A 144179-nucleotide genomic window follows, 5' to 3' on the forward strand; every position below is an offset into this window, starting at 1 on the left:
AATATAACAGTACGAGGTCTTTTGGGAAGGAGCCCAAGAGTAAATCCATGAGAGCTTGGCCCAAAGCGGACAGTATCGTACTATTATGGACAGTGGACACCGGGACAGCAAAGGCCCAACATAGGATATTCACACTTCCGCACAACACTCTCTCACATATAAAATGTGATAATGGACAATTCTCTTTTCATAATGTGAAATTCTCACTGTGTAATTGTATACGAGAGGGTAAAATCACGTCATCTGATAGTATTTGTTGAGATATGAGCGAATTTAATTCCTTGATATTGATGATGCCAAAGGAGATGAATTACTTTTGACACGTTAATGAATAAGATGGGATTAATGTAAAGATGTATGTTATAGATTAAATTAGAAACATACATTTACATTAATAATACATTACATGTAACATTTTTATGTTACGTAGGTTTATTAGGGTGAGTTTTTCTATATAAGAAAGATCTTATATGTGTTGTAAGTGTGTGAGAGATGCAGCCTCAACAATGATATAGTGTGAGGTCTCTTCACCATTGAGAGGGTGCTAGTCACCACAAAAAAAGATCGTTGTATGGAGATTTCAGCCCGACCCTTTGAGTTTGTATGAAAGTTTGTCAAGTTGTCCTTAAACTTGTACTTATGAGATGATAATATATTATGGATGAGATGGTGGACGTAGGCATTTGCCGAACCACGTAAAAATCGTGTTCTTGCATTTTTTTCCTTCTTTATGTGTGAGCGCTAATTTTCTCCAACAGTGGTATCATAGCCGATGGTTCGGCTGGGTCCGTGTGGTGGACCGCAAGTGATGAGCTCTCGCTTTGACCTCACGATTAGAGATCTGTGGTGGTTCCTTGTGTCGAAAGTCTTCCTGATAATGTTGTGATCAGGCAGCGGGTCCCATTATGTGATAATAATGGCGGTGCAAGATGGACATATATTATCGTTGGAGAAGAGGACAATGATGTGGTCCTTGGTTTGAAAAGGTTTGTGAATTTGTTATTTGTGTCGAAAGTCTTCCCGATAGGTGGTAGTCGAGTGGCGTGTCCCGTTGACTTGAAACGGCGGTACAAGTTAATCCAAGTGTTTTCTTGAGGGGAAAATTAGTCAAGAGGAATGGAAGAAAGACAAGTCAATGTTATTGATATTACCTAGGAATTCAATTCGAGGGGGAATGTTAAGATATGAGCGAATTTAATTCCTTGGTATTGATGATGCCAAAGGAGATGAATTACTTTTGACACGTTAATGAATAAGATGGGATTAATGTAAAGATGTATGTTATAGATTAAATTAGAAACATACATTTACATTAATAATACATTACATGTAACATGTTTATGTTACGTAGGTTTATTAGGGTGAGTTTTTCTATATAAGAAAGATCTTATATGTGTTGTAAGTGTGTGAGAGATGCAGCCTCAACAATGATATAGTGTGAGGTCTCTTCACCAGTGAGAGGGTGCTAGTCACCACAAAAAGAGAGTTGTGTGGAGACTTCAGCCCGACCCTTTGAGTGAGATGCGTGCTCGGTGTCCTTGGATGGTTTATTGTATGAAGGTTTGTCAAGTTGTCCTTAAACTTCTACTTATGAGATGATAATATATTATGGATGAGATGGTGGACGTAGGCATTTGCCGAACCACGTAAAAATTGTGTTCTTACATTTTTTTCCTTCTTTATGTGTAAACACTAATTTTCCCCAACAGTATTGAATTTATGTACCATTCTCTCACCACAAATTCTTGTTTGTGACGGTACATATCCGTCACTCTTGAGTGACGGATACCATTTTACCTCATAAAGTACCCACTTTTTCTCTCTCTGCAACACTATTCATGTGGTCCCCTTTCTCCACTAACCCATTTTGTTATCATTTTAACTCACAAAATATCCGCTATAAATGGTAACCCGTCACAAGGGAGACCAATTGTTCTCTCACAGGTAAAAGAGGATATAATGAACAATTCTCTTTTCATAATGTAGTGAAATTCTGATTATGTGTAACTATATACAAGAAGGTGGTCCTAAAATTCATTAGCAACCAATATATGACGCCTGTCATATTCCAAATTGGTTGTAAAATTCAAATTACTAATTTTATTGTCAATTTTCCCGAGCTAAATTGACACTAATATTTAATTTTGAAGACACGGAATCAATTATGTAATTATGTGTTTATTAGTACAAACTAATACATGGATCATTGATCATAAATATTACGGTGTGACTTCTGAGCACTTAAATCAACAAGTAAGTAAGGAATTATATTATTCGTATTAAGTTAATTTAGAGCCTATTCTTAATAGCTTAATTTCAGTTTATTTTAGCTCTCATTCAGATATATTCAGCTAATCTTTTCACAAATTAACTCTTATTCTAGCTCTATTCAACTCCATTCAATTCAACTCAGCTCCTATCAACTAATAAAATGCTGATCACAACTCTATTATTTCACGTTCAATATTTTATAATATAGCATTGTAAGAATAAAGAGGGTCTAAATAATAAGAGGTGTCATTTTTTACCCTGAAAATGATGTGAACAATAATGGTAACATGTTATCAAAAAATAACAACATTTTATTGTAAAATGATGACATGTTACCCGTCTTATTTCAGACCAAAAGCAATAGTCTTAAGAAAAACGGAGTGATAAAAGCATTATAGATAGACATATCAATACATGTGGTCCTAAGAGATCAAGTATTCAAGTTCATACTAAATCTATGGCATAAATAAAGAATACTTTAGATCATGATGCATACATAAGTAGAAAGTAGACGTGTTGATGATAACGAAACTTGGATGTCGTTGGTGTACCAAATAATAAATCTTGTTCCTAAAAAGTATACAAGACTGCATTATAAATTGAAATGCAGTAGACACCTCATAGTTTTGCACATGGATCGTGGACATCAGGACATGCATCTCCTATTTGCCCTAACAGTTGCATGCACCTTAACATTGCATGCTCTTTGATGCTTATTCACAACTAAAGCAATGTTGCTAACGTAGTGTATTATTTAGTCCTTCATACATGCATGTTAATCTAGACACTAGTTTTTGTTATGAGTCAATTTTAAAATTAGCAAATTTTTCTTATAATGGGTATATTCGTTATAAGTTTACAACGGGTCAAATTATCCATATAAATAAATGAAACAAAAATTATAATACCTGTTACAAATGAGAATTTGTGTTTTAAAATAACTAGCATCTTACTTTAGAAACATTTTCATACAAGGAGTTATTTATTTTAATTTGGAAATCATTGGTTAAGGTCTTAAGGAGATCTTTATGAGTATGAAACTCCTTAGAATCCTCCCATTGTTATTGCCATTGTGGCTGTATTTATTAGTGTTTATACGCGTAACTTAAATTGATATACGTCCTTACTTTAATTCCAGTTTAGAATATACATTTAATTTTTATTTACAACCGTAAGACTGTATTTTATCATTGACATTATTATTATTAGGGATTTTCTATAATGTAGCCTCGTATTTTATCGATTTCTACCCGGTAATCACCGGTACCTCTAAATTTGATAAATTGTTTATAAAATATCCAAATTAATAAAATTTGAGCATTAACAATTAATTTTCATAAAGAAAATATATCTAAGATTGTAACAGAATTTGTGATAATGATTTGATAAATAGTATAAAAGTTGAGCTCTTTAGAACTCTCTTATCGGTCCTTAAATTCAGAAAAAAAAAAATTAAAAAATGGTCCTTATTGCAAGTAGTGGGTGTTAAAGTTATTTAATTTCTTTCCTCTCTCAATACAAACATACATCCATTATCTAACACATAAATATACATTACAATATACAAAGCATATGTTAAAAAATAATTGTGAACGTGAAAAAAAACGAAAAATTTGGCCAATTGTTTACATTCTCTTAAATTAAAAAATATGACTCAGAGTCAAAATTTTCAAATATGTCATAATATATTAACTAATTGTGGATTTTCGAACAATAAAACATATGTTTAACAAATTTTATCAATGCAGACTGTGTGCATAAATTAAACATAACAAAAACAACAATTAGAACATCTTGGGGGTACCAAACATGTTTTCAAAAGTACTTTGTAGATTTCAAAGAAATACGAGGGTACCACGTAGAAAAACTCTAATTATTATTTGAAGAGTTTTGTAATTCACAAATTTATCCATCATAAACTAATGACGTTAGATAAGGGGACAAGTGGGAGGGACAGGTCACAGGTGGAAGGGCAAATGAAAAAAGACCGTGAGAAGTTACAAGCAAGACGTATTATATTAACTAATCGTGGATTTTTGAACAATAAAATATATCTTTAACAAATTTTATCAATGCAGACCGTGCAATTTCTGCACGGGCGTAATACTAGTTAATAGAAAGTGCATAAATTAAACATAACAAAAACAATAATTAGAACATCTTGGGGTACTAAACATGTTTTCAAAAGATAAAGGGTACTTTATAGATTTCAAAGAAAGAAACACAAGGGTACCACGTAGAAAAACTCTAATTATTATTTGAAGAGTTTTGTAATTCACAAATTTATCCATTACAAACTAATGACGTTAGATAAGGGGACAAGTGGGAGGGACAGGTCACAGGTGGATGGGCAAATGAAAAAGGACTGTGAGAGGTTACAAGCAAGACGTATTATTCTGCTATTATTTACACGCGGCGACATATGTGAGCATCTCGATCATGCGTCCACCTGCTGACTGCAGTTACCGTACTATTGCCCTACCGACTACCGTATGTTATCCATTGCATTGATGAAGGACGTATTATTCTGCAATTCATCTGTTCAAGTCACATTACTTTGTGTCTCATTGTTTCATTTTGGTACTCGTATGTCTATATCATTGTGTCGACTACTTGTGTTTTTTTAAGTGAAATTGTTACGTTAAATCGTGGATTTTTTATTATTGTTAAGTTCTTAACCAAGATATCTCGGATCGATTCTGTCACGAGTCGGACCAGGGTGGAATTATGTTAAAGCTGATTTGAGCCATTGAGATAAATTATACTCCTCCATTCTATTTTTGTAGTTCCACTTGTAAGATATTTCCATAAATCAAATAAGTATTATATTAATATTTAATTAAGTTATTTTATGGAAATTACGTTGGTCCATTGTATGATGGAATTTACCTTGGATTCTGTTTTTACTATTGATGGGGCATATTCTGCACCGATGACCAAGTCAACATATTGAGCAAGGTCAAGGGTATCCACAGCAAAGTCAGCGACTTAGACAGTCTATCCGGTGAAGCCCATCGGCTGTCACCCGGTCTCGGCCGGACAACTCGCCGCCAAGGACACAAATCTGCGTACTCATATCCAAGACCCTCGAGCCCGCCACAGTCCATCTACGAGGGTATAACGGTCTTTTTCACCGATAGCCATTTGGCCACTTGGCCACTACGTGACAAAAGGTGAATGCCTATAAATACTCCTCAACCTTCATTGAGGAAAGGATCCACAAATTGACCTAATAACCACTATTCATCTGGTAATATCTTATCTCTCTACAATATACCCTTAGCCAAGTTACAACAACCTCTCTCTAAGTTCACTGACTTGAGCGTCGGAGTGAGTACGCTCGGCCAAAGCCGAGCCCTCAGTTTGTTCATCGTTTCAGGAGACCGCAAGGAGGATTCAAGCAAGGACATCATCCTACTAGCTACGAGTGGCAACAAACATCTGCTCTGGAATTACACCCGGAACAATTGGCGCCGTCTGTGGGAAAAGACACTAGAAGCTAGTCACATTCATTCCCAAACAACAAAAACAAAAACACAAAAAACCCACCCGAAAAGCTAAGATGTCGAAACAACAAGAGATAGTCGCAACCGACGAAGCCACATTCTACCAAGATGATACATTTCACCATTCTGGAGTAGTACAACCCTCCACCGCGTAGTAGTCCAACCGGAATTCGAATGCCGATAATACACGGACACGCCGCCGCCCGCCAACCAGTCACCATCATGGGACGGTGGTTGACGTAGCAAAACCAAGACACTCCTGGACCTAATGGGAGTACACCACTCACATAGGCACGCCGACGCGAGCGGCGGGAAGCCGTCCAGAAACCAGGGCCCAGAACGTGACTCCAAGAAACTTGAACGGAGCATTGGGAGAAGCAGACCCTATCAAGACGCCGGAGGAGCCAAAAGTGGTCGTGGTAAACGTAAGTCCTTCTCGCACTCGGGAGAGGACATCGCCGCCGCAACACCGACGAGGAACACCCCGGAGAGCCAGTGGCCCGACTCGGAGAGTCGGAGAAGAAGCCCGAGCCGGAGAAGAAGTCCCTCCCGCTACGAGGAGAGAAGCCGGACTAGGAATGCGAGGAGTCGGTCGCCGCGTGTCATCCGACACGTGGTCAAACAACCCCTCGGTGATTATGTCCTAGACACCGCCGTGCCAACCAAGTCAAGTTGCCGGCGTTCACATATAAAGGAGACAGCGACCCGACCGACCACGCCGAGGCTTTCGAGTCTTACATGTCGGTATGGGAGCAGCCCGATGAGGTCCGTGCCGAGTTTTCCCAACGACTCGCATGGGATGGCTCAAAGCGGTACAAGGGGCTTCCCGACGGTTCGGTATCTTGTTTCGCCGACCGAAGGACGCCTTCTTAGCCCGACTCTTGCAACAAAAGGACGGTCGTGGAGACGTCGGACCTCCTAACTATCAAGCGGGAGGAGGACGAGTCTCTACGAAGCTATATGAAGAGGTTCGACGGCAAGGTCCAGGCAGATTCGGGAAATCAATCCCGAACCGGCTTCGCTGACCGATGAAGGGCCTCCCAAAGGGAAACTTAAAAGACGAGCTCATCAAGCACAGGGGCCTGGGCCTAGACGCCGCGAGGAAGATGGCCGACCAGGCCATCAAGGTGGAAGATTACCACAAGACCTGGTAGGCCCCAGCGAGGCCGAGCCCTCGAGAGAAAAGCCGCGGGATGATAGTCCTGGATGAGAGGCGCCGTGACAATAACAGTCACGATCCGATGAAAAACGCCGTGACAATAACGGTCACGGTCGATAGATCCGCCAAGAAATGGGCCCGACGGCGCGGGGAGAGCTCGGGAATGTTTTACCAAAGGCATTACCATGACAAAACCCCTCGGTCGGTCGCATCGGCCGCCAAGGTCTTCGCCCGAGCGGCGAGGCCGAGAAGGGAACGGCCTCCCAAGCCAAAAGGAGACGGTGACTCGAACCGATCTTTGCGAGTACCACGGATGCGCCGCCACCTCATCGACAACTCTGCGCATCGAAGAATGCCATCGAAGAGCTAATCCGAAAGGGGAGCCTCGACAAGTATGTGGCCAAAGGCCGAAGACGACGCCACGGCCGGATAAGAAATCCGTTTTTCAACGGATAGGAGTTATCCATGTAGTCATCGGAGGTAACGAGAACGGTGGATCGGCTCATGGACACAAACGGCACCCGAACGAGCCGTATCGGGCCATCAACTTTGTGCCCAACGCAGACCACCGCCCCCGAAGATTCCCGATATGACTATTGGAGGGAAGGACTACGAGGGAGTCATCGCCCCTCACAGTGACCCACTCGTAGTCAATTTGGACATATCCAACCACCTAGTGAAGAGACGTCGATAGAACACGGGCGCCTACACGAACATCATGTTCGGGAGTGCTTCCACGACCTCGGCCGAGAATCAAGGACTTGAGCCCCCGCACCCATCCACTATACAGCTTCTCCGGTGGCGGCTGGTACCCACGGTTCAATCGGACTACCGGTGATGTTCGGCGAGGGGAATACGGCCAAGAATGTCCTAGCCGAGTTCGTCGTCATCAACGGCCGCTCCGCCTACAACGCCCGATAGGCCGAGTTACTCGAGCGATGCCGACGCAGTGATGTCCATCCGGGCCCGACGCTAATGTATGTCTCGGACCGGGGGAAGCGCATAAGCTCGTCTCCAAAGACGAGAAGGACGAGGTGGTCAACATCCGGATATCGCGCGAGGATGCAACATGCAATCCCTCAAAGTGGCGAAGCGATCGGAGAAGGGGAAAAGCTCATCCTCGCAACCGAAGGGCGACCTTATGGATGCGACCGACGGGTGACGGGGAACAGCGCCTCTAAATGAGGCATTAGGAAACTGATAGACCTTGTATAGCGCCGGAGGTGCCCAAAACAAATGTGGGCATCCCGACGCATGTTAATATCAAATGTAAAATCGACCAAGTCTCCCATGAAGATGTCCATTTTCCCCACAAATCACCGGTAGGAATAAAGAAGCCGACACCGTCTCATACACAATTCGACAAGAGCGGCATCGTTAAAGAAGCCGACGCCGTCTCATCTCATCAATTCGACAAGAGCGGCGATCGTTAAAAGAAGCCGACGCCGTCTCATACCGTCAATTCGACAAGAGCGGCATCGTTAAAAGCCGACGCCGTCTCATACTCACAATTCGACAAGAGCGGCGATCGTTAATAAGCCGACGCCGTCTCATACTTTGTCGATTCGACAAGAGCGGCGATCGTTAAAGAAGCCGACGCCGTCTCATACTGTCACATTCGACAAGAGCGGCGATCGTTAAAGAAGCCGACGCCGTCTCATACTCGTCAATTCGACAAGAGCGGCGATCGTTAATGAAGCCGACGCCGTCTCATACTTTGTCGATTCGACAAGAGCGGCGATCGTTAATGAAGCCGACGCCGTCTCATACTTTGTCGATTCGACAAGAGCGGCAGCGTCGTTATGAAGAAATGTAGCGCCGTGGCGATCACCCCAAATAGTAGACGCTTGGCGATCACTTAAAGTGGTAGACGCCGCGTAACACGCTATCCGGACGCCTTGACCACACTTTGTCATAGACAAGAGCGGTGGTCCCCACGAAGAAATGTAGCGCTGTGGCAGTCACCCCAAATAGTAGACGCTTCGGCAGTCACTTAAAGTGGTAGACGCCGCGTAACACGCTATCCAGACGCCGACTCTTACTGTCGTACCGACAAGAGCGGCAGCTCCATCGAGCGACACCGCGACGATCGCGGCCAGCGCAATTGATAAACAAATCAAAATGCCTTAAAAGCGTTAAAAACATTTGAGATGCACACTCTAAATCGCCTCGGCCAAGCCAAGGTTCAAACAAAAAGAGACGCTCAATTAATAACGTAAGAGGGCAACTCAGACAAAAACGAGAAAAGACCTCGGCCAAGCCAGAGGCAAAGTGGAAACACTAAATACCGTTGAGACGCTCAAAAGAAATAAGGTGAAGACCTCAGCCATGCCGAAGGCAAAAGAAACGAACTCTTATTTATAATAGCAGTTTGCAGGCGAAAAGAATGGAGATAACAGCCTGCCAAAGGATACAAAATACAAGGAGAAAAGCAAAAGCTACAATTATGTCATTTGAAACACCAAAAGATGGCGGGGAGGAAGGGCTTAATGATCGGCCCCCGAACAGCTGAAGCAGATCTGCTGTAAACTTGTTCTCATCAAGCAGCACATGATGGTGTGTGAGGAGTGAAGCGGTCTGCTTTGTAAACTTGTTCTCATCAAGCAACCTCTGCTGGTGCTTGCTTACCATCGATGCGGTAGCCGCATCTTCTTCAATGGGCAACCCAAATAGCTTTCCTAGCACCTCGGCTTTGGCCTCGGCGTCATCGGCCGCCCTCATTCTCCCGACTTCCTCCTTAGCCGCCTTAGCCCTCTCGGAAGAGTCGCTTTCTCCGCGGCCGCCTCCTTCTCAATCTTTGCCTTCACCGCCTCCTTGGCCTTCTCCACCATGGCGTTCTCCTTAGCCTCGAGCTTGTCATCAAGCGACTTGTCATATCTACCCCACGGAAAGGAACCATCAAGAGGGAAAAGCTCCTCGATCACTTCCCTAGCACTCTCCTTCGGCCAAATCCCGGAATTCAGCGCACAGATTGGGGAGCATGACGGTTTGGAGCATCTCAATGTCCGCCTCCTTCGCGCTGATGATGGCCTCTTTGCCCCGAACCACCTCCGCCTGGGCCTTAAACAGGCCCTCGGATTCGTTCCTCTGCTGGAGATAGAGGTCGGCACGCCCTTGAACATGGTTACACTTCTCCAAAGACTTCGCGGCCTCGGCTGCCGCAGCCTCGGCCTTGGCTTTCTCGAAGGACCTCTTTTTCGGCGTCCTCCCTGAGTTTTCTCTCGGCCAAGAGCGCCTTCTCAGCATCTCCCCTAAGCTTCCGCTCATTGAGGAGACCTAGCTTTGCCGACGCACCCACACCGCTTAGCGGCATTACGCTCATGAATGCTCGAGCCACGGCCTTCTCCCGCGCTCCATGAGACGAGCGGCGGTAACCACGTTCCACCTTGCAAGCTCCCTAATTAGCTTCGTGCCTTCCTCTATAAGTCGGGAGACGAAGCCTTCGGGATGAAGGGACGGTGGTAACAATTTGACCCCCAACCGCGGGCCGGGAGGAGGAAGCCTTCGGGATGAAGGGATAACGGTGACGCCTTGATCACCGGCTGCGCAGAGGTCCCCTCCACCGCCGCCCAACGAGAGCGAGAAGCCGGCCGCGGCCGGCCTACAAAAATTTAATAAAGACGTCGGTATCAACGTATATCGACATGTCGGAAGCCTCGTCATCGGGAGCACCCAATGACTCGGCTAAATTTAAGCCACGGAATGAATAGGTACCGTGCTTCGCCTTCTTGGCCGGAGGAGGCACTTCCTTGCCAACGGTAGAGGCTGCCTCCTTCCTCTTTCGGATAAGGGGAGATTCCTCCGCATCGGAGTCCCCCTCGGAAGGAATATCAACAACCTCCACCTTTTTAGAAGGGGGGGTGGGAGTTGGAACCAACGTCGACGCCCTCGCCGCCTAAGACATCAAGCTTTTCCGCGTCCGACGAACAACGCCGCCGATAACCTTCGCCCGAGCCTCCTCCACGCTCAAGCCCCTCGCCCCGCTCCATAAGATCACCCGGCGACCTCCTACGGTCGTGGGTTTGAGCCTTGGGATGCAAGTTGGCAACGGTCCCATCTTTGTGCGGCCCCATTCTCTCGGAGAAGATCCTCGGACAAGCCCTTCCCAAAGTGGTCTCAAAGAAACAAAGCAAGAGTTAAGTAGAGGAAATAAACCGGAATTCGAGGAGCAAGAGCATTAAGAGCGGCGATGGGCCTCACACCGACCCCACTCACCCCGTGCTAGGGCCGGTATGAGGCCGACATGGCAGAGCGGCTCATCCTGAAGGATGATCTGCGTCGGAGGAATCCATCTTTTCGGCACCCCACTCTTGTCCACCTCAAAGAGCCTCATTGCCGGCCTCTCATCGTCCCGGAGATAGACACTTTGCTAGCATCCATTTTGAGCTTCTTCCGGAAACCCATCTATCGTGCTCCGCCCGAGTCTCACACCGCAAGTTAACTCGGTCTTTGGAAAAAGCGGGGCGGCGGATAGTCATCCGACCTTAACGTACACCCACCGGCCTTGCCGATCCTTGCAAGAAGAAAGTTTGTTGACAAACATAACCCGGCTCCATCTCCACACTTTGTACCATCCGACGCGCGAAAATGGTTTGAGATGGTGAAGCCGGCGGAATAAATTTACCGTTGGGGCCTCTCCCTTGAAGAGACAGAGCCGGACAAAGCCGATTATGGTCCTCATAGCCAACGGGTGCAGTTGTGCAACGGCAACGTTCATGGCTCTAATAATGGCCATAACGTACCCATTCAGCGGAAACCGGAGCCCGTACTCCAAATGCCGCATGTACACGCCAGTGTGGCCCGGTGGAGGGCAACAGACGGCCTGACCCTCCTCGGGGATAACAATTTTATATCCCCTACCGAAGAAAAAATGGCCCTCGAAAAATTCCTCGCTGGACAATCAAGAGCTTATGAGCCCAAGCACGGTCAAGACCGACCTTACGGGCATCGCCGTGATCCAGACGCATCGCCTCCCTTCATCACGACGAGGCCTTTCCACTTCATCACCGAAATCATCACCAAAATCGCCATAAGAATCGTAGTCCTCCCATTCCTCAAGAATTTGAGGATCAACTTCAGGAGAAGGAGACCTAGGGCCCCCGACGCGGGTTTACTAGGTCCAAGATCGCGAAAGACATGCTCACAACAAATTATTAAACGAAATAAAAGAAAATGTTTGTTTACCTCAAAGAAAAAACACTCGCCGGATCGAAGACCGAAGATTGGAAGAATAGAAAGCCCTTGAAAGTTTAAAGAGAGGAAGATTTTGGGAGAAATTTTTGAAAATTTGAGGAAATGAAATTAATGGCCAAAATCACGGAGTAACTACCCTATTTATAGGAAAAGCCCATGAAGAAGGACCAATCAGGGCACACCCATGAAGCGTCAACCAATCGGCAAGCGGACACGTGTCGGACATGCAACCGCGAATGTCAATCGTTGCAACGGTTGAATGTCAATCAATGCTACGATTACCAAGCGTATTCAACACGCCCATTCACATCTCTTCGCCTGTTCATCTCCCTCAACAAATTCCTAGGCGCCCGCTCTCCGCCGGCTACATGATCGACCAAGCCGGGAAGCACGGCCGGGGCAATAAAAATAACCGGCACTCTCTCCACCGGTCTCGCCACCGTCACATTATTTCCCACATCGGATACCCTTTACGCATCCATGTGGAGGGGGGATATATGGTACGGCCTAACAAAGAAGGTTGCCGATGCTTCAGAAGAAGCCGATACCAAAAATTTTGCAAAAATACTTGCGCAGAATATACGCTCAACATACATCGGAGCCCATACCACGGCATAGACTACGCTGGGGGCAAATTGATGGGGCATATTCTGCACCGATGACCAAGTCAACATATTGAGCAAGGTCAAGGGTATCCACAGCAAAGTCAGCGACTTAGACAGTCTATCCGGTGAAGCCCATCGGCCTGTCACCCGGGTCTCGGCCGACAACTCGCCGACACAAATCTGCGTACTCATATCCAAGACCCTCGGCGAGCCCCGCCACAGTCCATCGGCCGAGGGTATAACTCTTTTCACCTGATAGCCATTTGGCCACTTGGCCACTACGTGACAAAAGGTGAATGCCTATAAATACTCCTCAACCTTCATTGAGGAAAGGATCCACAAATTGACCTAATAACCACTATTCATCTGGTAATATCTTATCTCTCTACAATATACCCTTAGCCAAGTTACAACAACCTCTCTCTAAGTTCACTGACTTGAGCGTCGGAGTGAGTACGCTCGGCCAAAGCCGAGCCCTCAGTTTGTTCATCGTTTCAGGAGACCGCAAGGAGGATTCAAGCAAGGACATCATCCTACTAGCTACGAGTGGCAACAAACATCTGCTCTGGAATTACACCCGGAACAACTATTATCTCCAATAACTTACCATTCACAATTTAGGAAACTGTCTCGTTGACTCTTTGATGACAAGAGTCTATATAAGGGGAACATATTTATTCTGATTAAGGTTCACCAAGCCTACCTTATTAAGAAAATACACCATCTAAATTGTGAGGAGCCAAGTCAGATTTGGGGAATAAGGAATTGGCTTATTCATTAAGACGGATCAATTATTTCAAGCAATGGCTGGAGGTAAGTAATCGATCTCTTTTATCGCTTCCGCATTCAGTTTATACATGTTAATTATGAGATTAGAACATGTTATTTTAGACTATAAAAACTTACACTACTTTCCCTTTATTTTTATTTCAAATTAATTCTTCTCGCTCTTTCTAAATTTAATAAATGAAAATAGTGGCCATTTAAAATGGCGCATAAGTAACAAATACGGTCTTACTACCTTTATTAATTTAATTGCCCCTTTCACTCTAATTTTGTCACCTTTACTTTGTTATCCGGGATTGATATTTCGTTTATTAGAGGGTTTCAAATTCAAGCCTCATTAAGAGTAAACTTGTGAGGATAAAATGGCATGGACTATGATTTTTAAACTTCGAGTTAGTCACCCTCTAAAAAGGGTGATTGACTCAGTGTACGTGGTTAACATTCTATCACATATATTTTGATGTTTACCCAATAATTCATATCCACGTCATCCAAAAAATAAAAGGAAGGGTCTTTATCATTTAAATGGGCGGCACATACATAGGGATCCACAATCCTATGCTAAATATAAACAATGATATACTCAGTATGAATGAATTTAGAGTAGGAAGGATTATTGTTGTTTGATGAATATATATGTGTTCCCTATTGGATTAATGATTGCACCACTTAGGTAATATCTCACGTACTCTTGATGTAATTTGATGTTAGTTCATCAAATGTGACAATAAAGTTAGCTAATGAAGTAATCTAAATGTGGATGTCAACTTCACCTAAGATTTAGGGTATCTTGTAGCTTGTTTGGTTGAAAGTGAAGTCTAATTGTAGCAAGCAAGTCTAAAGATTTAACGAATGTTTTGGTATGTTGTTCCCTAACCTACAGCTGTAGGTATACACGTTAGATTCACTTGAGTCGTGGGTTGACTACTTCATACATGCAATAATTTGGGGGTAGAGGAGTTTTTTTTTTTTGGTAGAGGGTGTTTGTATCCTTGATATTGCATAAGTCACTTGTACATAAAGATAATAAAGTTATTAAGTTCCTTGTAGATGGCTGTACGTGGACTGTGCCTGGATCGCCATTTTTATTTCAACGGCACGCACAACACGGTCAAAGTCCACCTTTTCTTCTCTAGGTTGTGTCAATCCATTCGTGCCTTTGAGACGAGGTTCTTTTTCACTTCGGCCATTTTAACTCGCCCTTGTTCATTGGGGTCATTAATTTCTCTTCCAGATCATGCTAGTCTCGATAGTTGGCTTCCAAAGTCGCCACCATTAATGCTTTCCTTGTCGAGGTCCTCCATTTTGCTATCTTTTTGTGCTCGTCGAGGAGGTGTAATCCTACCTCCCCCCCCCCCCCCCACCCCCACCCCCACCCTTTCTCCCGCTGTGGTTGGAGTTAACCCTCGACTGGGAATGATCCCTAGCTCGGCCTCTCTCAAGGTTGAGCCTCCCTTAGCAACATGGAGTTGCTTTGAATTACTTGGGCCTTTGAGGAGGACCATGGGCTCCGAGACTGGCTTTGGGCCTAATGACTTTAGCCTAATTATCGTGCCCCAACAGAAACTTTGTAAAAGAGCTCATTAACTCTATGAAGAGCATCATAAATAATGATAAGGGTAAAGTCGTGTCGCTTAAATCAAAGTAAACCTACTCAATACTAACTAATAATCAGTGGTAAGAAAGGTATCGAATCCACACGGAGACGATAATAACTATTTGCAAATGTAATAATCTGTCTTAGGTATCGAATTCTGGGGGTATGATTGGTTTGATTTCTGTAACTAATTTCAAGAATAATTAAAAGACGAATTCAATACATATTAAAAATTATAGGGATCAGGTTCACTAGGATTACTATCCGGGGATGTAATTTAGTCAATTAAAAGGTTAATTAAGTTGTTTAGTGTCATAAGATTGGTCGACTCTATTATGCCCATTAGATCTAAGCTTAAAGCTCCGTTTGGCACGACATTTCAGGTAGCTTATTTGACCAAAATAGCTTATTTGACCAAAATTTCAGTTACCTGATTTTTTTACAAGTGTTTGGCAAGTAACTTATTTGGTCAAATAAGGTAACTGAAATGAAATGCTACCTCAGGTAGCATTTGAAAAATCAGGTACCTGAAATGACTTATTTTCCATTTTGTACCCCTTTATTCTATAATATTAAATACTTTTCATATCCTTTTACGTCATTTTACCAAAATCAGCTACCTTCTCATCTAGTTTGCCAAACACATTTTTATATAATCAGTTACCTAGCTTATCAGCTCCTAATTTTCAGCTACCTTTTCAGGTTTCAGTTAACATTTCAGTTTTCAGCTACCTTTTCAGGTTTCAGCTACCTTTTCAGGTAGTTTTGCCAAACAGAGCCTAACATGCGGTAGCTATCATTAAACTAATCTATTCAATTGTCGCTGCCTTTAATTTATTAGTCTTAACCCGGTTAGTGATAATCTTAATTCGCAAGATTAATAATTAATCAATTCTGATCAGTAAATCAATTAACTAGAAGTAAGACACCAATTGAACAACAATAACTTATGTAATCCCCCTTTTACTAAAAGAATAAGAGGTTACTAGAATTTTTCCGCCTAAATGATTTATTCTATAATTAGACTATTAGACTTCACTATATCCTATCTATAAATGGGCCATACTTTCCAAACAATAAATATCTCTATTCTATTTTAAAAGGATATAATATATTTTTCAATTTGCATAGACTATTAATAAGATATTCTGATTTTGTCATAAATGAAATTGCACTAATTATACGTATGATATGATGATAGGCTATCGCGCACCTAACAAAGATAAATACCCTAGACACAAATGAATGTAGTAGTAGGGTTGAACACAAGGAGACGGGATTTGCTAAACAAGTTGTCACTGAGTGAACTCTATCAAGGTCGGTTATCGATTGATTGTTTAGTTTGATTTGTAAAACAATGATAAACCAATAAGAGAAATCAATAATAAAGAAAGAGCTTAGGTAAGTCGGGTTACACGTGCAAATTATGTAAATGCTCATGTCAAACTAAGAAATAGATAATACGATAATTGTTTAGGTCTTATGACAACCACCTCTCGGCCTTATTGTCAACCATAGAACGGGTTCTAGCGAGCTCTCGCTATGACTAGATCGGTCTACTAAAACATGCTTAATCTAATTCAATTCCGTGCCTCTCGACTTATAGAAAGAATTAACAAATTTAATCTAAGATAGTGGCCAACAATCAAAGACTAACAATTCAATACAAGAATGTGATAGAAACTATTATACGATTACAATAACATCTTAGTTCAACAATTACAACAAACTATTTATGCATGGCTTCCCTATTCCCTAGACAAATGAACTACTCTTGCACAATGAAGATTAAACCAGTGACATGAAATGATAAACATGAACATACTAACTAGTAAATGAATAACAAAAGTAATACTAGAAATGAGATTACCTTGACAATGGAAAAAGAACTTGGAAATGAAGAACAAGATAACAAATGGAAATAACTTGAAATGCAAATTTGATAACTTGAAATGCTTGAATGAAATTGTTTATAACATAAAGGAAATGCTTAAAGGAAATCTAATCTAAACTATACTAGGAAATTGAAATAGTGTATGAAAAACATGTAAAAGTGGTGTAAGAGTTGTGTAAAAATTGCGTAGAAGTGTCCCGGATCAACACCCTTTATATGGGAATAAGGGGTGTAACGTAAACGACCTAAAAGGGGCAACCCCGATCGGGGACGTGTGATTCTTCAATTTCGTCTTAATTTCGTTTTAACTTCTTGCTTTATGGTGATGCAGAATCCGATGCTTGCATGTTTATGAGTCCGTCTAAGGCATCCTAGGGATCATTTGGCATCCAATTCATGCTCTTAACTTGGGCTTTTACTAGGACTAAATTTCTTTATTTGCACACCAACCAAAGATGGTTTCATCAAGCTCGGGATTTCAAATTTCTTCCCGAAATGCCCCTATACTTTCCGGAACGCCCTTGCATGGTCAAGACTTGCTCTCATTAGCCTCTTGAACTTGAGTGAATGCTAATTTGATGGGAAAAAGCTACCAAAGGCTTCATTTCCTACAAAATTCAATGAATACGAGCAAAAACACCTAGAGCACAGAATTAGCTCACAAATACACTTAATGAAGTGCAATAAATAAATAATCCGAGCTAAAATAGGGAGTTAAACTATATATAAAATGGACCTATCAGACTATCATTTGATAAAATATTTTACTATTATTATTTTTAAAACTTAACATGATGGCTACGTATAGTTATTTAGCAAACATTTTCATTCTAAATAATTATATTATTCTGTCTTTTGATACAAACATACTCAGTATGTAGTATTCATAGATATTTTTACTTCTAAAATGAAAAAAACTTACAAATTATATATTTTTTCTTCCACTTTCACTTAATATATCTATCCCTTTTCCATACTACGCGAACATTTAAATTTTGGTTAATTTTGTTATTTAACAAATATGGAGTACATAAGTATAATTATTACAACGCATATCTTATCTAATTGTATTACTAATGTCATTACTTCACGCTTATATTATACCTTTAGTGGGATATAATGATATAACTACAATAGTTTTTTGAAATAAAGTGAACAAAATGGTTTCAGTAAAACCGACAATTTTATTAGGAGTAAAAGTCTTGAACCTTCTCTATTCCACCTCTTAATATAAGTTTTCTTCAAGTTATAATGTTACCCACCTATTGTAATTGGGTTTCTACCTCTAAATATAAAACATTACTGATAGTAAATTTTATAGTTAATTTTTAAATGAAGTTAAATAAGTAGTGTAATTGTTAAATTCTCTAATATTTCTATCTAAAAATCCGCGCATTTGCGCGGGATCTATACTAGTATCACAATCATTTTATTAATTAATCCCCCTTCTAACAACCTAGATCCCCTTTCACCCTAAATTAGAAGTTTAGCTACTCATACTAATTAAACTAACAATAATTAAATTAAAAGCAAACATAATTAAGATTATAAACAAGATGAAAAATAAAGCAATTAAGGAATAAGAACTTGAATTAATAAAAATTAAGTAAAGATTAACAATTACCGAAGTGAAGGATTCAATGAATTAAAGCAAAGTGCGTAGATCTGAAAATAACTGTATAAAAACTAATCTTAACACCCATGTATATGAAGCGTAACCTAATTCACGATTACAAGTTTCCTATTTATAATAATCTTAAACCGACATAAAGAAGTTTCGTAAACACGTCAGATATAAGGCTCCCCATCGAGTTACCTCTGGCTACTCGATCGAGTACAAATCAGCACGATCGTATAAGGAGTTACTCGATCGAGGGACTTTAGTCTTCACAGCTTCTCTTCTCGTTTCTTCCTCTTTTCTCTCCATTCTTCCTCGTTTCTCTTGCCATTTTTCTAGTACTCCGTCTTGGCGACTCCGTGGTGCTTATTATCAGCCATCTGTACCACGAATGCATACAATCTACATTAAAACACCAAACGGCGGAAGTATCGACATTCTAGCATAAACGGCGTATAAATGACATATATAAGCACGAAAACCGTCTCAAAAGTAATTAAAGGGAGGCATAAATTTGTATATAATTATGACTCATCAAATAACTACAAGTTTTATGTGCAATCGGTGATATACTCCGTATTATTTAACTAAAGAACTACTCACTCAGTTTTAGGTATAAACTTATGATTGGAACTTATAAAAGATACGAGAGTACAATTTACAAAATCCCTATTTTTATTGGATCGTCATATCAGATGAAGCTTCCTATTTGCTAGGAAGGACATATTATTGGTCCTCTTAGAGGACCTAAGGACAAGTGCAATGGAAGAACCATTTTTTTGATAATCTCAAAAATTAAGAATTTTTTGTCACAATGGAATAACTTACTTAAAGTTTTTCCATGATAAAAATATTAATTATTTAATGTAATTAATTAGTTAATTACTTAACGGGGCCCAAAATTTTTCTTGTTTTTTTTGAAAGAACCTCGTTTTTAATATCAAACTAAGTTTGTTTATTTAAGGATAAATTTTTTCATGTAATGGAACAAACTTTTTTTGGAGGTTTTAATAAAGGGGTTTTGATATATACAACTCATTATGCTGTATTTAAGCATTTAATATCTTTCATATTTGGTATTAAGTCAGGAATTTAAGACTAAATTATACATTACCCAATGCAATTAATGCAACCCATTGGGTTGTACTCCCTCCGTACCACACCAAAGGTAACACTTACTATAAACGGACGTACCACACCAAAGGTAACATTCCTTAATTGGCCCACAACTTTACCAACTTATCGTTATAACCATTTGATATTTACACAAAATGCCACTACATACCCCACCTACCAAACCCACAATTAAACACTCAATTACATACCCTCACCTATTTATTCCCTCTTTACCCTTACTTTTTCCAATTTTTCTTAAATACTCCATTTTTCCCTACGTTACCTTTGGTGTGGTACGGAGGGAGTATATATCAAAAGTCAAAACCCATTAATAAAACCCACATGGATACATAAAGACAAATCATTTGTGACTTCCTGTCACACTAATTTTTATTTTATCAATCCCTATAAATAATATATGACCCGTTATAAACTTATGACGGATATACCTATTATAAAGGAGACCTAGTGTATTTTCAACTTCTTGTTTTATTCCATTAAAGGCAAAAAAGGATATATAGATATGGTTGAAATGAGTACTAGAATGGAATATAAATGCTAGTGGAGAATCTTTTTTTCCCTGAAAAAGATGATTCTTTTAAATAAGGGCCGCAAATGGCCCAACAAAATGTAATTGAGACATCCATTCCAGATAGTGACTAAAGGCCTAAAGGGTCTCAATCTTAGATCCAAGTGAAAGTATGAAACATGTGTGCTCTCTAAAATGGCCGAATCTGTAAATGCTATACAAAGAATATGCGTTTTGTGGATATTTTACATTTTTATGTCACTTTTCGTATAAGACTGTCTCACAATAATCAATAATAAATTGTAAGATGTCTCATTATAATGAGAAGTTACTTTTTTTATTTCACGATTTTATTTTTGTTTTTATTTTTGTTATTGTTAGTTATTAGTATGTTTTATGGCATGTCTCATAATATCAGTATATGAGACAATATCAAAAAAACATTTGCGCTAATTTGTAAACTATGCACAAAACCGTTTAAGCATGTTTTTATCAGAGTGATAAGCTCTAACTCAAGAAATCATAATTTAAGATCGGATTGCTGCTCCCATGCAAAAAAAAAATATTTGAACTTGATATGTATGGGCAATGCGGGATTTATTTATGTCCGAGGCATTTGAAAAAACTCATTTAGGATGGACTAGGGGTGTAATCGAGCCGGTTTGAGCTTGAGTTCGGGTGGGTTTGCAATCAGCTCAGAAACTCGAGCTTGAGCTCCGAATCGGCTCGGAAATTTCCGAGCTTAAGAAATTAAAGCTCGAAATCGGCTCGGATTAGGCTCTCGGTTAAATCATATTTTTCTTTACTTTCTTTAACTTTTATATCAAATTAAAAATAAATATATTATAGAAAAATGTAAATATAAAATACTTATCAAATATAATTCAAAATTAATCATAAATGCTAAAATAACATTTATTAATTAAGAACAAAAACAATTGTAAATGCCAAAATTAAATAATAATAATAAAATAAAACGAGCCTATAAGAGCTTTCGATCCGTACTATACTCAGCTCAGAATCGACTCGGATTTGGCATACCTTGGCTTGAAATCAGCTCGGAATCAGTTTTGACCCGAGTTTTGACCAAGCTGATTTCGATCCTAACGAGTCAGTTCAGATCATTTACAGCCCTAGGATGGACTAATTAATATTGTTACTTGAAATTTATAAATTTCCTTTTATTTCACTCAATCAATCTAATAAATTTTATTAGATTAAACATGACATTTTATTCACAACATCTTTATTACATAACCTTTTTAAAATTCCATCAGAAATCAATTAATTTCAACAATCCATCCATTCTTGTCTTCAATCTCACCCTTTTGAATTGCCATATAAGTTGAGAACATCCTTTTATACACAGCATTTTCATCTATTTTGTAATCAACCCTGCATTTTTATGGAAATCAATATTAACATTTCACAAAGTATGCTCTTTAAAATGGTCTCAGGACTTTGATATTGGAAGGAATTTGTTAAAGACTAACCTTTTGTCTTGGTATGTTATGCTACCAACTGGGTTTACTACCACTGCAGTTCCTGTACAGAAAACTTCATCTGCTTTCAGCAATTCCTCTACTTCAATTAGTCGTTCCTCGACCTGCACGATATTTTATCATTTGGAACTATTGTGAAATTGTTCAATCTTGTAATTTTTAAGCGGAATTAAAATGTATGGAGAAATAAAAGTTTGTTTCTTTATGACTAGGTTTACGTATGTGTCTTTTAAACGGTGTTATAAAGGCGATCATGATGTTAACACGATATAAATTTAGGTTTTCAGTACCATTCTTACGATTTTGCCAGCTAAATTAGCAGACATTTGGTCATGCTTGGTTTATTGATCAACTATATAAGCGTCAGCTGAATAAGACTTGCCTGATAACCGTGATCATGCGCGATTTCAATGATGCCGTTTCTAGTAATTCCTGCCAGGATAGAGCCTTTCGTTGGAGGAGTCGAGATTATATTGTCCTGAAAATAGTGATTGATTTGGACAAGGAAACAGTTACATAAATATAAGCTACCTTATTTTTGTATGCAAGTGTTTGACATGTAGCTTATTTAACCAAATAGGCAAATAAGTTACCTGAAATGAAAAATAAGGTACCTGATCTTACTTCCAATTTACCATTTTATTCTATAATATTTTAATAATTATTATATCATTTTAGGTCAATTCACCAAAAACCAACTACCTTTTCAAGTGCTTTGCCAAAAATGTTTTATTTAATCAGTTATCTTATCGCTCCTACTTTTCAGCTACCTTATCAATTAACTTTTAATTTTACCAAACAAAGTCTTAATCCAAGATATGTTATACCTTGACGATAAATATATTGCAAGCGGAGACTTCCTCCACATATTTGTTGTGTTCTGAATCAAGATACAACACATCAGAAAATCCTTTGCTCTTTGCCCTTATTAATGGTTTCAAAGCCTAAAATAAACATTAATCAAACAACAGGTACAAAAATATCAGTGTAGTAATTATTGGCAAATTTACGGTCACACCGCCGACTTTAAATAGATCACATCTTATAACTTATTACCGGTGCATAGTTGGTGATCGATTTGACACCACCGGTGCCACCACGAGAAGCACGATGAAACTCGTCCTCAACGTACAAGCTTAAGGGGGCACTTCCCGCCTGATAGTTACATATACCAATATGAAGGATTTGTTAGAAGATAAGACTCTGATAAGAAGTGTATTGCAGACAAGGGATAGGAAACTAACTTTGAAATAATTGCCAACAGGAGTAACGTAGATGATGAACGTGTACTCTGGAGCCGGGGCCAACCCTAAAACCGGTCCGGTTCCTAGAAGCAAAGGTCTAATGTATAGGGTACCCTTCCCTGCCGGAGGAATCTGTTTCCATGGCCAAAGAGGTTAAAAACTGGAGGCGAAAGTAGAGTTTAAGGTTGTGAAATACAGACCCAGCGGTTGTTAGCGAGAACGGTCTTCTTGACAGCATCAACAAAGAGATCAACAGAAGGAGAAGGCATGCACATTCTTTCAGCCCCTATTTGCATGCGCAATGCATTTTCATGAGGTCGGAACAACACTATTTTCCCGTCTTCTCGCCTCATTGCCTTCATTCCTTCATATAAGCCCTTTGGGAATTTACACAACATTGTTAGTTTTAGTACAAAACTACCCCGTTCATTCTTATTAAGTCCATAGATTATAGTGATAATTATGAGTAACTGGTGGTGGCTAACAGGGCGAGTTAGCTCGACCTGCCCCCGACCTTTGTCTAGCCAGGGTCGAACTTCCCCATACAGGCCAGCTCTCAACCCACCCTGCCACCAGAATATCCCCTACTGATAGGTGAGGTAATCTCCTTCAGGATACTGAAGGCACTTAATGGGTTACCAGATTCAAACCTTTAACCACTTATTTAAGAGATAGGAATACCTTTATAATAACATTGTTGTACGAATTATCAACTTACTTGACCATAATTCAAGACACCAGCAGCAGGGCTCAACTCAATATTACCATAGGGTAAAAGTTGTCCCTTATCAAACTCGTCTCCAATTGAGCATTTCATTATGTACATGTAATCTGTTGGAGTTACGCCGAATCCGAGACTATCCCAATCGATTTCCGTGTCCATTCCATTACATGTAAGCCTGTCAAAATAAAGGAAATAAACTTACACAAATTTACACAAATATATATACGGAGTAATTATTTTCTAATCAAACAAGAAGTAGCTTTAGTCAAGAATTGCTTTACGGCATACAAATGTCCCATTATATGTATCTTATGCGCGCTATTTCGTATCACAAACCGTTATAATTAACCCTACATAACGGTCTTATTAGAAATTAAATTTGTTAATAAGCAAATGTTTGTCAGTTTCTTGGAATTCACTTTTTTTTTTTTTACGAATTTGAGCATAGGCGAAATGACATCTAAAATACATTAAAAAAAAAAAAAAAGATAAAGATTGGTGCCAATTGCCGAACATTACCTAGAGTTAGAAGAATCTGAGGCCATAGTGATCAAAAAGATTATAGTGTTCGATAAAAGAGAAAAAACAACGTAGAATTTTGTTGATAAAATTGTAACTTGTTATAGTTCCTATTTATAAGCGCGGTGGCATGTTCAGTGGCGGAGCCGAAATCGTTTAAATATGAGGTCAATTCTAATGTAATTGTTATTCATTTGTTTTATTACGGGATTTTAAAGACACAAATTTTTCAAATTAGCCAATTAAATATTGTTGATGAAAAATGTCAATTGTCGAAAAATTGTAAGGTCTCAAGACCCCACTACCTACGCCACTAGGCAAGCCCTAATCATTTCAGAATAGACCGTCCAAATTTTTAAATTGTGCATGAAACGCGAGATTAATTAACATTGATGTTGCGGAGTATTACACTCAAAATAATGCGTATGCATCGAATAATATTTGTTAGTGAGTTAGTCTATGTATGTTAATTATTCAAGTCCAGATGTTATTCACAGTGTATATGGCTGTCATTCGATTTTACACCAACTTTGTATTTTTATAATTCCATATTAATAATAATTAGATGAAAATTTGAACTTAAAATTATTAAGATAAATGGATGTATGATTACACATTATTTTAGTTGAGAATATCTTAGTTGAGAATTTGCATAAAATAATTAAGATTGTGGTTAGTTGCGAATTTTAAAATTCTTCTGAAAATAGGCGGTGATGGGGCATATTCTGCACCGCTGACCAAGTCAACATATTGAGCAAGGTCAAAGATGTCCACAGCAAGTCAACGACCAAGACAGCCTAGCCGATGAGAATCATCACCGGTCGACTGGTCTCGGATGACAACCTTCCAAATGGGACACATACCCGCGTACTCACATCCAAGACCCCTACCGTGAGTCAACAGGCCCGCCGGCCTGCCATAGGTCCCTCGGCCGAGGGGTAGATCGCCTTTCCACCGCTAGCCACTTGGCCACTTGGCCACTACGTGACAAAAGGTGAAGTCTATAAATACTCCTCAACCTTCATTGAGGAAGGGATCCCAATTCAGAAATACACAACTTAACCTAAATACACTATTCATCCGGTATAATCTTCTTTATCTCTCTGCAATATATTCCTAGCCAATTAGCATACAACATATATATTTAAGTTTATCGACTTGGGCGTCGGAGTGAGTACGCTTGGCACAAAGCCAAGCCCTCGCCCGTTCGTTGTTGCGGAGAGGCCGAGAGGAACGAATAAGACCAAAGGAGAATCCAACTCAAGACATCATTCTACAAGCCACGGGTGGTAACGATACTTGCTCGGAATTACACCCGGAACAATTGGCGCCGTCTCGGGGAAAAGACACTAGAAGCTAGTCACATTCATTCCCAAAAAAAAAAAAAAAAAAAAAAAACAACAAAAACCCACCCAAAAAGCTAAGAAGATGTCAAAAGAACAAGGGGTGTTCGTAAATCGACGAGCCCCTCCACCCGGATGATACCTTCAACAATTCTCGAGTCATACACCCCTCCGCCGGCGAGTAATCCAACCGGAGTTCGGGATGCCAATAACACCAGATGCGACGCCGCCCGCCAACCAAGTCACCCTCATGGGACATGTGGTCGACGTGGCATTGCTAAAGCAAATCCTGGACCTCATCGGTAGGACGTCGGCTCACACCGTCACACCGACAAGAGCGGCGGGACCCGTCCGAGAGACCAGGGGCCCGAACGTGACTCCAAGAGACTTGAACGAGCACCGGAAGAGGTTGGCCCTGTTGAAACACCGGAGGAGCCCGAATGCGGTGATGGACATAAGTCCCGACCGCACTCGCGGGGGACAACGTCACCACAAAGCACCACGAGGCCCACTCCGGAGGAATGAAAGAAGTCCGACCCATCGTAGTCGGAGAAGAAGAAGCCCGACTCGCCGTAGTCGGGAAGGAGTCCCTCCCGCTACGAGGAGAGGAGTCGGGCTAGGAATGCGAGGAGCCGATCTCCACGTGTCGTCCGATGTGATCGACAGCCCCTCGCCTCGTCCTAGAAGTCCAGGTGCCAACTAAGCTCAAGTTGCCACCCATATCATACAAAGGGGAGGGTGATCCACCGACCACGCCGAGGCTTTCGAGTCTCACATGTCGCATGGGGAGCAGCCCGATGAAGTATGGTGCCGAGTCTTCCCAACGACATTGCATGGGATGGCTCAAAGTTGGTACAAGGGGCTCCCCGACGGCTCGGTGTACTACTACGCCGACCTAAGGGACGCCTTTCTAGCCCAGTACTCTTGCAACAAGAGAAGGGCCGTGGAGACATCGGACCTCCTAACTATCAAACAAGAAGGGGGCGAGTCTCTACGAAGCTACATGAAAAGGTTCGACGGAAAGGTCCAACCAGATTCGGAGATTAATCCCGAATCGGCGGCCTTCGCGTACGATGAAAGGCCTCCCAAGGGGAGATTTGAAAAATGAGCTCATCAGGTGCGGAGGCCTGGGCTTGGATGCCGCCAGGAAGAAGGCTGACCAAGCCATCAAGGTAGAAGACTATCACAAGACGTGGCTGGGCCCGAGCGAGGCCGAGCACTCGGAAAAGAAGAGCCGCCAGGAGGACAATCCGCAGGAAAGACGCCGTGACAACAGCGGGTCACGGTCCGAAGAAAGACGCCGTGACAATAATAGGTCACGGCCTGACAAATCTGCCAGGAAACAGGACTCGGCGGGCGCCGGGTGGAGTTCGGGAACGTACCACCAGAGGCGGTATAACGATAAAACCCCTCTCGTCGTATCGCCGCCAAGTCTTCGCCCGAGCAAAAGCGAGGGCCGAAGTGGGAGAGACCCCAAAACCAAAGAGTGACGGTGACACGAGCCAAGATCTTGTGAGTACCACGGCCACACCGCCATCTAACCAACGATCGCGGCATCTCAAGAATGCCATTGAAGAGCCGATCGGGAAGGGGAGCCTCGGCAAGTACGTTGCCAAAAGCCAAAAACCGACGCCGGCGTTCGAGAAGAAATCCGTCTTCGAACGGATATGAGTGATCCACGTTGTCATCGGGGGCCACGAGAACGGAGGGTCCGCTCATGGGTACAAACGACACCCGAACGAGCTCTATCGGGCCATCAACTTTGTGCCCAACACACGCCACCCCTCTTCCAACATCCCCGACATAACTATCGGAAGAAAGGACTACGAAGGAGTCATCGCTCCTCACAACGACCCACTTGTAGTCAATTTGGACATATCCAACCACCTGGTCAAAAGGTGCCCGATTGACACAAAGCATACACGAATGTCATGTTCGGAGTGCTTCCTCACCTCGGCCCGAAGGTCAAGGATTTAAGCCCCCGCACCAACCCGCTATACGGTTTCTGCGGGGCCGGACCGGTACCACCGGGATCAATCGGACTCCGTAACGTTCGGCGAAAGGAATGCGGCCAAGAATGTCCTAGCCGAGTTCGTGGTCATCGACGGCTCATCCGCCTACAACGTTCTCATAGGCCGCGTCACTCTGAGCGAGGCCGACGCAGTGATGTCCATCCGGGCCCTAACATTGATGTACGTCTCGGACCTGGGGGAAGCGCATAAGCTCGTCTCCAAAGACGAGAATGACGAGGTGGTGAACGCCCGGATAGCGCCGCCGAGAGGATGCAACATGCAATCCCTTAAGGTGGCAAAGAAATCGGAGAAAGGGAAAGGTCTATCCTTACAACAGAGAGCGACCTCATGGATGTAACTAACGTCTAACCGGGAGGTACGCCTTCAACGGGCCATTAGGACGCCGGAAAATCTCGGAATACTCCATGTAACGTCGGAGGTGTCCAAAATAGTCGTGGGCGCCCGGCGCATGTTTTTACCTAAACGAAAAATCATCCAAGTCTTCCATCGAATGTACGCTCTCCCGTAATCACTAGGAAGGAGCAGACGCCGACTCACACTGTCATATCGACAAGAGCGGAAGTCTCCTTCAAGAAACAGCACCGTCGCAGCCATCCTCCAAGTAGTAGACGCCACGGCAGTCACCCCAAGAGGTGTGACGCCGTCGCAGTCACTCCAAGTAGTAGACGCCACGGGAGTCTCCTTCAAGAAACAGGCACCGTCGCAGCCACTCCAAGTAGTAGACGCCACGGCGTCACCCCAAGAGGTGTGACGCCGTCGCAGCCTCCAAGTAGTAGACGCCACAGGAGTCTCCTTCAAGAAACAGGCACCGTCGCAGTCACTCCAAGTAGTAGACGCCACGGCGGTCACCCCAAGAGGTGTGACGCCGTCGCAGTCACTCCAAGTAGTAGACGCCACAGGAGTCTCCTTCAAGAAACAGGCACCGTCGCAGCCACTCCAAGTAGTAGACGCCACGGCGAGTCACCCCAAGAGGTGTGACGCCGTCGCATCACTCAAAGTAGTAGACGCCACGGCAGACGACACTCACACTGCGTGCACCGACAAGAGCGCATGCACCCTAAGGAAGCGGACATCGCGACGGTTATAACCAGCGCGTTAATACTCGCCGAAACGATCAAGATGCCTTGGAAGCGTTAACACAATTGAGACACGCACTCTAGACTGCGCTCGCCAAGCCGAGGCGGGAACATAAGAGATACTCAATTAATAACGGAAAGAGACAACCCAGACAAAGACGGAGACGCTAAAAGGACAGTCGAAGCTCGAATACTAGCACAAGGAAAAGAAGTGAAGTAAAAACGGACTCTCATTAAATATATTCAACGAATCACAAGAAATTACAAGGATAAGCCAAAAGACCAAAAATTACAAATGCTATCCCCCTATGTCCGTTGTTGCTCGCCATCGCGGCGGCACGCACTTTCCTCGATGAGTACCCCAAATAGCTCCCTTAGCGGCCTCGGCTTTAGCCTCGGCGGCCTCGGCGCCTTTGCCCGCTTGGCTTCCTCTTGGGCCTCCTTAGCCTTCTCAGCCGTAGCTGCCTTCTCGGCGGCCGCCTCCTTCTCGCTCGCCTTCGCCTCTCCGCCTCTTTAGCCTTCTCCGCCACGGCTTGCTCCTTGGCTTCGAGCTTGTCATCAAGCGACTTGTCATATCTCGTCCCCACGGAAAGGAACCATCAAGAGGGAAGAGCTCCTCAATCACTTCCCTAGCAGCTCCTTCGGCTAAATCCCTAATTCAAGCACACATGTTAGGGAGCATGACGGTTTGGAGCATCTCAATGTCCTTATCCTTTTGCCTAATGACGGCATCTCGATCCGAACCACCTCCGCCCGGGCCTTAAACAGTCCCCTGGATTCATTCCTCTGTTGAGGTAGAGGTCGGCGTGCCTCTGAACGAGTGTACACTTCTCCAGCAGCTTAGCAGATTCAGCTGCCGCAGCCTCGGCCTTGGCTCTCTCAGCAAGGACCTCTTTCTCAACGTCCTGCCTGAGTTTTCTTTCAGCCAAGAGCGCCCTCTCGGCCTCTCCCCTAAGCCTCTGCTCATTGAGAAGATCCTGCTTGGCCTTCGCGGCCACCCTCTTAGTGGCATTTAGCTCCAAGGTGGATTGAGCCACGACCTTCTCCTGCTCTACGATACGAGCACCGGTAAGACTGTTCCACCTCGCCAGCTCTTTGATCAGCTCCGTGCCTTCATCTATGAGCTGGGAGAAGGAAACCTTCTGGGATGAAGGGACAGTGGCGACATTTTTATCACCGGCCAGAGTGGGGGAAGGAAACCTTCTGGGATGAAGAGTTCACGGTGACGTGTTGATCACCAGCCCGCACAGAGCTCCCCTCCACCTGCTGCCCAACAGGAGCGGCGGACGACTGGGGCCGATCTACAAAATTTAAAGCAAGCATAAGTATCGACATACGCAGACATGCCGAAGCGCCTAAGGAACCGGCTAAATCTAAAGCCACAGAAAGAACAATACCGTGCTTGGCCCTCTTGGCCGAAACGCGCGTCTCCTCGTCAGCAGCAGAATCAACGGTCGCGGTATAGGCCGTCTGTTTTCTTTTACGGACGAGGGGCGAGCCCTCCTCCTCGTCGGAGTCATCCCCGTTGGAGATACAAATGACCTCCACCGTCTCCTTCTGAACAGGGGGGATGGAAGGCGGGGCCGGTGTCGACGCCACCACCGCCGAGGACTTCGTTTTGCGCGTATGACGCGACACGTTACTAACAACCTTCGCCTGGGTCTCCACCGCACTCAAGCTTTTCAGCCGCTGCTCTATGAGATCAGTCGGCGACCTCCTGCGGTCATTGGGGAGAGCTTTGGGATGTAAGTTAGCAACGGTTTTATCTTTGTTCAGCCCCATTCTCCGGAGGATATCCTCAGACAGGTCCGGTCCAAAATGGCCTGCGAAGGAAACGAAGCAATAGTTAAGTAGAAGAAATAAATCAAAGTTTAAAGACACAACGAGAACAGTGATGGGCCTCACACCGACCCCACTCACCCTGCGCTAGGGCCGGTATGAGGCCGACATGGCAAAGCGGCTCATCCTGAAGAATGATCTGCGTTGGAGGAATCCATCTTTTCGGCAGCCCACCCTTGTCTACCTCAAAAAGCCGCATTGCCAACCTCTCGTCCTCCGAGAGAAGAACCCCGCCAAAGATCCATTTTGAGTTTCTTCCGGAGACCCATCCGTCATGCTCCGCCTTAGTCTCACACCGCAAGTTAACTTGATGCTTTGAAAGGAGCAGGAAGCGGATAGTCGTTCGGCACCTTAACGTACACCCACCGACCCCCGCCACCCTTGCAAGAGGAAAGTTTGTCGCCATAATATAACCCTTCTCCGTGTGCACGCTGAACCACCGGCGCGCCGAGAATGACGGTGGAGGTAGTGAAGTCGGCGAAATAAGTTCACCGTTGGGGCCTCCCCCTTGAAGAGACAAAGTCAGACAAACCCGATTATGGTCCTCATGGCCAACGGGTGCAATTGGGCAACGGCAACGTTCATGGCCTTAAGGATGGCCACAACGTACCCATTCAAATGAAATCGGAGCCCAAACTCCAAATGTCGCATATATACGCCGGTGTGGGCCCGGTGGAGGGCAACAGACACCCGACCCTCCTCCAGGATAACGATTTCGTAGCCCTCACCGAAGAAGAAATGTTTCTCGAAAAATATCTCACCGAACAAATGGGGCTAACTTATGGGTCCAAGTACAGTCAAGACGGACTTTACAAGCAAGGCCGTGATCCATAACGTACTTCCTCACGTTGTTGGGACGAGCCTCCTCAGCATCGTCACCAAAATATTCTGCGTCATCATCGACATCAGAATCATCCTCCCATTCCTCCAGAATTCGAGGATCGACCTCGGGAGAAGGTGACCTACGGCCCGGCTTACTAGGCCCGGCGTCGGCAGAAGACATGTTTACAATGAAATTACAAAATTAAAAATTGGAAAGTTTGTTTGTTTACCTTGAAGAAAACGCTCGCCGGGGTAACAACTCTGGAAATTAGAAAAAGAAACCCTTGGAAGTTTAGAGAGAAGGAAATTTTGGAGAATGAAATTGGTGGCCAATTTTTCGGAGCGATTGCCCTATTTATAGGGAAAAGCCCATGAAGCAGACCAATCAAAGAAAAACACCCATGAAGCGTCAACCAATCAGCGTGCAGACACGTGTCGGACATGCAACCACGGGATGTCAATCGTTGCAACAGTTGTGTCAATCAATGCAACAGTGACCAAACGTCTTCAACACGCCTATTCAAATCTCTCCGCCTATTCACCTTCCTCAACAAATTCCCATGCACCTTTTCTCCACCGGCCACGTAATCGACCAAGCTAGACACCGCCGGCCGGGGGCGATCGTAAATAACCGGCAGTCTCAACCTCGGTCTCGGCCAGCGTCCCTTTCTTTTCCACATCGGATGCCCAAAACACATCCATGTGGAGGGGGGATATGGTACGGCCTAAGAAAGACTAGGCAGAGCAGAAGAAGCCGCCACAGAAGGAGCCGATGCAGGAAAATTTTCTACAAACTACTTGCGCAGAATATACGCTCAGACGTACATCGAAGCCCATACCACGGCATAGACTACGCTGGGGGCAAATTGATGGGGCATATTCTGCACCGCTGACCAAGTCAACATATTGAGCAAGGTCAAAGATGTCCACAGCAAGTCAACGACCAAGACAGCCTAGCCGATGAGAATCATCAGCCGGTCAGCCTGGGTCTCGGCATGACAACCTTCCAGCCGGGACACATACCCGCGTACTCACATCCAAGACCCCTCGGCGGTGAGTCAACAGGGCCCGCCGGCCTGCCATAGGTCCCTCGGCCGAGGGGTAGATCAGTCTTTCCACCTGCTAGCCACTTGGCCACTTGGCCACTACGTGACAAAAGGTGAAGTCTATAAATACTCCTCAACCTTCATTGAGGAAGGGATCCCAATTCAGAAATACACAACTTAACCTAAATACACTATTCATCCGGTATAATCTTCTTTATCTCTCTGCAATATATTCCTAGCCAATTAGCATACAACATATATATTTAAGTTTACTGACTTGGGCGTCGGAGTGAGTACGCTTGGCACAAAGCCAAGCCCTCAGTTCGTTCGTTGTTGCAGGAGAGGCCGAGAGGAACGAATAAGACCAAAGGAGAATCCAACTCAAGACATCATTCTACAAGCCACGGGTGGTAACGATACTTGCTCTGGAATTACACCCGGAACAGGCGGAAAATATAAAGGGAAAACAAAATGATAATGAAAATGTTAAGCTCGATGTGTAAGCTTTTATGTCAATTCCAATCTCTATTTCACAAAGCACTAGTTAATTTAATGAGTTAACCCTAAGATAAGAACCCGAACTTTTATATTTTTTTCCGTTAAGGACCTATAATATAAATTTTTACAGTTAAGGCACTCATAGTCAACTGCCGTTAAGTCCATGCCTACTACATGCCTGGTATTTTGCTATCATCGTTAGTATTGTCATTATGAACGGGGGAATCTACATAGTAGCAAAGGGTAGCACTCGCTACCCCAAATCTCTAGAAAATGGTTAAGATTACATCAGAAAAATTTGCTACTCCAAAATTTTATTTCTAGGTTCGCCCCTGATTATGATGTCCATTTCCATGCTTACCATTGACTAATTTGAATTTGTGCAAAAAAAAAAGCGTTTTTTTAATAAATATTTATATTTGGTCTGACTATTTTTTTTGGGCTTTTTATAAGTAACAATTTTCTACTCCTACTTTTTAAGGGTTAGATATCAACTACTGACTTTTAAAAAACATTTTTAATACTCCCTAATTTATAGTGTTTGCCCTGTTTGGCTTAGTTTCTACTTCTTCAATTGCAAAAGCACTTTTTTTTTTTTACATTGCAAAAGTACTTTTAAAATTAGTCCAAACACCACCAATAATAAGTTATTCATAAGTAAGTAATCGACTTACTCAAATTTAGATCAACCTTCAACTCGACTTAATTCACAAATACCTCATATGTTTAGTTGCTTCGTTGATTCTCAAGTACTTTTGGATTTTCATTTTAAGAACTCAAGTTTATATCAACCTACCTCCATTTTTTTTTTTTTTTTCTATTTGCTTTTATAAGGCCAAATTTCCAAACATTCACCTTAAATATATAAGTTAAAAGAATAAAAAAACATAAATTTATAAAAATAAAATAATTACGCTTATTATCAAAATATCTTTTCTAAAATATTTTTTCAACTAAAAAATAATGTATAAATGTCGCAAAATCCAATTAGAGTTTCGTCTTGAACACCGCAATAAATTAAGCAAATGGAAAGATACACAAAACATGGTCACATACTCACATATGGTTTCATAGCCCCACCCACTTGCTCTCCCACTCGCGCATTGTGAGAGGTTACAAGTAGAAATGGTAATTCGGGGCGGGCTAAGGTGGGCGGCACGGGCACGGCACGAGTCCGGCACGGGCACGACACGACACGGATGAATAATACTGATGACACGGGCACGGCACGAACGGGTTGGAGGCGGGCCGCGGCTGCGTTTTTTGGAAATTCCCGTGCCTAGGCACGGCACGGCCCAAGCACGGACGGTCCGACACGAACCAGGCACGGCAGGCCTGGCACGGCACGGCCTGAGATTTGGCCCGTCTCTTAATTATAAAATTAAATTCCATTTTTTAATATCGTTTTTTAATATCGTTTTTTAATTATTTAATTAAATCTAGTACATTAAAAATACAAGTAATCAACTAAACAAGACATCAAGTACATTAATATTTAATAAAATATATATTTAAATCATTAATGTCCATTATTTATACAAATAAAAAGTATTTAGAAAAAAATACTAAGGATATTGGGCCGACCCACGTGCTAGGCGTGCCAGGAGCGGGCCGCGGCGGGGATTTGGGTGAGTGGGTCAGGCACGGCACGACACGGCTAGCCCAATATCCGTGCCTGGGCCGGGCCATTTTTTGGGGAAGGCACGATGGGCCAGCACGCGGGCCGGCCCAGCACGGCCCATTACCAACACTAGTTACAAGCTTATGACGGAATAGTACCGTCACAAATGAGAGTTTTCTCGTAGTCTTCAATGGACTTAATAAGCCTGTTAATATTGCCCTTACCAAAGCCACCACAAGCAGGTTTTTGATACATCTTCTCATCCTCTCCCTCAATCATACAACCAATCCTTTGTATAATCTCAATTATCAATGTCGGCCTATCGCCAATTGGAGTCGTAAAAATCTGAAGTAAGACACCTTCGTGATCCCTATCAACTTTGATTGATAATTTCTCACATTCGAGTATTTGCTCCTCAGTCAACACATCTCCCGCCCACTCCCTCATGCCCTTGTAGTATTCAGATGGCGGCGAGGGCGTAAAGTTGAACCCACCGAGTCCTGACCTTTTCTTCATTTCTTTCAGTGTTTTAAAAATATCTTTGGTTTGTAAAGCCAGGTGTTGGACCCCTGGCCCGTTATTATGATTCAGAAACGTATGAGCGAAGTTGTTTCGCTGAGTCGTCGTCCCTTCTACCGGCTCAAACAGGTTTAGGACGACGGACTCGTTGTTGTTTGCTACGAATACGGTTTTAATTGTATCTGTGATTTCCAGCATGTCCTCAGCATCGTACTCGATAAAGTCGTGAAAGCCCGTTATCATTTTAATGTAGTCGGAGTTGGACACAAGGGCTAGTTCGGGCACACAAGATGCGATATGGTCAAGCGCCACGATACCGAATTCGTTGAAGTAATCATCTTTATTAACTGGTGAAAACTTAGGCAAGAAGCAATCATTATTATGAGCATTTGCATGGCTGACGTAGCGTAATACCACGTCACCATAAAGTTGCACTTCTGCAATGGTGACCTGTCCTTCTAAAAGGACAGGTTCTGCGACCGGGATAGCTCCGGCCGTGATGCTGGCGTGGAATGCCACGTCAGCGTCATCAACGTCCAAGGCCACAGCCCGGACAGCGAGGCCGTGGGCGGTGGTAAAGGACAAGTGGGTTCCATAATCGAATGAGGGAATGACATCACTACTACTACTACTGGGTTTTGTTGTGGATAGGTTGGGTGGGTACGCGGCGGTGAAAAGGAAGTTAAGGTTACCGCCGCGTAGGAGGTACGAGGCATGGATGAAGTTGCCGGTTGAAAGGTCAGACTTCGCCACCAACGGTATACCCAAGCTGTGGGAGAAGCGACAGCTTGTGTTGGTGGCGTCACTGCACCATAACTCAATATGGTGAAACCCATTTATTTTAAACCGGTCCGATTTCGGATTGTACCGGACAAAGTTGGAGGAATCTCGTATGTTCATTGGGATTGATTTGTTCAAGATTTGTAAAACTGTATTGGGATGTAATTAAGTAAATTAGTACTTGAAGAGAATTATTTAATTTGGATTTATTGCATGTATTGGTGTTGAAATGAAGTTGTTGAAATTTATATTTATAGACGAGTCTTCAACTAATATTCCCCGTATCTCATTATTATCTTCCAAACAAAAATTCTAAGGTCCACCGAGGTGTACAAGAATATCGTACACCCTAGCCAATGAAATGTCTTAGTTTTTATTTTATTAAGATTATGTTCAATTATTTATGAAGATTTTATTCAATTCTTATATTTTTATTGGGTCTTCCAAATTTGACTTGTCTTCAATGTATAGAATTCATTGCTGTCAAAACTGTACAAGTCAACTATGAAGGTTATTGAGAATGGAGAGATTATTGTGGGATGTAGAGAGTATAAACTACCATAAATAAATTATTGCAAATTCTCATTTAAGACGAGTATATCCTTATTACTCACTAACTAAATATGTCATGTGCACGAAAGATTATCAAAAATTAAAGTTCGTCTTTGCAAAACTATTTTAAGCGAGAAAAAAAGTTAATGATCTGTTTTTATACCTAAACAAATAGACTCCGTTCGGACATTTGTTTACCTATGAATGTTTCTAATAGTCTAATCTTCTCGTAAGTAGACTATACAATCAGTTGTATTGGTTGTATAGTAAAGAATCCGAGCTTTATAATGAATTATTTGATCTTACACTGTTACACCTATATATTACGAGCTTTATTAGAAAGAACTTGAGTTCCATTATAAAAATATTGATTTTAAAAAATTATAATGAAATTCAAGAATAGTATATATATAAGCTCAACTAGATTTTAATTTTGACATAAAAAAATTTAAATATAAATAAAAAATTATAAAAGCTCGAAAAAAATATATATAAGCTCAATTAAATTTATGATGGTTGTATAATGCTCTTATACAACAGGTTGTATAGTAGTATTTATGCTATTCTTCCACCTTTATTGTTATCCATTTGCCATTTAATAATAACTACCTCAAATAATCAGTTAATGTATTATACAACTGGTTATATATACAACTTAGTCAATGTAATTGAGCGTTGTTACAAAGTTATCGAGCTCTATTAACAAAATTATCGAGCTATGATACAAAGTTATTGAGCTTAACAGAATAATTATTAAACTCAATAATTTCGCAAAATAGTTCAATAACTTGTAAAATAACTCAACAACTTTGTGTAAGAGTTTAACAACTTTAAGGCAGTTGTATAATGTTATTATACAACTGGTTGTACGATAGTATTTGTGACAAATAATTCTCTCCTTTTTCCTCGATTTTTATGCTAAAAATAATGATAAACAAATGACCAATACAAAGAATAAAGGATAGGTAACTTCTCCTATTAACTTACTCTCATTTTTATATTGAGTAGAACAAAATCTTTCTAAGAGATCATAATCTCATGACTACTCAAATAACTAATAAGGAATGTATATATATATAATACAAAAATAGAAAAATAAATCTTTCTAGCTACTATATTATTCTTCACAAAGATCATACGACAAATAGAAAAATAAATAAGGAATGTACTCCGTATATATTATTCTTCACAAAGATCACACGACAATAGAAAAATATATTCATTCACCAAAAAAAAAAAAAAAAAAAAAAAAAGTTCTCTAGGTCAACCTTTGGCCTTAGGCATGTTATAAGGAAAGCTTTGTCTATAACCCAATTCCTTACTAAACAAGTCAGTGGATTGTTCAGTTGATTACTCAACAATATTACAACAGTAGACGTTACCGTCCGATAACGATGGTGTGTAATGTTAAAAATCGGTCAATAAACGTAATTGTTGACCGAATTTTTTAACTTTCTGACTACCAATATCCGTAGGTAATTATAATTACCAAACGTTATTGCTCAGTCGGTGAATAACTGATCGACGCTGGTCATCATTAAATCACCTCGACCGTCGGTCACTCGCACCCATTGAACGGATTTGGGTTGCAAGTTGGGGTTTGGAGGAGCTGAAACAAAGTCGCCAACTGTTGAGCCATTTGCTCTTGATTCCTCTCATATATACATACCATCTTCTATTTTAACCGAGTTTCTTCTATAAATTTGTAAAACTGTTAGATCACACTTGGTTGATGACGGGGCGGATTTGGGGTAGGCATGACTTACCCCCAGGCCAAGTTCCAGAAATAGGTGCATAATATAAGCATTAACCCTTGAATGACACAATGGTTAGTTGTCCAATCCCCTATTTACTAAATGAATAGGTCAATCTACATTTTTTCCCGCCTAAAATTTTATCTTCTAATTGGGCTTTTATTTTTTGCATTCTACTATAGGCTAAGTATAATGTAAAAAAAATGATTCCCAAAAAATATTATGTATAACTTCTATTACTAAGTGCTAAATAACATAAAAAAATATTGCCAGAAAATATAGATCACATATTATATTATATTATTTGATTGCCAGAAAATGTAGATCATATATTATATTCCCTCCTATTCACTATTTTATTCCCTATTTCCTTAAACGGATTATTCAGGTTTTCTTCCTATTTCTTATTTTGGAAATTTTTACTCTTATTTTATTCATTCCTCTCTCTTATCACCAAACCCCACCCAACTCTTTTACTCATATTTTATTACTTTCCTTAATGTTTTGGCCCCACAATTCCTTATTTAAATCATAATTATTCATCCTCTATCCTTCACCAAACCCCACACAACCCTTTTACTCTTATTTTATTATTTTCCTTAATCTTTGTGCCCTTAACAATAGGAAACAATATGGAGAATAGGAGGGAGTATTATTTGATTGCCCGGATAATGATTTCAGCAAAATATAACTTATTATCTTGCCCAAGTATGATTATTTGATTGCATATATTATTCTGCAAATTATAATTGCTGAAATCATTATAAGATATCAGAAAATGTAGATCATATCATTGTAAAATTTGATTGCCAAAAAATAATGTAAAATTTGATTGCCAAAAAACGTAGATAAAATCCTCAATCATTGCAAAAATTTTACGTTAGTTTAGTGCTATAAAAAATACTTTTTTAAAAAAATACATTTCAGCACATAACTTAATTATCTTCGATTAATTTTCAGTTTTTTTTTTTTTTTGGCTCCAAACAAAATACAATAACGAGAAAAATGAATAACTAATGAGATACCACTATTATTTTACAGTTCAATTTTACTCTGTTTTTTTTTTTTTGAATAATTTTACAATTCAATTTTTTTTTTCTCATATCAAGAATATAACAACGTGAAATATGAAAATTTAATAAGGTGTTAAGTTAGCATGATTAAGTACAAAAATAAAAACTCTATAAATACCGCGCATTCATTGCGCGGGATCTAAACTAGTATATGATCAAGAAGACGAGTGTTCGAGTCCAACAAGAGCATTAGTTTTTAGCATTTTTTCAGTTTGCCAGCCTTATTATTATAGTGAAATGTTATATAACATCAAATAGAAAATTCAGTAATTGCCTAATTAGTACCAAACTAGTTTTGTGATCCGTGAAAAATTACGGGTGTTATTTAAAGTTATGATTTCAAGACTTTTTTTATCTATTGTACATCATTTTACATCAATTCATGCTAGGGACTTAGTGAGCACCGAGTGATGATATTTGGTGTCGTATTAATGCTAATAGGTTTGTCTAGTAAGATCTAAATAAACACGCACTAATGAAAGTAGGAATGCAATGATACATAAGCCAACTAATTAGTGGGGTAACATGTCAATCAATTGAGCATTAAATGATAGTACATGATACGGATTTAGTAAATAACCAAATTATTTCCTTGGTCGTTGTCTCTTCGATATCCAGAGCCATAATGGCTCCAAATTATTTTCATGTATTGGTTAAAATAGGAAATCTCCGAAAAAAAAATCTAGGAAAAATTTGACAAACAAGCTAACTCATAAAAATCCACATACTTGCATGTAAGTTTTCATTTTTCATGTATTGATATCCAAGTATGTCTTTCTCCTGAAATTTATCAATTGTACATACAAATTAATATTATACCAAAATGAGATCCCCATGAAATACAATAAAACATTACCAAATGAGAGCAAATGATTATAATGGAAATTAAAAGAGAACACGAGAAAAACAAATGAACTTTAGGATGATAAAAAAAATGCATGTCTATTGTTATGCTTATGCAATTGTATGGCTTAATCGATTAGAGTTAGTATGAATCAGGAAGTATGTGTATGGGTGGTGTATGAATGGAAAGCGTTTTGTATGGTGTTATGAGTTAATTATTAATACAATTTACATTTCACCAAAAAAAATGTACAACCTGTTACACGAAGAACATCTGCATAGCACTTGTGATATTGTTACTACATTCTACAGTCTAGACAATAATATTTTATTTAGTAAAATAGTCGATAATATTTAAATGACCACATTAAAATTCATTGTCACACATAAATTACACCAATGGATTCTCCAATTCATGTTTTCCACCCTAACCATCTTATTAGTCAATGAACAATCCTACTAAGAGCATTCACATTGAAGAACATTGACTATCCTCTTAGACGAAAGAGAGTGATAAAATAAAGTCCTCTTCAATGGCAGCAACATCCTCTTTGCATCCTCTTTGAAGAGGAAGAGGAAGACATCATCTATAAATGGAGAATGTCCTTGTCTTGGCCATGTGCCATATAAGAGAGAAAATGAGTAGTAGGATCTACTTAAAAGAGAGGAAAGAAGATTCTCTTTGATGTGGAGAAGAATAGAGAAAAAGGACGAAGAAATTGGGAAGTGGGTAGAGAAAAGAAAAAATGATGGAGCCAAATGAAAAAATTAAAAGAAATAATAGAGAGGAAGAAGACCTCGTGATGCTTGAGTTTACGTCACCATAAAGTTACATTTCTGCCATGGTAACATGTCCTTCTAAAAAGACAGGTTCAGCGATCAAGATTGCCCCAGCCGCGATGCTGGCGTGGAAAGCGTCCTCCATGTCCAAGGCCACCATCCGGATAGCGAGACCGTGGGGGGTGGTAAAAGGCAAGTGGGTTCCATAATCGAATGTGTAAATGACAACACTACTACTACTACTACTACTACTACTACTACTATTTTTTGTGGTGGATAAGGTTGGATGGGTGCGCGGTGGTGAAAAGGAAGTTAAGGTTATCGCCGCGTACGTGTGGGAAAAGTCCAACAGAACTAACTAGATGAAATAGACTAGTAATAAATTACCATGTCTAAATTTGTAAGAATTGTTTTTTCATTAATTTATTCAAACAGGTGTTTTACCGGCGAATTACATATACCTTCTAAAATACACAATAACCTTTCCTACAAAAAGGATACTATTTGTCACAAAAGTGTCACTCAACAATCAACCTTACAAATTTTATTAGACTAGACATAACATTTATTCATAATATGTCTATTACATAACTTTCTTAAAGAAGTTTTTGCTTAAATGGGGTTGATACCCAAACTATTTAACAAAATGGTGCCGGTTTCAAACTATTTACCAAAAATGGGTCCACGTCATCATTTCCGAATTTTTCTTTTTTTTAAAAAAAATTGGACAAGTCGCTGTCCAGGACAGCGACAAGGTGCTTGCCATATTGAGGGGTTTGACATGCTACTTTCGTCCTCGCCGTTCTCCTTGTTCGATTCACCAAATGAAGAAATACCACCACCATTCTCTTCTTCTCACTTCCCTTATCGTACACACATATTTATTTGAGTAATTAGCTCAATAATTCATTCTTAAAACGACCCTCAATATCACCGTCCACTAACGATTTCGGTTTCGCGATAATCGATTCTATTTTTCGCGAAACCGAAATCGTTAGTGGACGGTGATATTGAGGGTCGTTTTTAGTGCAAACTATTGAGCTAATTACTCAAATAAATATGTGTGTACGATAAGGGAAGTGAGAAGAAGAGAATGGTGGTGGTATTTCTTCATTTGGTGAATCGAACAAGGAGAACGGCGAGGACGAAAGTAGCATGTCAAACCCCTCAATATGGCAAGCACCTTGTCGCTGTCCTGGACAGCGACTTGTCCAATTTTTTTTAAAAAAAAAGAAAAATTCGGAAATGATGACGTGGACCCATTTTTGGTAAATAGTTTGAAACCCGCACCATTTTGTTAAATAGTTTGGGTATCAACCCCATTTAAGCAAAAACTTCTTTCTTAAAATCCCATCACAAATTAATTAATTTCAACAATCCATCCATTCTTGTCTTCAAGCTGACCATTTTTTATTGCCATATAAGTTGAGAATATCCTTTTGTACACAGCATTTTCATCTATTTGGTATTCAACCCTGCAATTTTATGCAGATCATCAATATTAACATATCACAAATTATGCTCTTTTAAAGTGGTCTAAGGACTTTGACATTGGAAGGAATTTGTTAAAGACTCACCTTTTATCTTGGTATGTTATGCTACCTACTGGGATTACTACGACTACAGTTCCGGTACAGAAAACTTCATCTGCATTCACCAATTCCTCTACTTCAATTAGTCGTTCCTCGACCTGCACGATATTTTATCATTTAGCTTATTTTAGAATAAAAGGTAACAATCTTTGTGACTTGGTTCGCTTATGTGTCTTCTAAAAGGAGTTATAAATGCGATTATGATGTTGACACGATCTAATATCATACGAGTAATTATGATTCTACCAACTAAATTAGTCGATATTTGGTCATGCTTTGTTTATTGATCAACTATATAAGCGTCAGCTGAATAACACTTGCCTGATAACCTTGATCAAGTGCGATTTCAATTATGCTTTTTCTAGTAATTCCTGGGAGAATAGAGCCTGTTGTAGAAGGTGTTGAGATTATATTGTCCTAAAAAGAGATATTTAGAATATCGAAAAATGTAGAGGTAAGAAAGATGTAATAAAGGTGGCGTTCAAATTGGGTCCCACCCTCTCACATGCATTCTTAATTGAAGGGGTCTCCACTCACCCCATGTGAGAGGGTGACCCACTTTTATTTTTCCACAAATTCTTATTTCAAACCGTCATATCCGTCTGAAATGGTCAGACGGATACCATTTTCTCTCACAAAAAACCCATTTAGGGTGTGAGTGGGAAAGCACATGGGGTGTCCCACCACCTATGTGTTTCTCACTTGTGAGAGGTCTTATTGCGGTCTGAAATAAGACGGTCTGAAGCAAGACGGACTGTTATTTTTCAACCTGGAAATATTACCTTGACAAGAAATATATTACAAGTGGAGACTTCCTCCACATATTTCTTGTGTACTGAATCAAGATACAACACATCAGAAAATCCTCTGCTCTTTGCCGTTGTTACTGGTTTAAAAGCCTAAAATAAACATTAATCAAATAAGTGATCGACAAATATTAGTAGTAGTCGCGGTCACACTTCCGACTTTAAATAGATCAAATCTAATTACCGGTGCATAGTTGGTGATGGATTTGATACTACCAGTTCCACCACGAGAAGCACGATGAAATTCGTCCTCAACATACAACCTTAAGGCACTTCCCTCCTAATAGTTAGAAGAAAAGACTGTAACAACTGGCAAGGAAGAAGTATATTATTGTAGACAAGGGAACGAAAACTAACTTTGAAATAATTGGCAACGGGAGAAGCATAGATGATGAATGTGTACTCTGGAGCCGGAGACAACCCCAATATCGGTCCGGTTCCTAAAAGCAATGGTCTAATGTATAGGGTACCCTTCCCTGCCGGAGGAATCTGTTTAATTACATCGCGGCCAAAAATACACAAGTCAATAATAACACATCATTAAAATGTGGTCTGGTTAAAAATACACATACAAGTCAATAACATACCCAACGCTTGTTAGCGAGAACGGTCTTGTTGACAGCATCAACAAAGAGATCAACACAAGGAGAAGGCATACACATTCTTTCGGCACCTATTTTCATGCGCAATGCATTTTCATGAGGTCTAAACAACACTATTTTTCCGTCTTCTCGCCTCATTGCCTTCATTCCTTCAAATAAGCCCTTTGGGATGAATTTACACAACATTATTATTAGTTTTACACTTAAAAATAGATAAAAAATACTCCTTCCGTCTCAATCACTTACTTGGCCATAATTCAAGACACCAGCAGCAGGGCTCAACTCAATATTACCATAGGGTAAAAGTTGTCCCTTATCAAACTCGTCTCCAATTGAACATTTCATTACGTACATGTAATCTGTAGGAGTTACTCCGAATCCGAGACTATCCCAATCGATTTCCGGTTCCATGTGTCCATTTTCTTTACATGTTAGCCTGTCAATATAAAGGAAATGAACAAACACATACAATCCAGAAATCATAATCATTTTCGCAATTATGTAGGAAACATATACTCCGTATATACGGAGTAATTATTTTCTAATCAAACAAGTAGCTTTAACCGATAGACATATAAGATATCATACCGTTTTACCCTCTACATAATGGCAAAATTTTATTTAAGACGAGTATATCCGTCTTCACCTTAAAGACGAATTAAGTAGTTAGAATAACATTACCTAGAGTTAGAAGAATTTAAAGCCATATAGAGTGCAAATTGAGGACGTAGAATGATTGATAAAATGATAACTTATTATAGTTCCTAATTTATACTTCGTAATCCCTCAGTGCACATTGTTTAATGTTTATTTGCGCATGAAACTTGAGAATTATTAACATTGATGTTGTGTAGTATTACACTCTAAAAATGGATACGTATGGAATATATTTGATATGACACCATAATCGTATAATAATTGTTAGTGCCTTAGTCTATGTATATGTCAAATAATTCACAAATAATTAAGTCCAGGTGTTATTCACAGTTTATATGGCTGTCATTCGATTTTACGCTAGCTTTGTATTTATAATTCCATGTTAAATAGATGAAAATTTGAAAATTAAAGTTATTATTAATATAAATGAATGTATGATCACATCCTATTTTAGTTGAGACAATCTCACATAAGAATTTGGGAAGAATAACTAAGATTGTGGCTTGATAACTATGTTATTTACGTATTTTTATGCAAAAATTCTTCCATTAATTCCCTTTTTAGGTGCATAATATGTGAGAATTCATGTTTTATTAATCTCTCTATCTTCCTTAGTTAGTTGTTTGCATTTTATTTCACTCAAAATTTAAATATTTAGTTACTTATCATTTAAGTTTTCACCTTTAACATTAGTTAAGTAATTGGATTAAGTAAAAATCAAAACTTTGTCATGTTTAATATTAAAGATTCAAACTTTATCGCTTTTATGGGTTGAATAACCATGATTAGTGAGTAGTCTCTTTACTAGTGTTCGATTAATCTCCGACATGAGTATTTCACTTAATTAAAACTCAATTAGTTGTTGGGGGTTGGTTAGGGTTGATTGGAGGATTTGACTTGTTTAATGTCCTATTTGTTGTTGTACGGTTGACTCTTGACCCTTAACCATCAGTGAAAATCGATTAGGTTGGGAGCCGGTTCACCTCATCTGGGCATAGTTGTCGACCCAGGTTGAACCCGAGAGGAAAAGCCTAAGGAGGGTGCCTTCAATCTTGAAATCGACCCGAGAGAGAGAGAGAGAGAGAGAGAGAGAGAGAGAGAGAGAGAGAGAGAGAGAGAGAGAGATGACCGGGAAGTCAACCTGGACTTAATAACCTTGACCAATACTTTGGTACCTTAGGAGTAGCGCGTGTTTTCGGGTATTTTGGTATTGAATTAGGGAGTCTGACTTACGAATCCGAGAGGGAGGTGAGTCGGGGTAGCTAGTGTCCAAGCACGAACCCGAGAGGGAAATGTTTGGTGAATTAGAGGCTTTTTCCCTCTAACACTTCAGCCTAATGACTAATTGATCGGATTATGATAGTCAATGCCGGTGGAGAGATCAAGTCCTAAGCGTTTATAATAATTGAACCTTAACATTCTAGGCTTCTAGCTTGTTATTAAGTCTTTAATACTTGCATTAGTTTAGTCGTAATTTAGTAGTCACTTAGCATATTTCATTAGTTAATCAAACCAATCATCTTTGCTAGATTTAGCTAAGCATTTGAATTAAACAATTTGTAATACATTGCTTTCTGAGGATTCGATCCTTAAGTGCTACAATTAACACCGTACACTTGCGATTTACATCTCAATCATCATGGCTTTAAAATTCTTCTGTAGAAAAGCAGGAAATATCAAGGAAAAACAAATTGATAATGAAAATGAGTGGAATTAAGATACGTAAGCTTTTATGTCATTTATAATCCCTATTTCACTTGTCAAATTAATTTTCTTAAACAACAATGTAAAAAATGTTAACTAAGATATTGTGAAGAATACAAGTTCTTCTTTAAGAGAAGCACTATCCGTTTTAAACTTAAGACGGATTAAATATCGCCTGCATGGATAGGACAAGCAATGCTTAATCCCATCAGCAACAAATTTATGGTACTCTTACCTGAATTTCAATCCGGTCAGCAATAAAATTTCCCTCGTGACTCCCTTTAGACCAGAAAAATTATTATGAGCTTCCTTTTGATTTCATATTTCATAATAAGAGACCAAAAAAGAATACATAGATAGGTCATAGGGTTGAAAAACTTGAAATGTTAGAGTATTAAACTGGTTTTGGGACTTCAACCATCAGTTTAAACTTTTGGTTGAAATGGTTTCTTGACATGGTATCAGAGCCAGTGTGACTAAAAGGTCGCGGGTTCGAATCCCACCTCACTCAATTTTAAAGTGGAGGCCCAATTCTAAAGTAGAGGCCTGCAGTTGTATCCACACTTCACGCCTAAAGGGCATTCGTGTGAAGGGGCGTGTTAGAGTATAAAATCGATCTTGAAACTCTAACCATCAGCTTAAGCTTTTGGTTCAAATGATTTATTGACGTGAAATAAGTTTTTTTTTTGTTTGGATGAGTATGAGAAAGAAACATATATTATTAAATGGAGAATATATTTCTTTTCCTAAAAAGGTTATTCTCTTGAGGGCTTGCTTGGATTGAGGGTAATAGGAGGGGAATGAATAGGGGAGTAATATGTGAAGTGTATTTCTCATGTTTGGTATGCGGGTAATTATTCACCTCCTGGAATTATTACCCTTGTGAAGGGGTAATACATTACCCACCCTCCCCCCTGGGTAATGATTAAGGGAGTAAAAGATCTACTCAGTAATCATTACTCTTATGCCAAACATATCATCAAGGAACTCATTACCCCACTAATTAATTTCCCCAGTAATTATCGCCCAATAAAACTTACCCCCTTAATAATTCCATGGATTTCAGGCAAGCCCTCTTGAGTAATGATCGTCAAAGGCCCAACAAATAGACCGGTCTCAATTTTGGGTCCAACTGAAGGAAAAGTATGAAACATGTGTTTGTTTTCTAAAACAGTCGAATCAATAATTACTGTTAAGATTTAAGAATATGCGTTTGATAAATCTTTAACAGACGGGATAATTTGTAAATTATGCAAATATGTTTTACCATTTACCATGCTTTTGAACTTTAAACGCATGCGTGATGCAATATTCATTTGTGTTTGAGGCATTTGAAAAGCGCATTCGTAATGAACCGGTTAATATAATTCTTTGTAATCGATAAAGTTATCTTTTTATTTCAGTCACTAAACCTCGTTTGAGTTCTTTGGGAGGGAAACGTCCAACAGAACTAACTAAATGAAATCGATGAGCAATAAATTACCATGTCTAAATTTGTAAGAATTTTTTTCCCCATCAATTAGTTATAGAAGGTGTTTTACCGACGAAACACATATTTTCCCTAAAATACACAATAACCTTTCCTATAGAAAGATACTATTTATTACAAAATTGTCACTCAACAGTCAACCTTATAAATGTTACTCAGTATTAGACTAGACATAACATTTTATTCATAACATCTCTATTACATAAAGTTTTTATTAATTTGATAATAAATTAATTAATTTCAACAATCCATTCATTCTTGTCTTCAATGTGGCCATTTTGAATTGCCATATAAGTTGAGAACATCTTTTTGTACACACCATTTTCATCTATTTGGTATTCAACCCTGCATTTTAAGCAAATCAATATCAACATTTCACAAATTATGCTTTATAAAATGGTCCAAAGATTCTGACAATTGGAGGGACTTTATTAAAGACTCACCTTTTGTCTTGGTATGTTATGCTACCAACTGGGTTTACTACCACTGCAGTTCCTGTACAGAAAACTTCATCAGCTTCCAGCAATTCCTCCACTTCAATTAGTCGTTCCTCGACCTGCACGTTTTTATCCGTTAGTTTGAGTATTTTCAATAAATATGATGGAATAAAGAAAAATGGCTAAATAAACTGCCGTGTTTCTATGCAATTCTATTATGAGTCAATCAGCTGACATCTCATGGTTCTACCGGCTAAATTAGCTGACATCTAATCGAATTTTTTTCAAAAATGGGGTCAAATACAAACAAATTAACGAAATGAGTTGAGTTTGAAAGTATTTACCCAAAATGGGTCCACGTCATCACCGGTTTGCCTGGATTCAAGTCGCTCTCCCGCTCAACGACCTTACCCAAAGTCTCACTTAAAGTCCACTCAAACCTAAGTATGGTACTTCAAGGCAAGTCGCTTAGGGAGTGGGCGATTTCACCAAATCGCCTCCCCACAGCGATTTGGGTCTTTGCAAAAAAAAAAAAAAAAAAAAAAAAAAAAAAAAAAGCTGTTAAGCGGAATCGAACACATGATGTTCAACAAAACAAACACTTATCTTGTTGAAGATAACCACTAATACAAGCAAATTACCATGTTAATGTTTAGTGCTTAAACTTTATAATTAGTAATTATTATTCAAATCCCAAACAGCTATTAAATACTCTTAGCATTAAATATGTATTTTAATTACCATAGTGAGTAAGCATTAAATATGTATTTTAATTACCATAATGAGTCAATACATTATGCTGGGCATTATGGTTAGGGGTGTGAAGTGTATGATTTCAGATTGCGGTTCGATTCCTATCAACTTCTCCTTCTGTATTTCTTTTTTTTTCCCCTGCTAAGTCGCTCAGCCGCACGGCGGTTTGACCTCAAGTCGCCCTCCCGGTGAGCGACCTTAATCCCGACCCTAACACCGCCAAAACCAAGCCTACGTGGACCCATTTTTGGTAATTAGTTTCAAAGTCGCCCCATTTTGTTAAAATGTTTGTTATTAAACCCCATTTTGGAAAAAAATTCCATCTAATCAGACTTGGTTTATTGGTCAACTAAATAAACGACTACTGAATAAGACTTGCCTGATAACCTTGATCACGCGCGATTTCAATGATGCTTTTTCTAGTGATCCCTGGGAGAATAGAGCCTTTTGTTGGAGGTGTTGAGATTACATTGTCCTGAAAACAGTTCCATAATTCATCATAATCCTCGTTTCGAAATAAAAATACGCATGTTATGAATATGTAATCGAAGAAATGTTACCTTGACGATAAATATATTGCAAGAAGAGACTTCTTCAACATATTTTTTGTGTACTGAATCGAGATACAGCACATCGGAAAATCCTCTGCTCTTCGCCATTGTTAATGGTTTCAAAGCCTAATTAAAGTAAACATTAATCAAACACGAGACATAAATATATCGGTAGGTATAATAATTATTGGTTAATTCACGGTCACACTTCCGACTTTAGATAGATCATATCTTATTACCGGTGCATAGTTAGTGATCGATTTGACACCACCAGCTCCACCACGAAAAGCTCGATGGAATTCCTCCTCGACGTACAAGTTTAAGGGGGCACTTCCCTCCTGATAGCAACATATACCAAAATGTAGGATTCGTAAGAAGAAAAAATTAAGACGGTTTTGTGACAGGTGTGAACACGTCACAATTTCAAAATGTGACCATTTTAATGAGAAAATTTGATTATAAGTGGAAAACTAACTTTGAAATAATTGCCAACAGGAGAAGCATAGATGATGAATGTGTACTCTGGAGCCGGAGATAACCCCAATATCGGTCCGGTTCCTAAAAGCAAGGGTCTAATGTATAGGGTACCCTTCCCTGTCGGAGGAATCTGTTTAATTACATAGCAGCCAAAAATACACAAGTCAATAATAACACATCATTAAAATGTGGTCTGGTTAAAAATACACAAGTCAATAACATACCCAACGCTTGTTAGCGAGAACGGTCTTCTTGACAGCATCAACAAAGAGATCTGCAGACGGAGAAGGCATACACATTCTTTCGGCACCTATTTTCATGCGCAATGCATTTTCATGTGGTCGAAACAAAACTATTTTTCCGTCTTCTCGCCTCATTGCCTTCATTCCTTCAAATAGGCCCTTTGGGATGAATTTACACAACATTATTAGTTTTACACTTAAAAATAGATAAAAAGTACTCCTTCCGTCTCAATCACTTACTTGGCCATAATTCAAGACTCCGGCAGCAGGGCTCAACTCAATATTACCATAGGGTAAAAATTGTCCCTTATCAAATTCGTCGTCATCTGAGCATTTCATCACGTACATGTAATCTGTAGGAGTCATACCAAATCCGACATTTTCCCAATCGATTTCCGGGTCCATGTGCCCATTTCCGTTACATGTAAGCCTGTCAAAATTAAGGAAATGAACACAGACATTACACTTTGATAAACATAATCATTTTCGCAATTTCGTAGGAAATATATATACACGGAGTATTTATTTTCTAATCAAACAAATACCTTTACTGTCCATGTAAAATCGTTTTATAAAGTACAAATGTCACAATATGCATATCTAATTTCCTCTTTAAGACGACGGACTTAAAATAAAACAAAGGCAAAATGCATTGAAATTATTAAAAAATATGTCTCATCTATGCAGGTGAGATGATATTTAACCTATTTCAATTTTAACACAACAGATATGTCCGTCTTAAGCGAACATACGTAGAAAGAAAGAAATAGGATAAAGGTTGGTGCCAAGAGCATTACATTACCTAGAATCAAAAGAATGTGAAGGCATAATGATCAAAGATTTTAGTGTGTAAAGAGAAGAACAAAGTTGAATGCAAATTTTAAAAGTATAGAATGGTTGATAAAATGTTAACTTGTCATAGTACACAATTTATAATACCTTGGTCTCATGCCCCAATATTTTTTAATTGTGCATGCAACGTGAGAATAATTGACATTGGTGTTATTATATTCTATAATAGTGAGCATGGAATTAATTTGATTCGACAAGTAAACCGTATATTTTTTTGTCACTAGTGATAAAATGCAACGTTGATAAAATGTTAACTTGTCATAGTTCATAATTATTTATAATACCTTGATGTTATTTTGTTAGTATTATTTTTTTGAAATTGGAATAGAAAGGTTGATAAAATGTTAACTTGTCATAGTCCATAATTTATCAAAATAAATCCTCTCCGTTACCTTTTTTTCTCCATTTTCTCTCACAAAACATTACTATATTATATATTTCAATCACATCCATTTATACCTTTTTATTTCCAAATATATCTACAATCATCGAGCCCAGTATCAATCCAAACCGTTAAAAAGTAATAAACTTTCATTTTTTTTAAGAAATCGAGAGAATCCTTACCCGTAATTTATAATACGTTGGTGCCATGTCTGGATGCCCCCAATAACTCTCGAATAGGCAGTCCACATTTTTTTAATCGTGCATGCAACGTGAGAATAATTAATATTGATGTTATTATACTCTGAAATGGTCCGTATGGAATTAATTCGATTCGACACGTAAACTGTATAATTTTTTTGTCACTAGTGGCTCAGTGCACTAGTCTATGTTATTAACGTGTATCTGGCTTCATAATGGTCAATGTGGTGTTTTCGAAAGAGCATCTTTGTGATTTGCAATCAACTTCGTACTTATAAATTCATAATTTAAATAGGTGAAAATATGTAAAATAAATGTGTTGTTTTGAATGGTCATGATACACTCTTTTAGTTCAAGACCTTCTTATATAAAAATTTGTGGAAAATAATTTACATACATTGTTTTATCGAATAATCTTTAAAATGATCGGTGATCAGTCTGATCCCCATCCTTAATTCCCTAGGTAGGATCTTATGATCCAACATTTCTCAGAGTTTTTAAAGTTCAATTTTAACTCAAACCTATGATTATACAACTTGATCCTATGTGTGTAACATTACCATTTTTTTGTTAATAAAATTTTTGTATGCCTTTTTAAGGAAGAAGTTTACTATATAAAGTAAAAAAATTAGTGGGCACATGATAAGATAATAGTATTTTGAGATTAAACACGAGTATTAAACACTTTTTGATAACACGATTATGTATTTTAGTTAATTTGTAAAATCTTACGATTTTGTAATCTGATTCTATAGATTCAATCCAAGTAATCTCGACAATTCAAGTAAGATCTTAATCCTACAAACATTGGTTATTGGTTTATGTCATGTAGGAGATGGGAGATATTATTGGTGATTGATTACATACTTACGAGTAGGACTAGTCGTAATATTTTGGGGTCAACATTTTATATACGGAGTATAAGTTTATGTTTCAAGTCGGTCACTTAATTAAAGACATGAGCAACCATGATTTTTCTAATTGCTTTATTAGGTCAATTTAAAAACTTAAGTCAATTATTGCCATTTCAAGTATGTTTTTTATTTATTTATATACAATTTGGTGCAAGCTAAGTCTAAGTCAATTTATTTCTAATATATTTTGCCAATATAGTGGCAAAATATGGTGGCCACTGGCCATGCGTTATAATCTACCCTTTTCCTTTTACCTTATAATTTTTCATTATTAACACATCCAATAGTATTTAACATCCAAAAAACCGTCAAATAAAAAGCATCCCAAGCCGAAATATCACAAGTAACGCCCCACCCCGGACCATCACAAGAAAAACTATAACCGAAATCCTTTTTATTTGGCATTAACTTGGAGCCTCGGGCATCTAATTAAAGCACCTTTTACTAAGATCAATGTAGTTGAGGATTTGAGACACTTTGAGTAATTAGATTTAGATACACTTCGTGTTTAAAGGTACGTCTAGATTATCTAATTATTTATCTACTTGTTCTTGATATAAACAAAAATCCAATACCATGCATTACATTTACACTAGATGATTTTATTATATGATTATACTATTAAAATATTTCGCGCAATTAAGCAATACCGAAATCCGATACCACCTGATGGTACATTAGCATTTTCCACGGATATGATCGTTTTATACAAAATAAGTGTAAAGTCTACGAAATCAAGTGGTGTTAGTCCAGTGGTAGCTGGGTTAAACCTTGAAGCTTGCAGAAATGCAGGAGTTGAGAGGTCTCAGGTTCGACTACCGGCTGGGGCGATGATCACTTGGTCACTGCAGCCCTCGAAGGGGGTGGCTTACATGGTCCATGTGGTGGTGCGGGAATGCATGGGCCCGGGGGGGACTCAACCCCCTCGTCATCAAAAAAAAAAGTGTAAAGTCTAAGAACTGTTAATGGTATAACCTAGTCGTCAAAGCATGATTCAATCAAAACACGGACCTATTTAGGTTTTTTTATACTCCGTAAATGATAGTATGAGTGTTGGGGCTCAATTTAGTTAAGGTATTAAATCTATTATTTTAAGGGTACATGGCCTAATTAATTAAAGAATAAGTAATTGGGCCTAGTTTTGGTGATCCATTTGGAAAATGAACAAAGATTCAAGAAGATGACACTGGGTTAGGGGAAGCTATCAAGCGTTTGGACAAAGTTTCAAGAAGACTTGGCAGTTATTCAACCGTCTTCCCACTAAAGAGTAGTTACAAGGAGCCGGTGAAAATGCCTATATAAAGGAGGCATTTATCCAAGCAAACAACACACACAACTCAAACAACAATTACAACTTAGTCTATCTTTAGATCGTAGATTATTAATTAGCCTTAGATTAGATTAGCATTAGCATTAGATTTAGGACGGCGAGCTCATCCGATCATGGAGGTAATTAGCCATCTATCCCGAATTCTCGTAGCTTGTAATTTAGCATCCAAAAGTAATCTTATGAAGACTCTAGTTGATGTTGTGTTATCGGATTTTCTTAGTATATAAGTATTTTTGAAAATTATTGTGTTTAAGTTTGAAAATTATATTATTTAAGCGCTAAATTATATAGGAGGGTAAATCACAAAGTATGAAAGGATAATTACGAATAATACCTTAAAATATTGCGCTTGTTTTCACACAAACAATAAGTTAATCACAAACATAAATAAATAAAAAATACCAGACAATGAAAATTAAGTGATGGAGATGCGAAACAATTTGGTACAGCATCAAGGCACGAATGGCATATTCGATATTTCGTTCAAATATCGTTTTTTACAAGATAAGCACCAGCCATATATTTGATTCCCACCATGCATGAACAATTCTCCGTAATGTGTTAGACCCCTTCCACGCGAAACATTCACCATCTTAGCTTTGATGGAAAATACTGCAAATAAAATGCATTTATTTTGGTTACCATATTATCATTGTTTTGAATACTCCCTTTATCTCAATCATTTATAAACTCCTTTTATTTTTTATGACAAATATTTTAATTAAAGTTAAATAAATGAATGAGACAGAAGGAGTAATTAAATATTTGTTATAAACAAAAGAGATAAATTTGTATAACAAACGTAACTTCTATAGCCGGAATGTCTAAATCGATATTACTTCTATATTTTAAATGATACGGAGTACTTGTATTAGTTGTATAGTTGTATTTGTTAATTACTCCGTATTAGTATCCATCTTAAATCTTAAGCATGAAAATTATATATGCCCGTGCATTTTGCATGGGTATTAAACTAGTTGAAGTTATATGTAGAATCCATAAAAAAAAAATTATGAGAAAATCTTAAAACAAAGATACTCCGTAAGTCTGTAATAGTGTAATACATTTGGTGTTGTTTTTTTTAGACTCTTATTTTAAATTAGTGTAGATTCCGCGCAAATGCGCGGTATATATAGAGCTTTTAATTTTAACTATAATACTTATAGATTTTAGATTTATATCTCATGAATTTTAAAAACAAAAATTAATCTTAAAATTAATCAAGAGAATTGAGTAATTTCATGAAGTGTGTTTTTTTATGAAAATATTTTAACTACCACATATTATTTAATAAATTCTTTTTTCGTCACGAAGTTAATAATAGGGGTAACAATTTAGGTATAGATTATAGTTTTACACCAATTTTGTTTTATTTTATTAAAACATTATATTTTTAAGTTTAATGATGAAAGTGTTATTTTTAAATGAAAAATTACTTTAATAAATGAAAGTTATATAAGCTAGAGCACTTTGGAGGAAAAATATTAGATAAGTTTAATTCTTCTAGTATATATGAGAAGGTAGAGCACTTTGGATAAAAAACTTTAAATAAGTTTAGATAAGTTTTATTCTCCTAGTATATGGGGATTTGCAGAATCTAACACACATAAAAACCCAAAATGTGGTAACTTCAGAAAAAAAAAAAAAAAATTGTGGTAAGCCAAAATATTTTATTGAATATACTATAATTTTTCTCTACAAAGGCCCAATATTTATATAGAATAACCAAAGTGTTAGGCCCAATTTATAGGTGAAATGATTTGAGCGGGAAAATCTCAAGTTTCACCTATTCATTTAGTAAATAGAGGATGATACTTGTATAGTTGTATTTGTTAATTACTCTGTATCAGTATCCATCTTAAATCTTAAAACGGGTCAAATACTACCACATGGTGATAATTAAGACAAAAAAGTTGGCATTTTCTACGCAATTTGCCATGTGATTTGGTATGTATTTGACTTGTCTTAAACTTAAAGACGAATAATATCTGTTTTAAATGAGAATTAATATATACTCCATATACTCATAGGGTAAGTGATGATGCTTAATTAATTACCTTGTTGATGAGTGAAAGATAATATGGTTTTACTTTCTCCACGTCAACTTGAACTTTGCTCTTGCTATAGAGATCATATTTGCTGCCAAATAATTAAAATTTCTTTAAATCCATAAGCTAATTATTTAATCATCTAGGAAACTATATTTTATATATGCATTAATTAGCTAAATTAGATGATTGTTGACTTAATTAATTACTTGAAAATATGAAGCCAATTCATGTTCTCCTTGTCTTCATCATTCATTAAGTGCTTGTAAGCTCCAGCAGTATGCAAAGCTGTATGGTGATTAAAAAAAGATCAATTATTTAAACTTCATTTTACTATGTAGGCTTCTAAATTGCTAAATTAGCAAATGTTTTAAAAAAAAAATAACTATTAGGTACACTCGGTATACTACGTTATTGAATACCTCTGCCTTTTGTAATTGGTTGCATGTACAATGACGTGTTACAACAAATGTACCTAAGAATTTTTCCAAAAAATTTGGTATTGCAAATAAATTACCGTAAAAAGAGTGAAATCGGACAATGAAAAGGGCAGCAGGAGGAAGAGTGGTGCCATTTTCTTTGGCAACCTACATAAAATACACAAATAACAATTGTATTTGTGTTAAATAAAATGTTATATTTTTGTTTTTGCGATTATTATACTTAATAATTTATTGTTAATAAAAAATTATTTACCAAGTACATGTAGTCATCGTGTCCCCAAGAAATTAAGACATTATCTAAACCACATCCTTCCGAGTAAATTCCACACTTGGTATTATAAGCAGAGTTGTTGAAATCTGGATTTTCCTTGAAATACTGGTAAATAGAATTATCAAATTAGTGATTTGGTGATTTGGTATATATTTGGTCTGAAATTAGAATTTGGGTTAGTCCAAAGGATTGACCTATATAGTCATCAATTTTCATTTCAAAAAGAGAAATTAAAATCATCACAAATTATTGTGTAGGACCATTTTATGTATAAGACCAACCCAAAATCACAAAGCCCATGTAAATTAGTGAATATAATTGTACAAAAATATTTTATTTTGATAACCCAATAATTTATTTTGATAATTTGTGCATTTAAATATGTTGGTTTTCATTATAAGTTATCGGGTTATCAAGATAAAGTCAAAATATACGTAAACTTAAATGTTATTTTTGGGCTATTCTTCTTTTGGGCCAGTTTTATGCTATAGGACGGTCCTATAAGAGAGTTGCTGTAAAATCATAGTTTCAATGGACTAACCTTGTGATGAACAATGGACTCATCAAATGCACACCCAACTGGGAATATGTCGCCAACTACGGCCCATTGGGACAGCCCACCAAAATTTGGATGGACAAGAACCTTCCCAAGATCTTCAAGTTATTAAGCAAAATGGGTCATTAAAATTTTCTAAAATGAGATTATCAAATAATTTTATTCAATATTTTATCGCAGGTATAGGTAGAGTCTAATGGTTACAAATTATATATTAGGTTCGAGTTTTTGTGTTCTCTAAGACTCTAAGAGCAATTCATCGAGGGTTTATTTATGACTTGAAAATGTCTTCTAGATTTCTAATTTGTCATCCAAAAAAAAAAAAAAAAGTGGTTGACCTAGTATATCTGGTCATCAGGTGTATCCGTGTATGACTGGATCTATCTATAATTTACTCCGTACAATTTTAGAGTTAAGACTAAAACCGATATTTAACTATCATAACTAGGAGTATAGTACAAAGATATGCACATTAGAGGGAGTAGTGTAGTACCATGAATGAGAGCAGTTAAGTGAAGCCAATCTTCATTAGGATAATCTTTCCTAATGGCCTCAGCAGTTTGAAGCAAATGTTGAATTTGAGGTTCATCTAAATCAGGATCACTCTCATCTACCACTGTATTCAAAAGTTCACAACATTCCCAAATACCCATTTCTACCTTATTCAATTTCATGTATTCCTCCCTCATCTTCTTTACCTGCCATTTATTAATTCGTCTCCCTTAATGTAACAAGTATAGCGATGTATGTATTTAAGAAACAGTTAGTTAGTCTTATGTAAGACGGTTTACTTACAAAGTCAACGGTTTGATTGATGTGATTCTTCTTGTAAAATTCCTCAACAGTTTTTTGCCTTTCCGCCTCTGCATTGTAATCTCTGTTCATAAACAATAACATGAGATATTACATTGTGTTGTACTCCGAACTTGATTTTTACTTAATACGGAGTAATATACTCCGTAAGTCTTATGTGAGTTGTTTTTGCATCTTTATATTGTCAATAAACCATTTCAACCAAAAGGGTAAGCAGATAGTTGGAGTCACATGATCAGTTTTATATTCTAACCTATACGAAGTACTCATTATCCATTTACCTAAATGTTTTGCCGAAAGCATTGATTTCAGGTGCTGAAAACTCATTTGCTGAGGTCAATTCCTTTGATACAGGCATCTTAAATCCAGCATCCAACACCATTTCATTGTTTTCTAAGGAAATGTCTTTGATTCCAGGGTTTCCAGCAACTTGGGTTTCTGTTTTCAAGATGTATAAATTCTGAAATTATCGGTATAAAATAATTTGAATCATAAAATGTCATGGAGACATATTAGAGGCCTAAAAAAAATAAAAATGCGTCATTTTACTATTTTAACGATCTGAAATTTTATAGAAAAATTATGTTAAGACGGTCTTACTATTTAGTAGTAGTTACTACGTATTCATATATAAACCATACCGAAAACAGGCTCGTCAACGATGACAGTCATTATGACACACAATCTTCACAAAATGATTCAAACAAATATCAACCAAATTTTAACACTTAAATTACACAACAATTGATATAAAGAAAGTTTAAATTGATATGGAAAAATGTTTTTGAAGAGGGTATATATAGTTGGACAAAGGAGTCCTTGTTGCTAAAAGTTGAGCAAATATAAAGTCCTTCCATGAAAATAGGGAGATTTGGATAAAGTCCTTACTTGTTAAAGTATGGTACGAGAAAGTCCTTAATATCAAACTTTAAGAGTGGACTGTCCTTGCAAACAAATATCCATTTTTGGTAAGTGTTCTTTGGAAGTTTGGATAGATTAACCAAGCAACTTGTCTAGCAAACGTCCAATTATTGCTTGTCATATTGAAATTTATTTTCTTTAAAATTTAAAAAAAAAATTGGTTTACGAGTATTAACATTTGAGTTAACTTTTGTTCTCATTTCCCTTGAAGATCATTCATGCGCCATATCAGTATACAGTAGTTAACAGGGGCGAGGCCACTAATGCCTTCGGCGTCGCAGCCGCTACACCAAAGGCGAAAAATTCGGTTAGAATTTTGTGATTTGTTACACCAAAATTTACCACTTTCACACTAATTATCTATACACTTTACCTTGAGTATATATTTTGCTACACCGAAATAAAAATCCTAGACTCGCCACTGCAGTAGTACAGAAAAGAAAATTACACCGTATTTTGCATGATTATATGGTTTACCAGTATAACTTATAAACTACATTTTGTTTTTGATAAGATTTCGTTAAGACTTTTTTTCGAGTTTGTCTCATTGTGAGAGTAAAAAAATAATCCAAATATTAAATATACTTCATTTATATTAATATTAATTATCTGCTTTATTAAGGAATGGGTTAAATAATACGAGTAGATAATGATAAAAGTAGAATATATAAGGAATATTAAATTCTTGGCCCATTTGGTTAGATGGGATAGTATTTAATCCATTTATACTTAAAACGGCTATAACTGTGTTGAAAAAGACGAATCGACAATAAATTTATAATTGAGGCGAATTCGGCATATAAATATCAATCCGTCTCATTGTAAATGAACACTATCCGTCTAAAGCTGTAGACGGATACTCGGATAGTATCCCTCTCACAAAAATGCAAGTAGAAGGGTAAGTGGGGTTGTGACGGTATTCATTTCTCACCTACTTGCACTATTCACTCTTACTTTATAAGAGGGATACTATCCATCTATAATTTTAGACGGATAGTGTCCGTTTAAAGCGAAAATTTGGGTATAAGTATAAAGAATTGTGGGCTTGCGCAAGGGTGAGTCACCATTGCGTGGATTTGATAATGTATAAGAGATATTGAAGCTACATGACGCAGAAAGGCGCTGGCATTATCATTAATATTTTTTCTCACAAATATCGAATGGTGCTTCAATTTTGTGTTCACTATGACACTATCCAAACTATGATCCAGCTAATTATTTGCAATATTCTAAGTTAGTGGCTTTAAAATTGGATGTCCTTATTCAATAATCGGAAAATTTACCCGGTATTTTTGAGAACTACAATTTGAAAAAAAAAATTGTCATATTTGAGTCTCGTGGGTAGGAGTGTTTGTATGTCAAAAGTTTTTTTTACTGAACAAATTTTGAGTGTCAGATCTCTTGGTCCGAGTTCCAAACTCGACATTTTTTTTTTCAAATCGTAGGACTTGGAAAGATGATCGATGAAACTTTCTGAGCTCGTAAACAAGAGTTATGGCCTCTTAAAGTTTTCCGGGTCAAAAAATTGGGTATTTCGCGCAAAATGTCAAATCTCAAGGGTACCGCGTGATTTTTTCGTTCAATAATTTACCTTTTCTTTACTTTTTTCCGTGAATAATGTATCTATTTTAGGAAATACTTGGTTTAAAAGGTAAGTGTTCGAGTTCATTTTAATAACAGTAAGGATCCTCTGTCCCATTTGGTGTCCCATTCTGTGTCTCACTCCATACATATTCTGACACAGTGGAGTGGGACACAGAATGGGAGTGGGACACAAAATGGGGTGTGTCAGAATATGTATGGAGTTGGACACAGAATGAGACACAAAAGTGGTACTGAATTTCAATAAGGAACCCTTGTCTTATTTGGTGTCTTGTTCCGTGTGCCACTTCATACACATTTTGACACATCGGCACATTATCACATTTATTATGTATTTTTTATTTGCAACAAGTGATGTGTCAAGATATATATGGAGTGAGACACAAAATAGAACACAAAAGTGGGACAGAGGATCTTCACGACTGAATTTATTGTTTAAAAGGAAGTGGGCTTTTATCTAAAGAATAAATAATAGGCTCAGTCAGGTATTTGGAAGAAGTAAGGAAGATCCAGAAGTCAAATATTAGTCCAGTACGAGCGTTTGGAAGGGAAATAACGGATTATCTGCAGTTGTTTAACCATTCCCCACTAAGAAAGTAGTTGCAAGACAAATAGTCGGTTGAGGGTTCTTATATAAGGAAGCATTGTCCATAGAGCGAGGATACACAACTCAAACAATTACTCCCCCCTAGTCGCTTATTTCTTCAACTACCATTTTGCACAAGAAATAAGAAAATGATTTTGGACCATACAAAACACTCTACCCCACATACAAATGAATTTGGACCACACAAACCTTCCCAAAAAAAGAAAGAAGAAAGAAAATCCAACTACCATGAAAAAGAAAAGAGGGAAGAAATGACCGATTAGGAGGGAGTACAATTTAGTTTATCTTTAGATCTTAGATTTTAGTTTTATCTTAGTGTACATTATCACGGTGAAGTCTTCCTTCAATTAAGGTAATTAGTTATCTATCCCTTAGTTTATAAATTAGCATTTACAAGTACTCTTGTGTAGACTATATAGTGATGTTGTGTAATTGGTTTTCATGATATACAATATCTTTTAAGATTATTGTGTTTAGATTGTAAAAATCGTATCCTTCATCGTTGGCGCTAAATTACATAAGTTAGTGCTTACCAATTGACCAAGAGTCAACAACCGTAACTCAAGCCCTTCACATTATTTAGGGCGTCTCACAAAGTGTATGATGATAGTTACGACCTAGGTTATCTTAAGGTATTATATAAGTAATATACTAAAAAAAACTCTATCTACTGTGCATGTTATGTTGCTTGGACTCGGTTAGATGTATCTGACATGGGTACGTGTCCAAGTGTCAGATTCGTCTATTTTATGAAAAAAAAATCATGTTTTTGGTCTAAAATGAAGTGTCCAGGTGTCCCACCCATGTCCGAGTGTCGAGTATCCGATACGGGTACGTGAGGTAAAATGAAGAGTCCGAGCAACATAGCGTGCATGTATTGTCGGAATCTAGACTACTTATTAGTTACTCCATGACTAAACATATTAGTTTTTTTGACTATAACTAGAGTTGGCATCGGGTTGGGCCTCGTGTTAGCGCGTCGTGCTTGGCCTTCTAGGCGGCACTGCCCAAGCACGGATGACTGATCATCGCGTCGTGTCCATGCTTGGACCGTCAGCCAAAATTGTGCCATGGCACAACCGCCGTCGTGCCATCCCGTGCCGTCCTATGAGACACCGTCAGGCTTGCCCATGCATGGGTTATCCTAATGAATTTTTTTTAAAAAAAAAAAATTGTTTTTAATTTAATATTTATTTTGTAAGTAATTTAATTGTTTTTTAAAATTTTTGAAGTCTTTTTAAGGAAATAATTTAAATTGAAGCAAGGTTAATGTATATCCTATTTTTGTTTTTGTTATGTTTATTTTTATTTTTTAGTTGAAGTGAAATTTTAAAATTAATTAAAAATAAATCGTAAGTAAATAGATATATTAAAAAAAATCAATTAAATAAGTCATAAATTATATAAAAAAACCTCAAATATCAATTAAAATTATGAAGATATTTACAATTTATACTAATTTAATTAAATAACTAAGAAAAATATACAAAAAAATTATACTAATATATTATGGGTTTGATTCGGTGCTTGATTCGTTAGTGTCATTGGCGCTTTTTGGATCTACCCCGCCTTGCTTTCTATCCGAGACATCCATCCAATCCTTATAACACATACACATTCGGAGGGTGTCAGATCTCATACTAGTTCGTTTGTCATCCAAAACCCTTTTGGCAGTACTGAAAGCACGTTCAGATGCAACAGACGACACTTGGATGCTTAAGAAGTCTTTCGCCATTGCGGACATCACGGGAAGAGTCTTACTTTGATGTCGCCACCAACCCAAAAGATCCAGCACATTTGCCTCATCATCTGTATATGCCCGCATATAATCGTAATTAATGTACATATGATACTCGACGAAGTCAGATGCTTTTGCGGATTGTCCTATATTAGGTCGTAATTGACTAATTAGAGCCTTAAGAGCGCTAACGGTCGTTCCTCGAAAAGCACCACCACTACTGCTAGCTGTATTTAAATGGGAAGAATGACGAGTTATATTACCGAAAAGAGACTCATAATGGTTAAATACAGTCAAAAAAGCAGTTCTAATTTCATCTTTATACGCTTCTACATCGAAATTTAAACACATTAATTGTTTATAAATATTAACTAAGAATATAGCACCTTCAAATTTCCATCTAGGATCTAAAATAATAGTGAAAACGTAGACATAAGGAATGTCGGTCCAATACTCGAGCCACTTGGACTCCATTGCGGAAATAAATCCAAGATAGGTATCTAGTCCACGATATTTGTTAAAAAGTTGGGCAATATGAATAACATTACCAAGAAAATTAAGAGAAGTAGGTTCATATACATTGCAGAAAGAGTTAGTTGCATCCATAAAAGTACATAAAAAATCAACATACATTTCAATATTGTTCCAATCATCTTCAAGTAAAAGATTATCAGGAAACGCCCGGTTCCAAAAAGCAGTAAGAGGCTCTTTATATTCAATACAAGTCGACAACATAAATTGCATAGAATTCCACATAGTGTTATTTTCTAGGGGAAATTTTCTATACTTAAACCCTTTTTCCTTACAATAATTTCGCCATTCTTGACGTCTCCACTTGACCGAGTTTAAGTGGAGAACAACATGTTTAAATTTGTCGTGATATTGTCTAAAGCCTTGAAGACCATCTTTAATACATAAGTTTATAACATGAGAAACACATGGAACATGTAACAGTTTACCATCTAAAAAAACTCGTTCTAAACTAAGTTTTAACATATTAGCCACATCAATCATACCCGTGACATTACCAAAAGTAACACATAAAATTTTAGATTTAAGTCCGAATTCATTAATGCCGGTCATGATAATATTATGCATATGTGTAGCGTTATGAGGGTATTCTAATTTTGCGAACTCAATTATTCGTTTTTGTAAATTCCAATTACGATCTAACCAATGAACCGCAATGCATATATATGAATAATCGCGGTTAGATTCCCATCCATCAATAGTTATACTGAATTTACATGTAGTATTTGCGAACTCATAAATTAATTGTTGTTTTAGATTACAATATTGTAGCATTACCTTACTTTTAACGACCCGCTTACTCGTTTCGTTATGCTTGGGTTGATTTTTGTTAACATATTTATGAAACACAGGGTGTTCAGCGTGTTCAAACCGTTCACCAGAAGAATATTGTTGTGATTGTGTACAAGACCCTTCACCGGAAGAATATTGTTGTGATTGTGGCATAGTTGGTTCTTGTTGAAAAGGGACAAAAGGCACTTGCGGTCTTATGAGACGGTTTTCAAATATAGTACCTTGTGGATAATTAAATAGATTAGTAGGGTTCATATATTGATGTCGACTCGATTGTTCCATATCAAAAGGAGTTGGGCCGGTGCATTGCATGTTTTGAAAGTGTGTAGGATTTAAACCTGTGGACTGGTTTATGTTAAATGTCGGTGTAACCAACGTTTGTGGTTCATGGTTTGGTATTTGTGATCCCGAATTATTTCTAACCCGACATGACCTTTTTGAACTAGACGAGGAGTTTTGTGAGTCCATAATGATTAATAAAATTTAAAACACAAATATATAAATGTAAATAAAACTAATTACATAAAATAATGCAAACAAAAATTAAGCAATAAATTATAAAGTTAAGTTAGAAAATGCAAACAAAGCTTTCGGATTGAACAATTGAAGCCGATGGATTGAACAAATGAAGCCGACGGATTGAACAATTAGTAATCTAAACCCAAACTAACATGTGTAAGAACAATTTTATTTTTTTATATAAGAGTTTTATAGATTTTTTTGTAATATAATTTGGTATAATATTTTTTATATTATTTTATAGAAATAATTTTGTATATATCGAGTAATAATATTGTAGATGAGTAGAAAGATTGAATTGATTTGTGAAGATAATGAATTGAATGAATATGGGTATTTATAAGAATAAAATAAAACAACCGTTGGATTCTTGGATAGTTGGAGACTTGGATCCAACGGCTACATCCGGGCCGGGCCGTGCTTGACCCGTCGTGCCAGCTCCGTGCTTCATGTCCGTTACACTATACTCAACTAACGCGGGAATTTCCCCCCTTTTTTCTCTTCCCCTTTTGACGTCACGCAATTTAATCCCTAAAACCCTAATTTTACGACAACTTTTGACAGATAATTCTCACCTCAATTCAATTCAACAAACCGTATACAACTCAATTTAATTTATTGACATCATTCGTGATTTTCACGCAATTGCTCTTTTCCCCCAAACTCAGAATTTAATTTAGGGTTTTACACTCTAACATCATCTGATTTCAAAATTCGAACATTTTTTTAATTGATTTTTCGTCGTGAATGTGATTAGATTCTGATTATACATTGCGGAAATGCTTGGGAAATGTGTAGGTTTGATTAATTTTTTGATTGTCATTTTGGCGATAAACCCTAATTTCACATTTTCCATAATTGAGGATGAAAACTCGTATTTGTTTCACGGGGATTATTCTCCGCCACCACCGGAACCACCTTCACTCCCGCCGTTACCTCCTTCGTCGACGTGCGAGGGTGATTTCAGGGGTTTTGGATCATTTGATAGTTTATGTGAGTTGAATTCTGACATAGAGTTTTTGAATGATGTGTATATAGAAGGGAATGGTAGTTTATTAATCGGTGACGACGTTAGAATAATTTGCCCTATTAGTGGTTGCTCAATTACTGTTAATTTGAGTGGGGTATTTCATTTAGGGAGGAATGCTTATATTAAGGCAGGAGCTTTATGGGTTAAAGCTAATAAAACGATTTTACGCGAGGATTCTGTTGTTGATGTGAGTGCCTTGGGGGGAGAACCTCCGGCACACACTCCTGGGACGCCCGCAGGGGTGGGGGGTGCCGGGGGAGGGCATGGAGGGCGAGGGGCTAATTGTTTGTATGATAGTCCTACGTTAGATGAGGATGTGTGGGGTGGTGATGCTTATGCGTGGTCAGAATTGAGCGAGCCTTGGAGTTTTGGGAGTCGAGGTGGGAGCACCGGTATAAATATGGATTTGGGCGGAAAAGGTGGTGGAAGGATATGGTTTAATTTGACGGATTCAATTGAGTTGAGTGGGAGTCTTGAGGCTGATGGTGGCAATGCCGGTGCCAAGGGTGGAGGAGGAGCCGGTGGGAGCATTTTCATCAAGGCTCCTAAAATGTATGCTTTGTTTGGTCCATGTTTTTGGTTAGTAGGTGTGTAGATGTATGTTTTATTAGACGTAACTGCTACTGTGACTGTTCACTGCAATCATCTCTGTTAGTTGTAATTTATTATGTGACTTTGTGGTCTGTTTCCCTAGCATATATGGTTGAAGGATCTCACTGGTTGAAGTTGAAATAATGTGCATGAAATAAAAAAAATGTGATTTTCATAACTTAACCTTATGAGGAGGGGTTTCCATGATTAGGCATTTGAATTTTGTATGTGCTGGGACTGCTGCCTTTCTTCTCATGGCTCCATAGAAAATTGTTTAATGGGCCTTTTAAAATATTGTTGTCCGTATCTATTAGGACCAACTTGGTAGAAGCAAAGTAAACCGAGACCTTCCTTGAGATTACAAACTCTGTAACAACACCAACATTGATTATTGTAGTCTTTTATTTGGTGGATGGTGGTACAAAAGCTTGAAACTCACCTTCAGGCCTCTAATTAGCGTGATGAGTAATTGAGGGATTGGTGCTGAAGTACTCATTGAAGGGGTTGGCTTACGAATATAAGCCAAGCTCCATGAGTGTTCATGCTCCTTCCTGTAGTTTTCATTAACTCGCTAGTCCATTCTCTATGATGAACATGGATGAATAGTTGAACACTGTACGAATATGTGCTATGTGATTTGTATTATAGATGAGAACGAGAGAAATAGTGAAGTGAGGCGTTTGGATATATTTCAAATTTAATCATGTATTCTCTGCGGTTAATGAGATGTGTATTAGCATATCAGCTAGTTTCTCTTCCATTGTTTTTGGGATCTGATAGGTTGAGCATTACAAGCTTATGACATCAGTCAGTGCAATATGTTTCTAGCTGTTCAATTAAAATTTATAGCCTGCACTTGTAAATATCCTCCATGAAACGCAGGACCGGAAATGGCCGGGTATCTGCATCTGGAGGTGATGGATTCGGTGGCGGCGGCGGCGGAAGAGTTTCAATCTGTATCTTTAGTAGACACGATGATCAAGAATTCCTAGTTCATGGTGATTGTCCTTTCTTGCCTTCTGTTGAATTTACTCTGATTTTTTTTGACAGGGGTGTTCAAGGTTGTCATCTAATTCAAATTGATCATACTCTGGTTAACCTTTTTGTTATTCTTATGTTTTTTTTAGTTGAGTGATTCCAGTTATGATAAATGACCTTAAAAATTCTTTCTGGCCTTGTCAGTGAACGTCCATAGCAACTAGTTAGTTTTTGTAAACTCAACAAAATTTGATTTTACCTTATATGTCTCTGTTGCTATTATTACTACTAGGAGCTCATGAGACTATGATATAATTGTTGCTGTAGACATGACAATTTGTTTGAAGACATTTCCATTTAATTTTGGGATATTTTCTTTAGCTCGTCACCTGGGATTTGCAAAATGTTTAAAGTTTAGTTACTTCATCATGTGATAATCCATATTCCACTACAAAGTTGGTCTGGAGTATAGGACATTGCAAAAGGACTTTCTGTGCCATCCTATTGTCAGACACGTGGATTGACAGATGAAATATATACCTGCAGTCGAAATTACCTATGTAAAATCTTTAACAATGTCAGGTTGTTACTGATATTTTATACAATTCATGTCCCTTACGCTTATAGGTGGAAGAAGTTTTGGCTGCCCTCAGAACTCAGGGGCTGCTGGGACGTTTTATGATGCCATACCTAGAAGGTTGATCATTGATAACTATAATTTATCGACAGACACAAATACTCTTCTGTTGGAATTTCCTAATCACCCTCTATGGACGAATGTGTATATACAAAACCAGGCAAAAGCCATTGTTCCTTTGCTCTGGAGTCGTATACAGGTACCATATTTAAGAAGTACACTTGCATCATGAATGTTTTAGTGAACAGCTTTTCAAGTTTTTTTATTCTGTTTGTGTCTCTCTCTCTTTCTCGTTTGCCAAATTGGTCTCTCTACCTCTGGGAGTATATGAATTGTTTAATATTCCATGCGGCTTCTCTATGGTAAGCTAGATATGTTTAGCTCACTTCATGATTTAACAGTGCTGCAAGTTTTTCTATCAGTCACGTGTACTCTATACTTCTATCAGTGAAGTGTACTCTACGCTTGTTACTCTACACTTGTTACTCTAGGTATATTTTGTGATTGCTTATTACTATATAATAATTCAAATTGGGCGAGGACTACCTTATACATCTAGTGATTGCAAAAACCATGTAGGGGTCATTTGCTTCATGATGTTGGAATGAAATCGATTGAAATGTGATACCATGGGGTATGAATTTAGATAACTGTATGTATGGTTCACTCTAAGTTTGTATGAATAAGGAGTGAAGTTTGAAACTTATGGGGAAGAGGGTATTGGATTCCAAGGGGGTTGGGGCGGAGTAAGAATCTTTCAAGAGTTGATAAAAAATAAATCCGCCATACTGTTTTGAGCAAATAATAGTCTGAACAATTGTGCTTAACAGGATCTTATCTGGACTTTTGAAACCTTTGTGAAGGTTTCACAATTATACATTCTAAATATTTGTTAGGGCTTTTTATGAATCTTCTCTTTTCTTTCATGGGCTATCCTGAACTACCATAAGATCAACGAAACATTGAAGTATGTTGCCATGGCGGTGTAATAATACCAAAAAGGTTACAATTGGTCTTGTGTAAGGCATCCTTGCACAAAAACTGTGTAAAATGGATCCAAATTACAAGAAAATCATGAGCCATATTAGAGTAATAGTAGTTATTAAAATAACCGTTTTACAATATACTTGTGTAAGGCCGCCTTACACGAGTATTTGTGAAAAGTTTAAGTAATAAAAGTTGGGTTTATAAATGTCGGAGACTTTTATTTTCACAAACATTGTATATGTATAAGGTAGTTTCTGTAGAAAAATCCCTCTAAAGTAATTATGTTTACTCAAAAGATGGCATAAAATATTAATGCCTTTGTAGTTGTACCTTAAATCCACAAAAGACTGATTCACATTTGCGTACAGTCTTACTTATTTGCTGTTTCTGAGATCCTGGCCAATGTGCTCATCAATTCCTATTTATTCACCGCCAGCTACTAAGCATTATTGTTGATTTGTGCTGATTGATCATATTATCTTGAATTTATTCAGTGTAAAATTTTCTGGAAATTTAATAGGTTCAAGGACTGCTAAGTTTGTCGGCTGGTGCTGCTATGACTTTTGGTCTTGCACATTATGCTACATCAGCATTTGAATTAATTGCAGAAGAGCTCCTGATGAGTGGGTCGCAAATTAAGGTAACAGTCAAATACCTCTTTCCTTAATGGGTGTCATTGCTAGATACCGTAGTTTTGGCGAGGGCCTATTGAAGGCTGATATCGACATTCTATCAGATTAAGCCTTACACGAAGAAGGGGTAGGACATAGTGATATAGAGCCACTTCCACAATAGATAATATAACACAAAATGCATGCAGGTCACTTAGACATGCAAATAGAAGACGAGGTCACGCTGCCATCATTCATGGACTCATGGTCCTCTGTATTGCTCTTTTAATGTTTATAGAAGACGAGGTCTATACTCATAAAGGTCACTTAGACATGCAAATGGCCGTTCTATAATCATCTAGTCCTGCTTCCGTGAATGGTTATTGGATTTTGTTTGATGTGGTCTTATGCAAGGCATTTATGAATTTTTCAAGTATTAGGCTGGTCATTAAATTTTGGAGGTCAATTTTTTTATTATTTAAATGAAAAAGAAAAATGTTTGATTGTGTGGAACTATGAAAGCCAGTTGCCGAGTCCATTTAGTTAAACTTCGACAGTTTGATATTCATGGACTTTTAAGCTTCACTCTTTCTGATCTTTTTGGGGCAGTCAACCAACTTAATGGCTTTTGCCAACCCTAATTTATGAATAATTATCACTTGTGCCGGGACTGTAATATAGAAAACTCAGACTTGCCTTTTTTTTTTTAAAAAAAAAAAATTTAATTTTTGTTTGGTGAGAAATATTTTTTATTTCTACATTCATTTTAGGTTATGACTTACAGAAATGAACTCTGTTCCTATGGTTAGCAAGCTAGGAATGTTATCATGGTGATGTCACTCTATGAAGCTGCTAAAAAGGACTAGAGTGTTAGTTACGAACAAGCTTAGTGTGGAGCGTGGACCAAATTATGCCACACATCCCAGTGTCCCATAAAGGCCATCAATTAGTTAAATGGCCAACGTGACTATTGTCCAACAAGTTATACATTGTTGTGTTTGTTGTAGGGAATCTCCATATCTTCCTTCAATTAACTACATATGTTTAATTCTTTCCTGACACTAATATCGTCCATCCATGTCAGGTTTATGGAGCTCTACGCATGACTGTCAAGATGCACTTAATGTTGAACTCGAAGATTTTGATCGACGGAAATGTTGATCCAATTGTTTCTACTTCCCTACTTGAAGTCAGCAATCTTTTGGTTCTAAAGGTAATTTAGCTGTAGGGTCCCTCTTCAATAGTTCAATAGCTGTTTTTGTTAACCGCTGAAAATTTTAGTATGGTGGCTCATTAACATTTTTGGTCTCTTTTCTTTTCCCCAGGGATCATCTGTAATACACTCTACTGCAAATTTGGGACTTCATGGACAAGGATACATGAATCTGTCTGGACCAGGAAATGTAGTTGAGGCTCAACGTCTGGTTCTTTCATTATTCTCCAGTATCCATGTAAGTTCTTTCACTTTGCTTGAAGATAACTGAGATGCAAGTTACTATTGACTTAATCAGCGGTTGGCATTTTGGTGTCTCTTCTGTGACAAGTATTCTGATTCTCATTGAGTGAAGGATTTGGAAAGGATACCAATATAAAATGATTAAAAATGTTTCCATTGTGTAAAGTCCAAAAATTAAAAGAAAAGTTTCATTCTTTACCAATAAATGCGACCATTCTGGCTTCTCTTGTTAACCTCACTTCAGTCAGATGTTTGAGGCATACCTGCTAATGAGGTATCGAAGTATTTGACCTCTGTTCCAAGACCAAGGTTACTGCACTATGACTATAAGCTGTTAACGGTTGAAAGACACACAATTTTTTTTCGTGGAGGTTAAAGAGCTACTAGTCATAAATACCATTGCAAAGAGAATTAGACATCCACAATGGCAGGACCTCCTTCCTAACTCCCACCATTGACGCATCATCCATCATCTAAAAATATCTATCGTCCTAAAAACTTATTCTCAAATCCCAAGTTCCCAACAATCAACTTTTTAGCTGGGACCATGGACTCCTGCCTTTTCCATTGAAAGAAACAGTGAACCAACTCCTTTATTAAGATCCTGCTTCTACAATTAGGAGCGGTCATCATACTCATCAATAAGCTGTTCTTTAAGAAACCTTTTTGACCATTGTGAATGCCTTCATGTGTCTCGAACAATTAGGCCTTTTCATTCCTCTCTTGGACCATTGTTCATGTTAATGAGTTATGTGGTGTGTTGGCTTGATATTGAATTATTGATCATGGATGTTTGGTATTATGTGTCCTTTGCATATGAAGGTTGGGGAAGAATCAGTTTTACGAGGCCCTTTGGAAAATGCAAGCACACATCTTGTGTAAGTTAATTTTATATATGTATGTATTTGTATCTGCTGTAACCTTAAGATTTCTGGCATTACCTTTTCACCACACGTTATTTTGAAATTTTTTCAGCACACCTCACCTCTACTGTGACCGAAAATGCCCGGTCGAAATTCTTCATCCGCCTGAAGATTGTAACGTGAATTCTACTCTACCTTTCACCCTCCAGGTATGTTTTTTGTGTGATAAACTGAGAGTGGCAAATGTAGCATTTTTTGTCTATTACCCACTAGCTTTTTTCCACCTTCCTTCAGATGTTTGTTGGCCTTGTTTGTTAGTAGTTGGCTTGATTTTCTCGTTTAGAAGGTCATTGTAGTTATAAAGGCAAATATCTGGAGGGATCTCTATTTTGTTAAGGCCATGCTCAGTTGCTCACATTAACAAGTGCTACTGCTGCTGTAGAAGATTACCTCACGGCAGAGATATTGGGAATTGGGATAGTCTGGTGGTGCTAATAAACTGATAGTAATTTCATCTTGAAGTTGGCGTTTTATGATGGAACTTCTGCCAAACCCCGATAACTTCGACATAGGTTATTCATGCAGGTTTGTCGCGTTGAAGATGTCAGAGTTGGGGGTTTTGTTGAAGGATCTGTTGTTCATTTTCACTGGGTCAGATCCGTAGTTATCCTACCAACGGGAGTGGTTACTGCATCCGGTTTAGGTATGCTTTTTGCTTCTTTCATGTGTCAAATTTCTATGCAAATTGTCAACTAGATAAGAAAGCTGCACTGAAGAAATATGCATGAGTGGTAATAGCCTGTTCTATCTTCATAGAGAGATCCAAATTTCAAAATACTGTACTTCCTTAGTTCCTTCGATTGTTAAGAAAATGGTTGTTAGAGTATTTTGCCCGGCCACTGTGATTCACTGATAGAACAAGAAATTAGTTCTTCACCTTGTACATTATTTGACACCCTCCTCCCTTATCTCCATGAATGATTTGCATGTATACCAGGGCAGTTTGATGATGTCAGGGCTCTATATGTGTAGGCTGTGTTGGCGGCGTGGGTCGAGGAGACCTTTCCAGCAATGGACTTGGTGGGGGTGGAGGACATGGTGGCAAAGGTGGAGATGGGTACTATGATGGTAAATTTGCCAATGGTGGTGGTTCATATGGTGACGCTGATTTGCCATGTGAACTTGGTAGTGGTAGTGGTAATACAAGCTTAGCTGGATCGGCTGCTGGTGGTGGTATCATTGGTAAGACTTGCTTTCAAGACCTTTTCATGCTGTCGTCGTTCATTTTTTACACCTCTTCTTTCCTAATCTCATTTGTTTCATGGAAGGCTGTAGTAGCAATGTGGCTTCTTAGTCTTGGATTTTAAATCTTGCAGCATAGGCAGACCATTTTGATATTCTTGTCTAGTCATAGTATTAAATCTTGGTGGCTGTCAAACAGTATCGATTGTATTTCCCTAATCTCACTAAATGCGGTCAATATCGCCTTAAAACACGGACGTGGTAAACTCCAAATGTTTATAACTCGGCCGCGTACTACTGTCGTGTCCGGTATTTAAAACTGTATCTAGTGCATGAGATCAAATATATTCAGTTAGGTTGCTTGATTATTTGTTTGTGCATTTAGAAAGGCCGTGAGTGTTTTCTCCTTATAAGCTGATAAAAAAAGCTTCAGATTTTTAAGCTTTATTATTGATTTATTTCCTTTCCATATTTCCAATGGAGCCAAAGACTCATTACTCTTTGGTTATGGATTATAATGGAATAAATCAAAATGGCTCACTAAAGTGGCTGCGCTTCTTTCTTTTGTGAAGTAGCGGTCCTTCGATGCAGTTCTCGATGCAATTTTCATTATGTGTCATTCGGAAACAACCTCTTTGTGTTTTTAACACAAGGGTAAGGCTGCGTACATCCGACCACCCCTTACCCCACAATTTGCGGGAGCCATTGAGGCACTGGGGTAATGTTGTTGTTGTTGTATTATTGATTTATTTCGCTGTAGTAATAGTATTTAACACTCTTTGGCTTCTTTGTGATCTCTCTAATCCCAGTCATATATGGTTTCACAGTTCACTACCCTTTAAATGTTGGTTGTATCCATTTTTTTCCAGACATGTATCTGCACTTTGCTGTCAAATTATCAATTATGCAGGTCTGAAACTGTTTAGTGGTGCCATGGTGGTACTGTTTTTTGTAATTTGTCTCATGTTATTAATTGTGATTTTTTAAGCCTGGTGAAATCTCTACTATTTATACGGAAAAAAGGATAACATGGACGTATGTGATTTACTGAATATGGACTTTAAAATTCTTTGATGATGCATCTATATGCCTTGAGGTTGTTCGAAGCCTGTGAAAATCTATCTCCACTTTGATTGCTGTAGACTTGTCCAAAATTTTCAAATCTATCCTTTGAAAATTATTCATTTAATATGTTTTAATTGTTTTTCTTCACTTTCTGATGGTCTATCAGTTATATCACTGATTGCCTACTTTTATGTTGCCCCTCCCATTATTTTCTTATTGGTCTTCACAGTAATGGGTTCGCTGGAGCACTCGTTGCCAACTTTGTCAATTTATGGCTTAATAAATGCTGATGGAGACAGTTATGATGACCGGATCAGGAAGCAAGACATTGGAATGTTTTCAAACATTGGACCAGGAGGTGGTTCTGGTGGAACCATCCTAATGTTTGTTCAATATTTAGCGCTTGAGAGTTCTTCTGCTCTTTCTGCTGTCGGCGGGACTGGAAGTCCATATGGTGGTAGCGGTGGTGGAGGGCGGATTCATTTTCAGTGGGCAGATATTCCTGTTGGGGATGAGTACCACCCTATAGCTAGTGTCTTCGGGAATATCCTTGTTCGGTTAGTTTCAACCATATGAGCAAATACCTTTTTCTGTTACTGGTCTTTGATCTAAATGTTTCCAACTACTATTCCCTTTTCATGGTTTTTTTTATAAATTACGGAAATATTCAATTTATGTTAATCCTTTCCCGGTTTCCCCTGTTTGGCTGTCTAGAGAAGTACTCCCTCCTTTTCACTATGACCATCCTGCTTTCCATTTTCGGCTGTTCCACTAAGATGTTCCTCTTTCCTTTTTGACACAAAATGTGTGGCTAATATTACCCCATCACTCACATCCTTCCTTAAATAAGAACCACATTTTCGTTTTCCCTTAAATATATTGTGCCCAAAAGTAATAGGAACATTATAGTGGGGCGGGGAGTGACTATCTTGCTTATGACCAAGCACAAAGGTTTTCTACAAATTGCTTAGGTAGTTAAAATAGAGTATTTAAACTTGGGAACTGAGGTTTTTTTTACCATTCCTTATTGGGGCAAGTTATTCATTTTAGTTTCTTTGTGGATGGGTATAGTTTCTTTAAAGGCTTATGCATTTAGTGTTTGTATTGTTACTCAAATTATGTGAATTTTGTTTCTTTGCAAAGTTATGTTATGTTGCTAGTGCTGCCTATATCAACAGGATAGGGCCACTATGTAATTTGTAGCAACGGGGAACGATTACAATCTTGTGCCCTTTTAGTTTTTGTCGGTGGTGGTACTTTCAGAAAGAAAAATATCCGAAGTTTCTAGGACTATGGTTGACTAGCGAGTAAATTTTCACCATTTTGTCTGCCTTTTATTTATGATAGGGGTGGATCAGGCAGAAGTCCAGGGCATTCTGGAGAAGGAGGAACTATCACTGGAAAGGCATGCCCGGTCGGGCTACATGGGATCTTTTGTGAGGTAGGTTTTCTGTTTTCCTTTTGATGCGATTTCTTTGTTGCCTCTAGCATTATTTTGGAACGTTTCTCTAAGGGAACTTAATTGAAGCTTTTTTTTTCCAACTGAGGGTGTGGGTAAGGTGGATTGTGACCTTAAGAGTGACATAGGGACTACTTGGCAGTTGGCACTGATGAAAGTATGCAGAGTGAAGAAGTAGTTAGCATTCATGTAGACGTCTAACTTGAATTTGTATGATGTTTCACCATATGTATATCTCAAATTTCCCTTTTCAGTTTAGTTTCTCTTTTCTCCTCTCTTCCTTTATTTACTTCTCCATTCTTACAATCGTTTACTTAGGTTCATGTTAGCTTATCCAGAATTCTATAGGAATTGAGGCTTTGGTTATAATGTTCCTTGTTGACGAATCTTTTCGGTCATCACGATTCTTGAGAAAGTCTTAGAATTGTACTTACTAATGTTAGCTACTGCATGCACTTACTTAGCCTGTGAAATATCTAAACTTGATGGTATTAGCTAGCTATTAGGGAATGTTTAGAACTTTTCTTCATTGTATCTCAATTTTTACTCTCTGGAACGTTATTATTTGCAGGAATGTCCTGTTGGCACATTCAAAAATATTTCTGGATCTGATACAGGCCTTTGTCGTAAGTGCCCTGCAAATGATCTCCCAGGCCGTGGCATATTTATTGGCGTCAGAGGTACATTTTACCCTGAATGTGACTTTTCTGGCATTTTAATAATCGAGGTACATTTTACCTTAAATGTGACTTTTCTGCCACATTTAATATTCGAGGTCATTTTGTGCGGCAGAGAATCTTGGGAATGTTTTTTTTTTTTTTTTTTCTTTTTTTTTTTGGGTTTAACAGTTGTCTGCTTTTAGTTACTAATAAGATTTCAGATAAGAAGCTTATAACATTCCCTCCTGTTCGATTATTATGTATAACAGGCGGTGTTACTGAAACTCCCTGCCCTTACAAGTGCATATCAGACAGGTATCACTTGCCATATTGTTGGACAACATTGGAGGAGTTAATGTATGCCTTTGGTGGGCCTTGGTGGTTTGGCTTTTCCCTCTTGAGCCTCCTCGTACTCTTGGCTTTGTTTCTCAGTGTTGCAAGGATGAAATTTGCTTCAGGTGATGAACCGCCAGGTTTATTACCACCTCGGCGACGCACACAGTTAGACCATTCATTTCCCTTCCTCGAGTCCTTGAATGAGGTTGACCGTTGACACCTATAGTGGTGGAACTTTGTTTTATGCTAGATTTCAGCAGAATTTTCATGTTGTGTCTGACCAAATGTTAACAATCCTTGTGTTTCAGGTGATGGAGACAAACAGAAATGAGGAAACACAAAGCCATGTTCATAGAATGTATTTTCTTGGTCCAAATACGTTCAGTGACCCATGGCATCTACCTCATTCACCTCCTGATCAAGTGGTAGAGATAGTGTATGGTTTTACTCGATTTCGTGTTGATGTATACCTATTTTCTGTGTGTATCATTCTGTAGTAAGTATATACACTTTCACATTTAGGGGGCATTTGGTATGGGCTTTTTATGAAAGGGTAAGGGATTAAAATGCAAGCATTACCTTTTTTTATGTTTGTTTCACCTAGTTTCTCATTCCCTTCCCCTTCTCCAACTCCCCATTCCCCCAAACTCCTCTACATCCATTCCCCACACCCTCCCAAGAATACCCATTTCCTTTACCCCCTCAAGCACTAAGCACCCATTTTATCCACAAACACCCATAACCATCATCACCTCCCACTTCATATTTTAGAGATCAAATAAAACAATAATTTTGATTATTCATTTGCTGTTCTTGCTTTACATTCAAAGTGTACTGTTCCATAAAGATTTTTTCTTCTGTGGCTATGGCATGATGGTTATTATTGTTTGTTTCATTTCTTTAATGAAAATATATATTCCTGACATCCCATTGATCAGCTGGATTGGTTTAGTTATTTATTTATTGTGGAATCATAGAAGTTCAACTGTTCAATTTGCAGGTATGAAGACGCATTTATCCGCTTTGTTGATGAGATCAATGGTGTAGCTTCTTATCAGTGGTGGGAAGGGTCTGTGTACGGCATTCTCTCTCTAATGGCATATCCACTAGCATGGTCATGGTTGCAGTGGCGAAGAAGGAAGAAATTGCAGCGACTGCGGGAGTTTGTCCGTTCAGAATATGATCATTCATGTTTGCGGTCCTGTCGCTCCCGTGCTCTTTATGAAGGGCTTAAGGTAATTGAAACTCCAAATGTCTCAAAAGATTCTAAATGCTTGTGAAGTAATTGACAAGCGTTCTGTTTTTCATCACGGGTCTTACAAAAACAGTCTTATCTTAAAGGGAGGGAAGTATACAATAGCATTTCCTCAATGCACTTCAGCAGGAATATGTATAGCCACTCTGACTCGATTGGAAATTGGGCTACCGGCATGGGAGTGTATTCAAGTGTGGACCGCTGCAATTTTATGCAAAATCCTCATGTTTTGGGTTTAAGTAAATTATTCAAGAGTCATACCTCATACCCATATCCCGTGTCTGATGTGAGAGTGAGACACGGGTACTCCGGGTAATATTACGAGTCCGGAGTAACATAGTGTGTAGTTAAATCACTTACATACAATCTGTTCAAAAATGAAATTGACTTGATGTACTGGAACAGCTATCTGCCACCTCAGATTTGATGCTAGCATTCCTGGATTTCTACTTAGGCGGAGATGAGAAACGGTCTGATCTTCCTTCTTGTCTACAACAACGCTTACCCTTGACACTAATTTTTGGAGGTGATGGGAGTTATATGGCTCCGTTCTCTCTTCACAATGATAATGTGCTAACAAGCCTTATAAGCCAGGTGATATTAATTACCTTTGCATACTCTGAAACTATATCTTTTGTAAATGCTTTAAGAGTGTAATGTCTTTGCTATTATTTCAGTCTGTTCCATCCACACTATGGTATCGATTTGTAGCTTCTCTCAATGCTCAACTGCGTTTGGTTCGACGTGGTCAACTAAAGATGACTTTTAAATTCATTGTCGAATGGCTTGAAACCATTGCAAACCCAGCCCTTGGTAGACATGGCTTGAGAGTTGATCTGGCTTGGTTTCAGCAGACTGCTGATGCTTATTCTCAGTTTGGGCTTGTCGTGAGCCAAGCTAGAATGCAGGTCCCTAATGGTAGTCTCAATGGATACCCAGCTCCAAAACCATCAACAAGGTAACATTTCCTATTCGCAAGTTATAGTATCAGTACTGAGATATACAATACATATGTGAATTTGAAAGTTCTGATGCAAGTTTGTTTCTTTCTTGTTGATCGTCACTTCAACATCCCCAAAACCTATATGTAAAGAAGATGTTGACTAGCTAAGGCCTAAGGTGGTAAAGTCAATGGTTGGTGGTTCTCATGGGTTGGGTTCAAACCCATCACATCAAAATTTCCCCTATTGGTCCTTTACGCTAACCAAGTGTCATTACAATATTACAATAACAACTTCACCTCAGTACCACAACGGATCCTATAATAAAGAAGATGTTGACTAGCTAAGCCCTGAGGTCATAAAGTCAATGGGTGGTGGTACTCATGAGTTGGGTTCAAACCCATCCAACATCAAAATTGCCTCTATTGGTCCCTTTACGCCAACCAAGTGTCATTACAATAAAACTTCACCCAAGTATCACTACGGTTCCCACTCATAGCGTGGTAACATGTATCGGATGTACGCAGACTTATCTATTATTAACAAATCAATAGCATGTTTCTTGACAACTTGTAATGGATATTGCATGTTTCATCGAATGATTGATATTAATAAAAAAGAGGCGTAACCAGTTTAGCAAACCACTTTGCTTTATTCCATCGTAATCTCGAACCAAAGAATAGTAAATCTTCTAGAACCAAAGAATACTAAGGCCCTGTTTGGTAAACAGCGGATTAATTTCAGCATAAGCATATTGCAATAGCAGATTATAAATGGCAGATTTTATCAGAAGGTTTGACTAGCATATTATAATTAGCAGAATTAATTTGAGTGTTTGGTAATTAGCAGATTACGATTAGTAGATTGTTAACTTTCTTTGTAAAATAGAGTAAAATTTCCTATTTTACAATATGCTAACCAATATGCTATTGTAAAACAGCATATTGTAAAACAGCATATTGACCCCAAATATGCTATTTCAATATGCTGTTTACCAAACACTAAAATTAGCATATTGATTGGTCAAACATGCTAAAACCCTTGAATATGCTAAAAATTGGCCAATATGCCGTTTACCAAACAACGCCTAAATCTTTGGCTCCACTAAATTTGAAAGAACTATGGACTATGGAGTAATATCACAGAGAAGATGACTTGGTTTAGCCTGGCCATACCTTTTAAGTTGCTCTACATGTATGCAACTCGCTGTGATGCCCGGACTTGGATACGAGGATCCGACACGGGTACGGATCCGAGTGTCGGATCCTTGAAATCTCAAAAACAAGGACTCGGATACGAGGATCCAAATTTAAATTTGGACTCGGCTAATTTTTTTTTTTTTTTTTCCTGAAAAAATTGATTATTAGTTAAGAAAATATAAAGAAAAGAAAGGAAAAGTAGTTTCTTCATGTTTAACATGAATGAAGACTTTATTACAGCATTAAATTCATGTCAAGATCACTCTTGATATAGAGCTGCTGTACAAAACAGAGGTTAAAAACAAAACACTCTCACACCGATTTCTCATAGAAGGATCCGTCAAGGATCCATGTCCGGATCCTGTCCACCGGATCCTCAGGGTCAGGTGAAGAGTCTGAGCATCACAGTATGCAAGTTTGTTTACTGCTGAAAGCCTGAAACTAGTAGATTTGGTCGTGCTGAGATGGGCGGTGTATTGCTATGAAGGTTTCTCTTCTGATTTGTGATCAGAAAAATTTAGGAATACAACTCTCAGGAGTATTAGTCAACTATTCCAAAAGCAAACAATGACAATTATTCTACCCTAATGCAAACTTGCTGCTTTGTAGTTTCATAAGCAATCATGGTTTTAAAAAGGTGTGAGGTGCTAGGTGCCTAAGGTCGGAGGAAACAAAGAGTAAGCCGTGAGGCGAAGGTGTGCGCCTTATAGAGAGGCGCACAGTTATTACAAATAAAAGTGATGTTTTTATGCTGTATTTCTCTTTTTTTTTTTTTTTTTTTTTTTTTTCGGATTCTAAAGAGGGTTTACGTGTAAAGGAGTAAACCTTAAGGATTATTGAAGAGATGGGCATAACAAAAGGACGAGGAGAAAAAAATATTTGCGCCTCGATGGATGTGCCCTTGTCTATAAGGCGCACTTAAGGCTAATCCAGGCGTTTTGGCTCGCGCCTCACTAAGACTTGGGCTTAAGCGCACCTGAGGTGTGCTTTTTAAAACTAAGCCTTTTTGGTTTATTCCGTTACACCAAAGCCAAAGCATAGTCTATCTCCTATTCTCCTGGGCTTCCAACAAAACGGGTATCGAAATTAGATGTAGAGAGAAATCCAAATTTGTATTTTGCTTTAACAAATTTGTCTTGCATTCTTTGTGGCATGTTGATGGTCTGAATAATATTTTTTGGAACTGCAGGATTCCTAGAGGTAAGCAGCTGGACCATCCAGTAGACAATGAACAAATTTTGACGAATAGGAAGATATCTGGGTTCATTCTCCAACCAGACAACTGCATGCACATGCTTGAAGACGGAAATAACATTTTTTATCGTCTGATGAACTTCATATTACGTAACACCAAGCCAGTTGGTCATCAGGTACTGCCAAGTTCCGATGCTTTTTTTTGCAATTGGAGTGCATTGTGAGAAATACTTGGTATATCAGGATGTTCATATATTCTACCAATAATCTGAACATTTTACGTTGTTTTGTTTGTTCGATAAACTTCTTATATTCTTATGTGATTGGTGCAGGATTTGATCGGACTCGCCCTTTCTATTTTATTATTGGGAGACTTTAGCCTTGTCTTGCTGACACTAATTGAGCTATATTCTACATCACTTTTGGTCTTTTTCTTGGTCCTATTTATCCTACCCCTTGGAATATTTCTTCCATTTCCAGCCGGTATAAATGCATTGTTTAGCAGGGGCCCCGGAAAATCTGCGGGTCTTGCTCGCATTCATGGTCTTTGGAACATCACATCCTTGATCAATGTGGTATATATGCACTTCCCTTCTCTGTATGGAATTTGGTGTTCACCCTCTTATGTTTAGCTTGCTACCTTTTTTATTTGTTTGACCTTATCCTAGCAACATTTTCCTTTGAAGGGCTCATGTCAGCGTTCTTGCTGTTGTTTAGTGTGTATCGCCAGTTCATGGAATGTAAACAAGTCAAAGTTTTTACGGTTGAATAGTCATTTCATCTAGGAAGATTTTCCACGTTGGTAAACATTTTGGAGTTAATGGAGCGAGGGGGGGCTAGTAGTGGCTGCCGTCCCACAAGCAATGAAATCTACTCCTCCATTACATTCAATTCTATAAATATGTTTTTTGCACAATGTTTTAGGTTAAGAGTATAAGTGGGCACCCTTTCACTTCTCCCACCAAATAAGCACAGTAAGAGTACTTGAGTCTTTTATGAAGAGAAATCACCTAGATATTGAAAGGTATAGAATTGATTGAAATATCCAAATAAGGAATATGTATGAATGGGAAGGGAGGAATATGAAATTTCAATTTTTTCTGTTTATCCCTCTTAATAATTTATCCTGGCTCAATCGCGGTCTAATTGTATAAGGGTGTAACAAAACCAAGATTTTGTTTTATCACAATTCCTTATATAATGTTGATGTTTCTGAAAATTCACCTTATTATTTAATGTTGATTTTTGCACTTTAATATTCAGATAAATTCTACTATGTTTATAACCTAGGTCACCGAGGCGAGACATTATTTCCGGGCACCAAAGTGGACTAAGTTCGAATGTCGGGACACCAAAGTGATTGTCTCAGTATAAAAAAGAGCCGTTTCATCTACCTAGGCTCACATGGTCACTATTATCAGTATATTGTGGTTGAAATATCGCATTTCGTCAAGTCTAGACAGTTAGGTTTTACTTGCAATTCACGTGTTCATTTGGAAGTGATCATATCTTTTCTGAATTAGGATTCTTGGCCATTAATTGTAGGTAATTGCATTGATTTCCGGATGTGTTTATTACAAAATTCAAAGGAGCAACAAACCCACGGGCATACATTCCTTGAATTTCAGCAGGCAAGTAAAATTGTGGTATTGAGGTTTACTTAAGTTGTCACTGTATTTGTATATGCCGTTTTTAACAGTATTGAGGCTTGCAGGGAGGAAAATGAATGGTGGTTGCTACCTTCTAGTTTACTTTTATGCAAGCTTCTCGAGTCCCGAGTTATTGATTATCATATAGCCAACCAAGAGATTTCAGATTTGACCTTATACAGCGAAGACCCTGATTTACTATGGCAGTCTTAGCATGTCTGTTATCTTTAGGAGTCCATGTCACTCAAAACTCGATTTGCTGTGAAAACACCCATATTTTTGGTCTACAATGAAGAGACGTGTCTTGTCTGACATGCGACATTCCTGATATGTGGCAAGTCGAAGTAACATAGCTCGGAGTGCATACCAAGCGGAAGCCACCTCAACTTTTGGACATTGTTCGTTATTGCCAACATGTGCATTTTGAGAGTATTTATACATTAGTTAGGTTATTAATTGTGCGAAAGGAGGGAGGGGGTCGACATTCTTTAGAAAGTTCAGTGCACAACTGCATTTTTACATGGATGTGCTGTAAATAACTTCTTGTACAGAAAGCAGAACAAGAGTGTAATTGTTTGCTCGATTTCATTTGCCTTTGCTGTAATGGGAGACACAATAGCGATTTTTATGCTAATGGATCTCAAATCAGGTCGTCACCATTTGATGACTTGACCAGCTATGATTTATCCCTCCTTGATATTTTATGCTTTGTAATCGTCTCGTGCTTGTTTTATAGGTAAGCAATTCCTGAAGAAAATTACGATGCTCGATGATATGATCCTAGATGTTACGATATCGTCCCTAAATAGTAGCTGGCTTGCGTTCGTTAATAATTGTTTTGTTTTATCAATTTCTGGAATTTTTTTTTTTGGCTTGCGTTCGCTAATTAATCTTGTTCAGTGATCACATTGGTTGGTAATCACTACTAGCAGAGGTGGCCATCTTGCTGGGCCGAGCCAGCCCCAGTAGACCCAGGACCAGCCCAGAACAAAAAAACCAATTTTCTTCTTTATGGCAGGCTTGGTGGTGAAGTTTGGCCCTGTACTGGCTCGGTTGTGGGGCTTTGCCGGGCTGAGATGGGAGGCGGCCACACAGGCCTTCACCTTGGAAAGACGGCCAACAGTAGGCTGGGCGCGGCCCAAACTGCCACCTTTACTTATAAGTGATTCACTTCCAATGCTTTGCGTAACGTTGTCTTATGAGGAAAAAGACGGTAGAGAGAGAAAATCCCCCTCCCCCCTCTCTCTACCTTTCGTAATTCTCTATCCAGTAGGTCTCACGAGAATTGAGATACCGTCTCTCACTAATTTAGTGGGAGACATAATAGGGAAAAAAATTCAGTGGGCCCCTCACCCCATCATGTGAGAGGTCTCTCAATAACACTATCGAGAGACCGTTTCTCCGAAATTTTTGTGTTCTCAATAAATCAAACCTAATCACCGCTCATCACTGCCTGGGTTGTTCGTTCAGTCGGTAATTGAGGTCGATCTCCGGCGGTCTTTAAACTTCCCATGCTTTTACTTATCTCTTAGGTTTTCTCTTATATTTTTATCCTGCTTTGATCTTAGTTTAATCGTCTGTTAATACTAGTTCCTCCTTTGTTTTTCCTCTTTGTTTGTGAGTTGATGTCGGCCTTTCCCTGGGTTTTACAAGATTTCCAGTCTTCTTTATTTTTGTTTTTGGTAAAATCCAGGATATAATTAGTGGCTTTCTTAGATGGATTATCAGTTCTTGCTTTTTAATCTTTGTGATTTGTTTGTGGTGGACGATAATGGTGTCGATGATGATGACCTTGCTAAATTGGTTATGGAATTGGGGGTTCCATCCATCTCCAATGTCCATTTGGTGAAAGATAGGGGTAACTCCCTTTTCAGGGAAGGGAATTTCGTTTTGACTGCTCGTCACTACACTCAAGCCCTTAAACTCGTATGTTTCCTTGGCTTTCCACCTGCGCATGACCAGCCCATAGCCACTTCCCTCTGCCTCTCCCTTGCCTTAAATTTAGCAGTTTGTGAATTGAAGTTGTCCCAATATAATCGAGTTTGTTGTTACTGCACTTTGTCTTATCTTTTGATCCGACCAATGTTAAGGCCATGTATCGTAGAGGCCTGACTTGTAAGAATTTGAATCGTCTCAACGAGGCTCTTGATGACTTTAAACATGCTGTGAAATTTAAACCGCATAACAATGACGTTAATCGGGAACTCCATTATGTGGCTGACTTTTTAGTTTTTGATGGTAAAAAGAAACGAGTCGCATATCCTTTTTACCCTTTAGGCCCAGACAAGAAAGGTAAGAAACCTTTGTTACCTGATGATGTAGTTGGTAAATTTGAAATCCCTGTTGACTTGGATGAAGCGTCTTGTAGTAGAGTCCCTTTAGTTATGGATGATGTTTCTCCTTCTTGTGCTGCAATTTCAACTAGTTCTGTTATTACTACTGATTCTGAAAGCCCTAAGGCGACTGGTTGTGACATTATTATGGACTCTGAAAAGTTGATTGCTACCACTGGTTCCGACTTTATTTTGGATTCTGAAAGCCTTAATGCGGCTTATCCGGCTTTGCCAGTTAAGGATGAGTGGAATCCCTCCAACACTTTTACCTCAAGATATGAAAAATACTCCTTCTCCAACAAAAAACATCCTAAAAATAATTTGCTTTTGTCGTCCCAAGCCTATGAGAATTTGTTACTCGGGAGAGATATCCTTTTTTTCCATCCAAGATCTTTGTCATCCTTGAGGGTTCGTCCCCTCACCGCTACAAATCTTATTTCGACGGGAACTCCCCATGAAGTAATTTCAAGGGAAGCAGCAGTTCCCATTCCCGATCCTTCACATGAAGAGCGCCATCAACATTCTCATTTGGGGTTTGAGCATGATGAGTTGGGTCATGAGGAGGCTGTTTTGCATATTGTCAAAAAGAAACGGCTTTCGTCTGATTCCGCTTTAGTTAGCAAGGTTTCCATGGTTCAGTTTGAATTTGTTGCAGTCAAAGAGAACTCGAGCACAAAGTGTTGTCGCAAGGGGGAGCATTCCATTCGTCGGGGTCGAATGGTTAGGTCTGGTGCTAATGCGATAAAGAGATCACCGGTTTCTGTTGACATATTACCTTTTTTTTGCAGGTACACAGATGATGCAGTTGCGGTTAAAAGGTCTAAAAGAAAGGAAGCCGACCTTCTCCAGTTCGAGGACTATTATCATCCACCCTTTAAGAAATGTCGTATTTCAGTTTCAATTAATTTCGCTTGTAATTTTAGCTTCGTTAGTTCGATTTCGAGTAGTTTAGGGGTATCTAAACCCCCTACGTTTGTATTATAATTTTTGTTGTTGTAACTGAATACTACGTAAGCTTCTTTTTATAGTCTATATAAAATAGTACACGTTTGTCTAAAAAAACGTTGTCTTATGGTACTCATATCATCTTAACAAGTAGATCTACGCCCGGAGAATTAGTAATGTGTCAAGAGAAATTGGTACAAGAAGCCGTGGATACACTTCTTGATAATGGAATTCGCGGGCAACCAATGAGGGACGGTCATAATAAAGTTTACAAGTCATTTTAGGATGTAATTGAAGGTAAAGAGGGACAATTTCGCGAGACTTTACTTGGTAAACGGGTCGATTATTCCGGTCGTTCCGTCATTGTCATAGGCCCTTCACTTTCATTACATCGGTGTGGATTGCCTCGTGAAATTGCAATAGAGCTCTTCCAGACATTTATAATTCGTGGTCTAATTAGACAACTTGATTAGGGGTGCCTATCAATTAACACAAATTCTCGTTATAGACGGACACTATCCGTCTATACGTATAGACGGATACCATTTCCCCTCACAAAATACCCATTTGCCATAAAGTGGGAAGCACATGGGGGGTGCCCCACCTTGTCCCCCTACCCATTTTATTAGAAGTCTTTACCCGTCTGTTCGCCACACCCGTCTATACCAAGACCTATTGATCAATTAAAAGTCTAAAAAATGTCAAGGAGTGACATTTACCCCTTCTTAAAACTATGGTAGTAGTCATTAAAAGTCTAAAAAATGTATCAAAGTAAAATGTCAAGTAATTTACATGTATCGTCAGTGCCATACACTCACAAGAGTCCTACAAGTCTACAATAAACAAATATTTTATAGCCGAAACCATAAATTAATCGTATTATTTTACAACAATAAAATTTGTGAATTATAATGATTGTTTTTCTTTTTGAAAGTATTTTAATGATTATTCCATATACCAAATAAGACGCTGAACAAGGCAACAAGCAGTGTCTACATTTCCAGTAATACGGCATGCAAAAGACGCGAGAATTAGACATTAAGCATGCTACTCCTGGTGGAGCAGAGGGTAAGATCCTGGTTTTTCTGCTTTCTCTAGCCTACCATCCTCGGAATTTGAGTTGGCAACTCTGTTTGTGCGTGCCTGTTTCAATGACGAACAACAATCCATCAGTCCCTTATTAGAGAATTTGTGAACAACCAAGCCAGATTAACCTTACAAGTCGAACTTATACAAGAATTTGGATATGATATTAAAATTAAGTACCCTAATCAAGATGACTTGTCCATCAACTGTATAGGAGCCAAGATGTTAGATTTGTTGGTCTCGATGATACATCCATTCATCACCATCTCCTCCAACATGAAATGAGCTTTTTCTAGATGGAACATTATATCGAGCTCACACTGCCAGATTACCATCATAGTTTAGAAAGCATTCAAAAAGAAAGATGAAGAAGAATAAAACATAGATGCATGAGTTTATGATGCTCACCACGTTGCCAAAGTGTCGATCCATAGTTTCCACTAATAGGTGTATGAACTCCAAAATTGCCAGCTCATTCTGCAATAATTAACGGAGCCACAGAAAAAATTAAACTTATAGTTTCGGAAAGAGAAAAGGGCAAAGTCAAAAATCAACACTCCTATAGTTTCGCAACTGTGTAACAGGAACTCTTTAAGTACAGAGCACATTATGCTACACAGCATTTATGCGTAGACTTTCTGCCATCTTCAAACTTTTGGCAAGTGGTGTCAAAACTGGAATGTCTTTAGAGAATCGCAAATGCGTAGCACATGGAAGACTAATCTTTTCAAGAATCATATTGCATGCTGATACAAAATGTAATCTGAAGTAAACCAAAATTTTTTGACAGGTAATCAAACTCATGATTTAAGTAAGAAATGTGTAAGAGTACATCAAGTGAAAACGAGTGGAGCACACGACAATTGGTCAATCAAAGTATCCGCTATGCATATCAGCACTCTCCCCAAGTCATATTGCGCAAGACTAATTTGGTGTGCCACACATTACAGCAGAAGTTTGATACACACAAGGAACCAGGCAATAACTAGATTGACAGTAGATGTTATACTCCCTCCTATTCTATATTTTCTTCCCTATTTCCTTATTCGGTTATTCGGGTTTTCTTCCTAATTTCCTTTTTTGGGATGATTTGTGTGGCCCAAATTCAATGTCATGTGCGGTAGTGTGTTTTGTGTGGTCCAAATTCACTTTCTTATTTCTTGTGCAAAAAGAAAAGGGGAAGAAAATATAGAATAGTAGTTGCTTGATAGTTACGGAGTGTATCCTACAAATCCCTCACATATCAAGGTATTAACTGATAATACACACTAGAGGTGTTCAAATGCAGGTTTGGGCCGGACATGGCCGGGCTCACGTTTAATTTTTAGCCCACGGACAAGCGGGTTCGGGGCGGGTTAGTGGGCTGAGCCTTTGTATTTTTCTTAAAATGCCTTGTCCGTACCCGCTTTTTTAGCGGGCGGGATGGGCCGGGTTCAATGGACGGGACGACCCATGAACAGCTCTAATACACACCATATAACTAGGGATATGACTCATATGAGAGTCTCTGTTAAAAAAGATTGCATGAGCGGACATCTATACACGAGATCCATTTTTTAGGACATCCAGACTATGCATAAAACAAAACATATTTGGTGAACAAAACAAGTTAATACTCTTAATAGGAGTTCAGTACTCACCTCGTCATTATCGACTCCCACCAAGAAAAATAGAGAAGCATAACGCCTATATACAATCTTGTAGTTCCGATGCTCAACGAATGAACACTGTAGGGTTTGGGGGAAAGATGGATCAGGATTCTGCAAGTCAATCATGAAACCAAACATATACTAACAGCAGCTAAGCTGATGATGGTGCAAGTGCTGAAAATGTAATGGTGATATCCAACTATATGGTTAATGGCTTTATCTCACATGGTGAGACCGTGTCATAAACTTTGGTGTACTAAGCTTGAAAGTTGAAACAACATAAATTTAAAAACTTTGGCAAATAATCACCAAACATGATTTAGATGCATGAAATAACATTACAAAAACAACAATTACGAATCATCAAGCTCTAAAAACCCAACCCTTTTCCAAGTATTTCGTGAAACAAGCAATCACACCAAAACCATAAGAGCTACTCCCTCCGTTTCAATCATTTGTTCAAATTTTACATTCTTTATTAGGGATTGAGGGTATTTTAATCAAAGGTAAACAAATAATTGGGACGGAGGGAGTAGATATATACTTCAAAAAACCACAAAAAAAAAAAAAAAAAAACACACTAAATGCAACATCATATACACCTCAAATTAACCATTCTTAACTCAAATCCACAGCTCCCCAAACAAACAATTAACAAGCAACGATTTGATTAAAGCCAAATTCTTCATCAGTTGCAGAATCATCACGATCTTCTGAGAAACTGAGCTCAAGCAAGGGTAACAGAAGTAATTTCAACCCCAAAAAAGGTCATTACTCTCAAACATCCAAAATTAGCAACTACCATGAATCAAATTTGACATAAAATGACCAAATTTGCAGACAAATTCTCCTACCCATTTAAAAAGACAACTTAAACAGCCATTGATCTCAATCAACAATGTCAAACATCAAAACCCAAATGCCTCAAATTCACAACTATAGGAACAACAACATCAGAGCCTTAGTCCCAAACTGATTTGGGGTCGGCTGACATGAATCATCATCTGAACCCGTCCAGGGCATCCAGTAGTGCTCGATAAGTATACCCATAACATAATTTGGCATGCATTGATCAAAACTGGTGACATTCTTTCAACCCATTATAAAAAAATTAATGCAAAATTCAATTGAAATTCATCTTAAACAACTATGGCAAACATCATACAACACCACATTCATCCCCCAAATCACACCTACCAATAACATAATTTAGCATGCAATGATCAAAGTTAATGACAAAATCAATTAAAATTGATCTTAATCAACTATGGCAAACATCATTAACACCTTAAATTCACACCAACCCATAACATAATTTAGCATGCATTGATCAAAAATAAGGAAAAAATCAATTAAAATTAATCTTAATCAACTATGACAAAAATCATTAACGCCTTTTTCACACCTACCCATAACATAATTGAACATGCATTGATCAAAATTGGGGAAAAACAGTCAAAACCCATCAAACAACAATGCAAAATTCAATTAAAATTGAACTGAAAAAGTAGAAAAGGTTGAAACTTTAAGATTGAAAGAGAGAAAAGACCTGTTGTTCAGTACGAGCAAGGCATTTACGAACGATTTCACCTTCAAGAGCACGACGTTGATCAATAGTAAGGTACTCATAATATTGAGCTAATCGTGTTTGCCCTTGTTTGTTCACCATTAATACAAACCTTATTGTCATTATTATTATTTTTGATCTTTGATCGTCCTTCAATTTTGAGAGACAACTTTTATTGTTTTCTGGGTAAAGGGTACTCGTTTTTGGTTGAGTTTATTTTTGAAATAATGGTCAAAAATAAAATATTTGTCGTTTTGGGTCGGTTTTGAAAATATTTTTCAAAATGGTGTCTGTGTAGGCTCGGTTTTTCTAGACCTGAAACACGTCACTACTAATGGCGTGTTTTGTGAAGGAAACACGCCGTTAGCAGTGGCGTGTCTTTACAACAATTTTTTTCCTCAACTGGCTGAACTTAAAAAAAAAAAAAAAACAAAAATTACATAAGACACGCCATAGGGGGTGGCGTGTTTCCCCTCCGAAACCCGCCATTCCCAATGGCGTGTTTGTTTTAGTCCATTTTTTAATGAAGTTTCTTTCCCTACTCATTATAAACACGCCATTGTTAGTGGCGTGTTTTAGGTCCAGAAATCCCGAACCTACGTGGACACCATTTTGACAAATATTTTCAAAACTGACCCAAAACGACAAATATTTTATTTTGACCATTATATCAAAAATGGATTCTTTTTGGTTGCACTACTTGGTTTAATCTGTATTCGGGAATTTGATTACGGTTTAGTTTTTTATTTTATAATCTCGTTTTATATTAAGGTTCTGTTCTTTCGGTCGAAGAGAGCTTAACTGAATTAAATTGAACTAAATTTAATTAAGCTAGTTTTTGATTAACACTATGGCTTGTAATTTGACACTAGTTTTTGGTTGCGTTATTTGATTTAATCTGAATTCGGGAATTTGAGTAGGATACAGTTTAGTTTTCTTTTATAAGCTCGTTTTTAAAAAAAATAGTATAAAAAAAAGTACGTATATTTTTTCACTCACCCCGTAATTTTTTAAGGAGTATTAGATTTCACAAGAATTAAGAAATTTTGCGAAAAAATTGTACTCATTATTAGGTGAAATAAATTACCTTCGGTAATAATAAATACGGAGTACAACTTTCAACTTTCAACACCAATCAAATATTGTAGCTAAATGAACATCTTTTTTCTTTTCCTAATAATTGTTGGTTATTAGAAATGTAGAAAACATGGAATACATGAAAAAAATGTCAAAACAATACATAAACCGAAAATTTTGAACTTTTCTTAAACCGACATAGCTTAACAAGATCAGTGACGGACCTGAAAGTAACTCCATAGCAATTGGATCCTCTCCCTTACTTTCTTTCCATTTTCTCTCTACTACACTATTATTATAATATATTTTCTCTCTATTCATTAAAACATTACTTTTATGAAATGATTACAACCATTAGATCGTCCTAAAATTTAATCCAGACCATTCAAAATAATGGAGATTCATTTCTTTTTAAGTAATGGAGAGAATCCAGACCAAACTCTATATACTGACACAAGATACTCATGAGCGGGGCGACCCATTAGACTCGGCCTAGTCGGCCACTCACAAAACCTGCTTGGACAATGCATTTTCCGAAATTTACAAAGGCTCAACTCACAATCCCGTCCAAAATCAGCGAACTTTCATCAGTTGCATGTCCGTGGGCCAAAAATTATCGCGCTAACCCGACTCGGATTCGATCACTCTACAATAGATCCTAAAACAATTCATATTCTAACAAGTGCTAGTTTATCAGCACCACATTCGTCGAACTAAACTTGAATAAGTGACAATGTTTAGCATACGAGAATCTCAATAACTGAACTTCAAAGTTCAAATAACCAATCCGTTATACACAGATTTACAAAGCACACAAGTTGTAATGGTTACACTTCTTAAGAGTCTCCATCGTTAAAAATACCGTGGTATACGTTACAAACGACTAACAAAAGTAAACGGGCAAACCTCGAAAATCTAGCAAGAAGGACCGATTATTATGTGGTTTTCTTGATACTTGCCGGTGCTCCTACCCTCTGCCTCGGCCAATGTCTGAAAGACTGGTGATTATTTATCTCCTCGGGTTGATTGGAACACGATTCTTAGGTAGTTGAGTGTACACTTCTAGGAATGGTTGGAAAACCCATTAGACAACGAATTTTGAAGGCCTACGCTACCATTCTCTAAGATTGACACAGATTTTTCCCCTAGTTTCGTGACTGCCTGAGGAATTGACTTGGTCTCGTCATTCTCTTTTTGCTGATCAGATGAAGACGCGGGTAGAGACATTGCATCCTGTTTTGGGGGAATGACAGCATTCTTGGGATCCATGAAGCACGGCTGATTGGTTGATGATAAGAGCCGCGCCCACATACGATCTGTTATCACAACCTTGTGTTGTTGTCCGGTGATGCGCTGCATAGCATCACAACATACAAAATTAAGTACCATCAAATAGCGAAGACTAAGGAACTCAGTATAATTTCGATCTGGTCCACGCCAAGTCACTGGGTTCGGATAATTTGGGTACGCAGCTACTGCTCATTTTTTGCCAAGTCATTTTGGGTGGACTCATTTTTAAGTTCGATATTTCAAATTTAGGTCCGGTCGTCTCAGTTAAGGTCTAGCTGTCTACTTGAAACACTTACATAGAAAGGTATGTAGCATTCCCTGCCATTGACAGGTCCAACAGTAAACCCCGTGTAGCCTGCCATAGCACCATGAACTGCACTTTGAGCAAGAATTGTACAGTAAACATTATCTGATGCATTTGCAGGAACAGCTCGGATCATATATGTAGGATCTGTCATATTACATAACCAGAAAATCTCAATCAGTCAACAACCACCTCGCATTCGTTACAAAACATCAGGCTGATAAGTTATTGACTTACCAATGTATTTGAGAGTTACGTTTATCTTGTCTGGTTTTGCGAAGTGTTCCTGCAACAACAGAAAATACTATTATTTCCTGATTATTTTCCTGAGACACGGTCTCACAAGTCACAACCATTTTACTAAAATCTCGACCCACGCACTAAAAACTGAAATCCAGAAATATATGAAAATTTGTGAACCTCGAAGTAAATGTCCGAAGAGGGGAGATGACTTTTTAGAAATTCATACCCTGATCATGTGAGACATCCATAGACCAACATCTTTGAAAATCTTGTTTCCAGAAGCATCTCTTTCTTCTAACTTCTCACCGGCTCCTTCGGCTATGACAATAACCATGTGTCCGTTGCTTCTGAGTCGTTTCTCGATAAACTCAAAGAGCCCACCTGGTCCTTCTAGAAAGAAGGGTGATTCGGGGATCAAACAGCAGTCAACATCTCGGCTGGCAAGGGTTGATTGCATTGCGATGTATCCTGAAGAGCAAACCTAAAGTACGTCAAGCAATCTGAAAACAAATTATACCGAGTTACTTAGTCAGAGACTTAAGTTTAAGAACATACCACTATCACGACCCATTAACTTAACAAGACCGATTCCATTCTCGACACTTTCAGCTTCAACATGAGCTGCATTGATAGCACGCTGTGCCTCCTCCACAGCCGTGTCAAACCCAAACGATTTGTCAATAACCTAAAGGCACCATAGATAGTACTCTTTAGATAAAACAAGCCTACAAGATGAATGTTTTGGCATTATAAGGGAATTAACAGGGAAACGAGTTATACCGGAATGTCATTGTCAATTGTCTTTGGAATACCAACGACTGAACACTTGAGTCCTCGCTTTCGAACTTCCTGATGTTAATAAACAATGCCAATACACTTCCATAATTAGCATACTCACACGAGTACAATGACTTCCAATATTAACCGTGACAGAAGATAGGAAAAACATAACAGGTAATCCTAGTTTTATAAAGATAATGTCCGTGAACCAAATTTCCTAGGAAGTCTGTTCTTTCTGGCTTAATTTCAGCTCGTTTCATTTCTGCTCAGCGCTATTTAGTTTCATTCAGTTCAATTCAACTAATCTCTTCACAAATTAACTTTTACTTCAACTCTATTCAATTTAGCTAACTTCCATTCAATTAAGTTAACTTCAACTCAACTCCATTAAGTTCAATTCAACTCCTTTCAGCCGAAAAGAACGGGGCTTAATAATTTCCACATATTTCAGCAACTGATTACCTGATAAATTACTGATGCACCCTTTTGTGTCCCGTCTCCTCCGATTATGTACACCTATAAGATTAGACATGATATTCACCATTAGCATCAGTAAACAGTAACACCAGAGCCCAAAGTACTAGTACCTCAGCATTATACCTGATTGATTCCTCGGTCTTGAATGCTGTCGACAATCTTCGATGTCACATAGCCACCTCTCGATGTCCCAAGAATAGTACCGCCCCGTTTATGGATGTGATCCACTGATTTAGGAGTCAATGTAATTGTATTTTTCGAATAGAACCCTTTATACCCTCCCTACACAAATGTAATAATAATTCCGTCAGTTATTCACCACATATTGCGAACTGGTCCGCCTTAACCTGGCAAAGAAGCTACAGGCCTTAAAACTCACCTCAATCCCGAGGATTCTCTTAGCACCATACATGTAATCCAACCCACAAACTATTTCTCTAATCACGGTATTGAGCCCCGGGCAAAGTCCACCACATGTGACAATACAAGCTGTAACTTCATCTGGCTCAAAGTACACCTTTAAACAGGATTCATTGAGCTTAAATTAGTACTTCGTAGCAATTATCATATTAACATGTGACCGGCTTTCAAGAGACTTATTGATAGATAATTACCTTTTGGCGAGGACCTTGTCGACGGAAATGTGTGCCTCTTGGACCATCTTTATGTTGAACAGCCTATATAAATCAAACAACATCCAAACTCAAACTCAAGTCTCCTATGATCGATTTCGCATAACACAACTATAGAATAAAACAGTCTCCCAATGTGAGCCGGGCCTTCTACTGGCTAAACACTCGTTTATTACTATCAATAAATGAGTGTTTTTATATACAGAAAGGAACCGTCTCACATCGTAAGACAGTCTTACACAATAATTTCTGTAAAGACTTACACTTTGCACAACTGTGTCATCATAATCAACAAAATATTGCCTGAAAACAACAGTAAATCAAAGTTAATACATAATCAATGATCAACAATTATAAATAATTAAATAATTGAGAAATGATAACACATGCTGACTTTGTAATTTCCAGCAAGAAGTAATATTAAAATTGTAAATAACAATTATTAGAAATAAAAAAATCAGGAATTTCAATTTTCAATTGGATTTCCATTTTTTGTTTCCTTACTTGACAACTGAATATGAAGGATTGTACTGTAATGGATTTGTGTATGTCTGCAAAACCAACAAAAAAAATCAAAATTAATTAAATACCCAACTAAATTTCATATAAATTGCAACAATTAACAAAAAAAAATCACAATTTAAAGTATATAACTAAAGAAACCCAGTGGCGGATCTTAAAATAAACATAAGCATTAAAATAACTTCCACAAATAATAAAAAAGGTAACCAAATAATTGAGACGGAGGGAGCATACGGGCTTAAATAATCTGGAGGAGCCGGAGCCCTCTCGGTATAACTAAGGTCCTCTAGTGAAGAAACCCATTATCAATAACAGCATAAAACAGAGAAAAACAGAGTTAAACACCAAGCTCAAACTATCAAACAATAGCAAGTTTTGCCTGTGACGGTCACAAACTTCTGACATTTCGCAACCCCATTTTCTTTTTAACATTATTTAAATCCGGGGTGAGTAAGAATTTGTGATCAAACACAAAACAGAAGTCAATAATTGAATAATCAACTAAAACAAATACTCTAAAACAAAACTAAAAAGTTAAAAGAAAGATTAAGAAATGATTACAGGAAGATTAGGGAGATAATCATCAAAGTGAGGGACATCGTCAAGGACATAACCAGCATCTCCAGTGATAATCTTAGGCTCCATTGATTATATGATTTAACTTAAAACTTAATAAAAAATAATAATAATCACTCAAGAAAAAAAAAATTATTTGAAGAGATTATTATTATTACTATGAATCGATTATCATTTACGACTATATATATTGTGGTGGGAGTTGAACTAGTAACTGAATTTGTATGGTTTTTTACAAGTTAGAAAGGGTTTTTTCTTGTTGATTTTTTTGTGTGTTTGTGGGTGTTTTTGGTAGGGCTTTTAAATACGAGAAAAGGGTGGAATTTGTGGTGGCTATTATTTTTATTTAAAAATTTGATAAAATATTTAATAGGTATTGTTGCCTTTTTTCTATGAGTATATTCCAATAACCCTACCAAATGTGCTCTAGTTTAAGGTGGAGGGTAACGCAAATATTTATGTAAAGCGGTTTTTGATATAAAATAAAATGTTTTTTTAGTTATTTTTCTGTATTTTGTATAGTTTTTTCTGAAATAAATTAGGAAAGATAATTAAAAACATTTTAAATAAGAAATGAAAATTTTAAATTTTAAGGGGCAGCTTCTCTTGCTTGTCGTCCTTAAATTCGACCAGTGCGTGTCGATAAGCAATGATAGGAATTTGTAAAACGGCTTAAAAATATTGAAAAATCCAATAAATAATGAGTGGGTTGATGTGGAATATCATTTGCTTAAATATAAAGTCGCTAAATGTGGTTATCTAAATAAATATGAAGGTAAAAATGTAGGTGAGTTAGGTTAATGTGTAGGGTTTGTTGATGTGAAATATCCTTGCTTAAAATTGTATTCGCTTAATTTGTGTTTATTATGTTTCTTTTAACTCAAGAAAATGATGTTCTACAATCTACATCTTTTAATATTTCCTCTTGTGCAAGAAAATATGTAGGTTTATGTTGTATACTGCCGCCCCCACAATTATGTTCTCAAGATAATTTTCTTTAAACAAACTATGAGTCACACTTGATTATTGTAAGGCTGGAAAAGATCAAACACTATTAAAATGAGATTTTTAATTACGGAAAAACTAAAAAAAAATTACAATTCATAGATATGGATATTTGAGCAAATTTTGGATACTCGGAGACCTCAACATATAAAATCATCATATAGTCTAACTGAAAACGCAAATAACATAATATACTCTATCACTTAATATACAAAATATTTCTCGTATTCTAATAACTTAATTTACTTGAAACATATTATGAGTGATATGTTACATTCCGAATCGGCAGTATAATGGGAATACCATTTTATAACGAATAGTTGATTTTCTCTTAATACGATATATTCGTCCTAAGATTAAAATGAGTTAAATAACTCCCCAAAGGGATAAATGAGATTTTTTTTTCTATACTTTTGTCTTCTCCGTCTTAAATTAGATTTTTTTTTTTTTTGTAAAACAGTATATTAGTCCGCAAGATTTAGTAAGCCTGTTTTCTCTTAAAATTAAAATGAGTTAAATAACATTTCATTTGATTAAATGTAATTTTTTATAATTCTTAAATATGGAGTATTCTTTTGTGTGATCCGTCTTAAATAAGAATTTGTGATTACGAAGGAGATCATGTAGTGTAGAAGAGTGGGCATGAATCGTACCTAAACACATGTACGAAGGTAGTAGGAATCATGCAGGTAGACGTCTGAGTGACGTTCAGATTCTAGTTCAGAAACCTGTTACCTGCTAAAGTGGTAAGTCAAGAGTTCGACTTCCACTTGTTGAATGCTGCAGGTCAATTTTGATTCATTTGTGCAAGTCATATTTGACTGCCTATCCTTTCTTTTTCTACGAGTATGTTCTATTTATTCATTTGCCCACAAATTTTGGACCATATATTTGTTTGGTCTATATTAAATTCCTCGTGTGGGTCATTCATACTTCACCCTTTTAAGTAACACAAGAGCACATTGAAAATATGTGTGTGTTTGTGGGTGTTTTTGGTAGGCTTTTAAACAATATATTTGTCTTATATGTACATGTGTGATGATACTTAATCTAAACATTAAGAGGAATTTACGTTACTCACCAACTTATACAAGAGCACATTGAAAATGGCTTTTTTTTCTTATGCTGTGATTTATAATTTAATAAAAGTTTTAATGGGAGCAGCCAAAATAGGTTTTGACCACTTAATTTTAACTTAGGTGATTTAATTATGAGAATAATAAATCTTCCTTAAAAGTTAAAATGACAAATATATTGTTTTTTTCGCACGCATTATGCTTTCGTTTTATTCCAACTACTTAACCCGTCTTAAATTTAAAAATGAGAATTTGTGTTTAAAGAAATAAAATGTTTTATTCGGGACATGCAGCCTTGTGTACTCAGCTCCATATAAGATTACTCCATGTATTTAAGGTTTCTCCGTTGATTAACGATTATGTAGTTAATTAATAATTCTACACATTAAAAGATATTTAGGGTAGGAAAATGAATTTCGAGACAAATTTTGGTATTATTAGGAGTGGAGAAGAGAATTTCGGGGTAAGGTAGGATTTTTATGGTGGGGAGGGTGGTTATGGGTGAGGCACTGAGGGGTTAGGAGTCAACTTTGTGGTATATAGTGATGCGCGGACTCAGATCATCCCATTAGAGCAAGTCCAATGGTAAGCTAGTTTCAACTGGCTTACCATTGCCACATCACATTTTAAGCTAGTTTATTTTTGAGCTACTAATTCATTTTAATGGTTTAGCCAAAAGTTTAACTAGCTTGACTCATATGTTAATTAAGCAAACTAATTTCTATTGGTTGAATTTTGTGGTAGGGTCATTTAAGCTACTAGCTTAATAAAGCTAATTCTGTTTAAGTTTAAGCTCTATATGTCTTTGTCCAATGGTTTAGCCACTTGCTTACAATTTTAAAAAATTGCAAGCAAGTCCCTAAGCCAAACCATTGGACTTGCTCTTAAGAAGCCTTTTCTTTTTGCTAACCCCATTCTTAGTTTAATTTCCTTTTCAAATAATGTAATAATAAAATCCGACTCGGAGAGTCGGGTACGCACTATGTAAGGAATCTTTTTTTCTTGTTGCCAAAAAAAAAGTGATGCGCGAACGATATGAGGGCGGTAGGAGGAGTCGATCGAGTTTGGTGGGGGTGGGGTGGGTGGTGGCAGGCCGACGGTTTTGGGTGGTTGGGGAGGAGTTTGGTGGGCGGTGGGTCGTTTTTGCGTGAGCGTGCGGGTGGTTTAGAAGGTGGAGACGTTTGTCTACGGTGGTTGTGGAGTCCCCAACAACCATGGTGTAAGGAGGATGGCGACGTTGGGCGGTATGTGGCCACAACACGGGTTAGGTGGGGACCGTAGTACTAGTGGGCATGTTGGAGGTAGTTGGATGAAAAACTTTGGGTTAGAGGAAACAAAAATAATTCGGTCACTTAAACAAACATTAACAAAGGAAATGAAGGCTTTTATTCTCTTTTCTTTTCTCACATCTCCATTCCAAATACCCATTAACATAATAATCTAATGTACCATGTTATCATATATTTCATCTAATAAAGATTTTTTTTTTCAAATTTTAATTCTATTATAGTATTTTTAAAATAGATTAATTTATTTTTTTAGCATTAATTAGAATAATGTAATGTATGTTGACATGATATAAATATATCCCTTCATTTTTAGCGGATCTCTCTTAATGCAAACATATACGTCTTACACTTAAAACGAGTTAAATTATACTCCCTCAGTCTCTCTGTTCCAGTGAATAATTTACATTTGCTTTATTTTATATTAAGGAAAATAAAGTAAATATAAATTATTAACTGAATTGGAGGGAGTATTTGTTAAAATAGATGGGACAAATGTATTGCTGTTTTCTAAATATTTTGCTTGTGTTTTATTTAACTTTTTAGAATATAAAGGGGTTATATATTGGCTTAAATTAAAATTTGTGATCCCTCAATAATTTGCTTGTGACGAGTGACGAGTGACGAGTAGTATAGAAAGCTACGCACATGCACCATTCCTCCAATACGGTAGGAGTGGCTGACCGTACACGTTACTATCTCAACGAAGCCAATGTATATTAGGTCAATCCAGCATCACAAGCACGCCAGTTCAAACCCAATTAATAATTTTCCAAAATCCAAATTCTTACGTAAGCTTTTTTTATTTTTTATTTTTAGGTATGTCTTTGGTCCATTTGTCATTTAATAATTGAATGTCCTCTTCTTTTCTTGGTCTTTGTGCCAAAATCAACGGCAAACAAATGACCAGGACGGAGGGAGTATAAAATAATGGTCTTTTTTAGATGTACCACCAATAAAGAAATTGAGATTAAATAAGATTTAATTGAGACTGTGAAATACGGAGTACTATTATAGAAAATAAGAATTATAAAGTAAAGGAAATTAGATTTATGTTTACAACCTATAATAAATATACTTGTCAATTTTTTTTTTATCTAAAGAGTAAACAAAATATCAACTACAAAATATTTTTCACTAAGACTTTGAAGAGATCAAGACACGGTCTCTCAAAACTCAATAAATTATCGAGAGACCACTTTTTCGTACCATTTTATCATGTAATATTTGTACCCTTGATAATCTTGATTGTATCTATCTATTTAATTTGCAACATTTTATAAGTACACCATATCACTAGGGGTGTTTTGTAAATGCAATATTGAAATGGTAGATTGAGGTTCAATCTACTGTTTTCCAATATGGCGCTGTTTGGTAAACAACATATTGGCCAATTTTTAGCATATTCAAGGGTTTTAGCATGTTGTGGACAGCGGGGGCCCACAGGGGCGTTTGGGAGAGAAGAGAAACAAGCGTTTGCATTTTTGTTGGAGTCGCCACCAATTTTTATGGGAAATTGGAACCGTTCGAATACCTCGCGTCATGTCAAGACACAAAGTAGTGACATGAACACTAAGCAATCGTTACCCCTAGCATTCTATGTCTAGAATGACTCTCGTGGATGCCAATGAACACGGGTGTTCACGGAGATCTGGAGTAAGGGGTGAGGGTACGTATTAGGAAGCTCTTTTGATCGAACACCTAATCCCGCCCGCCTCGATAGCGGCCTCTACTAATGATTAGGGAAGTTATTCGTACTCGATATATCGTCGATTGTATGCATGCAATGCAACATCCAAGTTTTAAATCCCAGCATGTGAGAATTAATACTAAGTCGGTTGACACACGTAATTAGCAAACAATTAAGGTCGAAATAGGATTTAATGCTCAATTACATGTGAAACATACAAATGGTAAAAGAAATACAATAATTATAAATTGCGATAATGAAAATTACAATAATTACAATGGATTAGGCGATTTATGTCGAAAATACCTTTAAAACGGATAATTTGAGAAAAAGAATAAAGAATAAAATTACGAACAAATCAGAAGGCGATCATACGATTAATAGTTAATTATACGTAAGCTAAATAACTAAGTCAGGCAACCACGGAGTTCAGGGACAAAATTCAACCCGGAACAGGCGCAACAGAGCTGCGTCCTTTGGAATAGGCGCAGCAGACGCTACGTCTGTTCCTGACCTGAATTCTGGCTGTGAAGCCAGAATTGCGTGTTGTTAATACTCGTTGGTAAATTTAATGATTGATTAAATTATTTACTCAGATGAAAGTGATTAGCAGGCTATTTACATGTGATTAATGGGTCATGAAAACGATAAAACATGGATGAGACGGATATAAGGCGAATTATTTACATGATTAATGATTGATTAGTGACATGGGTGAACAAAATAGGTTAAATATGACAAATTAATAACGAATTAATGATGAACATGCGATGAATGTGACAAAAGACAGATTAAAATATATCAAAGACGAATTCCAGAAACTCAATATGAACAAATCGAACTTCTACAACCCGGATTGAGTTTAATGACGAAAACCCGCAAATATGAGATTACAAGGGATTTAAGTCGGATTTAAACGATGAATTAAACATGTGAACGAACGATTATTAATATACATGTGAAATATCAGACTATTATGACGAAGAATTAAAGAACAAACAAATAAAAAGCAAACAACGAACGGATTTACAGAGGACGAAGGAAGAAGAAAGGAAGCAGGAACTGCGGTAGCCTCACGAAGAGGCGCAGCAGTTGCTGCGTCCTTTCTCGACGGTTAGTCTTCTGGAAATCCGTAAAAAGAGGTTTTAAAGCACGGTTTTAGAAATCGGTTTTAAGAGGTATTTTCGACATAAACCTTACAATTGTGATACAATAATTAAAATACGATAAATAAAAGAGAGATTTACACCCTCAGACTTACATGTTGACGAAACGAGAAGGACTAAGATATCGATTAGTGATGCTCGACGCGAATGCAAAGAAAGTGCTCTCGTAAGAGGAAAACGATTAGATTAATTAAGTTGATTGATGTGTAGTTGGTCAAGTTGGTCGGTCATGCAAACGAGGCTGGTACTCAGAAGGATCCGAGCTTACGTGGTTGAAAGATCAAGCACGTAGACGCCAAAAAGTAAGAACAAAAGTCTAGAATACAAAGGGAGAAGAGAAGGGCGGACACTCGCGTGAGAAATATGAGGAGCGAAGGCTCCTATTGATACTAATCACGTGGAGGAAATAGGGTTTCAGAGACTCTTTGGAAGTGAATCTCGGAAAGATATGAAAAGGATACGAAAACTACGCAGAATAGGACCTGGGAAGAGGCGCGGCAAGCACTGCGTCTCTTGGAAGAGGCGCAGCACCTGCTGCGTCTGTTCCCAAGTGGTTTCCTCCTGCGGAAGAAAGATTTCCGTGTTTGAGTTATGGAAGGACGGAATAATTTGGATTTCTTTAATACTTTATATGAATATTACGGGAAATTGTTTGCCAAAAGATTAAGATTGTGAAATATTTATAAAATATGGAATAGAAATATCCGGAACATTCCAGAACATTCCGACTCGGGATTGAACGATTATCAGAAAATGGAGACGGTTTTAGGCTCGGACTCCAAATGTACTCTAATTACTGTCAAAACGACCGTATCGGCACGTAGATGATAACTAAGAGGTAGACATTAATATTTGAGCAATCACTTGACGATAAACTTATGAATTGTCACAAATCATTCCGCGTACCAAACATGCGGCCCAATCATCATCGGGTGGTTTGCGAGAGGTGCAGAAATGAGGTATCTACAGAGCCCCCACTTTGACTGAGGCTTGGACAAGGCGAAAGTCAAAGTATAGCCTTCAGGTCAATCGAAGATTACAACCTGACGACTATGGCGACGCGAGGCGGCTCAAGGGGTTTGAGCCAAGGACCTGTCGTCGGGAACATTTAGAGTCTGTCGACTATCGGGGAGGGTCGTTTAAAGTCCATTAGACTACGTAAGGAAGCTCGCCAGCCATAAGAAGAGACCATACCTGAGACTTCTTCTCGAAATGCTTCCGGAGGTGCATGGGAGCTAAGGAGCGAAGACCAGGTGTGAAGGTTAAAATAAAGTGAGTAGCAGGACACAGACGGGAACTGCTGAAAGAAGACTGCGTGGGTAGTCTTTGAGAAAAAGGGTAAAGAGCAGGACACAGACGGGAACTACTGAGGAGAAATCTGCTTGGGTAGACGTCGATCTCCATATCGTGAGAGGGAAAGTATATCCGCTTACTCTCGTGAAGGTGTGTCGAAACACCTGTTGAGAAATGCTTGCTCGTTGCGACAAGCAAAGTCTTGGAAGCAATAAATGACGTGTAACAGTCTGTGGCTGGCTTGGTAAATGTGGGCCGGAACGAAAGAAAATCGCCAAACGGATCAAAAAGATAAAATAGCATCAAGGAAGAGGCGCACCAAAGATGGACCCACAAATAACGAACTCATAACGAATTTTTGAAAATTCGCATGGAGGGAACACCAGGAAGAGGCGCAACAAGAGCTGCGTCTCTTGGAAGAGGCGCAGCTGTAGACACCTCGTTTCTGCACCCCTCGCAAACCACCCGGTGATGATTGGGCCGCATGTTTGATTCGCGGAACGATTTGTGACAGTTCGTAAGATTATCGTCAAGTGATTGCTCAAATATAAATGTCAACCTCTTAGTTGTCATCTACGTGCCGATACGGTCGTTTTGGCGATAATTAGAGTACATTCGAGTCCGGTCAAAAACCGTCTCCATTTTCTGATAGCTGTTAAATCCCGAGTCGGAATGTTCTGGAATGTTCCGGATATTTCTATTCCATATTCATCAAATTTTATCTTTTGGCAAATAATATCCCGTAATATTCAAAAGATAATCGAATTAAATCCGTCCTACCATAACTTAAACACGGAAATCTTTCTTAAGCAGGAGGAAACCCCCGGGAACAAAGGCGGCACTGCTGCGCCTCTTCCAAGAGACGCAGTGGCTGCTGCGCCTCTTCCCAGGCCCTTCTTTGCATGATTTACGTATCTTTTTTATATCTTTCCGAGATTCACTTCCAAAGAGTCTCCGAAACCCTATTCCTTCACGTGATTAGTATAAATAGGAGCTTTCGTTCCTCATATTTCTCACGCGAGTGTCCGCCCTTCTCTTCTCCCTTTGCATTCTAGACTTTGTTCTTACTAATTGGCGCCTACGTGCTTGAACCTTCGACCACGTAAGCTCGGATCTTTCCGGGTACCAGCCTCTCCGTTGCATGACCGACCAATTTGACCAACTACACTTAATCAATCTTAATTAATCAATCGTTTTCCTCTTACGAGGGCACTCTTTCCTTGCATTCGCGTCGAGCATTCACTAATCGATCTTCTTAGTTCATCTCGTTCCGTCAACATGTAAGTCTGAGGGTGTATAATCTCTCTTTCATTTATTGTATTTTATTTATCGTATCACAATTGTAAGATTTATGTCGAAAGTATCTCATTAAAACCGATTTCTAAAACCGTGCTTTAAAACCTGTTTCGCGGATTTCCAGTAGATAGACAGTCGAGAAAAGACGCAGCAACTGCTGCGCCTCTTCAAAGGAGCGCAGCACCTGCTGCGCCTCTTCATGAGGCTGCCGCAGTTCCTGCTTCTTTTCTTCTTCCTCCGTCCTCTGTAATTCGTACCAAAAATTGTTCCTTTCGTTTTGTTCTTTAATTCTTCATCACGGTAATTTATAATTCATATGTATAACGTATATAATTCATCATTCATGCTTAATTAGTCATCAAGTCCTAAACTTAAATCCCTTATAATTCATATTTGCGGGTTTTCGTCATTAATTCAAGTTTCGGGTTTTAGAAGTTCAATCTGTTCATATTGAGTTTCTGGAATTCGTTATTGATAAATTTGCATCTGTTTATTTATTGTTCATCACTAATTCGTCATCGTTCATCGTGTTTAATCTAATTCGTTTTGTTAGTTTAATCATTCATTTATTAACGTCGGCCCTTCACATAGTTAATCCGTCTTATTTCCGTCTCATTCATGTTTATTGTTTTCATAACCATCAATCATATGTAAATAACATGCTAATCACTTTCATCCGAGTAAATAATTGAATCGATTCATTAAATTCATCAACTGACATTAACAATTGCGATTCCGCTTCACAAATGCCAGAATTCGTCCTTGAATGACGCACGCAAAGAATCGCTGCGCCTCTTCCAAAGGGCGCAGTGTCTGCTGCGCCTGTTCCAGGACGACTTCTGTCCCTGAACTCCTTTTCTGCCTTGACGTAATTAATTAGTTTACGTATCAATTAACTAATATTCGTAATATCGCTAGTTCCTGTTCGTTAATTTGTTGTTTTATTCTTTTATTCGTTTTATCAAATCATCCGTTTTATTGGTATTTTCGACATAAATCAGTTAAATCCATTGTAATTATTGTAATTTTCATTATTGTAATTTATAATTATTGTATTTATTATTTGTATGTTTTCACATGTAAATCAACATTAAATCCCACTTCGACCCTAATTGCATGCCTAATTAATTGTTCACCGACTTAGTCTTAATTCACATGTTAGGATTAATCTAATGGATGTTGCATTGCATGCATATAGCCGACGATATATCAAGTACGAATAAACTTCCCTAATCATTAGTAGAGGCCGCTATCGAGGCGGGCGGGATTAGGTGTTCGATCAAAAGAGCTTCCTAATACGTACCCTCACCCCTTACTCCAGATCTCCGTGAGCACCCGTGTTCATTGGCATCCGCGAGAGTCATTCTAGACATAGAATGCTAAGGGTAACGATTGCTTAGTGTTCATGTCACTACTTTGTGTCTTGACATGACACGAGGTATTCGAACGGTTCCAATTTCCCATAAAAATTGGTGGCGACTCCATACAAAATGCAAACGCTTGTTTTCGAGCCCCTTCACTCCCAAGCGCCCCCGTGGGCGGCCCGCTGTCCACAGCAGCGCCTGCTGCGTCTGTTCCCCAAAGTGTCTATTCTGCGTAAAAACGCGATAATCAGAAGGGTTTATGTTCATTTGTTCGAAACATAATTCACACATTTCTCTCTCAAATATTCACCATTTCCGCCAAGGTTTGATCCAAAAGCTTGCATTAATCATGACTAATCGAGGTATGTGTCTCATTCTTGCATTAATCTTCTGTTTTTGTCGAATTTTGGATCGAAAAATTAGGGTTCATGACCCAATTTGATCGAAAATTTGGGGCTTTTCCCCCAAATGCATTTGCTTTGTCAAATTGCCATTAGAAATGGATAATTGGTAGTATAAGGAACATAACCATGTATTTATCTCGAATTTTCGTTGAGGTTTTGAGCCTTTGAGTGAAATTTGAGACGGTTTCACAGCTGAACCGTAAATTGCTTCGAAAATAGTCTTAGGATTGCCCATTTGCGATGAAACTTGATATTTGGAACCCTGGGATGATGGGTAAACTTTCTACCATTTCGGAATTTTGGTTTGTGACAGCTTTTTCAGGACACTTTCTAAGGTATAATCGCCATTATAACGAAATGCTGCCGAAATTTCGACTCGAACCCGGAACTAGGCTTCAAATTAGGCTTGACTTGACCCATATTACCACATGAGTGATCGGGTTGGTGAGAGTATGGCCAAAGACGGCGAGAAAAGAGCGGTTTCAGGGCTTCCAAAGGCTCGAAAATCCTTTAACTAAGGCTTGTCGTCATGCGACGCGGCCTAAATTTGCTTTAATGTCACAGATGATGTGGCTTCTACTTCTGGGAGAGCTCCCATGGAGATAGACACTGCTGCTGTCGAGGAGGCTCTAGAGCAGGCCTTCACCACTGCGGTGATGGCTGCTGGAGACGAGGTCCACAAGGAGGAGGCTGCTGAGGAGGAGGAGGCCTCGAGACGGGCCAACGTTGGGCGAGGAGGTCGTCAGCTGAGAGGAGCTCCTGCGTGGGCTGAGACTTGGGAGAGTAGGCACCTGCTATGGGCTGCAGAGGGTCACCTGTCCTACAGGACGGTGAAGAGCTTGGTAAATAAGAATTCACTACTCATCACTCATCTTCTTTCGTTTCATTTGCTCATATCTTTTCCAATTTTCATTCAAAACTAAAGATAGCTTTTGTTTCAAATCACAATAGGAGGCCGGGAACATCAGGTCGTTCTCGGGCTACACGACAGCGATGGAGTGCTACGAGCGGCTGTCGGCGGAGGAGCGGGCCATGATCGAGCGTGGAGCGTTCGGTCCTTTGGTGCAGGCCTGGAGGGATATCCAAAGAGGAAGCTGCGGGCTAACCTTAGCCTGGTCCGCGCTTTCTTGGACCGATTCTGGGATAGGACTTCCACGTTTCACATGCCTTTCGGTGAGGTGGGAGTCACTCTGGAGGACTACGGCATGATTTCTGGTCTGCCGTGTGGGACCGAGGAGGTGGAGTGGCCGGAGACTGCCATGAGGGCGGACTCGGCCGAGGCGAGGAGGCTGATCGGCTGGAACTTGTCGCCGAAGGCCGTCACAGTGCCGGGGCTTGGTGCCCAGCTCCTACGTTCGAGACTACTTTGTGGGAAAGATCCCGGCGCTGGTGACGATTGATGGGAGGGAGACGGCTCCTCCTCCTTGTACAGCTGATTAGAGGGCTCGTTTGTGGCTCTGGTGATTTCTGTCTTCGATTTACCTCGAAGACAAGGGAGAGAGGCTGTCAACGAAGCTTCTTCCCTTCCTTTCTGACCTGAGCTCCCTAGGGCGTTGGGACTGGGTCACTGCTGGCTTTGCGGTCCTCATTCGCTTCATGAGGGCCATGGTTCGTCCGGAGTTGATGGAGAAGGGGACTTCTCCTGGTGCTGTCGGACCTGGACTACTGCTGGAGGTATGAACCTTCATTTGAGGCTTGAAATGAATTCCTTTCTTTATCAAATCACGAATGATCGTTTATTGACTATCTTGTTTCACAGGCATGGGTGTACTCCTACTTCCCGGGCCTCGCGCCCAAGAGGACGGAGCCGCTGGAGAGGGCCTATCCCGTTGTGAGGGATTGGGTGATGTGTAGGACGAGGAGCAAGCGTTCCTCTCACGGCGTTTACCGGCGGGACGTGAACGCTCTTCAGCTGGACAGCGTAAGCATCTCACTTATATTCATTCGCTTCTTCATTGTTTTTAATCGATCATAGGAATGATCCTTGTTTGTCTTATCACAGTGGGTGCCCAGACCTTGGGCGGAGTATGCCGGAGCGCCTCCTTTTGTGGATGAGGTCCTTCGACCCAGGAGCTCGAGCCGGCTGCTGCTGAGGACGTCGATGGGTCTTGTGTGGTACTTGGGCGAGCGCTTGGCTCGTCAGTGCTCTCGGGACGTGTTGACGGTTCCCATCGATCCTCCTAGGATGATGTTCAGGGAGCCTTCTGAGGCAGAGAGGGAGGCTGACTTGGCTGGTGTCGGTGGTGACGCCCTCCTTCTTCCTGGCGAGGACTACTCGGCGTTCCTCTACGGGAGGTTGGCGTACTGGCCGGTAGTGGTGAGCATCTTTACTCTTCCTCTTTACTTGATTTATTTGAGAACTTATGATGAAGGATCATCGATTAATGAGAAATATTTGGCTTCACAGGAGGTTGAGGCGGCGGGCATCGAGCCCCCAGAGTACCCCGAGACCTTTGAGTACACTGACGCGACCGGGAGGACGACGATCTCCGAGCTGCGTGACTTTGACGTGGCTATGACGGATGCTGGCCTGGACGACTGGCAGCATCTGATTCGGAGGGTGAGCCTCTGACTTGTATAATTTTTGTGTAAGAACACGTTTGATTGAACTTTATTAAATTTATTGAGAACTTCCTTTTGAAAATGCAGGTTGCGCTGTCTCGGTTCGTGGCGCTATGGAGGGTGGCCAACCGGCTGCGAGCTACTGCCGTCAAGGCACTTGTCGGCGGTCGAGGTCGTCAGGTATGAACCTTTATGCTTATTTCATTTTTGATTTTTAATTCCTTTGTAATTGTTTGGACTGATTTGACACGATTGACATGAGCCAATTTTGTTGTTGCTTATAGGGGGACCGCGAGCTGGAGCGAGAGTTGACCCGGTCTCGGGAGGAGACAGCTCGCTTGTTGAGGGAGCTCGAGGTTCGGGACGCCGAGATTGCCGTTCTTGCGGCAAGAGTGGCGGAGCTGGAGGGCGACCAGCAGTAGCTTTGCTTTGTTTTTGTAGACTTGCACACTTGTACATTTTGGACCTTGATTTTGGACATTTTTGGACTTTTGTTTGGGGCGAGAGCCCCCAGTTTGCTGTACATTTCCTTGTTTTGGTGTATATAAGATGGCCTGAGAGCCTTTGCTGCTGGGTTGTGTTGCTTGTATCTGTAGGTTAGCTTTGAACAGGTTTGGTAGATGACGGTTTACGCCGTCATGCTGCCGTAATTTACATAGAAATCACGCAAGACATTCATTTGTATATACATATGGCCTTAATTAGCGCGAAATGAAAGACTCGAAAGAAATGCAAAAATGCAAAAAAATTTGCTGGAGATGACCGGACGGTAGGGAGGGTTACCCCTAAAAAAAGAAAAAAATAGAAATCTATAAGTTAGAAATGTAGAAATGGAATTAAGAAATTGAAATTAATTTGAAATTCGGTAAATCGAAAATCATTTTCTAAAGTAAATGAATGAAATGAGAAATGTAAATGAACTAAAATGAATTAAAACAAACAAAAATATATTTCCTAAAATGAAGATGTGCACGTGTGGTAAAATGACGAAAATGTCGATGTCGCTTCGAAATTCGTGCCCGCGGAATTAGGAAACCTGAAACATGGTAATTTTCACGTATTTACCAAAATAATAACCCGTAGGAATAGGAAATTATTCGTCATGGAATTAGGAAAGATCCAACGCGGAAAATCACATAAGTGAAGCTGAGGAAGAGGCGCAGCATGAGCTGCGTCCCTTTGAAGAGGCGCAGCAGGTGCTGCGCCTGTTCCCAAGCTGTCTTGTTCTGACGGATTTTTGGAAACAGAAATTAGTATAAATAGAAGCGCGGATGGAGCTTTTATTCACATAATTCTTCCGTCTCTTCTTCGTCTTATTACATAAAATTCTCAAAAGAAACTTTTCATCATGAATACTTTGGAGATTCGCTTGAAGGAATGGACCAACGAATTTTCGAACACGGAAAAATATGATATGGGTGCTTATAACCTTGGATCATTGTTGAGTTTGAGGCTAATCAAGGTTGTTAAACCGTTCTTGGATGCTTGTCTTGACTATTGGGACCCGAATTATCACGTTTTTGCGTTCCCTGGAGGCGACATTTGCCCATTTCCTGAAGAAAGTGATTAGCATGTTATTTACATATGATTAGGGAGTTTATTCTGCTAGAAAGTCAAATCCCGGAGGCCGATTGGAAAAGGGACAGATACGAAGAACTCATCCTCTTGGATGAACGTAGGCTACGTGCCTTACATAATGTCCAAACATATCAAGCACGTATCAAACGAGCTTTCAACAAGAGGGTTAGGCCAAGAAACATCAAAGAAGGAGATTTAGTTCTCAAATCGGTTAGAGCTCTTTTACCCAATCGACCCGAGAGGGAAATTCAAACCTAATTGGGCCGGACCATATCTAGTCAAATCCATACTCCCAGGGGGTGCGGTTAGAATCACAGACCTAGATGGGAATGAGTTTTCAAACCCCACAAATCTCGACCAACTGAAACGATACTATGCCTAGGATAAGACAGAAACGCGCCTCGCGTAAACCTACGTGTCGCTCTTGTGGCACTAAATAAACGGCCCCTGGCCCATTTGAATGTCACTATGCTTTTGCATCCTGGCAAACTTGTCATCCTCATATCATCAAACAAACTAAATTCGCACCTCCCGAGTAAGCAAAGCTCATGCTTATTTTCTATGTTCATTACAAGCTCTTGCTTCGAACAATTATTCTTTTACATTTACTCGAACTACGCGCAAGGGTTTGATTTCACCTTTTTAAGTGAATACGTAGGCAATCCTTCACGGGATTCAACCCACCATTATATATAAAATAAATGTAAATAGAAGGACATTTGCGTCGCATCTGAAATTCGACAAGAATAATTAAAGAAAATGCCAACGGTTTCATAACCATTTAACCTCTTTTATTTCATTCAATTTCTAATAATAATAGTACGACAAATAATAAAAATAGATAGGCTAGGATTCTAAAAATCCCCCCTTTTTTATTACAACAAATAATAATAATAATCAAATAAAAATAACTAAGACTTGGGCTATTCCTCCATCTTTCCCTTGCCCTTGTCGTTCTTGTCATATTTCTTGTCACGACCTCGAGCCGGGCGCTCTTGCACCACTTCAGACCTAATCACCAACGGTCGTTCTCGAGGCCCGACCCTCCCGTTCTTGTCAACCACCATCTCTCGCGACAGAGTAGTCTTTGATTTCTTCGAAGGATGAATGACTTGAAAGCCGGCTTCTTCTTCTCCTTCGGTCAGATGCTTCTCTTTCTCTTTCTCTCCCTCGCGCACCTTGTAATCAACGGGCTCGCGCTTCCTCGATCTTTTCGCGCTCTTCCGGGGTTGCAGCCTTCCTCCACCTCAGATAAGAATCCGACACCCACAAAGCATTGGAGGAGAAGCTCAGGAACCACATGTTTCTTTGGGCCCATTTCATAGCCCACTCCCTTCGGCTCTCGGTAGTCAATGCCATGGCAACTGGGGACGGTGTCAAGCCTAGGGATCATCTGCTTCAACCCAACTTGCCTCATCAACCTCTCAGGGAAGATGCACACCATAAACTCCAATCCGGGGATGCGCACGGACCTAGTGGGATCTAAAGAAGACACCCCAAGAATGAGACTTGAGGTGCCACCACGGTACAACCCACCGATCAAAGGGCCATCATCGCTTTAGCTTGTTCTTCCAATAGTCACAGGACCTTGAGTGAAATCCACCATGTACAACCTCGTCCTCATCGAAATCATACGAGCATGATAGGAAAGTGCATGAACCGGGGCTCAAGCAATCGGAGCCGTTCCATGAGCCAAACCTACCAAGACAGGTATTAGACACCAAAAAAAAAAAAAAAAAAAAAAAAAAAAAAAAAAAAAAAAAAAAAAAAACGAAAAGAAAAAAGAAAGGAAGGTGTCTTTTACCTGTAGGATAACGGGACTTCCCAAGAACGGAAGATCGCGGTTGGATTTCCTATTATCCAAACCCAAAATGATCTCCCTAAGCACGGACATAGTGGGCTCTGCGCGACTCCATTTGCTCAATAAGGCTCAAAAGGCGAGGATCACCTCTCAAGTCCTCATCAACATGTCCCTGAAAGACATACACATGCAACAAACAGAAGCCAAATGCTCTCCTCCTGGCAACATAAGAGACAGTAGGGTCGGCCCTGTTGATGAATCGGTCTATGAAATCCAACATCCGCACGCCTTTCGAAGTAACAAGGCGATCCACCTCAAGTCTAGTAAGTCCAAGCAAATCTCTGAACTTACTCTTATACCCTTGAGCAGTAGAAGGAATGGCAGGTAAGTGTTCGGGGCCCCACCCGCCAATAGCAGCAATTTCCTCCGGAAAAGGACAAATATCACCTCCTGGAAAGGCGAATACGTGATAATTTGGATCCCAATAATCAAGGCAAGCATCTAAGAACGGTTTCACCACCTTGATGAGTTTCAAACTCAATAAAGACCCAAGATTATAAGCACCCATGTCGTGCTTTTCCATGTTCGAAAACTCATTAGTCCATTCCTTCAAGCGAACCTCTAAAGTATTCATGATGATAATTTTCTCTTGAAAATTTATTTTAGGAGTTTTAGGAGAAGCGACGAAGAAAAGACGGAAGAATTATATGATTCAAAGCTTCGGCGGCGCTTTCTATTTATACTAATTTGTTGTTTCCAAAATCCGTCGAAATAAACCCCTCGGGAACAGGCGCGGCACTGCTTTGCGCCTCTTCAAAGGGACGCACTTGGGTGTCTGCGCCTCTTCCCCAGCTCACTCCCCGTGATTTCCGCGTTTGGATCTTTCCTAATTCTATAACACGCGTGATTTCCTATTCCTATGGGATTTTATTTTGGTAAACTACGGAAGTTTACCATGTTTTGGGATTTCCTAATTTCGCGGGCACGCATTTCGAGGCGACATTGACATTTTCGCCATTTTATCACATTTGTGTATTTAATTATCCATTTAATTCTTTTTATTATTCAAACTTTCATATATTTATTTCATTTTCTTAATTTCTTTTGCTACATTTTCTAACTTATGAATTTCTATTTTTCTTTTTTTTTTTTTTTTTTTGGGGGTAACCCTCCCTACCGTCCGGTCATTTGTCATTTCATTTCCTAATAAAATTTTTGCATTTTTGCGTTTCTTTTGAGTCTCATTGTGCGCTAATTAAAGGCCTTATATGTATATAAAATGTGTGAATCGCGTGATTGTCCATGTAAATTTCGGCAGCATAACGGCATAAACCGTTATCTACCAAACCTGTTCAAGAACTAACCTGCAGGTACAAACAAACAACCCAGCAGCAAAGGCACTCAGGCCATCACATATACAGCAAAAAGCAAATGTACAAGCAAACTGGGGGCTCGCGCCCCGAACAAGTCCAAATGTACAAGCAAACTGGGGGCTTGCGCCCCGACCAAATCAAATCCAAGAAAACTGGGGGCTTGCGCCCCAAACCAGGTCCAAAAATGTTTCAAAATCAAAATGTACAAATCTACCAAACTACACAAGCTACTGCTGGGCACCCTCCAACTCAGCAACTCTCGCCATCAGAGCGGCGATCTCGGCATCCCGAAACTCGAGCTCCCTCGACAAGCGAGCCGTCTCCTCCCGAGCCTGGGACAACTCTCGTCCTGACTCGCGGTCACCCTGCAAACAGCAACGAATTGGCTCACGTCAATCAACTCAATTGGAAAACCAAAACTCAAAAAAAGAAGATCGAAAAATGGGCACAAAGGTTCATACCTGACGACCTCGACCGCCGACGAGTGCCTCAATGGCCGTAGCTCGTAGCCGGTTGGCCACCCTCCATAGTGCCACGAACCGAGATGGCGCGACCTGCATTTCAAAGAAATTCTCAGCAAACTAAACAAATTCGATCAAACGTGTTCTTACACGAAAACCATGCAAAATGGGAGCTCACCCTCCGAATCGAATCTTGCCGTCATCCAGCCGGATCCGTCACAGCTACGTCAAAGTCACGTAACTCAGAGATCGTCGTCCTCCCAGTAGCGTCAGTGTACTCGAGGGTCTCGGGGTACTCTGGGGGCTCGATGCCCGCCGCCTCAACCTCCTACAAGGACAAAACAACTCTCGTTAATCGATGATCCTTCGTCGTAATCTTCGAAATCAAATCAACAAGAAAACAAAGGATACTCACCACTACCGGCCAATAGGCCAACCTCCCGTAAAGGAACGCCGAGTAATCCTCCTCAGGGAGAAGAAGGTCGTCGCCACTGGCACCGGCCAGTCCGCCTCCCTCTCGGCCTCAGAAGGCTCCCTAAACATCGTCCTAGGAGGATCGACGGAACCGTCAACGCGCCCCGAAAGCACCGACGAGCTAACCGCTCGCCCGGATACCATACAGACCCATCGACGTCCACAACAAGCAGGACTCGAACTCCTAGGACGAAGGGTCTCAGCAACAAAGGGAGGCGCTCCAGCGTACTCCGCCCAAGGTCTGGGCACCCACTGTGACAATATGAAGGCAAAGGTCATTCCTATGATCAATTGAAAACAAAATATGAGAAGATGTGAATGAATACAAATGGGATACTCACGCCGCTCGGTGAAGGGCGTTCACGTCCCGCCGGTAGACATTGTGAGAAGAACGCTTGCTCTTCGTCCGGCACATGACCCAATCCCTCACCACGGGATAGGCCCTCTCCAACGGCTCCGTCCTCTTGGGCGCGAGGTCCGGAAAGTAAGAGTACACCCACGCCTGTAAAACAGAATAGTCAATGACGATCTTTCGATCTTTGATAAAAGAAAGGAATTTACGTTGATCTAAAGGAAGGTTCATACCTCCAACAGCAGCCCGGGTCCGACAGCGCCAGGAGAAGTCCCCTTCTCCATCATCTCTGGGCGAACCATGGCCCTCATAAAGCGGATGAGGACCGCAAAACCAGCAGTGACCCAGTCCCAACGCCCTAAGGAACTCAGGTCAGAAAGAAAGGGGAGAAGCTTCGTCGACAGCCTCTCACCCTTGTCTCCGAGGTAAATCGAAGACAAGAACCACCAAAGCCACAGACGAGCCCTCTGCTCGGCTGTACAAGGAGGAGGAGCCGTCTCCCTCCCATCGATCACCACCGATGCCGGGGTCTTCCCCGCAAAGTAATCTCGAACATAGGTACTGGGTACCAAACCCGGCACCGCAACAGCCTTCGGCGACAAGTTCCAGCCGATCAACCTCCTCGCCTCGGCCGAATCCGCCCTCATGCCAGCCTCCGGCCACACCATCTCCTCAGTCCCGCACGGCAGACCAGAAATCATGCCGTAGTCCTCCAAGGTGACTCCCACCTCACCGAAAGGCAGGTGAAATGTGGAAGTCGTATCCCAGAATCGATCCAAGAAAGCGCGAACCAGGCTAAGGTTGGCCCGCAACTTCCTCTTCACGATATCCCTCCAAACCTGGACCAGAGGACCAAATGCTCCACGCTCGATCATGGCCCTCTCCTCCTCCGACAGCCGCTCGTAGTGCTCCATCGCCGTCGTATACCCCGAGAACGACCGGATGTTCCCGGCCTCCTATCATGATTTGAAACAAAGCTATCTTTAGTTTTGGAATAAATTTGAAAGAGATTTGAACAAAAACGGAAAAGGATAGGTAATGAGTTAGGGAATTCCTATTTACCAAGCTCTTCACCGTCCTGTAGGACAGGTGACCCTCTGCAGCCCACACAAGGTGCCTACTCTCCCAGGTCTCGGCCCACGCAGGAGCACTTCTCAGCTGGCGACCCCCTCGTCCGAGGTGGGCCCGTCTCGGAATCTCCTCCTCGTCAGCAGCCTCCTCCTCGGGGACCTCCTCTGCAGCAGCCATCACCGCGGCGGTGAAGGCCTGCTCTAAAGCCTCCTCGACAGCAGCGGCGTCTATATCCATGGGATCTCTCCCAGAAGAAGAAGCATCGTCACCTGCAACGATTAAAGCAAATCCAGGCCGCGTCACATGACGACAAGCCTTTGTTAAGTAGTTTTCGAGCCTTCAAGGCCCAGAAATCGCCCCTTTCCGGCCATCCTTGGCCATGTTCCCGCCAAACCCAATCACTCATGTGATGAATAGGGTCAAGTCAAGTCAGAGTCAAAGCCTAGTTCCGAGTTCGAGTCGAAAATTCGGCAGCATTTCGCTATAATGGCGATTATGCCCTAAAAAGTGTCCTGCAAAAAGTTGTCACAAACCAAATTTCCGAGATGACAGGAAGTTTGCCCATCATCCAAGGGTCCCAAGTATCAAATTTCATCACAAATGGGCAATCCTAAGGCCATTTTCGAAGCAATTTTCGATCTAGCTGTGAAACCGTCTCAAAATTCGCTCAAGGGCTCAAAACTTGATGAAAATTCGAAGTAAATACATGGTTATGTTCCTAACATTGCCTACTACTCATTTCTAGTATCAATTTGGCATGACAAATCCATTTGGGGGAAAAGCCCCAAATTTTCGATCAAAAGGGTCGAAAACCCTAATGTTCGCGGCTCAAAATTCGACAAAAATGAATGATTAATGCAAGATTAAAGCACATACCTCGATTAGTCATATTCCAAGCAAGCTTTTGAATCCAACCTTGATAGAAATGGTGAAGATTTGAGAGAGAAATTGAAGGATTTATGTTTCAAATAATGAAATGAAAACCTTTCGATTTCGCGTTTTTACGCGGAATTCTTTGAATTGGGAATGACGCAAAGCGGGCGCTGCGCCTCTTCCAAGAGACGCAGCTCTTGCTGCGCCTCTTCCTTTGTTTCCCTCCTGATAGATTTTCAAAAATCCGTTATGAGTTCGTTACTCGTGGGCCCATCTTTGGTGCGCCTCTTCCTCGATGACATTTTATCACTTTGGTCCGTTTCGATGATTTCCCTTCGTTCCGGTCCGCATTTTATCCAGTGCGACAGTATTTCGCAGTATTGTCCAAATTCATTTTATCCCGCGCAGCAGTATTTCGCAGTATTGCTCAACCATTTTGTCTGGCGCAGTGGTATTTTGCAGTACTGCTCACTCAAGACTTTCCCCGACGATCAAGATGTTCCTAGTCGTCGACACATTCCCCAATAAGAGTTCGCTTGAGACCGACGCAAGCAGATTCAACTTCCAAATTTCGCCAGAATTCGCTCGAGACCAACGCAAGCGGATTCCCCCAGCAGTTTCTACCAACGTCCTGCTGCTTTCAATGTTTCTTGTTTCCCCGCAGAGTTCGACAGGGTGTCGTTCTCCAGAAGTTCCTATACCCAAACCTTAGTTACCTTTAGGTCAGAACTCATATTTGGCCTCCTTCCTGTCAATGCTTTCCTTTAGGGTCCCACACCCTAGCACATTCATATATTATCTTTAGGTCTTAACCTTAGCTCCTATGCACCTCCGAAAGCATCTCGAGGAAGAAGTCTCGGTATGGTCTCTTCTTATGGTCAAGAGCTTCCTTACGTAGTCTAATGGACTTTAAACGACCCTCCCCGATAGTCGACGGACTCTAAAATGTTCCCGACGACAGTCCTTGGCTCGACCCCCCCTTGAGCCGCCTCGCGTCGCCATAGTCGTCGGTTGTAATCTTCGATTGACCTGATGGCTATACTTTGACTTTCGCCTTGTCCAAGCCTCGGTCAAAGTGGGGGCTCAGAGACACCTCGTTTCTGCACCCCTCGCAAACCACCCGGTGATGATTGGGCCGCATGTTTGATTCGCGGAACGATTTGTGACAGTTCGTAAGATTATCGTCAAGTGATTGCTCAAATATAAATGTCAACCTCTTAGTTGTCATCTACGTGCCGATACGGTCGTTTTGGCAGTAATTAGAGTACATTCGGAGTCCGGGTCAAAAACCGTCTCCATTTTCGATAGCATTTGTTAAATCCCGAGTCGGAATGTTCTGGAATGTTCCGGATATTTCTATTCCATATTCATCAAATTTTATCTTTTGGCAAATAATATCCCGTAATATTCAAAAGATAATCGAATTAAATCCGTCCTACCATAACTTAAACACGGAAATCTTTCTTAAGCAGGAGGAAACCCCCTGGGAACAGGCGCGGCACCTGCTGCGCCTCTTCCAAGAGACGCAGTGGCTGCTGCGCCTCTTCCCAGGCCCTTCTTTGCATGATTTACGTATCTTTTTTATATCTTTCCGAGATTCACTTCCAAAGAGTCTCCGAAACCCTATTCCTTCACGTGATTAGTATAAATAGGAGCTTTCGTTCCTCATATTTCTCACGCGAGTGTCCGCCCTTCTCTTCTCCCTTTGCATTCTAGACTTTGTTCTTACTAATTGGCGCCTACGTGCTTGAACCTTCGACCACGTAAGCTCGGATCTTTCCGGGTACCAGCCTCTCCGTTGCATGACCGACCAATTTGACCAACTACACTTAATCAATCTTAATTAATCAATCGTTTTCCTCTTACGAGGGCACTCTTTCCTTGCATTCGCGTCGAGCATTCACTAATCGATCTTCTTAGTTCATCTCGTTCCGTCAACATGTAAGTCTGAGGGTGTATAATCTCTCTTTCATTTATTGTATTTTATTTATCGTATCACAATTGTAAGATTTATGTCGAAAGTATCTCATTAAAACCGATTTCTAAAACCGTGCTTTAAAACCTGTTTCGCGGATTTCCGGTAGATAGACAATCGAGAAAAGACGCAAAGAATCGCTGCGCCTCTTCAAAGGAGCGCAGACTGCTGCGCCTCTTCATGAGGCCGCCAGCTTCCTCGCTTCTTTTCTTCTTCCTCCGTCCTCTGTAATTCGTACCAAAAATTGTTCCTTTCGTTTTGTTCTTTAATTCTTCATCACGGTAATTTATAATTCATATGTATAACGTATATAATTCATCATTCATGCTTAATTAGTCATCAAGTCCGGCTTAAATCCCTTATAATTCATATTTGCGGGTTTTCGTCATTAATTCAAGTTTCGGGTTTTAGAAGTTCAATCTGTTCATATTGAGTTTCTGGAATTCGTTATTGATAAATTTGCATCTGTTTATTTATTGTTCATCACTAATTCGTCATCGTTCATCGTGTTTAATCTAATTCGTTTTGTTAGTTTAATCATTCATTTATTAACGTCGGCCCTTCACATAGTTAATCCGTCTTATTTCCGTCTCATTCATGTTTATTGTTTTCATAACCATCAATCATATGTAAATAACATGCTAATCACTTTCATCCGAGTAAATAATTGAATCGATTCATTAAATTCATCAACTCGACATTAACAATTGCGATTAAAACTTCACAACCCGATTCGTCCTTGGAATGACGCAAAGAATCGCCGCGCTTCTTCCAAAGGGCGCATGTCTCTTCTTTGTTCCAGGACGACTTACTTCGTCCCCGACTCCTTTTTCGCCTTGACGTAATTAATTAGTTTACGTATCAATTAACTAATATTCGTAATATCGCTAGTTCCTGTTCGTTAATTTGTTGTTTTATTCTTTTATTCGTTTTATCAAATCATCCGTTTTATTGGTATTTTCGACATAAATAAATCGATTAAATCCATTGTAATTATTGTAATTTTCATTATTGTAATTTATAATTATTGTATTTATTATTTGTATGTTTTCACATGTAAATCAACATTAAATCCCACTTCGACCCTAATTGCATGCCTAATTAATTGTTCACCGACTTAGTCTTAATTCACATGTTAGGATTAATCTAATGGATGTTGCATTGCATGCATATAGCCGACGATATATCAAGTACGAATAAACTTCCCTAATCATTAGTAGAGGCCGCTATCGAGGCGGGCGGGATTAGGTGTTCGATCAAAAGAGCTTCCTAATACGTACCCTCACCCCTTACTCCAGATCTCCGTGAGCACCCGTGTTCATTGGCATCCGCGAGAGTCATTCTAGACATAGAATGCTAAGGGTAACGATTGCTTAGTGTTCATGTCACTACTTTGTGTCTTGACATGACACGAGGTATTCGAACGGTTCCAATTTCCCATAAAAATTGGTGGCGACTCCATACAAAATGCAAACGCTTGTTTTCGAGCCCCTTCACTCCCAAGCGCCCCCGTGGGCGGCCCGCTGTCCACAGCAGCGCCTGCTGCGTCTGTTCCCCAAAGTGTCTATTCTGCGTAAAAACGCGATAATCAGAAGGGTTTATGTTCATTTGTTCGAAACATAATTCACACATTTCTCTCTCAAATATTCACCATTTCCGCCAAGGTTTGATCCAAAAGCTTGCATTAATCATGACTAATCGAGGTATGTGTCTCATTCTTGCATTAATCTTCTGTTTTTGTCGAATTTTGGATCGAAAAATTAGGGTTCATGACCCAATTTGATCGAAAATTTGGGGCTTTTCCCCCAAATGCATTTGCTTTGTCAAATTGCCATTAGAAATGGATAATTGGTAGTATAAGGAACATAACCATGTATTTATCTCGAATTTTCGTTGAGGTTTTGAGCCTTTGAGTGAAATTTGAGACGGTTTCACAGCTGAACCGTAAATTGCTTCGAAAATAGTCTTAGGATTGCCCATTTGCGATGAAACTTGATATTTGGAACCCTGGGATGATGGGTAAACTTTCTACCATTTCGGAATTTTGGTTTGTGACAGCTTTTTCAGGACACTTTCTAAGGTATAATCGCCATTATAACGAAATGTTTGCCGAAATTTCGACTCGAACCCAGAACTAGGCTTCAAATTAGGCTTGACTTGACCCATATTACCACATGAGTGATCGGGTTGGTGAGAGTATGGCCAAAGACGGCGAGAAAAGAGCGGTTTCAGGGCTTCCAAAGGCTCGAAAATCCTTTAACTAAGGCTTGTCGTCATGCGACGCGGCCTAAATTTGCTTTAATGTCACAGATGATGTGGCTTCTACTTCTGGGAGAGCTCCCATGGAGATAGACACTGCTGCTGTCGAGGAGGCTCTAGAGCGAGCCTTCACCACTGCGGTGATGGGCTGCCGGAGACGAGGTCCACAAGGAGGAGGTCGGCCGAGGAGGAGGAGGCCTCGAGACGGGCCAACGTTGGGCGAGGAGGTCGTCACCGAGAGGAGCTCTGCGTGGCCGAGACTTGGGAGAGTAGGCACCTGCTATGGGCTGCAGAGGGTCACCTGTCCTACAGGACGGTGAAGAGCTTGGTAAATAAGAATTCACTACTCATCACTCATCTTCTTTCGTTTCATTTGCTCATATCTTTTCCAATTTTCATTCAAAACTAAAGATAGCTTTTGTTTCAAATCACAATAGGAGGCCGGAACATCGTCGTTCTCGGGCTACACGACAATGGAGTGCTACGAGCGGCGTCGGCGGAGGAGCGGGCCATGATCGAGCGTGGAGCGTTCGGTCCTTTGGTGCGAGCCGGAGGGATATCCAAAGAGGAAGTGCGGGCTAACCTTAGCCTGGTCCGCGCTTTCTTGGACCGATTCTGGGATAGGACTTCCACGTTTCACATGCCTTTCGGTGAGGTGGGAGTCACTCGGAGGACTACGGCATGATTTCCGTCCGCGTGTGGGACCGAGGAGGTGGAGTGGCCGGAGACGCCATGAGGGCGGACTCGGCCGAGGCGAGAGGCGATCGGGCCGGAACTTGTCGCCGAAGGCCGTCACGATCTTAGCGGCTTGGTGCCCACTCCTACGTTCGAGACTACTTTGTGGGAAAGATCCCGGCGCTGGTGACGATTGATGGGAGGGAGACGACTCCTCCTCCTTGTACAGCTGATTAGAGGGCTCGTTTGTGGCTCTGGTGATTTCTGTCTTCGATTTACCTCGAAGACAAGGGAGAGAGGTCACAACGAAGCTTCTTCCCTTCCTTTCGACCCGAGCTCCCTAGGGCGTTGGGGCCGGGTCACTGCGGCTGCGGTCCTCATTCGCTTCATGAGGGCCATGGTTCGTCCGGAGTTGATGGAGAAGGGACTTCTCCCGGTGTCGGACTGGACTCTCTTTGGAGGTATGAACCTTCATTTGAGGCTTGAAATGAATTCCTTTCTTTATCAAATCACGAATGATCGTTTATTGACTATCTTGTTTCACAGGCATGGGTGTACTCCTACTTCCCGGGCCTCGCGCCCAAGAGGACGGAGTCACGGAGAGGCCTATCCCGTTGTGAGGGATTGGGTGATGTGTAGGACGAGGAGCAAGCGTTCCTCTCACGGCGTTTACCGGCGGGACGTGAACGCTCTTCAGCTGGACAGCGTAAGCATCTCACTTATATTCATTCGCTTCTTCATTGTTTTTAATCGATCATAGGAATGATCCTTGTTTGTCTTATCACAGTGGGTGCCCAGACCTTGGGCGGAGTATGCCGGAGCGCCTCCTTTTGTGGATGAGGTCCTTCGACCCGGAGCTCGAGCCGCCGCCGCCGAGGACGTCGATGGGTCCTGTGTGGTACTTAGGCGAGCGCTTGGCTCGTCAGTGCTCTCGGGACGTGTTGACGGTTCCCATCGATCCTCCTAGGATGATGTTCAGGGAGCCTTCTGAGGCGAGAGGAGGCCGACTTGGCCGGTGTCGGTGGTGACGCCCTCCTTCTTCCCGGCGAGGACTACTCGGCGTTCCTCTGGGAGGTTGGCGTCGGCCGGTAGTGGTGAGCATCTTTACTCTTCCTCTTTACTTGATTTATTTGAGAACTTATGATGAAGGATCATCGATTAATGAGAAATATTTGGCTTCACGGGAGGTTGAGGCGGCGGGCATCGAGCCCCCGCAGTACCCCGAGACCTTTGAGTACACTGACGCGACCGGGAGGACGACGATCTCCGAGCCGCGTGACTTTGACGTGGCTATGACGGATCTTGGCCTGGACGATCGGGCAAGATCCGATTCGGAGGGTGAGCCTCCGACTTGTATAATTTTTGTGTAAGAACACGTTTGATTGAACTTTATTAAATTTATTGAGAACTTCCTTTTGAAAATGCAGTTCTGCCGTCTCGGTTCGTGGCGCTATGGAGGGTGGCCAACCGGCTGCGAGCTACTGCCGTCAAGGCACTTGTCGGCGGTCGAGGTCGTCAGGTATGAACCTTTATGCTTATTTCATTTTTGATTTTTAATTCCTTTGTAATTGTTTGGACTGATTTGACACGATTGACATGAGCCAATTTTGTTGTTGCTTATAGGGGGACCGCGAGCTGGAGCGAGAGTTGACCGATCTCGGGAGGAGACAGCTCGCTTGTTGAGGGAGCTCGAGGTTCGGGACGCCGAGATTGCCGTTCTTGCGGCAAGAGTGGCGGAGCGGAGGGCGACCAATGAGAGCTTTGCTTTGTTTTTGTAGACTTGCACACTTGTACATTTTGGACCTTGATTTTGGACATTTTTGGACTTTTGTTTGGGGCGAGAGCCCCCAGTTTGCTGTACATTTCCTTGTTTTGGTGTATATAAGATGGCCTGAGAGCCTTTGCTGCTGGGTTGTGTTGCTTGTATCTGTAGGTTAGCTTTGAACAGGTTTGGTAGATGACGGTTTACGCCGTCATGCTGCCGTAATTTACATAGAAATCACGCAAGACATTCATTTGTATATACATATGGCCTTAATTAGCGCGAAATGAAAGACTCGAAAGAAATGCAAAAATGCAAAAAAATTTGCTTTGGAGATGACCGGACGGTAGGGAGGGTTACCCTCAAAAAAAAGAAAAAAATAGAAATCTATAAGTTAGAAATGTAGAAATGGAATTAAGAAATTGAAATTAATTTGAAATTCGGTAAATCGAAAATCATTTTCTAAAGTAAATGAATGAAATGAGAAATGTAAATGAACTAAAATGAATTAAAACAAACAAAAATATATTTCCTAAAATGAAGATGTGCACGTGTGGTAAAATGACGAAAATGTCGATGTCGCTTCGAAATTCGTGCCCGCGGAATTAGGAAACCTGAAACATGGTAATTTTCACGTATTTACCAAAATAATAACCCGTAGGAATAGGAAATTATTCGTCATGGAATTAGGAAAGATCCAACGCGGAAAATCACATAAGTGAAGCTGAGGAAGAGGCGCAGCATGAGCTGCGTCCCTTTGAAGAGGCGCAGCAGGTGCTGCGCCTGTTCCCAAGCTGTCTTGTTCTGACGGATTTTTGGAAACAGAAATTAGTATAAATAGAAGCGCGGATGGAGCTTTTATTCACATAATTCTTCCGTCTCTTCTTCGTCTTATTACATAAAATTCTCAAAAGAAACTTTTCATCATGAATACTTTGGAGATTCGCTTGAAGGAATGGACCAACGAATTTTCGAACACGGAAAAATATGATATGGGTGCTTATAACCTTGGATCATTGTTGAGTTTGAGGCTAATCAAGGTTGTTAAACCGTTCTTGGATGCTTGTCTTGACTATTGGGACCCGAATTATCACGTTTTTGCGTTCCCTGGAGGCGACATTTGCCCATTTCCTGAAGAAATTGCTGCCGTTGGTGGGTGGGATCCCGAACATTTGCCTGCCATTCCTTCTACTTCGCAAGGGTACAAGAGCAAATTTAGAGATTTGCTTGGGTTGACTAGACTTGAGGTAGACCGACTAGTTACCTCGAAAGGAGTGAGAATCTTTGGACTTCATGAGATCGATTCATAAATAGGGCCGACCCCACCGTTTCTCATGTTGCTAGGCGGAGGGCATTTGAGTTTTGCCTTTTGCATGCGTATGTCTTCCAAGGGCATGTTGATGAAGACTTGAGAGGTGATCCCCGTCTTCTGGTCCTTGTTGAGCAAATGGAGTCTGCGCAGAGCCCGACTTGTTTATGCTTAGGAGAGATCTTGTTGGGCTTGGATAATAGGAAATCCAACCGCGACCTACCGTATTTGGGGAGTACCGTCATCTTGCAGGTAAAACAACACTTTCTTTTTGTTCTCTTTTTTTTTTTTTTTTTTTTTTTTTTTTTTTTTTTTTTTTTTTTTTTGTGTTATGTCTAATACCTGCTTTTGTTAGGTTTGGCTCATGGAACGGCTTCGATTGATCGAGCCCCCAGTTCATGTTCCTTCTTACCATGCCCGTTCGATTACGATGAGGACGAGGTTGTACATGGTGGACTTCACTCGGGTTTTTGATTACTGGAAGAATAAACTGAAGAGTGAGGATGGTCCTTTGATTAGGTGGGTCGTACCGTGGTGGCACCTCAAATCCGTCACTGGAGTGTCTTCTTTGGATCCTACTAGGTCCGTGCGCATTCCTGGTCTAAAATTCATGGTGTGCATCTTCCCGGAAAGATTGATGAGACAAATCGGAATGAAGCAGATGATTCCAAAGCTGGATACCGTTGCGCGAGACATTTGTGGCACTTACCACGATAGCGGAGGGAATGGGCCATTAAATGGGCCCAAAGAAACATGTGGTTCTTGAATTTCTCCGCTAATGCCTTATGGGTGTCGGATTCTTATCTGCGATGGAGGAGGGCTACGACTCCTGAAGAACGCGAGAGATTGAGGAAGCGCGAACCTGTGGACTACAAGGTGCGCGAGGTAGAGAAAGATAAAGAGAAGCATCTGACAGAAGGAGAAGAAGAAGTCGGGCTTCGAGTTATTCATCCTTCGAAGAAACCGAAGATCTCTCCTGTCGCGGAAATGGTGGTTGGCAAGAATGGGAAGTCGAGGCCTCGAGAAAGACCATTGGTGATTAGGTCTGAAGTGGCGCAAGAGCGTCCGGCTCGAGGCCGTGACAAGAAGTGTGACAAGAATGACAAGGGCAAGGGGAAGATGGAAGAATAGCCCAAGTCCTTTTATTATTATTTATTATTATTATTATTGTTGTAATAAAAAGGTGGGGTTTTTAGAATCCTAGCCTCTTCTATTTTTATGATGTAGCGTACTATTATTATTAGAAAATGAATGAAATAAAAGGTTAAATGGTTATGAAACCGTTGGGATTTTCTATTTATTATTCTTGTCGAATTCCAAATGCAATGCAGATGTCCTTCTATTTACATTTTTGAAAATGACGGGTTGTATCCTGTGAAGGATTGCCTACGTATTCACTTAGAAAATGAAATCAAACCCTTGCGCGTAGTTCGAGCAAATGTAAAAGAATAATTGTTCTAAGCAAGAGCTTGTAATGAACTTAGAAAATTAGCATGAGCTTTTGCTTACTCTGAAGGTGCAAATTTAGTTTATTTGATGACATGAGGATGACAAATTTGTCAAGATGCACGAGCACAGTGACATTTAGCTTATTTCAGCTTGGCCAGGGGCCGGTTTACTTAGTGCCACAAGAGCGACACGTGGGGTTAGGCGAGGCGCGTTTTTGTTCCTATTCTAGGCATAGTACCGTTTCAGTTGGTCAAGGTTTGTCGGGTTAGAGAACTCATTCCCATCTAGGTCTGTGATTCTAACTGCACCCCCCGGAAGTATGGATTTGACTAGAAAAGGTCCGGTCCAATTAGGTTTGAATTTTCCCCGTGGATCGACAGGTAAAAGAGCTCTAACCGATTTGAGCACTAAGTCTCCTTCCTTGATGTTTTTGGGCTTAACCCTTTTGTTGAAAGCTCGTTTGATACGGGCTTGGTATATTTGGACATTATGCAAGGCGCGTAGCCTGCGTTCATCCAGGAGGATGAGTTCTTCATATCTATCCCTTTTCCAATCAGCTTCTGGGATTTGACTCTCGAGTAAGATACGTAAGGATGGTATCTTTAGCTCAACTAGTTGTACAGCCTCCATGCCGTAGGTCAAATAGAAAGGAGTGGCCCTAGTGGGCGTCCTAACAGATGTGCGATATCCCCACAGAGCAAAGGGTATCTTGCTTGGCCAGTCTCGATAGTTGTCAATCATTTTCTTGAGAATTGTGACAACGTTCTTATTTGTTGCCTCTACCGCACCATTAGTCTGTGGTCTATAGGGCGAAGAATGGTGATGCCTAATTTTGTACTTGGCTAGCAATTGTTCAGTCTCAGCTTGGAAATGGGATCCATTATCACTAATGATCTTATGCGGGCAACCGTATCGACAGATGATGTTGTATTGTATGAACTTTGCCACATTTTTGGCCGTGAGACTGGTGTAGGAAGCCGCTTCTACCCACTTGGTAAAATAGTCAATTGCCACTAAGATGAAACAGTGACCTCCTGTTCCGGCTGGAGTTATCTTCCCGATTATGTCAATTCCCCAGGTAGAAAATGGCCAAGGAGATGTCATCGTATAGAGCAATGAAGGAGGGACATGTTGTACATTCCCGAAGATTTGGCAATTGTGGCAATGTCTTACATATTTGATGCAATCGGATTCCATTGTGGTCCAATAATATCCCAAACGTGTGATTTTCTTTGCCATCATGGACCCACTCATGTGAGGGCCGCATTCTCCGTCGTGGACTTCTTCCATCACCTTTCGCGCTTGTGAATGATCAAGGCAACGTAAGATTACACCAAGAGGTGTTCTTTTGTATAACTCTCCTTGCATGAGAACGTATTGGGAAGCGAGTAGGCGTATAGCACGTTGTCCCCTTTTGTCCATATCCGGTGGATAGGTACCATTGAGTTTGAAATTCAGGATTGCTTGGAACCAGGGTTCCTGCGCGATCTCCTCTTCATCGGTGATTTGATGCACATAAGCCGGCTCCGACCGTCGTGAGATGCATAAAGGCATTTCCATCATGTTATCTGGCATATTAATCAAAGATGCGAGTTTTGCAAGAGCATCTGCAAATTGATTTTCCTCTCGAGGTAGGTGTGGATAGGTTACGTGATCAAAGAATTGAGCAACTTGGTCTATTCTAGCCTGATAAGGTGCGAGGCTTTCGCTTCGGATTTTCCAAGATCCTGTAATTTGGTTGATGATTAGGGATGAATCCCCATGCACGCGAAGATTTTTAATGCCTAAGCTCACTGCCGCTTGTAGTCCAATGAGACAAGCTTCGTGATTCTCATGGCGTTATTTGTCACCTCGAAGTCGAGTTTGACAGAGATTGGTGTATGCTCGCCTTCAGGAGAAATGAGCAACACTCCTATTCCAAATCCTCTTAAGTTTGACGCTCCATCAAATTAAAGGTCCCAGGAGTCTACATTAGTTTGGAGTATGTCCTTGTCTGGAAATGACCAAGTATCTATTGTTTGTGCATCGTCGATGGGATTCTCTGCAAAGAATTCGGCAACGGCGCGACCTTTTATTACTTTCAGGGGCACGTATTTGAGATCGAATTCTGAGAGCATCAAAGTCCATCTTGCTAGGCGTCCGTTGAGGACGGGTTTTTCGAAGAGGTATTTGACTGGATCCATTTTGGAGTATATTTTGACGGAGTAGCTAAGCATGTAATGGCGTAGCTTCTTCGTTGCCCACACAAGAGCGAGGCATGTCTTTTCGAGTTGTGAATATTTACACTCATACTCCAAGAACTTCTTACTAAGGTAGTAGATAGCCCTTTCTTCATTTCCTACAGTTTGAGCTAGCATGGCACCCATGGCGGTTTCGGTTACTGTGAGATATAAACCAAGAGGTTGATCTTGTTGAGGTGGCATAAGCACTGGCGGTTTGGCCAATATCTCCTTTATTTTGTCAAATGCCTTTTGACAATCATCATCCCACATGGTGTGGTCTGTCTTCTTGAGCTTCTTGAAGATAGGCTCACAAATCATTGTAAGTTTCGATATGAATCGACTTATATATTGCACTTTTCCCAGGAATCCTCTGACTTCTTTTTCTGTTTGTGGTTGCGGCATTTCGATCAGAGCCTTGATCTTGGAAGGGTCTATTTCTATACCTCTTTGACTAACGACGTATCCCAGGAGTTTGCCAGACGTTACCCCGAATGTGCACTTCTGAGGATTGAGCCTCATGTTGTACTTTCGTAGTCTTGCGAAAAATTTGCGAAGGTTCGCAATATGCCCCTCTCTATCCTTGGACTTGACGATCATGTCGTCTACGTATACCTCAACTTCTTTGTGCATCAAAGAGTGTAGTTGCGGTGCGTTGATATGTAGCTCCGGCGTTGATCAATCCAAACGGCATCACTATATAGCAGTAGGTTCCCCATTGAGTGACAAAGGAGGTCTTATGCATATCTTCCATGGCCATTTTGATTTGATTATAACCCGCGTATTCATCCATGAAGGACAGTAATGTGTGGTCTGCAGTATTGTCCACCAGTATGTCGATGTGTGGTAGAGGGAAATCATCTTTAGGACTTGCTTTGTTTAGATCCCTAAAATCAACACAAACACGGATTCTCCCATCCTTTTTGGGTACAGGTACTATGTTGGCTATCCAGTCAGAATACTCGGAAACTTTGATGAACCCGGCCTTGAATTGTTTATCAACTTCTTCCTTAATCTTAAGAGCCCATTCCGTTCTCATTCGGCGAAACTTCTGTTTCACAGGTTTGAAACCTGGCTTTATCGGAATCCTATGCTCGGCGATATCCCTGTCGATTCCTGACATGTCTTTGTAGGACCAAGCGAAAACATCTTTGAACTCGTTTAGAAGGTCTATGAAGTCGGCCCTTTCGGTAGAGCTCAAGGTAGTCCCTATCCTAAGTTCTTGGGGTTCTAGTTCGGTTCCTACGTTGATGGGTTCGGTGTCCTTCCCCCTCCTGTAGTATTTATTTGTCTACGTAGGGAGGTATTTCGATCGAGTCTGGGTCTTGGTCATCCTCAGTATCATCGTAAACAGAATTTCACTCAAGATAACACAAAGAGTAAGCAGAACCTGATTTATTCATATTAAACTTTGAGTAAAGTTGAAACAAAGAAGCCAACTGATCCATGGTCAGTGGCGGCAAAGGGACAGTGGTTGGGGCATTTCCTGAACTACTGTGACTACTCGAGGCTAAGCTAGGAGAAACGAAGGGGACGGGGATGACGACAGGAGGAGATTTCCTAGTGACTTCTCTAGACTCCGACTCTGATTCCGACTCCGACTCGAACTCATCGTCTTCTGGTTCTCCTTTGAACATCTCTCCTTCTCCAGTGGTGAGCTTGAAAAGTCTTCTTTGATTATTGGTCCACCTGATCGATTTTCTCCATCCTTTCTGCTGATTTGTGCTTGTTTCTGTGATTAACGCGGTAGGGTTGAAGTGGTCGTCTTGAAGTATCATGGTAATGATCTCATCCTGCGCGGCTCTAACAAATCGATCTTCTCCGAACAACAAGCTAACAGCTTGTTCGTCTAAGCAAGGTGCTTGACGGGTTTTGACGGTAGGAACCGTTTCTGGAGGAATGAAGTAGCAATCGTGAAAGATCTCGATTCCGGCTAGCTTCCTCTCGAGATAATGCCAAGGTTCGGGAAATCCGTGAAAGAGTTCCAGGCTTCCCTCCTTAACAAAGTACCCATTTAATATGGGGCAATAGGGTCGCATTTGGACTCCTGTGTACTTACGGTTCTGAACTTGAGCAAGCATCTTGAGAACCTCCTCTTTAGTGGGTTTGTAACCTAGGCCAAGTGGTATTCTTTTTGAGTTGCCTTCCTTATATGGTGCGAAGGTATTTCTTCGGATAAGGTTCAAAGGCATTCCAGGGAAGTATCCCTGGGTTTTGAGTATGTGGTTGACCACCAAGTTCGAGTAGGGATCGTAGTACAAGGGTGCCAGTTAACTTTCTATGACGCTTATGCTTTGGAAGCCCCCAAGCTCATATTCTGGATCTGCGAGGACTTGATTATTTGTCTTCTTTTCGATTATTGCTTTGATGGGTGACGAAGTGATCGTCACTACTTTGCCATTTAGTGGAATCTTGATCTTTTGATGAAGGGTGGATGCCACTGCTTTGGAAGCGTGAATCCAAGGTCTTCCTAGAAGTATGTTGAAGGAAGCTTCGATGTCCACTATTTGGAAGTTAACCTTTCGCTCAATTGGTCCTGTGGCTATGGTTAGGTTAATGAGTCCTGCAACCTTTCGTCGTGTACCATCGTATGCGCGAACACCTTGATTGGTAGGGGTCCAATCCGACTCTTTCATGTCTAGTTTGTATGCCGTTTTGAGGGGTATGACGTTGACCGCAGAGCCATCATCTACCAAGGTCATTGGCACATTTTTCTTTAGACAAATGACAGTGATGTAGAGAGCCAAGTTGTGACTGGCGCCGAAAGGCGGTAGATCTTCGTCTGAGAAAGTAATAGGATTACTTAGCTTTGGTGATTCTTGGAAGACCAAGTTGACTACATCTTCGGGTGTCGAGTTATGTGCTACATTTAGCTTGGCCAAGGCTTGTAGTAAAGCTTGGCGATGTGGGAACGAACTTGCTACTAATTGCCAGACTGAAAGATCAGCCTTTGTCTTCTGTAATTGCTTGAGCAAATGATCAGTGGAGTCATCTTCGTTATCATTTGGTGTGACAACGTTGGTTGGACCATTTTGAGTAGTGCTTTGATATGAGCGACCCGAACGAGTTAGGTGGTCCACATCTTGGTCTTCGCCATTTTGGACTATTTCTTTGACTAGGGAGTTTTCAATGAGATACTCGTCCTCGTCATCGTCGGCCCAAACTCCATTGATTGTAGCTAGTCTTCTCATTCTCATGATTTCATTTTCTAGTCGTATGATTTGATCGACTAATTTATCTACCACAAATGACTATTTCGGCATAGTAGCATTTTGAGAGAAGACTAGTGGCACATGCTCTTTAGGTGTCGTGTTGGGATCACGAGCAGTTGTCACCACATTTTCTAATTCCCAGACTTGCTTATCCACACTCTTTGCCCATGTGATGAAGTCGGAAATAGTAGGGGAGATGGTAGAGTAGAAACCTTCATTTTCGATTGCATAGATTTCATTTTTGACTGGAGAAATGAGGTGTGAACAATCTAAGGTAGATTCATCACTTGTGATCACTAGAACTCCAAGAGGATTCTGAGTGTTGTTGGGTTTACCTCCCGGCGGTATTGGCAATCAACCATCTTCAATCATGTCTTGAAGCACATTTTTCAACTTGTAGCACTTTTCTGTGTCATGTCCCTTGCCCCTATGGTTTCACAGTACGAGTTCTCATCCCAAAACTTGGATTTCCTTTCGGGTTCGGGAGTATTTCCAATGGGTTGGAGTTTGCCTTGGTTCATTAGCCTTTTTAGAGCGTTGGCGTAAGTGTCCCCAAGATTTATGAATTTCCTTGGTGGGGGTAGTTTTTTTGGATGGCTCGAGAAGGTTAACTTCACTTGTCTTGTTAGTAGAGCCGTATGAATGGCTTGTTGAGCCTTGATATCCTCGACCTACTGTTTTGGACAAGAGTCCTTTACGGATGTCATCTTCTATCCTTTTCCCTAGTATGGTTAAGTCCTTGAAACTTTTGATGTTTTGGTATCTCAAATGGTTGGCATAAATGGGTTTGAGATTATCCACGAACTTCTCCACAAGGGTAGCCTCATCCGGGCGTTCAACTAGTTGGGTACTAGTCTTCCTCCACCTACTTAGGAAGTCGGTGAATCCTTCTTTGTCATTTTGGGTAAGAACCTCTAGAGTGCGCATGTTAACTTGGATCTCGGCATTATCCGCATATTGTTTAGAAAACTCGATTGCAGCATCTTCCCAAGTAGCGACCTTCTTATGATCTAGAGAGTAGAACCATTGCTTTGGGATAGTGTCGAGAGATTAAGGAAAGATCCTTAAGAACATCTCGGGTTTGATGCCTTTGATAGACATGTAATCCTTGAAAGCACGGATGTGGTTCAAAGGGTTCTCATGACCCTTGAATTTAGGGATATCCGTCATATTGAAGTTGGTTGGTAATTTGGCATCGACGGCCTCGTACTTGCAGTTATTCTCTCTATAAATGTCATCCCCCTTAAGGTACATCAATTGCTCCTCTAAGTATTGGAGTCTTTTCTCAGCTACAGTCATCCCCATGAGAGGATTTTCATCCCTGGATTCATTATCGGAGTCACCTATTACTTCACTTTCGTGGAGAGGTAACCTTCCCTCTACGGCATAGATCCGGCCCTCGATGATCTCAAGGCGATCATGGACTTGGTCTTGGGTATCTTGGATACGGGCTAGCGCGGCTAGGATCGATCATTACCATCTTGAAGTTGGTTGAGGTTTGTTTCGCTGGATCCAGGCATCTTGAAAACTGGATAAGAGATCGATGACGAATCAAAACACGATCGAACACTCTAACACACTTGCTAAAAGAAGAAATGTTTTGACTCGTGAAGTGGGTGTGTGCCACTTGTGTTGAGTGAGTTTTGAAGAAAGGCAAAGATTTTGAAAATGTGTATCCTAGTCAACTATAGTGTAGTTGTAGGAGTGGACTTGAAGTGAGGTTTTGAAATGGGCTTGTGGCCCGAATTTTGACTTGACAAACGGACAGAGTTTCGACTGGATTTTGCGCTAATAAAATGGCCTATTTCGAAATTTTTGATTAGGAAAAGGGGTTTTGATTTTTGAAAAATCGTCATGGTTTTGTTTAGAAAACGGTGATCATGTAATGTAAAAGCATTTATACAAGCATTATAACGGGATGCTGAGTGCATTCAAGAGGGTTTTGGTTTAAAGGGTGGGTTGCCATACCGAACCATCAAACCCGAAGTCTGTGGAGAGGCTCGTACCAAACAAGAGTAAGGCCGATTCCTAGTTCATTTCCTCAAGTAGTGAAGGCCCTTGACACAAACAAGAGTAAGCATCATGGTATGGATGACGTCAATCGCTATCCATCCTTAGGCCCAAATAAGAATTAGGACCGTTTAGACGGGACGATTGGTCGAATGGGTTGGGTTGGGCCTAGGAAGGCCGAATAAAACGGTCTAGGAAGACCGAGTTATGAGAACCGACAATTGTCTTGTACAAACTATTCCCTAACCTTGTTCAAGTTTCACCCTTAGCTACACGTAAGTGTATTATCCGCAGCGGAGTCGCCAAACTGTGGACAGCGGGGGCCCACGGGGGCGCTTGGGAGAGAAGAGAAACAAGCGTTTACATTTTTGTTGGAGTCGCCACCAATTTTTATGGGAAATTGGAACCGTTCGAATACCTCGCGTCATGTCAAGACACAAAGTAGTGACATGAACACTAAGCAATCGTTACCCTTAGCATTCTATGTCTAGAATGACTCTCGTGGATGCCAATGAACACGGGTGTTCACGGAGATCTGGAGTAAGGGGTGAGGGTACGTATTAGGAAGCTCTTTTGATCGAACACCTAATCCCGCCCGCCTCGATAGCGGCCTCTACTAATGATTAGGGAAGTTATTCGTACTCGATATATCATTGATTGTATGCATGCAATGCAACATCCAAGTTTTAAATCCTAGCATGTGAGAATTAATGCTAAGTCGGTTGACACACGTAATTAGCAAACAATTAAGGTCGAAATAGGATTTAATGCTCAATTACATGTGAAAACATACAAATGGTAAAAGAAATACAATAATTATAAATTGCGATAATGAAAATTACAATAATTACAATGGATTAGGCGATTTATGTCGAAAATACCTTTAAAACGGATAATTTGAGAAAAAGAATAAAGAATAAAATTACGAACAAATCAGAAGGCGATAATACGATTAATAGTTAATTATACGTAAGCTAAATAACTAAGTCAGGCAACCACGGAGTTCAGGGACAGAATTCAACCCGGAACAGGCGCAACAGAGCTGCGTCCTTTGGAATAGGCGCGACGACGCTGCGTCTTTCTGACTCGACTCCGACATTCCCGTGAAGCCGGAATTGCGTGTTGTTAATACTCGTTGGTAAATTTAATGATTGATTAAATTATTTACTCGGATGAAAGTGATTAGCAGGCTATTTACATGTGATTAATGGGTCATGAAAACGATAAAACATGGATGAGACGGAAATAAGGCGAATTATTTACATGATTAATGATTGATTAGTGACATGGGTGAACAAAATAGGTTAAATATGACAAATTAATAACGAATTAATGATGAACATGCGATGAATGTGACAAAAGACAGATTAAAATATATCAAAGACGAATTCCAGAAACTCAATATGAACAAATCGAACTTCTACAACCCGGATTGAGTTTAATGACGAAAACCCGCAAATATGAGATTACAAGGGATTTAAGTCGGATTTAAACGTTGAATTAAACATGTGAACGAACGATTATTAATATACATGTGAAATATCAGACTATTATGACGAAGAATTAAAGAACAAACAAATAAAAAGCAAACAACGAACGGATTTACAGAGGACGAAGGAAGAAGAAAGGAAGCAGGAACTGCGGTAGCCTCGTGAAGAGGCGCAGCAGTTGCTGCGTCCTTTCTCGACGGTTAGTCTTCTGGAAATCCGTAAAAAGAGGTTTTAAAGCACGGTTTTAGAAATCGGTTTTAAGAGGTATTTTCGACATAAACCTTACAATTGTGATACAATAATTAAAATACGATAAATAAAAGAGAGATTTACACCCTCAGACTTACATGTTGACGAAACGAGAAGGACTAAGATATCGATTAGTGATGCTCGACGCGAATGCAAAGAAAGTGCTCTCGTAAGAGGAAAACGATTAGATTAATTAAGTTGATTGATGTGTAGTTGGTCAAGTTGGTCGGTCATGCAAACGAGGCTGGTACTCAGAAGGATCCGAGCTTACGTGGTTGAAAGATCAAGCACGTAGACGCCAAAAAGTAAGAACAAAAGTCTAGAATGCAAAGGGAGAAGAGAAGGGCGGACACTCGCGTGAGAAATATGAGGAGCGAAGGCTCCTATTTATACTAATCACGTGGAGGAAATAGGGTTTCGGAGACTCTTTGGAAGTGAATCTCGGAAAGATATAGGACCTGGGAAGAGGCGCAGCAAGCACTGCGTCTCTTGGAAGAGGCGCAACACCTGCTGCGTCTGTTCCCAAGTGGTTTCCTCCTGCAGAAGAAAGATTCCCGTGTTTGAGTTAGGGAAGGACGGAATAATTTGGTTTTCCTTAATACTTTATATGAATATTACGGGAAATTGTTTGCCAAAAGATTAAGATTGTGAAATATTTATAAAATATGGAATAGAAATATCCGGAACATTCCAGAACATTCCGACTCGGGATTGAACGATTATCAGAAAATGGAGACGGTTTTAGGCTCGGACTCCAAATGTACTCTAATTACTGTCAAAACGACCGTATCGGCACGTAGATGACAACTAAGAGGTAGACATTAATATTTGAGCAATCACTTGACGATAAACTTATGAATTGTCACAAATCATTCCGCGTACCAAACATGCGGCCCAATCATCACCGGGTGGTTTGCGAGAGGTGCAGAAATGAGGTATCTATACATGTTTGACCAATCAATATGCTAATTTTCGTGTTTGGTAAACAAAGATATTGAAACAAAGATATTTGGGGTCAATATCTTTGTTTTACAATATCTTTGCTTACCCCAAAGATATTGGTTAGCATATTGTAAAATAAGAAATTTTTCTCCATTTTACATAGAAAAGTAACAATCTACTAATCGTAATCTGCCAATTACCAAACACTCAAATTAATTCTGCTAATTATAATATGCTAATCAAACCTTCTAATAAAGTCTGTCATTTATAATCTGCTTTTGCAATCTGCTTATGCTGAAATTAATCCGCTGTTTACCAAACAGAGCCATGTTGCTCCCCCCAGCATATCCACTTTAGTAGATTGTAAAAAATGAATCCGTCTATAATTTTACACATGTATACAACAATCTATTAACCTAAACTCGCTAATTATAAGACATTTCTACTAAATCTGCTAATTGTAATATACTAGTCAAACATGTCAATCAAATTTGCCATTTGTAATCTGCTTGACCAATCTGCTTCTGCTAATTATAGTCTGTTAATTATATATATACTTATTCTATTACTCCCTCTATCTCGGTCATTTGTTGTCCTATTTCATTTTGGGTGTCTCAGTCAATTGTTGTCCTTTCTATTTTAAGAATGAACTTGATGAACAATTTGATCATTAACATCCAGTTTGGTCCGCCCGTCATCTAGTAATTGATCCTATCCTCTTTCCTTGATCTTTGTACCAATACTAAAAAACTATTAGCGATATTGCAGCTACAAATGCTCAACCGAAATCCCAGTGATCTTGGTTGTTTAGATTAGTCTTTGTGCATATCTTTTCTTCCTTACTTTGTGTAATTTGTTACCTACTTTTCCTCATAGTCTTTAGGTTGTTCTCTATCTCTTGTACTATATATTCTCATGTACTGTATACTCGAAATTCATCAATTCAATACATACTTTACATGGTATCAACTCCGATATCGATCCTAACCACTACTCTCATTCTCGCTGTACTTGGCTTTCGATCAACCATGGCAACCAACTCCAACACCCTCATTCCCAACAATGACGAACCCAACAAACCCCTCCTCTCCATCTCGTTTCCTACTTGCACCAAACTCACCCCGACAACCTATCGTTCATGGCGTTTTCAAATCACCCGTCTCCTCCAAGGATTCGACCTCTTCTGTTTCCTTGATGGAACCACCACACCTCCACCAAAAACAACAACCCCTGCCGCCATCGAGACCAAGCCAAACCCAGACCCCGTACCAAATCCGGCCTACAATACGTGGTTCAAACAAGATCAACTAATTCTTGGTGCGCTCGCTGGCACACTTCATGACACGGTTGCACCAATAATCCTTGATTGCACCACATCCCACGATGCTTGGAACCTCCTAGCCTCGACCTACGCTAACCCTTCCCGTGGTCACATACTACAATTAAAAGACCGCCTTAAAAACATCACCCTTGGTGACAAATCCATTACGGATTATATGCTCGCCATCAAAACATGTGCCGCAAACCTTGCCCAACTTGGTAAACCTGTTGACAGTGAGGACATCACCACCCAAATCCTTGATGGACTCGATCAAAATCTTTACAAACCCGTCATCGACGCCGTTCGTGCTCGTGACGTACCCATCACCTTTGAAGCTCTCCATGAGAAGCTTATTAACCATGAACTTATCATCAGTAAACAACCCAATCCTACACCATTTACACCCTCGGCACACGCTGCTTCCAGCCGTCCCTACACATCTTCCACACCACGCTACTCAACCCATCAAAACCAATCTCGACCCATGTACCACGCACCCAACTCAACCACGAACTCTTCACCTCGTTATCAATCCCAAAATCAAACCCAATCTCAGGCCCCAAAACCCTTTCTAGGTCGTTGTCAATATTGTCGCGGAAAAGGTCATGTTATTAGCGATTGTTCCGATTTTAAACGAGACTACCCTAATGTAACATTCCCTCCTCTCAACCCACGGCAAACCCGCCCCTATGCCCATACTGCCACTGCCTCCTCCACCCTTTCCTCGTCCTATCTCATTGACATTGGTGCTTCCCACCATGTTGTTGATGACCTCACCAACCTCTCGCTCCATGCCCCTTACGACGGACCTGATGATCTCGTAATCGGGGATGACTCCTCTCTTCAAATTACCCATCATGGTTCTTTTTCTATCAACTCTCTTATTTTCAATAATGTTTTAGTTGTCCCTAATATTTCTCGTAAATTGCTTTCCGTCTCTCAATTTTGCACGGACAATAATGCTTATGCCTTGTTCTCACCTAGCTCTTTCTGTTCAAGGCCATATCGACGGGACAAATACTCCTTCAGGGACACTTCCGTGACGGAACCTACGAGTGGCAACCATCGTCATCATCAACCCACGCCTATTCCGCAACCTCCAGCTCTTGGCATCACCGTCTCGGCCACCCATCAAATGCAACCCTCAAATTATTAAATTCTAAATTTAATTTCCGCATTTCTGATTTTTCTTATTGTACTTCGTGCTTAATGAATAAAAGCCAAAAGCTCCCTTTTTCTGTTTCGACTTTAACCTCAACCGCGCCTCTTGGCATCGTCTATTCGGATGTTTGGACCGCACCACTCCTTTCTCATGACAAGTTCAAATACTATATCATCTTTGTCGACCATTTTAGTCATTACTTCTGGTTATATCCGATTAAAAATAAATCCGACACCCGCACCATATTTCATCAATTTAAATCCATCGTCGAAAAATTCTTTAATAAACCTATTAAACAATTTTACTCCGACAATGGCGGTGAATATAAGAAACTAAATCCCGAGCTCCTTAATGATGGCATTACTAATTTAACCTCCCCACCACATACACCCGAACACAATGGTTTTGCCGAACGCCGTCACCGACACATTGTCGAAACCGGCCTTGCCCTTCTTACTCAAGCTCAGCTGCCGACCTCTTTTTGGCCATATGCTTTTTCGACCGCTGCCTACTTAATAAATCGACTCCCTACACCAACTCTTCATAACAAATCGCCCTATGAAATTCTCCATCATCGACCACCAAATTATCATAAACTCCGCCCCTTCGGCTGTCTCTGTTTTCCATGGTTACGACCTTACACCGCTCACAAAATGGAGCATCGCTCCAAACCCTGCGTTTTTGTGGGTTATTCCACGACCCAGAGTGCTTATCTCTGCTACGACCCATCATCTTCAAAATTGTTCACGTCTCGCCATGTTCGATTTGTCGAATTCGAGTTCCCATACCCTACCCTCTCTAAAACCACCCCATCGACCACTCCCACAACTGATCACTGGTGCACCCTATCCCTCCCCTTCCTTGACCTCACCCTACCTCACATCACGCCCACTCCCTCTGACCCAGAACCGCCACCCACCTCACCTCAGCAACCCCCTCCTTCACCTCCTTCACCGAACCCTCCAACTCCCATTACCATCTCTCCCTCACCATCCCCGTCCCCGTCACCATCACCCCCACCACCTCCTCCACCTCCACACCGTGTTGCTACTCGCCTTTCCCACAACATTATCAAACCCAATCCACGCTACGCCAAAACTGCCGTCTCACCCATAACCCATACAACCCCCACTACCACCAAACAAGCTCTCATCGATCCTCGCTGGAGAGCCGCCATGATAGATGAATACCAAGCCCTTTGTCGAAATCAAACCTGGACCCTAGTTCCTAGCTCTCAAGCCCACAATGTCATTGGTTGCAAATGGGTTTTTCGTGTCAAGTACAACCCGGATGGGAGCCTTAAACAACATAAGGCTCGTTTGGTTGCAAAAGGATTCCTTCAGCGATCCGGTATTGATTACTCGGAAACCTTCAGTCCGGTAATCAAACCTACCACCATACGACTCGTTCTCACCATTGCCGTCACTCAACATTGGCATCTTCACCAAATTGATGTCAACAACGCGTTTCTTCAAGGCACGCTCTCTGACACCGTGTTCATGACACAACCATCAGGTTTCGTCGACCCGGATAAGCCCGACTATGTCTGTAAGTTGCAAAAAGCTCTCTATGGCCTTAAACAAGCCCCGAGAGCTTGGTATACCAAACTCAAATCCTATTTAATTACTTATGGTTTCACAAACTCCATATCTGACCCTTCCCTTTTTATTCTTAAAACGACCAACATCACCATCTTAGTTCTTGTTTATGTTGACGATATAATCGTCACCGGACCAAACCAACATCACGTTCAAACCTTCATCAACCACATTGCCACGAAATTTTCGCTCAAAGACCTCGGCCCACTATCTTTCTTCCTCGGTGTTGAAGTCACTCCAACCAAATCGGGACTTCATCTTAACCAAACTAAATACCTTTCTGACTTACTTCACAAATTTAATTTTCAAGAGTGCAACCTTGCTTCCACTCCTATGCTACCACATCCACCTCTCACTGCCGAACCATCCCAACCTATTCATGAGCAGACTGACTATCGAGCAATCATCGGTAGTCTTCAGTACCTCTCATTAACTCGTCCTGACATTGCATACTCCGTCAATAAGCTTGCCCAGTTCTTAACCCACCCCACTGTTCTTCATTGGACAGCCTTAAAGCGGCTCTTACGCTACCTTCGTGGTACCCTTCACCTTGGCATTCATCTCACCAATTCGACCCCTCTTCGTCTTCATGCTTACTGTGACGCAGATTGGGGTGGTGATACCTCGGATTATATATCTACTTCGGGCTACCTTGTTTACCTTGGCTCAAATCCCATAAGCTGGTCCTCTCGCAAGCAGCGAGCTCTTTCCATGTCCTCTACTGAAGCCGAGTTCAGAGCAGTACCTGCCACGACCTCCGAACTTTTATGGCTCACTTCTCTTCTACAGGAGCTTGGCATTCGTGTTCCTCAGTCCCCCGCCATTTATTGTGACAATTTATCTGCTACTCATTACTCCGCCAATCCTGTTTTTCACTCCCGAATGAAGCACTTGGCACTCGCGTTTCACTTTGTCAAAGAGCAAGTTCGTCTTGGTCACATTCGCGTGCAACACATTAATGGCAGCGGTCAATTAGCTGATACACTTACCAAGCCATTACATAAACCACAATTTCTTGAGCTGTCATCCAAGATTGGCCTCCGTCTCCGACCGTCCATCTTGAGCGGGAGTATTAGCGATATTGCAGCTACAAATGCTCAACCGAAATCCCAGTGATCTTGGTTGTTTAGATTAGTCTTTGTGCATATCTTTTCTTCCTTACTTTGTGTAATTTGTTACCTACTTTTCCTCATAGTCTTTAGGTTGTTCTCTATCTCTTGTACTATATATTCTCATATACTGTATACTCGAAATTCATCAATTCAATACATACTTTACAAAAACAACAATTGATCGGACGAAGAGATTAGTTTGTACACCATTTTTAACTGAAATTGTAATGTGTCTCGTTCTCATACATGATAAACCTTGTGTCCTTATCTAGTTATCCTTGCAATTAAACTATGGATCATAGGGAGCCATGTATTTGTCCATGTAGAGTTAAGGAGGCATGGATAATGATTTTGTACGCTTTTATATGGCTCACTATCATGCAGGTTACCCGTGAAGGGGCACGAGGATAATAAGGAAGCAAGCCCATAATCTCTACCAAAAAAAATGTTGAAATTGATTACTACGTTTTGTTTGTTACAACTAATTGGAAATAATTCTTACCCACAAATTCTCATTTGTGAGTATTGTGACATGTAATATCCGTCACTTTGAAGTGACGGATACCATTTTACCTCACAAAGTACCCACTTTTTCTCTCTCTGCAACACTGTTCATGTGATCCCCTTTCTCCACTAACCCATTTTGTTACCATTTTTACTCACAAATTATCCGCCACAAATGGTAACCCGTCACAAGGGAAACCAATTGATTCTTACCTAAATAACCTAATTTCTAGTTTTATTTCCATCTCTACCAAATAAATGATCATAAGAAGGAAACATGAGAAACTACAAAAAGGAAAATGTTTTCCCTAATGAGATTAGAAAAAAATAAATGGAGGACAACTTATCGGATAATACGGAAAATAACATAACATTCAATCTTACAATTAGTCTTGCTGAAGACGGGTCGGAGCAAGTGACGGATAATGCCACTCACAAAACGGATAGAAGGACAAGGTGGGGGCACCCCCATGTGCTTCCCTCTCTCCTCTATTTGGGTCATTTGTGAGGGAAAATGGTATCCGTCACTCCAAAGTGACGGATACGTGCCGTCACAAATGAGATTTTGTGCCAATCTTAAATGTACTTTATCGTTACTAGTAATATTTTTTTATCTTCAGTGTTATTGCATTTTAATTAGTGTTTTAAACCCTCTAAATTAGTTTTACAATTATTTGTTAGAAAAATACTTATAAAATAGTTTTACAATCATTTTATTTGAAAAATTAATTCAATATTTAAAATTTATGTAAAATAATACAAACAATAAATTGATACTTATGGCTTATGAGCCCATTCAATTTGAACTAATATTGTGAAAAATGATCTAAATTGTCCAACAACAAATAAGTACTTCCTTCGTTTCGGTCATTTGTTTACTTTTGGTTTTGTGCACAAAAACCAAGGAAATAGAGGGGATCTTTTGTGGTGGTTGTAGTAGATGACAAGTGGATATAATGAAGGTGTTTAAACTATCATTGAAAATATACCTAATATAAAAAGGTAAACAAATAAATGAAACACATAAAATCCCCCTACTACTATCCCTCTACTACTAAGAGAATAAAAGTTCTCCAAAATTTTCCCGCTCAATTGAAATGCTCTATGATTGGTCCTCACCTCTCGCAATATATCATAATTATATCATACTAATTATATACCATAAATAGGAGATAGTACTACAAATTTTAATTTGTAAACACACATTAATGAGATATTTTGATTTTTTTTATTTTCTTATACATGTGTCATTGCATTAATAATACGTATGAGACAAAATATGTTGCACAATTTTATTGTATAATTAAGCCATTTTTAAGGCGATTATTCTTTTGGTAAATGTAATCATATAATAATATGCTCCCTAATGTATATAATTAGGTTCAGTTAAAATGTCAATCTTATTTGGTGTTAAAATTATCAAATATTCTCCCTTATTATACCGCTTAAAACATTTGCTAGAATATATAATATTTAATATCTTTCTACATTATTATCTAAAA

General features: G+C 39.7%; 9 protein-coding genes across 10 annotated transcripts; 1 reads left to right on the forward strand and 8 right to left on the reverse strand.

The window, feature by feature from the left end:
• Positions 1–21400: 21400 nt before the first annotated feature.
• LOC141595837 (branched-chain-amino-acid aminotransferase 2, chloroplastic-like) lies at positions 21401–23846 on the reverse strand. Its single transcript, XM_074415794.1, has 8 exons — positions 23739–23846; positions 23221–23397; positions 23021–23152; positions 22833–22931; positions 22604–22720; positions 22159–22254; positions 21768–21880; positions 21401–21669 (listed from the first exon to the last, which is right to left on the reverse strand). The coding sequence occupies exons 1-8, from the start codon at positions 23844–23846 to the stop codon at positions 21555–21557; spliced, it is 957 nt and encodes a 318-aa protein (XP_074271895.1). The 3' UTR covers positions 21401–21554.
• A 10836-nt stretch (positions 23847–34682) lies between these two features.
• Positions 34683–35960, reverse strand: LOC141595702 (4-hydroxyphenylpyruvate dioxygenase-like). The gene has a single exon (XM_074415667.1). It carries the CDS (start codon positions 35958–35960, stop codon positions 34683–34685), a length of 1278 nt encoding a protein of 425 aa, XP_074271768.1.
• A 6242-nt stretch (positions 35961–42202) lies between these two features.
• On the reverse strand, positions 42203–44271 carry LOC141595838 (branched-chain-amino-acid aminotransferase 2, chloroplastic-like). 2 transcript variants are annotated; one of them, XM_074415796.1, is made up of 8 exons: positions 44089–44271; positions 43828–44004; positions 43598–43729; positions 43425–43520; positions 43217–43333; positions 42756–42851; positions 42420–42532; positions 42203–42317 (listed from the first exon to the last, which is right to left on the reverse strand). In XM_074415796.1, exons 1-8 carry the CDS (start codon positions 44251–44253, stop codon positions 42203–42205), a joined length of 1011 nt encoding a protein of 336 aa, XP_074271897.1. In that variant the 5' UTR covers positions 44254–44271. The 2 variants fall into 2 exon arrangements, with proteins under 2 accessions (XP_074271897.1, XP_074271896.1); XM_074415795.1 differs by having other exon boundaries at positions 42420–42526; positions 42750–42851; positions 44089–44196.
• A 3442-nt stretch (positions 44272–47713) lies between these two features.
• Positions 47714–51034, reverse strand: LOC141595839 (branched-chain-amino-acid aminotransferase 2, chloroplastic-like). The gene is made up of 9 exons (XM_074415798.1): positions 50955–51034; positions 50393–50582; positions 50135–50311; positions 49909–50040; positions 49673–49771; positions 49443–49559; positions 49262–49357; positions 48136–48248; positions 47714–48037 (listed from the first exon to the last, which is right to left on the reverse strand). The coding sequence occupies exons 1-9, from the start codon at positions 50978–50980 to the stop codon at positions 47923–47925; spliced, it is 1065 nt and encodes a 354-aa protein (XP_074271899.1). The 5' UTR covers positions 50981–51034; the 3' UTR covers positions 47714–47922.
• A 3106-nt stretch (positions 51035–54140) lies between these two features.
• Positions 54141–58733, reverse strand: LOC141597249 (inositol oxygenase 4-like). The gene is made up of 10 exons (XM_074417626.1): positions 58603–58733; positions 58243–58399; positions 57944–58025; positions 57642–57846; positions 57134–57246; positions 56575–56697; positions 56396–56465; positions 56088–56166; positions 55888–55969; positions 54141–54442 (listed from the first exon to the last, which is right to left on the reverse strand). Exons 1-10 carry the CDS (start codon positions 58631–58633, stop codon positions 54416–54418), a joined length of 969 nt encoding a protein of 322 aa, XP_074273727.1. The 5' UTR covers positions 58634–58733; the 3' UTR covers positions 54141–54415.
• Positions 58734–62598: 3865 nt separating this feature from the next.
• Positions 62599–63585, reverse strand: LOC141595703 (zinc finger BED domain-containing protein DAYSLEEPER-like). Its single transcript, XM_074415668.1, has one exon. It carries the CDS (start codon positions 63583–63585, stop codon positions 62599–62601), a length of 987 nt encoding a protein of 328 aa, XP_074271769.1.
• Positions 63586–65144: 1559 nt separating this feature from the next.
• Positions 65145–83502, forward strand: LOC141597250 (uncharacterized). Its single transcript, XM_074417628.1, has 22 exons — positions 65145–66253; positions 67175–67290; positions 67898–68106; positions 69415–69534; positions 70590–70718; positions 70831–70956; positions 71784–71839; positions 71937–72033; positions 72410–72527; positions 72857–73066; positions 74361–74688; positions 75479–75572; positions 76162–76270; positions 76519–76790; positions 76894–77021; positions 77586–77820; positions 78246–78434; positions 78518–78798; positions 81170–81350; positions 81507–81749; positions 82720–82805; positions 82889–83502. Exons 1-22 carry the CDS (start codon positions 65451–65453, stop codon positions 83034–83036), a joined length of 4278 nt encoding a protein of 1425 aa, XP_074273729.1. The 5' UTR covers positions 65145–65450; the 3' UTR covers positions 83037–83502.
• A 3345-nt stretch (positions 83503–86847) lies between these two features.
• Positions 86848–90619, reverse strand: LOC141597251 (AP-4 complex subunit sigma-like). The gene is made up of 5 exons (XM_074417629.1): positions 90386–90619; positions 88828–88914; positions 87596–87664; positions 87368–87507; positions 86848–87244 (listed from the first exon to the last, which is right to left on the reverse strand). Exons 1-4 carry the CDS (start codon positions 90524–90526, stop codon positions 87373–87375), a joined length of 432 nt encoding a protein of 143 aa, XP_074273730.1. The 5' UTR covers positions 90527–90619; the 3' UTR covers positions 86848–87244; positions 87368–87372.
• Positions 90620–92194: 1575 nt separating this feature from the next.
• On the reverse strand, positions 92195–96623 carry LOC141597252 (ATP-dependent 6-phosphofructokinase 6-like). Its single transcript, XM_074417630.1, has 13 exons — positions 96290–96623; positions 95711–95757; positions 95470–95509; positions 95189–95251; positions 94954–95091; positions 94698–94856; positions 94560–94613; positions 94098–94166; positions 93873–94002; positions 93544–93785; positions 93312–93360; positions 93067–93221; positions 92195–92833 (listed from the first exon to the last, which is right to left on the reverse strand). Exons 1-13 carry the CDS (start codon positions 96371–96373, stop codon positions 92543–92545), a joined length of 1521 nt encoding a protein of 506 aa, XP_074273731.1. The 5' UTR covers positions 96374–96623; the 3' UTR covers positions 92195–92542.
• Between the last annotated feature and the right edge of the window lie 47556 nt (positions 96624–144179).

This window comes from Silene latifolia, chromosome 8, assembly GCF_048544455.1.
Source record: "Silene latifolia isolate original U9 population chromosome 8, ASM4854445v1, whole genome shotgun sequence".
In the NCBI taxonomy this organism is placed as follows: Eukaryota; Viridiplantae; Streptophyta; class Magnoliopsida; order Caryophyllales; family Caryophyllaceae; genus Silene; species Silene latifolia.

Coding starts and splice junctions, on each gene's coding strand:
- LOC141595837 (XM_074415794.1), bottom strand. CDS start 23,846: ATGTACATAATGAAATGCTCAATTGGAGACGAGTTTGATAAGGGACAA. Junction 22,932..23,020: donor CTGTTGGCAATTATTTCAAA/GTTAGTTTCCTA, acceptor TGTAACTATCAG/GCGGGAAGTGCCCCCTTAAG. Junction 22,721..22,832: donor CGATCACCAACTATGCACCG/GTAATAAGTTAT, acceptor TGTTTATTTTAG/GCTTTGAAACCATTAATAAG.
- LOC141595702 (XM_074415667.1), bottom strand. CDS start 35,960: ATGAACATACGAGATTCCTCCAACTTTGTCCGGTACAATCCGAAATCG.
- LOC141595838 (XM_074415796.1), bottom strand. CDS start 44,253: ATGGAACCGGAAATCGATTGGGATAGTCTCGGATTCGGAGTAACTCCT. Junction 42,533..42,755: donor CACTTGATCAAGGTTATCAG/GCAAGTGTTATT, acceptor AATATCGTGCAG/GTCGAGGAACGACTAATTGA. Junction 42,318..42,419: donor ATAACATACCAAGATAAAAG/GTGAGTCTTTAA, acceptor ATAAAATTGCAG/GGTTGAATACCAAATAGATG.
- LOC141595839 (XM_074415798.1), bottom strand. CDS start 50,980: ATGCCTTCACATTCTTTTGATTCTAG. Junction 50,583..50,954: donor TCACATTCTTTTGATTCTAG/GTAATGTAATGC, acceptor TAATTTTGACAG/GCTTACATGTAACGGAAATG. Junction 50,041..50,134: donor TTCTCGCTAACAAGCGTTGG/GTATGTTATTGA, acceptor GTAATTAAACAG/ATTCCTCCGACAGGGAAGGG.
- LOC141597249 (XM_074417626.1), bottom strand. CDS start 58,633: ATGACTGTCATCGTTGACGAGCCTGTTTTCG. Junction 58,400..58,602: donor CGTTGACGAGCCTGTTTTCG/GTATGGTTTATA, acceptor TCTTGAAAACAG/AAACCCAAGTTGCTGGAAAC. Junction 55,970..56,087: donor AATTGGCTTCATATTTTCAA/GTAATTAATTAA, acceptor ATTATTTGGCAG/CAAATATGATCTCTATAGCA.
- LOC141595703 (XM_074415668.1), bottom strand. CDS start 63,585: ATGTGGAATTCTATGCAATTTATGTTGTCGACTTGTATTGAATATAAA.
- LOC141597250 (XM_074417628.1), top strand. CDS start 65,451: ATGCTTGGGAAATGTGTAGGTTTGATTAATTTTTTGATTGTCATTTTG. Junction 70,957..71,783: donor CATTATTCTCCAGTATCCAT/GTAAGTTCTTTC, acceptor TTGCATATGAAG/GTTGGGGAAGAATCAGTTTT. Junction 78,799..81,169: donor GCTCCAAAACCATCAACAAG/GTAACATTTCCT, acceptor TTGGAACTGCAG/GATTCCTAGAGGTAAGCAGC.
- LOC141597251 (XM_074417629.1), bottom strand. CDS start 90,526: ATGACAATAAGGTTTGTATTAATGGTGAACAAACAAGGGCAAACACGA. Junction 87,665..88,827: donor TGGGAGTCGATAATGACGAG/GTGAGTACTGAA, acceptor TAATTATTGCAG/AATGAGCTGGCAATTTTGGA. Junction 87,508..87,595: donor ATCGACACTTTGGCAACGTG/GTGAGCATCATA, acceptor GTAATCTGGCAG/TGTGAGCTCGATATAATGTT.
- LOC141597252 (XM_074417630.1), bottom strand. CDS start 96,373: ATGGAGCCTAAGATTATCACTGGAGATGCTGGTTATGTCCTTGACGAT. Junction 95,758..96,289: donor ATTATCTCCCTAATCTTCCT/GTAATCATTTCT, acceptor TTGGTTTTGCAG/ACATACACAAATCCATTACA. Junction 94,003..94,097: donor CAATTGACAATGACATTCCG/GTATAACTCGTT, acceptor TGGTGCCTTTAG/GTTATTGACAAATCGTTTGG.